Consider the following 130,116-nt stretch of genomic DNA (forward strand, 5'->3'; position numbering starts at 1 on the left):
CTAATTACTTTGAACTTCAGAGCAGTCCCAAGGGAGAGGCTTGGGGCAGCAGCGGGGACACAGGTCTGCCCCCATTGCAGGGAGCAGCACTGAGCTAGGGATGTCTTGAAAGAAAAACCCAGCAGAAAGCACAGGGAACAGAACCCTGGGAGCAGCTGGAACAAACTGTATGGCTGCAGCTGTTGACTAACGAACAGCAATTTACTATTCTATTTAGCATCAATTAGTGTTAATGCAAGAGGACCTGGCCACTCCACAAGCCAGCAGCAGCAGCATCTCCCTTCAGAGCCTACAGCACCCAGATTCATGCAAATGGGGCTTTCTTTCTGGTGATTACCAGCAAAAAACAGCAACCTCTCTGCATACAAGTATAACAATAATAATTTTAAATGGTGGAACTAATGTGATTTGACCACACATCTAGGTTTTTCCCTTCCCCTGGATAAAGCCCTTATATTATAATTTATTTATTAGCATAAGTCCTTATTGTAATCAGGATTAACCTCCTGCCTTGCACATCTGGGAACTGCACAGATACAGGGGATACATGTGCAGCACAGGGGACCCACGACCAAAGGTCTCTATGGTTTTGTACAAGCAGGGGGGACTGGAAGAGTTACCAAAATGGCACCGCTGGTTGCTGGGAAGAAAGCAGCACCAGCGATGTCTGTGGCTGGCACCAGAGAGGTGCTGGCAGCTGTGCCTTTGCCCAGGTTGATGCAGCATCCTCTGGCTGGAGACAAGTGATGTTCCCCCAGGCAGGGCGTGATGCACATCATCAGACAGTGCTGTCCCCCAGCATCTCCTCTGGGCTTGTCACCACCCATGCATTCTCCCCCGTTTTCTGCCTGTACCACGATGACTAAGAACAACTGCACTGCTGAGATGCATCACTGTGTCATCCAAATGCAAGTGTGAGTACAGGGATAAATGTGACTTCCAAAACCACTGCAGGTTTTGGGTGTAAAAACAATTTTTGACGATAGAGTAAATCATTATACAGAGAAAAATCTCCATACCTACTGATAAAGTTTTTTCACGACAATCTGCAGTATAACACGGCAACAATCAATCTTAGTAATTCCAGTTAAATCAATGGAAATACCCAGGAAATAATTTAGTCCTAAGCGTTTCTTTATTGACATTAAGGTGAATGACAGCATGACTCCTCACTTCTTTTGTTTGTTTTTAACAAGTCTACCGTCTGGACATGAATAATAATCCACCATGTGGACTATTACCAGAGTATTGAAGCAATTTTGGTTCAATTCCTAATCTTCCTGAGACAGGGAAGGCCCTGTCTTCCAAGGACCGCTTTCACTGACTCTGAAAGGTGTCAGGGCTCACCTCCTGCTTCCTGAAGGCTGCATTGCCCCAGGCACGAGATACAGAGAACGAATAGTGGTGGTCATCTACAGGCCTGACTGGACCAAAGCCTGCATCTGTTGGACTGGTCTATCATAGCTCTGTAGAGCTGGGGCTGCATTAAATAAATAAATAAATATTATAGATTTTTTTTTTTTTTAAAGAAAGGTCCCTTCACAGACCTCTCCTGGCCATACAGGTGGGATCCTGCTTCCATTGACCAGAAGAAAAGGCTGTGAAATCAATGAGGTTGGATGGCATCTGAGTTTCACATGTGCCAAAATTAACTCAGTAAGCTGTCAATGCCACAGCAGAGTTTTGCAAGGCAGGCTATTTGTAAAGTTATTAAAAAAATAAATAAATTTGAATTGGGAAAGTGAGTAGATATTATGAACTCCAACTGAAAACTTTAAAGACAGTTCACTAACTAAAGAACACAAGGAAAACAAAACAAACAAAAAAGAATAAAGCTCGGAGGCTTTTAATACTATATTTATCAGATAATCTAAATATAATAGCTAAATCCATCCGACTAAAATATTGTTTTTAACAAGCTTAAGTTTCAACAATTCATTTGCTATTTTTAGTGACTACATGAAATCAGCCAGCAGTGTGATTTTTTTTAAAAACAAAGACAAATGTTAAATTATTATCTGTTTAAAGAAGCCCAAATCACAGTGGGTGAACACAGAAAAGGAAAGCAGTAGCAGAGAAAGATGTAAAACCTAATTAAAGACCTTTGGCTGCTGCAGAATAGAAAACCAATTAAAGACCTCCTTTTGCCTAGAAAAGTCCCAGAAGAAATTCCTAAATCTTAATTTGCTTCTGTCTTTATCTCCTTTGTGACAGGTCTCTGAAGTTTCCCTGCCAAGGCAGGAAGATAGGAGAGGAGTGAGTAGAGGCGCACGGGGCTGTCTTCCCCCTCTGCAAGCAGAGACGGCTGGACTGCGATCTTTAATTATGGAGCATGATCGGATGCTCCTTTAGAGAAAGGCCTTTTAAAACCAGAGCTCTATTTAAAATTTGATGGGCAAGCCTCAATACCTTGCTGCTGAGTATAGCCTTCGTGGCTGAAGCAGGATGACGTTCAGCCCAGGCCATGCCTGGAACCCACCTCCTCGTGCCAGCAGTTTCAGCTGTTCCTGGCTTGAGCCACGCTGGGTAAAACAACTGCAGCACAAGCAAGAAGTCAAACTGAAATTTTCAACTTTATTCAGAAAACAAAAACATTATAAAAACCAGCACAATTCTATCCTGCTGCGAGGGGATACTGCTTTAGCACTTTGCCAGACACCTGATAGCATTTTGTTTTATTACTGCAGAGAATTGTCAAGGAGAAAGTGTAAGGACATTCAGAAGGAGCCTTGTTATAGGTTTGTATTTAATTTAAGAATCTAGTCTAATTCCTTAGTAGTTTTTGTTGTTTTTGTTATTGTTAAATTAACATTTAATTCTTTGCTTGCTATTTGAATGAATTCATACCTGTGGCCAGCCAGAAAAGACAAAATTGGAAATTACAGTTCTGGGGGTGCTATGCTGCGTGTAAGTAATGACTAATCTTCATCTCTTACATGGATTTTGACATTTATTAGTTTTATTTAATACCACTTTTTGTTCTGTATGACAACCTCATTATGACATGGATTTTGACAGTCACAACCACAGCAAATGCAAAGACCCAAAGGAACCAGAGTGCTCCGCTCCCAGTCGTACACTGGGACCGCAGCCTGTCCTCTGTGCCCCTGCGACTGAGCACAGCTGCCACCCTCCCAAGCACTGCGGACATGACTATCAGCAATCCCACATCATCGGCACCCTCTGAAATACGACCTGGGAGCTGGTGCTGTGCCAGACAGGGAGCATCCCGGGACACAGGCAGTGCACACCCGTGAACGTGATGCCTAACTGGAGCAATACAAAAGTCCCTTCTCTCCCTGCACAACTTCACCTTTCACTGAATACCCCCTTGCTCCTGTTGCTGTATTCCCTTTTCCTTCACGTTTTTAGACCTCTAGTATGTCTTGTAATTTCCTTCCCAGTCAAAACAGACTCAGTCTTTCCAAGCTGTGCTGAGCCCTGTGGCCAGGTCAGCTCCCCTCGAGGTTGCTGGTGACCCTGCTCACCCACCCCCTCTCACATGCTCTGGGCTCCTCACCTTGAGGAGGAGAATTAGTATTTTCTTAGCAAAATGCTATCAGGTGATGGATGAATGACAACAGCAGTTTCTGCAGGGAGATCCTATCAGTATTTCTTGAGCTGGAGGATCGCTGGAATTTTCTTGTTATAGCATGCATCCATGAGGCTTTGCAGAGAGCATCTTGGGCATTTCAGGTGCTTTCATTGTCTTTCCTGCTAAAGCTCCATGCTTTATCCAGGTAATCAGCCAGAGAGAACAGGCCTGCCTCTAGTCAGACACAAGGAACTAACACAGTGCTGCTACTTACCAGCAATTACATAAAGCAAACTTTGTCCTTCAAAAAATATTGAGTTTACCTGTTGGACCACATGAACTCTAGAGATCCTTTCCAACTTCAACCATTCTGTGATTCTCTTGATATTTATAACTTGTGCTCCCAGCGACTTTGCTCTCTTTGCTTGTGCACATCATGACTGCAGCTGCAGGCTTGCTGCCTTGAGTGAGCCACGCCGGGGACGCACTCACACTGTTCTATTCTTGCTCCCAGCCCCGGGTGGACACTGGGCTCTTGCTCCCCCCACAGACAGGGCACCCAGCCTGCCAGCTGCTGCCCAGAGGAAAAGGGAAATTTTCTGCATCAGAGGGGCACATTGGCTGTAACTCAGGTGAGATGCAGGTGAAGACAAGCAGCAGGGCACAAGCACCCCAGAAACATGCATCCCATTCTGAGCAGCTCAACTCTCTGCAGAGAAACAGATACCAGACCAGGCTCTTCCATAGCATACAAGGACAAGGGTTTTCCACTCATGCAAATAATCAGACCCTGCCACTGTCAGGGTAGAGTGACAGGGACACACGTGGGATTCATTGTGTACATGGAGCTCACTGCACACACGAGCTCATCGATACGGAGCTGCTGTTGGAGACGTCCACATGCAAGCGTGTGCAGGCTGGGGTCCCCATGCACATAAGCCAGGCAGCTGTAGGCTGCAGATTGTTACTGGGTGGGTGCTGCTGTTATGGTGCTGGCCATCAGCAACTCCTGTACGCATTCACAGGTGTTACCCACACAGATGAGAGCTGGAAAACGTAATAACAGTCTGGGGAACAGCTTTCATTGCAGCATCTCCCCCCAAGGACAGGGACACAGAGGGCGAAGCTTTTTGCTCAGGGATCAGCTGTGACCCTGAGGTCTCACTCTTAGGCATGCCTCAGGGTTCTGGTGGTCATTTTGCTTCAGACAGGCGCGCTTGTCATTGCTTAGCATTTGTAAGCAGGCCTCAGGGATCATTTTCACGAACCAGGGTGATGAGTCATCTGATCAGCATGCTTTCCCACACAAGTGAGTCTTGCTACCTCACTTGTTACATGAAAAAGACAGCTTTTATTCGGGGACAGCAGTTTTAATCCTGCTGGAGGAGAAAAGCCATCAGGAGTTCATTCAGTGCAGTTCGGGGGAAGCTCTGCAGATCAGCTCTCAAGAGGTCAGGCAACTGAGAGGCAACTTCAATTGGGAATTAACCCATTTTGCAGTTGCTGCTAAACCTTGGATTTAATTATTTTAAAGGAAGCATTTTAATTCCCATCAGTACTCTTTCCGAGACCTCCTAGCCTCAGAGCAGGTCCATTTCCACAAAGGCAGCTTCACAGCTTTCTCGAAAGTAGGTCAGATGCAGAGCTCAAGGGGTCCCATGCCACCAAACCCATGCAGCCACTCCAAGACCATCAGCCTCAAGGGCTCTTTTACACACAGAAATAGGCTTCCACCCCCCGCACACCCCCCGCTGGTACAGCTAAAAGTAATTTTCTTTTATGCTAAGCCTTTATTCCTGCACAACAGACTGTCCTGAGAGAAGGATGGAGAGGGTCTTGTCTAGAGGTTTGTGCATTGTAAGGTCACAGCAGGCTTTTCCTTACGTAAGTCACTAATAGCATGGCTAGACATACTGAATGACATAAAAGTCTAGAGTGGAAAATTAAATATAATTTCAGTGATACTTATCCTACTTGGAAAGAGTACTGGTTTTACAATGTCTAATCTTTGCAAAATGTCTGTAAATTAATAGCAATATTTAATGTGACCATGTCTCCTGTTGGTGGTCTCGTTAGTTTGTCCTCTTGTTAAAAATACTCTGGGTTTGTCTCCAGGAATACAGTAATTCTCATTAGCAAATCATGGTTAGTCTTATCTAATGGAACAGCACAGACTAATATATGTGGAAAATACATAAAAGAAATTAAATGATGGCTTTATGCCTTTCTGAGTGGTAAAAATAGCCAAAGTGATATGTTATTTTCTTTTCAAAATGCCTAAACCTAAAATCCCCAACCCACTACATGAAAAAGCTAGCAATAATCTCATGCATGTATAAGTTATACCGTACACCTCATTGTGCTCAAAGCACATGTCACACCCACAGCTGCATCCTTTCATTACTCGTGGCACCTCTTAGAGGTCCTTGACACAAGCCATACTGACCTGGCAGGGGTACGTGCCAGCTGGAAACAACACAAAGTGCTCCAGTTATACACCAGGCTCATTTTGGCTTAAGCTGCAGCTTTCTAATGTTTCTCCATTACAAGAACTTGGCCTCTGATCTACAGGCAGTTACTGGTTGGATTTCCCCAAAGTGGGTCTTTCACGTCATCCCTGCAGAAATACTGCAGTCTGTGGGAAGCAGCACAAGCACTGCAAAGTCCTTTCACGTTAGTCCTAATTTGCAAAAGGATACATTTTACAGAAATTTTAAAGCATCTAGTGGAAATTCTTAAGACTATACCGAGTACCTCCCATGAAGTAGGCTGGTCATGGCACCCCACTGTTACATAATGGCTGGGGCTTGACTGCTACATAAATCAATACCTGCCTTTCCCCTGTCTCTCAAGGTCTGTTCCCTCATATTTACCAGCAACAAAACCTATTTGTTTGTTCAGAAGATGTACGGGCAAGCGAGAAAACAGCTAGTTACTATGAAAAACAACATCAGGAGGACAAAACCAATCACAGCCACAGGTTTATTTTTATTGTCATAACAGACTACCCATCAGTGAAGAGATGTAATGATGCTTCTTGAAATGCACGGCGATGCTTTGGGGGTATAAAACAAACAAAAACAAAAAAACACCACCAACAAAAACAAAACAACAAGAGCAACAACAACAAAAAAAAACACACAAAAAAAAAATGAAGGCCAGACTTTCAGATTTTATCTGGCACTAGGCCTCTCTGGGGATCTGGTTAGACAGCAAAAACCACTTTGCATGCAAGAGCTTGTTTGCCTTCTCTGCTTCATTTAGTTTCTGTATTGAGGAAATGAAGTGACCACAGTAATTTTCACAGTTCCCAAAGGGCAGCCAGTTTGGAGATCACCCATTCAAATAGCACGGCTGAGCGAGGAGCAGCAAGCAACAACTGAAGCAGGCCAATGCTGCCAGGTGGATCGGTGCTGAATCTGGCCCCTCTAACAGACAGACATGGAGGCTGTGAGAGACAATGCTGAGCACACCAGCAGCAAGCCATACTGCAAATAGGATGCTCCCTTTGCTGGAGGAGAGCTGAGCTACAGGAGAGAGTTGAATCTATAGGGTACCAAGGCAGCCTTGCAACATGGCATGCACTGAGTGCTTCCACAAGCCTCACCACTTTCTTTAAGCAGTAAAATTCTAGGAATCCATCAAACAGGCTAAAAGGTAAGCAATACTTTTACTGCAGTTGCTTTAAAATCATGGTAGTTTTCATAAAAAGTCTCATTTTACCAGTAATTTTATCATATTGTTTTGGTTTAGAAAAAGAAAAGTTCCTTCACTGCTTAGCCACAAACAAAACTCACACCACCCTATGCCTGTAGTAATGCAAGGAATACACTCCAGATTATTATTTTTTTTTTAAGCCTTATATTGCTTGAAATAGCTTTTCAAGACATGTAGATCTGATTTATTATCCCCACAAAAACATCTCAAATTGTACCATACCATTCACTAGGGATGGAAGGAAAATGACCCTTAAATGAACATACAACATTGCGTCTGAGTATTAACACCTTATTCAACTGAGGGAAAGGAGTTTCCTTGTTACATCCTTCATGTTTATCAGGTTACTCAGATATGAGCACCTGATTACTGGTGACATATTCTAACAGGTAACCAAAGTTACTTTTATTGAGCAAGTAAACTGTAAAGCTTCTTCGTGTGGTTAAAGAATACATTTGGCCTTACATTGTATGTGCTTGCATTACTGGAGCCCTCCTGTTATGCAGACCTGGTAAATGAAGCACAAAGGTGTCAGGCAGTTTGAAAGGTCTGAACAGTACAAACACTGCTGGTGAAATGGCTCATGCGCATGTACATTTTCTAAGAACAAGTTGTCACTGCAAACTACTGTACCTCTGCAGTGTCTTAATGATGGAAAGCAAAGAGGGGAGATTGCTTGGAAGTGGTAAAGCATTTCCTACAGGCAATGAGGACGACCAGGGCTGGCATTGCCATATATTTGCCCAGTGTGGTGAATATTTTTACAACCACATGTTGAAGTAAAGGTCATCATCTATGATGGAACAAGCACTAGAAGTAGAAGAAAAAGAACATTTCGTTGCTATTCAGTCACTCAATTTTTCTATTTAGCCATTCAAGGTGGTCTGATTTTTTGTCGTTCCCCCCCCCCCTTTTTAAACAATTATCCTACTCCACCTTGACAGCTTGTTTACAATTTGTTTCTACCCACAGACAGCTGACAGATGTGATGTGATTAGCAAGACAAGCCAGCCTGAATACAGAGCAGACAGCACAGCAGAAGACACGCAACAGGACTGCAAGCTACTTTGCACGCTTCAACATACTTACAAGTGTCAAAGTATTCTTCTGAAACTAGAGACATACATTAACTCCTACAACTCCATACAAGGTGAGGTTTCAAAACTGACTGCATTTAGGAGGAAACCCAGTTGCTTATGAATAATAGAGAAGAAGTAGACAGCTTTTTGTAGCTTGACTCTTTCAGTCAGAAACACTTTCAGTTCAATTCCACTACTGCTAGCAGAGTTACTAAAATAATTACTGCAGTTCAGCTTGTGCACTGGTGACCTTCTCCTTGATGCCACATCTGCAATGCCATGGTAACAGGAACCTGTGCCATGGGTACCGCAGGCTGCCACAACTGCTCTGATCTGCAGGAGCAGAGGTGCCTGTGGTGAAACACTCCCCTCCAATATTCTGAGCTGTCATACGTAAGGTCATCTGCGTATTTTTACAAGCAAAAGGGTAGCGACAATGAATAGGAAAAACAAAGAAATCACCTAATAAACCCAAATGAGCATCTCAAGCATTAGGAAATCCAGAAACACAGGGTCTCACTTACTATGGTCTTCACATTGCATGCTTTATTTTCTCAAAGCAAAACAAAAAATAAAGAAGGGATGAACAACTCCTGGCTCAGAGTATAGCTAGCTGAGATGCCACCATGTTTTTTCGGGCGGGATTTTTTGTTACTCATCTGGAAAGCATGGAAGTCCTCACACCCCTTGCACAGCAGTGCTAGTTCAACACAGCTGAAGCCTAGCTGGGTTTCAACTGCCTCCCATGCTCAAGAGTGATGTCTCAGAGACAGGAAGGGCATCTTGCACTGCGTTAGGCATTTAGTCTGTACTACACCAGACCTTCACTCAGTTACTCCTGCAATGAACCCAGTTACTTGGTTACTTGCACCAATTCAAGAACTGTTCTCATAAAACCACCTAATAAGGCTCTCCCATCCTTTCTGTGTGCGGTCAGTACAGCTACTTGACAGTGTAGGGCTGTTGAGAATAAACAGACAAAGAAAACAAGTTCTTCAAACCCTAACATGCATCAAGAGCATGGTAAATTTTTTTATACGTAAGGGAACCACAAACTTTCCAGGTGGCTTAGAAAAGGTGCAAGAAAGGGAAAGGTCTTCCTTTAGCAAATAGGAGAGTTAAGGAAATGCAGATGCATTACACCCTCCTACTGTGACAGTCCTTGAACGCAGCTTGTGGACATCCAGGGCCAACAGTGCCCCTCCAAGACTCAGACCTGCTCTCACTAGATCTCAAACAGATAACAGTGCTTTTTAGTGTAAAGTTGAAGAGCCACGCTGTTGGGAGGTCACAGATCACTGGAGGTACATGATGCTCCTGCTCTCCATGCACTGGTTTTGCCCTCCGATTGCAACATTTGTGGCTTCTTCCAGCAATTTTTCTCCCCTCACTCTCAGTACACATTGTGCTAGTTAGTTTTAGTACTATAGAGATTTATCTTCACTATTCGCTTTCATTCTTGTATCACATGAAGCATTCCTCTACTTAATATTAACTCATTTCTGTGGCCAGGAATAAGATGAACAGAGGGTTTAATGGTTAGATATTGCAAAGCCAGTTCTATGTGGAGCATGAGGTGGAGAAAACTCAAGACCAGGGGCCCCTATAAGATGTAAGTCCTGCAATTTTTTAATTTTTTTTTTTAAAGTTGCTTGCCTATTGACAGACTGATTTTATATACTGTTCAAAATTGTAACTACTTCTTTTCCCTTCAGCCAGTGCACTGTTAAAGAACCTGGAATTTGTCCCAGAGACCATATGACACACGTCATCTCTATCAAATTATTCACATTCCGGAAAGTCCATATTTATACGAGTATAAATATGGAATAGGAAAGTGAAACGTGATTCCTTAAGAACTGCATTTTCTGGAGTAACCCTAAGCTGCAGGATGCTGCCCTTTATCAAACACCATAGCTTCTTATGCCACATGGTGTTAACAGAAGACTAAAAAGTTCATCTTGATCTGGAATAGGCAGCAAAAATGAGGAGCTCTAGTTAGAGCTCCCAGCTTTAATGCCCCATCCAATGAAAATGTATGTTTACAAATAGGATAGGCTTTCTTTGGAGAGAAAGTAAGGAGGGGGAGAGCAATGAGGGCTGCAGCATTTTTTTTTTTCCCCTCATCAGCAACACTAAGAACAGGACATATGCTTGGCGATACAAGGAGGTCACAGTCACATTCCTAATTGCTTAGCCTCTGCATGCCCCAGCATGCCTGGAATAAGACAAAATGCTTGTGAAATATTTAAAGACTGGGCAGAATTAACCCCCTCCTAAAGCAGTGACTGTAAAGTGCCAAAACAGAGTGGTTTTGTCTATAAAACCTCTAATAATTACCTCCACTTGCAATCACAGCACCTAAAATTCACCCTACATTTTGGAGAGCCAAGATTCAAATAATTCCTATGAACTATCAAAGACTAATAAATAATTTTTTTCTTTATTCCTGTTGGATGAAGAGATTTCCAGGGCTTCCCCCCCTCTTCACAGGAGGCATAGTATGAGCCCTGCTCATCCCTGCTCAGAAAGCGCCAGAGGCACAGCTGGCACTGCGGCATCCTACACTCCCAATCCCTCCAGTGACCTCCAGTTTTCCAGGGCTGAGGCTGGAGTCTCACCCGAGGAAGAGGCGGGTGCACAACGGTCACTGGCATTATGCAGCTGTTCCCACTGAGGAGAGCAGATCCGTCCTCAAGGCAGGTGCACAGGGCTGGGATTTAAGCCTTGCTGCCTCAGAGCAGACAAGTGCGCATTGTTATTCCACCGCATATGACAAAAGCCACTGCTCTGGGAATAATGCAAAAATGTTTGATTTTTTACTTTCCCAGCACTGTGTCACTGCAGGCCAAATGGAAACCTTGTGGGTTATTAAACAAGATAAATTTGACAGGATTGTAAATCATAAAATTGTCTCAAATTGCAGAGCTGCTGACAGCATATACTATAATCCAGTTGGCATCTGATGTTTCCTTCATTTCTTCTTGCCACAGGATGAAATATCCCTTCCTTAAAACTCTCCACAGCAAAACCAAAAAGCAGCAATGCAAAAAAAAACAAAACCCTGAATGATGAACCAAGATCTGACCTTTCATCTTTCCTTTGAAAGGGTCAACTAAATGCAATGTTATAGTACTAACAGAAACTGGCTTAAAAAATGGTTACAAAAAACGTATATCCCCTTATTTTCTATATAATTTTAAAACGTTATTCAAAATTGACTATAAAGAAAACTGGCTCATGGGGACTAGAGCTTCATCCATGTGATCACTGCAGAAAAGCGAGGCATTTGTTATACTTGAGACATCACAAACACAGTCAAGTGTTAATAGTGTAGCATACCAACAGAATCAATCCGTCTCTTACAGGGACAGACATAGGGATTTACTTGTCTTTAGCTACAGCAACAATCTTTTCATCGCTAATATCCTGAACATGTCTAAAGGAGAGCAACTCTCCCTTTTCTTTCTAGAAAGATGGGCTTTCAAATTCAGATGTTGACTTTTCTTTCTTAACTGCAATTAAGAAGCTGCTTTGATTTTCCCTCCAAGTTCAGTTTTCCTGTCCCTAATGCAGGTTCTTGTTCCTTTGAAGCTGGGAGAGCATCACCCTCAGCAAGTCTTTGTAGGCAAAAAGGGAGCCTTACAGGCAGAGACTGAGTAAACCTCACAAAAGGGAGCCTTACAAGCAGAGACTGAGTAAACCTCACAAGCTATTGCTCTACCCACCTATTAGCAAGGCATATACATTATTTTTTTAAAAAGAGCTACATAGGCATTATTTGCAGAATTATCTGAAAGACTAAAATGCTCAAAACTGAAAAAAGTTAGAAAGCACAGGCTACAATAATTTGCATTTAAATGTCTGATCCAGGGTAGATCTGTTCCCCACAGCAACAATACTTTTTTTTTCAGATGTATTCTGTTGCTAAGAAAAGGGAGGACCCATCTTTACCACATGTAATGATACAGCATGGGAACCTGCACCCATTAGCAGGAGTTGCATGACTTTGTAATGATATGGAAAGATGTCAAAAGCCAGTGGCGAAAACTGCGGGGGTTATGAGAAATCTGGCATGGTAGACTGACAGGCACTACATAAGAAACATGGGAAGTGGAGTCAAGTGATCAGTGGTGTTTATTTTTGTGGATAAAATACGTAAGGAAAGTTATTTCCACACTTCTAAGAGGTTACAAGCAATGAAATGAAAACAGAAAGCTTTTTATTATTATTTTTTTTTAGAGATGTTTAACAAGGGAAGTAAAGACAAAGCTGTTAATATAACAAAGGCCAAGTGTTTTGGAACAATAACTGGGAACACATTAACATGGACTGATTTTAAGTTTTTCCTTAACTCATTGATACTGCTCTGAGAGTTAGCATTTAAAATCTGAAATGTTCCTACAGTTTTTTGCTACCATGTTGTGCAGACAGCTGAGTGTAAATAAGCTTGCTCTCCACTGAGGTCTGGAAAAAATGACAAAGTTCTGAACCTCCTGCCTAAAATTTTCATATGGGCACAGAAGAAAGAAAGGGCAGAGGCAATGGCCAAGCAAGAAGTTCTTTGTTTTTGCCTGAAATCAACCAATAGCCATTATGGAAGATGGGATAGGTTCTTTTACACTTGCCTAGAAATAACAGATCCCAGCTAGTGCAGAATGCTGCAGTTAAGGGAGAACACCCACTGCCCACATAGCGATATAGCCCTGTTAAGAGTGCAAGCAGGTATGAACAAGTGAGGTCTGGTTCACCTAAGCCAACTTAACATTATTTAAAATAATTCCAGACAACCTGAGAGTTTATTGTCCAAAATAAACCTCTGAACCATGCCAACTCTAAAAAAATGCTTTTCTCTGCCTACAATTAGTTTTACTCCTCAAACTAGCTTTGTGTGTTTCCAGTCCCAAACATTTTAATTTGAGATTTTTTTCACAGTACAAACAGAATACTTCAAAATGGATAAGAAACACAGCCCTGAATAGAAAACTTTTTAACGATTATGTGGATAGTCTGATGGCATGTAGTTTGTAAGGAATGGAACCTCTCACTCCTGCTCCAAGTTCACAGAACCGTTACTCATTTAATGAATAAAGTGAAAAACTCAAACAGCAGCAATAAATACTCCCAAGGATGAAGAAAAAAACATTTAGGATCATAAATAATACACACAGGAAGAGGAAATCCCCATTCCATATTATCCCTTCTGGAATGTCAACCATGCAGGGGTCCTGCCTAGCACTACTCCCAGGTTATCTGGGCTTTCGTCTACAAACTGCTTGGTCACCAAGCAACTCTGGAAAACTCCTGCCTATCCTACCATTATTGGAATTCCTGACAAAAACTTGCCATGTTGTTTTAATGGGTAAGATATGTTGTAGAACAAATCCCATTGTGTTTTACCCTGAAGAGGTAAATAGCAAGCCCACCAGAGCTGGACAGCAAAAGATAGAGCCTACAGGCTGAGAAAAGTTCAGAGTGTGAGACCGGAACCTATGAACCAACGCCAGTCAGTGAAGTCATCCCAGTTCCCTCGTTTGTTTTGAAAACAAAACTGTGAGCACCTTTTCTCAGTTATCAAAGATCCTGCAACAGTAATGGGACCAAAGAACCTCATTATTAAGCAAAGCATACATAACGCTGCATTTCAAGACTTCTCTGCCCTTATCTACATGCAAAGGAATAATCATTCACATTTCGGCTTAACTAACGCGCACACACAAAAATCTGAGAAGTTACGTATACCATGCAAGTAACACCTACACAGAGCATGGAAATCGTAAAGTGCTACGTAAGAAAGTCTTACTCTTTAGATCTCTGGATTATCTATTACTACACACAGACTAAAATGCCACATAAGGTGCAAGCAATTAAAAAATGGGAGAGGCATTACTCCTTCAACAAGTATGCACCTTTTTACTAGGTTAAACCTGCTTATATAACTGATTTCCAAGTACACATAAGCTAAATTATGATTACATTTATCAAAAAATATTACATGCCAGCAGACTATTTCTTGTGATGTGGTCCTCACACCAAGGGAGAAAAGCTTCAGCTTTATCAATTCTGGTTAGGAGCAAGAGATGCCAGCTACAAAACAAAAGAATTAAAAAAAACTGGCAGTCAGCAGTCAAACACCAATGCAAAGATGCAGTAATTATCAGCTGGAAGTTAAGTAGTAATAACAGAATAGAATGAACTTTGCAAAGAAACTGCTCTGTAAGCTTTCCTTGGGTTTTCCGTTTTCTCTTCCCATCGCTTGTCTTATTTCAATACATTACACATGGGAAATGTCGTCTTGAATGTCTTGAGTTGTTCAAAGTACTGTGTTTCTTTGCAAGAATATCAACCAGAGCTCTGGATGGAAGAGAGCACTTCTGGCATTTGCTGCTAATTGGGAATCAAAAAAAAAGTCCAAATGAATTCCAAGATTGTAATGAGATTGTAATGTGGATCTGACATAATAAAGACAGCGTAGACAGCTCCAGTGGTTTCTCCCAGCCAGCACATTGAGGTAGTCTTATTCACATTCACATCAAATAGCTACTAATTGCTTTTTATCCAGATGCTTTTCTAATTTAGGTACTATAACTACAACATAGAATTATTCAAGATCTATGAGAAAAGAAGGGGCTGCTTATTATCTGGGCACTGCCGGCACTAGATGCTACAGTGGGCTTACTCTTCATAAAAACAGCTCTACTGAATTTGGAGACAACATATGCTACAGCTATATGCACACCTGCAGCTCTGGATTCAGAGACAAAGGGTTTGTTATGGTGTGGTTAAGAAAGATGCTTTCAATAGGCAAAGTCATTTCATACTGCATTACAGAAGAAAACAGGTTGCAGTCTCTGGCAAATCTTTGATGTTTGCTTTTCACACCTGGTGAGTATGTTAACTAATGTCATTATGAACACTTTAATCCAGAGGGAGATATAAAAATATTCAAAGATTAAAGATTTTATTGAAGCACTACATTTAATCTATGCTGTGTCCAATGCTGATGACAAAATGATGTGCAAAAAAAAAAAATCCTATTCTACCTAAAGCGGAGATAATGCATCACTAAAAAATAAAAATAAATCTCTACATCGCGGCAATGTACCAGCTCCTGGGTTATTCTCAAGGCTCAGACAAAACGTTGATGTCCCGACCTCTAACCACGTCTTAATGGAGAGAAACCGCCCAAAGCTTCTTCATAATGGAGAATACCAGTGAAGATACCCAATTCAAAAGAGTGCATCTCCTCATCCCCAGCATACAGACAGCACACTGTACATTATCCAAGAGGAGCTGCAACTACTTCAACTACTTTACTGTTTAATAAAATAGAATAAGTTGGAATCTGGATTTCAGAGGATTTAAAGTCAAGCAGTCTCTAAAATCCTGTATCTGACTTGGAAAAAATTCAGTAGCATGTAACGCATACTTATGTGACTTGCATACTTAAGTGACAGAGCAACATTTTCCTATCTAGCACTTTGCACAGCATCTGAAGTATTCTTAAGGTGACAAGTCTGTTCATCTTGACTGGCTATTCTCCAAGAACATCCATCCACTGGTGTAACACTTCCACCTGCAATGGTCTTGCACAGCTACACAGAATTAAGATTTTTTTCTTAAGAGAAGGAATTGCTTTCAATTTTAACCAAAGTAATTACTAAACCTAGAGCTTATGCATACATTTTGGTAGTGACCATAACTGGTAAACTAGATAAAGAATAAATATCAGTATTTCCAAAACTGACACCATAATAATACTGCTGCTTGATTCATCAAGCAGGGACAAAATCCAAACAGCATGCTCCCAATACGTCTATTAAGCTTTATGAGGTTATTGGTAATAGGTAGCACAATAAGCTGATTTAAACAATTTTCCGCTATAACCATGTTTGTTAGGAAAAACACTTGTAACACAATGGGAAGTTTAGGACAATCATGATGGTATTAGCCTTATATAAGCACACAGAGCTACAGTTTGTCAGCAGTGCACTGTATTTTGGAGCAGATAAAAGATTTCTATAAAATTTGCACTGCTGCATACATAGGCAGTAGTTCTCCATGAAAAGAATTAAGACAGTTTTTTGTGTTTTGTTTTTCTCTGGTCCTTAACAATAAAATGGACACATCAGGCCAAAATAGTTTCTTAAAAGTAGGTCAACAATACCCATTCACGATCGTTTCTGCATTGGTTTCCTAGCAAATTAATCTACCCACACAGATATACGTAATGCGTATCCTGGATACAGTGAGGCAGAGAAAGAAAACCAAATACATTAATGAGGTAGCTTAGACTGAATAACTGCAGTTAAAAGTTTTATTGAACAAAAGAAGGTAAAATGTGGTAGTCCAAGTTCACTGAGCAAAAGCAGCTCTCCTGCTGAAGCTGCACTTTGTGCTAAATAACCTTATTAACTGAGACTATACAGAGGACACATTATGCAAGTTATCTCAACAGCAAAGGAGAAAAAGATTTAAATTTAAACTGATGGAAAATTTCGGTCAAATTCAGTGGCTTAAGTTAATGTTTCTAGCCCTTATCTAACTATATTCAGTACAGGTGTACAACAGAATGCACAACTGCACTGAATTCCCATTTGATATAGTGTGTGCTCCCATGTAGGTGGAAGCCAATTCCTGAAAAGACATGAATTAAAAATACCCAAATATTTTAAATCTTGTGTTTGAAGCATCACTCAACTGACTCAGGAAAAACACTCGTTATAAAAAACTCTCAGCCTCTACAAGGTCCAATTCCTGTATAGTACTAATATTTTAAATTATTTCTCCCCTCTGCCTAAGAAACTTTGTATGCTCTGAACAAACCCACAACATCAGGTTGGTAAACAGATATGTCAAAAATACTCTGTGAAAAGAGGGAGGTAGCTCAGGCCCCTTGGCAACTTTCTGTCATAGCTAACATTGATGTAGTCTACCTCCCTTTGTAATCTGCAGTTAAAAATGAAAGGAAAATGGATTTTAATTATGAAATTTAGTGAAAGAATGAGTTCAATACAAAGTCTTCAAATGTGACTCACTGGGCTTCCAAATTAAGTTGTAAGGTACCTCACACCCAATACACAACATTAATAACGTACCTAATTCATACATTTTACAGACAATATCTTCCCATTTGTTAAACATTTGGCTCATGTGAGTACATTTTTTTTTGTTAACCACTTGACAAACATTCTAGGCCAGACAAACAGCACAAATAATGTCAAAGTCTTTTTTTCCAGTAATTGTACCAAATGCTGTAGGCTAAGCCTAACAGAAACTACTGAAGAAAAATAATAGACTCCATGATGCAGTGCAAAGGTGTTACTACAACATCGTAAGTCAAGGGATGTTTCTAAGGTGCTGAAAGAGGAGATTCTCTAGACGGTGACCCTGTATTGTCCTCTGGTGGGAAAACAGTAAGAGTGCAGGCTCGAATGCCACCAAGTGATTCTGGAAGGTCAAATACTTTATGCCACTCATCTTTTTCTGGATCATATTTCTGAACTATTTCCACCATACACCGGTTATTCCAAGAATATCCTCCAACAACATAGATTTTATTTTCAAAGACAGCCACCCCAACATCACTTTGCCCACGTAACATGGCAGCAATTGGAGTCCATTGGTCTAGAGTTGGTGAATAATATTCACAGCTTAGAACATCATCATAATCACTTGTTCCTCTAAAGTGATTTCCACCAATAACATAAAGCTTGTCTCCTACAGTACACATGCAATGCAGACCTCTGACGGTTGTCATCGGAGCTTTCTGAGTCCATTTGTCTGTGTCAGGGTCAAAACACATAAGTTCCTTTTGGAAAGTATCATGTGTAATTCCACCTAAAGAAATAAGACACGTTAGAATAGTGCTTACACTAATAGCCAATAAGCAGCAAAAGCATACACTTTAGTGAATGAATCCTGTCTTCCTTAGAAATTCTCCACATTGTCTTAGATTAGTATCAGATACATACTCCACTTCAAATTACATTTTTAATGTACCTTGTTCCTTTAAATTTGAATAAAGAAAGGAGACATGTCTTATACAGTGCTTCATTATATAAAATGCTACTGGCAGATTAAAAGAACAAAAAATTGTTACCCGTGCTTCATTTTGGCAAAACTTTTTAAAACATTTGTTTGGTTTGCTGGTTGTTTCATCACGAAAACAGGAATCCATTTATTTCAATTTTTGATTCAGTGTTACTACATTTTAAGTGGTCCTTACCACAGAGCTTTCTGAAGAAAAACTTAAGATAAAGAAACTAGTGACAAAGAAACAACAAAGGACTGATCTTTACATTTTCATCCCCTAAGTGTCTTGACTCATGGGGATAACTGAGGGGAGAGGTAAAGAAAAATCTATGGCAAGTATACAGCATCTATATGAACAGCCACAGTAGGGAGCATAGCCATGTGCTTCCTGCAATAGAACAAGAAGAGCAGGGGAAGAAAAAGAGTACAAATAGCAAAACAGTGATTACAAGCTAGCTCGATGGATTTAGGCATAGAAATACAAGCAAGCAGCTGTACTTTAAAGTAAATTTTGAAACAAATTCTTCCTTTTCTACTGGCACAAGGCCACCCCACTCCCCGACTCAAAATATCCTAAGAATCAGCCAGCTCCAGCGGATCTCCCCACCAGTTGTCTACAGCTGAACAGTCTTGCCCACCTCCTGCACAGAATTTCAGCTTAGATATTAGTGGACATTCCTTAAAACTGCAGTAGAACATACACAGGGTTATGTCTTCCTTTCACCTTCTCTACAATCACAGAAAGGACAATACTTGTGGATGACAGCAGATGCTAACCTAAAAGTAAGTATTTAGAACAATGAGCCGAAATCATAGGTGCGGCGTCTGATCTTTTCCATCACTGGTAGAAAAAAAATAAAGTTTGAACAGAGCTAGTAGAGATCACTGACAGGCTGAATCTTTAGAAGATGAGCAGATACCAGTCTTTCAGAAAACCTACTTCCCCAGTTTAGGTAAAAAACAGAATGAATCTATAACCTAGGTGACACTTAAGACTAAGAATACTACAGTGAAAGGTTAATGAAAATACAGTCATCATTTGTAAACTGTGATTAACATTACAACTTATCCCTTTGCGTTATCTGCCTTAGCAAAGGCAGATGTCTTTCTTCAAAGGATTAAAATATCCAACGCTTTCCAAAATGTATCAACAAGGATGTGTTTAATGGCTACTGCCACATTAGTGTATGTGCTGTTGCTACAAAAAAATGTATTCTGACAGCTGAAGTGAATAACTGCTTTGCAATTAAAAGCTGTTATTTATTATATAATGCATAACCTAATATATATATATTTTTTCAAACTCCTCAGTATATATGTTATTTGACTGGCTCCATATGAAGTTGTGTCACTACTTACATCACAGCAAACACACTGTGACCAGAGACTAATTCTTATTGTCTCCCATGAAATAGAAAAAGTTAAATAAGTAATTGTTTGATAGAAGTGACATAATTAATTATTTACCTGAAATATACATTAAACCTCCATACACAGTTCCAGCATGACCATAGTGGGGTTCATTCATTTTTGCAACATAGCTCCATTCGTTCATTCTGGGATTATAGCATTCCACGGTGGCTGTTTAAAACAAATGAGAATATAGAAATGTTGAATCTAGCACAGGAATTTGGCTTTCAGTATAGTAGTAGTGGCATTAATATATTCATAAACAGAGGAAGTATCAATGGGAAACATTGTTTAGCTGAGAAAGTGTCAAAGGAATTACTGAATATTATGTATAGAGGCAATACAGAAAAAGCCTCAAGCTTTGTCCCAGAGGAACAAAAAGGAATAAAAATCTTGCTTTCTTGCCCTCCACTCATCTCACTCCCGTTCTCACTTGACACACAACCTGGCCAACTCATGAACCCTGCCAGAGGTACAGCCATGGGACACCAGAGAAAATGGTGATTAAGATGGATGCATTCAGCTTTTCTACCCCTTCTTTTTGTACAACTGCCTCTGATGTCTGCTGTAGAGAGAGAATAAACTTTAAACCTGTCTCAAAGAGACTCAATAGATCTGGCAGCCAGAACGTTCTTCTCAGACCCATTTCTTCAGCAACGTTCCACTCACACAGAAAATCAGGCTAGATGTTCTTAACGCTTCCACACTGAAATGGTATTATGCCCTTGAAAGGGGGAAGCAACTGTTGACTAAAAATCTATTATCTTAGCTATGTTTTGTTAAGTATGTGTACAGCAACATACAGCACAACATATGCAGACCACTAATTCAAAGTTTACAAAAGCCAGGCTTTAAAAAATACAAGACGAAACACCTGAAACACTACTGAAGCTGTGACAGGGGAGGGTCAGGCTGGATATTTTCCTGGTCAGGAAAAGGTTCTTCACCAAGAGGGTGGTCGGATACTGAAATAGGCTCCCCAGGGCAGTGGTCATGGCACCAAGCCTGCTGGAGTTCAAGACGCATTTGGAAAATGCTCTGCTCTCAGACACAAGGTTTGTTTTTTGGGTGATCCTATGTGGAGCCAGGAGTTGTACTCCATGATCCTTGTGGGCCCTCACAAACTCAGGATTATTTCACGATTCTATGAATTCAGAAAGAAGAGGCACCTGTGTTGACACACAACTCTATTTGTGCAATATTCTTTTGTGAATCGGAACATTAGAATGATCAAAAGATTTATCAAATCAGAAATTGCGAAGGGTAAAAATATTCATGAAGTTAAAAAAAAAAAACAGAACCCAGGCATCCTTGCAGAAGACAGTTTCAAAGAAGGAATCCTCTCCTGGAAGTGGGATGGAAGAGATGCAGGGTTCCAAGAAAATGTCTATGCAATAAGCACAGAAAAATATTAAATAATGGATCTGAGCAAGCTACAGAGACTGACAGCTTGAATAGTATAATACAACCAGAGGGATAAGAGATCCTGAAAAAATACAGTGACCTTATGATGCACAAAGCAATTACCAATAATTGTGTTATCTTAGACATATTAAATCTCATTTTAAATAATTACGAATCAGATTCTAATGCATGTTATATAATGCTTAATCTCTGAAGAGATATTTATGGACTATGCATACAAAATGTAATCTGTCTTTGAAACTGGCATTTTACTTGCTCTAGAACAAGCTTTTATTCAATCAAGAGTAGAAAATTTGAGCCAGCTTTATGGAATGGTGACTTACAGCCTAAGATTTTACATCAACAGATAGAAAAAACAGAAACAGGATCTTGACATTTTAAAGGCAGAAATGAGTTACAATGGGTTCAGCACAATGTAAGGTTTAAAAAAAAGATACTGCACAAGAAAACTGCTAAACTGTTACAGCACACGGATTTTTTCACTTCTCCCTCCCCCTCCAAACAGGAGCTGAAATATAAATTTATACGATGGGCAAAAAAAAAATTTGATTTAAAGCAACTGGAGTAAAAAATGTCTCTATACACTACTGCTGACATGACAAAATTGATTTAAAAGACCTGCCCAGAATGAGGAAGTTTCGATGTTTCCTGTTATAAGTGAGAATTTATCACATTTCCTCTAAGAGATCACTCCTTCACTGAGCGCTTTTCCTACAATCTAGCCCTTTTATTATTGCAATGTCCTGACTCAGTCATTTGAAATGAGTCTCAGGCTGCCTTTTGCATTACACATACAGATAAACAAAAGTCTGCATAAGGAAAGGTAAGAAAAGGCATTCAAGCTTTCTTCTGCAAAGAAAAGTTAAAACATATAAAAATCAAGCCTGACTTTAAAATCCAAAATCTCTCCTTAAAAAGCTTGCAATTTTTCCCATTTGATGTCCTTCGGAATTTTTATATCCATCCAGGATATATACTGTCATAATGCCAGTGAATGCAGCAGACAGAACCTTAACCAACTAAGACATGTATACACTGAGATATGATTCCACAAGTTACACCTACATTTTGATCTGAGTTGTATTTCTGAGTTCTGGGATCCTGGCACCACATGCAGTATTTGGGCAATCCTCAAATGTATCCATGTTCTTTCTTGTGTAAATGTATTCACCCATTCCAATATTATTTTCTAAAATTGAAAGGTCCTTTCTACTCTGCTCTATTTAGCAATCAGAAAAACAAAGATGTGCAGAAATTTCAAGAACAGAGAAAAACAGATCTGACATGCAAGTAATTATAGCTGTCCCAGTTCTACCCTGACAGCAGACCCTTCCAACCTGCTGTTAGCTGCCATGGTGCACCAAAATCATCATTCAGTTTGCTTTCACAAAAACAAAAGCACCCTCTTTCCCATGCTACTTACATTCTGTGCTGAGGTGGGGAACTTTGATTTCAAATACAGTATAAAGACAGGAAGAGCAGAGTATGTACAAAAATCACAAAGCCATCGGTAACCAGAAAATGGCAGTGTAACATGACTTTCAACGCTAGACAACTGCTGATCTTGCTCTGCACTATGGACTCCATTTGAGAGAATCCCTAGCCTAAAGATCACTTTAGCAAGAAAAGACAATACAAGCAGAATTTGGTATATACTACTATACTGAGATCACTCTATCACCGTGTTGTAAAGACATCAGCTGTTTGAGAAACGATGCTACTGTGCCCAAGATCCCTTACTTCTGCTGAGGCTTCAAAATTCTCTTGAACATCACCAGTACAGATAAAGAACTGCTTGACAGTATTTCAGACAAACCATCCGAACTCAGATCTTGTACTTAGTCTGCTCTAAAATAAAGCTGATCACCTCTGAGCTGAAAAAACCCTACCGTTCTCTTTGGGTTATGTACATAGTTGTTTCCCTGTTTCCCTGCTAGGTCATTCCATTTCTCTCCTTTAACAAGATCTCCCACCACACTGAAAGAAAATATTTAAAATTCCAGTTATTACTTAAAGGTGCCCATCGTTTTAACAGACATCAGAATGTTCTGTATATCATCCTTAGACTGAGTACAGTTCACAAAACACTCAAAAGAACTATTTTATTGAACCTAAGTATATATTTTATATAGGATGAGACTGATTAATTCATTTCTCAAAAGCATGAATTGTTCAAATCAGTTTTTACCTATGCTTTAACAGGGGAACTTCTGTTTGTTACCAATAATAAAGGAAAGACAGGCCACATTTTAACGGAATTAAGCAATCTCAAAAGGACACAAAGCTTTGGCAGTCCCATGAGATGCTCAGTCTGCACTCACTTTATAGTGCCATCTGCGATGCTATTTGAGGAGTATATAGATATTTCCCATTTCTCTGTCAGTAGCTTCTAATGTGTCTTGAGGTTTATTACAGCAGCACTTAGCAACTGTGTGTGATGTCCAGAAACTTAGGATTTTCATTTTATTTTCTACAACACAACATGCTTCTAAAGAACTCAAAGCTTGCTTGGTTAAATTAAACAAAGCCCTGAGTAATTCTGCCCCTAGCATAGCGAGGAGTCACTTCAGCTTATATACAAGGGCCCTTTAGCTCACACTTTGATATTTACAGTACTACACAGGCAATAGAGAGCCTAACAGGGTAATAACAAATTTTTCCTCTTACCCAACATTTAGAATATGAACAAGAAGTAGGCTGTTTTTGTTTTGTTTTGTTTTTTTGTTTTGTTTTCTTTTAAACACAGTCAAAGAATTGCTTGATTTGAGAGTTAAACACCATCATCATGGAGGCCTTGGGCCCTGATCTACCGGGTGACATCCCTGCCCATAGCAGGGGATTTGGAACCAGATGATCTTTAAAGTTTTCTAACTCAAGCTATTTTTATGATTCTATGACAGAGGCCACCTGGAAACTAAATGCCTTTCCAGTTGTTGGACCAGGAGTAAGAGAGCAGACAGCTGTTCTTCCCTAAGCTATGAATCATCTTCTACTTTTACTGCAGCCGTGAAGGTGGTACCAATGACAGCCCAACATACTCAAAAGCGCTTAGGAAAATCCCACACAGAAAATCTCAAGTAAGGAGTAAAGTGAAGTATAAAAAGTAAAACAACAGCAGAGCCTGAAACATCAGTAAAGAACCTAACTGCGGAAGTTTACTAATAATGAAAGGCACGGCTTCTGCCAGCATCAGGCACCATAACTAAGCTCCTTGAGAAAGAATAATAAAAATTTACTTTTTTAAGATGGGAAAACAGTATCCTGTGCTCTGCACAACTGGAAGTTGTCTATGACACTGCTTCTTGAATATCTCTGTGAACCACATGTGTTTTTTCCTGTCTCCTTTTCCAATAAGTCTTTTTTTTTTTATGCACACCTGGTTTCTCCAAGCTGGTCTTGGAGTGCTGTTCTCTCTGCCTTCTAGCAATACCTTTGGCAGGTGCCTGCTGTGACATTTAAAAAAAGAACAAACCAGAATTATGCAAAATCATCCTAGAACTGGTGCATACTTGGAAGTCTGAATTATAATTCCAGAATTCGGTATATTTCAGATACATTTCCCATACTTTGTTGCAGGCACCACATACTGTCAGTTTACTTGTCCTTACCAATGAACCAAATTTTTCTTGAAGTGTCATGCATTGTTAAACAGTAGCAGTTTATTACTGCTAAAGCACATATTGAGTTTAGAAAGTGATATTTATAAAGTTCTCAGAACATTAAACATTTGAAAACTGTTTTGGGAATACTTGATAAAGAACCTCAAAAAAATAATTTTTATTTCAGTACTTCACCAGGAGGAAAAAAATAAAAATCATTTTAGTAACTTTAATCCTTTGACACTTTTCCATAAGAGCTGATCTTCTGTAAAGTTGAGTTCAGGTTTTTGTAATTTTTCCCTCTCTTACAACAGATTGAAATTAGTTTGAACTCAAGGGCAAGTTCTTTAATACCTGTCCAACACACCTGACCTTCTCTGGTATGAAAAGCTTGGAGTTTTCCTCATCTGAAGAAAGTGGGAAGTTAAAGCTGGATTTCATCTTTCAGCTGTCAAGGTTTATGAAAGAAACATGAAAACGAAAAGTGACTTGCCTCACAATTAAAAAGAAAAGAAACAAGACCCAAATCAAAGCATGAGACAGCTACAACAGTTAACATTCACAGAGTGCTCTTCCCACAGAGTGATCCAATGAGATTTTCCAGGCGTATGTGGAAATCGCTGCAGCATTTTAATGATATCTTTACAGAAGAATCTTAGGTGATAAATTTTGTATTTTAATTAAAGTTGCAGGAGAGTTGAGGTCAGCAGAATGATATTGCTTGATCTAAGAAAAACAATGCATTTAAAGCCTGCTTTATATGCAGATTGCACCGGCTTGGTAACAACCAAGCAACTTTTTCACTGGCATTCTTATAACCCTATTCTACTTAATTGGTACAATTTTGGTACAACACAGAAGGTTAATCTGATCATCTGCTATTAATTCACATCAGTAGAAAACAGCTCAACAAAGGTCAGGTTTTCTGACACTCAAGATAACAAATATATATTAGTTTCAACTTTTTAGAATTATTTTCAGGTATGCAAAGTGACATGCAAGAAAACCTATGAAAACCTCTGTATTTACATCAGAAAATGGCTAAAGAAAATGAATTTTTGCAAAACAGTTTCCCATGTTTTCTGAAACCAGAAACATTTTTTAAGGTCTAATTTCATCAAACATCAGATTTTAAACTGTGAACAAAACTAGTCCAGCTCTGTGTAGTACTAGCATAATACAGCACATTTCTTAAGAAATTTTGCAATATGATCATGAAAGAGTTTATCTGAAAAGCTGAGATGCATTAATTAAAAAATTAAGCTGCTGTCGCACAAATTAGGTTTAGTATTGTTTCAAGTAAACATTTCTCAGTTGCACTTAAGGATATCACTGTATTTGTAAAAAGCAAATCTTTGCAGCAAGAGAAACTACCACATAGAAATGACGAGACACAGCTGAGTATTGGGATGAAAGCAGCAAACAAAATAATGAAATGTTACATCTGTACTAGATATTTTAGCATGCTAAAATGCCACACACAATCACATTTCAATTTCAAAGCACTTAGACATATTAACAGTTGATTTGGGTGCAAACACTATCAACTTTGGAAAACACATTGACCAACATGGATCATCCTCTAGAGAGTTTTCTTGAATTAAAAGATACCATGTCTCTTTTCTTTGTTTTCAACAATCTTTATTTCTCTGATTATTGTGTGGGGTAGCAGTGGAGGCAGAGGTGAATAAAACGAATAATCATTTGGCAAGGGGGGGGGCACGAAGGAGGCATCAAGTCATTTATATTAAGGGTACATTACCTCATAAGGTCATAGGCAAAATACAGTATTTTTAGTAGTTAAAAATCACAGAATGTCAGGACATCTAAATCTCATTAGCTCACCTTTAAAAAAGGTAACTAAAAATTAAAATGACTGTTCCAGAAAGTTTGCATCTTACAAAATGCAAACTTCCTGTAACAGTCTTTCATTTAAAAGGCTATCACTCCCCTAAGAGAAGAAAGAGTGGTTTTGGTTTCTCAGCTTAATTATATATATATATTTGTTACATCATGGCTGCGTATATACACAGTTACACATGTAGACACACTGATGACAAAGTTGAAGAGACCGGATATTTTGCATTGGTACATAAGATATGTACTTCGATTTATTTTTTATTTTTGTGGAAGCCCTTCTAAAATGAATTGCTAATGGTATCCAGACAGACAAATTTCTCTAAGCATTTTCGGGATTTCCAGAAAGAAGCTGAATGGCAACAAATTCAATTTGTTTTCTCTCCACCCATTCAAAGGGCAGTACAGCATTTCAAGGCCTAAGAAGAAAGGCAAGAAGTCATACTTCAAGACAAATGCTTACCTAGCTCGCCCGCTGCATTTCGACCACCAACTGCATACAAATGTCCTTTGAGGGCACTTAGGTGGAAGAAGGTACGCTTCTCATTTAACGATGCGACTTGCATCCACTTGTTATAGCGAGGATCAAATCTGAAGACCGTGTCAACTGCTGTCTTTCCTTTTGTGTCGTAATTGCTCTGGCCACCAACTACATAAAGAAAGTTTCCAATCACAGCAATGCCATGCTGGTACCTTGGTGCATCCATGGGAGCTAGCGATTTCCACTCATGGGCCTTTTCATCATACATCCGTAATTCTTTGCTCACAACCAGTTGCTGCCTCAGCACTCCCCCCAACGTTACCAAGTGAGTACTGTCTGATCGAATGGCAGTTCTCTCCGACTGCATAACTGGTTGCATGTATGGCATCATTTGGTAATTGCTGGCTTCCAAAAGCAAGTTTACACAGGTATTGTCAGTTCTCATGAAGTCCACTGTTTGAACATAGTTAATAAGATCCTGGGGCGTCATCAAGGGAAATCTGATGTTCTTCATTAGCTTTGCAGCATACTCCATCCGAGGCTCCTCATACCGCAGCCAGCGACAAGCCGCCTTGAAGAGTTCGAGTTCAGTGCAGTGCTTAAGGCTATTACTTGAAAGCACAAAGGCAAGACGTTCAAAGGGGAGTTTCACAAATTCACCAGTACTTAATAATGCAGGGAAGTTCTTCAGGATGAAATTATTAACATATTTATCCACTTCTGTGAGATTGTATGTGTTGGCAATTCGCCCAACCTCAACACAGTTTTCCAATGAAACCTATTAAGTAAATGGAAAGAGGGATCAAAACACTTAATTTGGTTTCTAAATGATAATGTAGAATTTAATGAATACTACAGAATCAGCAACATTTTCAACACTTGACATGCTCAAGGTGGTTTACATATGAGCAAATAAATATTCAATGTGATGTATATATTCATGACTGCAAGGGGAGAGCCAAGTTATTCCTTATTTTGAACAAAGAAATGAGACAAGTAACAAGCAGATGGCATATACTATGTCAGATAAATTACACAATGATGATACATAGCAAATATAAAGCACTCTGACTTTGAAATATTCCACAACTGTCTTTGTAAGAAAGAAACATGGAAAATACAGTTAAAGGAAAGGTGATTAGCTCAAGGTTACATAGAATGATGAAAAAGTAGGGCTTTCCATTAGACACTTCCAACATTATTAAAACTTTTATTATCATAACCTCTTTTCCAAAGGAAGGTTGGACCCGGTTATCTTTGTAGGTCCCTTCCAACCTGGGCTGTTCTATGATTCTATAATGCAGTCAAAGCAAATGACACAGCTACCTCTCCAATGCTACATATTTTGGACAACTTGTTCCTTAGAAATGAATAAAATTGCATTTGTGCATCTTTGGTAAACTAAGATAGTACTCTTACAGAATATGTTCAAAATTACATACATGGCATAGTCAAAAATAACATAAAGCTAGCAATTTAAGATTATGAACATATTAGGATTTCCCTTAAAAATACACCGCACATGAGATTCTTTATCAGTGTGGATCGTACCAATTCAATACTTGAGTGACCATATGTTGGTAACCATACCTTTTACAGTGCTGCTGCATCTACCCTTATTACATCTTAGACTCCTTACATTTCTAGGGCCACTCAGCATCCAAGGCCAGGGGAGAAAGACAGATGGGAGGGGCGGGACATAACCTAAGCGGGACTTCAGTGAACCCAGTCATTTCACTTCTGCAGGCTCTATGGTACATATGCACAGCAAGTCAATTTTCAGACTCTTCATGTTGAGAATTGCAGCTTTTTTGCATTCAATATTCTAGCCCAAGCTTCATTTACACGTGCTTTAAAGTCTCCTTACAGATCAAGCCAACAGCATGTCAGTCCTACTCAATGCTGACAATCTCCACAACTTTTTTGGTGATTCTCCTATTTTTAATGCCAAAAGAATTTAAGCTCCCACATCTTTGAATTATTTTCATGTGTGCATGTATATGTATATATAAATACATACATGTAAGACTGAGAACTATGACCTGACCACAGCCTAAGAATACAGAAACATTCAAACAGTGTTCTGGCCATGACAAAGTACTGTATAACTTCACAGTCTGATCACATTGCCCTTTAATAATGGGCAATTTCAAAAGTTAGTGAGTATGGGAATAGCAGATTTTTTTATTCACTAGAAACTGATCTCATTTTTCCTAGAATTAAGATCTGCAGTCAACAAAAGCCTTCATTCACAAGTCTTGAATCACCTTCCTAAAAATCAAAGGCTCTGTATCTGATTCTTCATTTTTATGAACACTGATCACATAATCAAGTCCTGTCTATAAGAGTGGCAGATTGACAGGATCTTTATTATAAAATATCTATACCATACTTACACAGAAATTTTCTATTAGAAAACAGACCATATTATTTACACTAAAATATAATCATATCAGCTAGCAATGCTTGCAAAACATTCTCTGATGCTCAAGAAACATTTTGGTCCCTCTTTCAACTGTTTTTAAGAGACGGAATCAAACTTATTTCTGTGTATTTCCTTTTAGGCTTTGTAACTTATATTAAGTGAATACTAGAAGTAATAGTACCGTAAATTAAGGAAGTGAAACTGTACATTCTTCTAAAATTTCTCTCAAGCTGAATAATAAAGATAAAGGAATGAAAAAATCACCCCTTAGCAAACAGATGACATACTACAATGCAACTTTTAACTCTTGCTATAATGTTATGCCATTTAAAAACTTACTTTTGAATACATCTACTGGTATCCAATTATAGAGATGCAGCATTTTCTCCATGTCAAGATAAGGAGAAATATATTATTGCATATAGAAAAGGCATGCTTGAAATCAAAAGATCAAGCAAAAAAGGTACAGATTACATACCATTGGTACTTGGATTCAAGTTGCAACGAACTATTTACATGTATTGTGGAATGCACGCCAGTTATCAGGTGCCCAGCACAAAAGGCTATTCTAAGCTTCTCCCAGCGCTTGCATCCAGTTGATGTATTAGCATAATTAAGTTATAGTGTAAAACTATCCAATTGAATATATTTCTGGAATGTCTTCACTTCAGGAATGTGTCAAATTTCTCATCGTTAGTGACAGATGAACATCACATCAGCAGTTTCCAGTGCCCTCCGACTTCTCATAGAATTTCCCTATAACGCCTTAATTAACCTAATAGGATTGCACTGTACTCAGATTATTTTATTATTATTACTATCATTACAATCACATGTACTACCCATTAGGCTCATGAAATCATGCCCTTTTTGGCTTACTAACAAATAATTCTACCACTCACCTCAAAACAGGGTACCATACTAAATATTTTCTTAAAGTTTACTTCCCTCACCAAAAGTGCTATTATCAATATCACTGTGGTCTAAGACAATGCATCATGCTAAATTATGTTGCCAAAAAAAGTTGTCAAAAAATATACACTAGAGATTCTGAAATCCTGAGCCAAAAAACAACCACCCTTCAACAGAATGAAATACTATAGTCCCTTCCACTTAAATATTCAAAATTAGACAGGGTTAAGTTACTATAATGGTATTTAAACTATTTTTGTTTAAACAAGTTAACAAATTATTCTCCAAAATGTTTGACTTATGTTATGGTACTTATGAGAGGTGTGGAAACTGTTCTGTATGGAAGTCAGTCAATCAGGAGCTCGTCAACAAACAGAAGGAACTGCTACTTCTGGAAATCCTACTGAAGTGAATGGGAGGAATGGAAATATCAGACAAATATATAGCTTTGTACAACGAATCCAGTAACTAGTGAAGATATTCATGCAAAACAGCTAAAAGCCATATGGGACAAACACCTAAGCAACAACCTAAGAAGTTAAAAATTTTAGATAAGTCTTATTTAACTTGAGCATTGACTACTGTGCAGAGCTGCTGCTTATCCACGTTACTCATTGCAATTACTTATTACAAAGCAGAAGTAAAAATTCCAGAAGATAAAAAGCTTTTCAAAGTGCTGAACACAATTATATTACTACAGCCAGAAAAAAAAATGCACAAGTACTTCCCTTAGAAAGCAGTTGAATTAATTCTTTGAAATTTTGAAACTATCACTTCAAGCTCTGTTAAAAACTTAGTTGACTAAAAATACTACAAAATTGGATACAGAGCAAAATCATAGCGAGTACAAACACCCTGGAGAATAACTCGGGTGATCTTGCACAGAACATCAAAATCCCAAGCCCATTATCACAAAATATTCAGGCATCTAACTTTCTTTCTTTTCAATGACTGTCAGACTATGAAGCATTTAACGTGGCATTTCAAAGAATTTAAGATTAAACAAACTTACATTCCCCTGAAATACCCATTTGTTTTGTGAGCTCCCATATACAGAAGTCCAGAAATAAGTGTAGACATTTGACCAGCTCAGAAAACTGTGTTGATCAAACTCCTACTTTAGAAAATGTGGATTTCTATAGCAGCTGGGAGCACCAGCCCCAGAGTTAGATCCCACTCTCTTGCAAAACTGAAACCATCTTGCTCCCATTCTCAATTAACTAGGACAGACTTCCAAATACTGAGACCTCAATATTTGAGGATTCTCTAGTTTCTGCAAAAATGTAAAGGATAGAATTAGAGAAGAAATAAAATTTACTTATGCAGCTATATAAAAAGGAACAGATAAATTTATTTTCAATCTTTTTGAAACTCCTGTGTTCAAATTCAAAGTAAATTAGTTCAAAAAAAAATTTAGGGTAGTTACGTTCTCAACTTCCTTGCGTAACAGTACAGACTTTGTTTTGTACTTTCTTTACAGTTATACAGTGAATTAGATTTCTGCATTTAATTTCTGTGCACTGCTTTTCTCCCTTATAAATATTCTGGTTCTGATCAAATAGGTATTCCTGTACACAGGCTGATTTACACCAGTTTCAAGAAAGGCCAAGTATTTTTGACATGTTTAATCTCTAAACACACACATTACAATGTACATAGACCACAGTTATCAGAAAAACATAAATGTTTATGCAAACGTAAATCAGGAAACATGTCAGGAGCCCTACAGTACATCATCTCAAATAAACTTTAAGTCATTTAAGATAGTACTTGAAGCATAGATATAGAAAAATTTACACTGGTTTGAAAGAACTTAAGTCCTCTTAGACATCAGTATAAATAAAAGTATTTAAGAAAAGAGAATCAATAAAATGTATACAATTTTCCTGATTCCAAGACTTACTCCATTCAAAATACAAACAGGATGTTTATTTCCTGAACCAAACCAGTGACTGAGTCAACATCATAACTGAAGGAAATGTCAAAAAACAAAAAGCATCTCAAATGATCAAAAAAATCCTTCTAAATAATGTAACTTAAGATGGAAGAAGCTCTTTCCCTAAGAAAGTAAACTCAAAAAACAGCAGCCTTACCCAGAAAGGGGAAAGGGCCATGGAACAAGGCAAAACCAAGATAAATCAGACCAGGGAACAAGCCCCGAAAGTCAAAAATTCTTTTGGCACAGCTCCCAAAGGGTGGTTGCTCCAAATCAGTGATTCAGAAGAACACCAAGCTCTTAGACTTCAACTTGGTGTTTATAGAAGCATAAACCCTACGGAGTCAGACTGCCTCACTTTGGAAAGGGCAGAAACTAGGAAAGGAAGCATCCTACATTGGCAATGCTTCTATCCTGTGTTTAAGATAGGATACAGAAAACTGGACCCATATTTTGAGTTTGTGCTGTTTTAACTATGGAAATAAAGTGAATATAATTGAGTGAGCACAATGCACACACGAGGTCCACTGACTGTAATGGCAGAATGAGTGCAGTCATGAGACCCCAAAAACTTTGATATCTGAGATTTAAGTTGTAAAACAAATCTGGAAATAAAACCTACAAAAATATACTAAGCTGGTCAAATGTATATGTGAGCTATGGGCAGCATACAACAAGATTAAATAAATTATAAATCCACTGCTTTTAACAAGAGGTTAAATCTAGATAAACGAAGGAAATATTTTCACATCACATCTTTTCCTTGCATTTCCTTTCCTGCCCATGGAGACAGAACCCTAGAAAAAGCTTGCATGAGAAGCCAGGTTACCACTTCAGAAGCTGAATCTTTAACAGCTATCTTGCTTTTGCAGAAACAAAAATAAGTTTGTTTTTTAATATTTTAATACAGAGAAAACTGCAGAAGTGTTCTAACATTCAACTTGAATGGAGCTTCTCTAAAGCACAGACTCACAACAAAAGAGGACATGAGTACTCAAAGAGAAAGGGAAGGAAGACAAAAAAAAAAGGTTGTTACCATTGTTACCAAAGCATTTCCCACAGACTGGGCTCATGACCTGAGATTTTAATCTCTATAATAAAAATTAGCAGTGCAACACTAAACTGTAAATAGACTGTATTGCAACTACAACTGTATTGCAACTAAACTGTAAATAGACTGCATTGGAACTACAGTATACTAGTTTGCAGTGCGAACTTTTTATTTGTTCTAACTGCATAAAAGCATACATGCTACAAGCTCCATAAGTATTCTTCTTCTAAACAAAGATTAACAGTGAATGAGGAAAGAGATGCTACTCTGGAGGCTGTTCTCCGCATACAAAAGTGCTTCATTTAGTCACTGTGAAAAGACATTTTCCAGTAAGCATTCAAAGCCATTTTTTGTTCTAGCGCAATATGGAAATAACATTCTCGTAGCTACCAGTCTCATATAACCAAGGTTTCTGTATCATCTTTACAGTATACTATGTCCTCTAAAGCAATTACTAAAAGGGCTGACACCAAGTTCACTGGTTTACAACGATGATGATGTAAAGATCTCTGTGATAGTCACAATTATGAGCACTCTAAAAAACACAGAGGTTGATTGTTAATACATTTTCTGGAAACAGCAGACAGCTCTACCATTTTTTCCACTTTAACTCAGCAAGTCCCTTTCTTATGACAGGATATAGAATGTGAGGGCATGAGCTAAGATATTGAGGATATTGAGTAATGAATCAGATCTATAATCACTATGCCATTACTGCAACACACTCGAGGATTAGAAGAATTTTAATGTGGTATAACATTGATATCAAACTTATACTAAACATAATAGTCAGAAGAAAAAATTTCAGAATTAAAATTCTGTGAATCCAAAGTACAAACAATGGCAAGACAGACTTAATTTTGACTTATGTATAGTCATTGTTCTGATCACAAAAACATAAACAAGTCTCTATCATTGTAAACGTGAAACAAGAATTAAGTCTTACCCCAGAGATAAGAAACACTTTACAGAAGTCCAAAACAGGTAAAATCTGCAAAAAGCTAGCAGCTTCCAGAGTGTCCTGAAGATTGTCCATGTTAAGGGAAAGTTTTGCGGTATAAATGAAATCAATGATCTTCTTTAGGCCTATTTTGTTCACACCATGAAGCTTAATGCACATTAAGTCCTGTTCCTTCATTCCTCCTGAGAAAGACGCATAGGTAAGTTCACATGATCATTTTGATTGGATTGAAATAATTTCATAAATTCGTACAAAACTAAAATACAATTTTAAAGTTTAATTCAAATGTAACAGCAGAGAGACTCTTACAGCTCACAATCCTGGACTTATTCTCCCAGAACTCTGAACATGTGTTTGGATGGCCAAATGAAAATTTAGAGATAGCTATAATGCATTACTTTAACAAAAACACCACCTGTGAACATAGCCTTGAAGTAATCACTTGCAGAAGCCATCATTGCTCTGTGAACAGGAAACACTTCATCACCATCTCCTGGAACAAGCGTCACATCACAAAGCAAACCTTCCACTCGCAGCTGGTCAAAACCCTGCAGGGAGAGCATAAAGCGAAGCATCCATTTGACTTGAGAGCAGTGTAGAAATCTGTTTCATATTCCTCGTCTACATACTTATTTACTTTTACTTACATATGTACTGTAGCTCCAAAAAAGCCAAAAGGCGTAAGTTGTCTCTTACAATCATAATTAATATATTCAATGATAATTATCCATTGGAAAACTTAAGCAGAACAATTATTTTCTATAAATGGCTGAAGAATACAAAGCATCCTGTGCTTTAGAAAGTAGCTTTACTCAACAAATAAATTTATAATCAGGAAGGGATTTGTTTTGAAAGCATGAACTCCAGCAATTACTTAAAGATAGGCACTGCTGGTTTTTTTTGTCCTACCCATTCTGGACACAAATGCATTCTAGATACATTTCTGTTCCATGCTAGTCAATGATACACAAATTAAGAGGCTGCAAAACACTGGGGCTTGAAAGGAAAGTTGCTACCATAGTTATGAAATGTATTACCCAAGCCTATGTGGCAATATTATGAAATAAGCTGATCTTTTCTGAATTACTCATAATGTCTAACCTTAATTTTTTTTTTTTAAAAAAGGAAACAATCTGAAGGCACACCTCAAATAAGATTTTCCTCAAAATTTATTGACTGGGTACACTGGAAGATGCGTGGAATACTTGCTTCCTTTGTGCACTACAGAACAGAAGCTCAAACACAATTTCCTTCAACCAGGCATGTCATCTGACATTTTTTCAGTTCTAACACAAATGTAAATATTGCCTTTATAGATTTAACACGTGGAGAAGTCATGGCATCAGCTCCCATAATTTAAAATTTAACATATATAGCCTTTAAGATGTTTTAAAATTGCAAAGGTATGTAAAAAAGAACATTAATATTTGTATGACAAAAAAGAACAGTGCAAACGAGGAAATAAGTTATTAGCTCCAATAGATACCAGAAGCTAAACACAGCATGTGATATTTATTGCCAACCTTTCGTAATAGTGAAAGAGCATAACTCATGACAGAATTCCACTCAACTGCCACAGATCTTAAGTAAATGGGCTGTAATTATTATATCAAACTTGCATAACAAAGAACGTCTACAAAACCTAAAGGGACATGGAGAACATTTACAATTTAACTTGTTCCAAAATTTACAGGCATAGGGGACCTATGCACAGATGTCCAAGCTTCAGAAACTACACCAAAATAATCACTAGCTTCTCTGAATAAAACAAAACCAAAACAAACAAAAACTCACAACTCATTACTGTCCCAAAAGTTAGGCAATCTGTTTAAATTGGCAGCAAATTGAAAATTAAAAGAGCGTTCTCCAAGGAATTATGCCATACAGAAAAGTCTGCACTCCTGAGAAAGACTGCACTGGAAAGTAGAAAGAATTATGCAAGCTGTAGGCTCAACTCTGTATGCTGTGTAAAAGCACCAGCAAAACTGAATAGATAAAAAGACTTTACATTTAAACTCTTAAAGCTTCAGAGTAGACAACATTTTTATTCATTAGAAAGATGTTCTACCATATGATGGTCTACCCAGTTCCTGGACAGATTGTAACTACGCAGACACAAAAGTAGACTGTCTACAGAACCAGTTTTTTTTTTTAAACTGCAGCTTAAGATAATCATACACACACACAACCTTCCAAGCAGAATGTTCCTTCGTATAGAAGTTAGCCTGGTTTCAATAACGTGCACGCATTTCAGACAAGCAGAACCATTAATCAACAGAACGTCCAATGTTAGGAAAAAAGTTTCGTAGAATTTGGTTAATACCATTTTCTATATATGAATATATTTTTAGTTCAATTTCAGAGCAAAACCAATTGCATGAAGCTCGTTTTCTTCCCTTTTGTAAGATCAATAGCACCTTCACCACGTGTTTTTTTTTTTTTAATTTTTTTTTTGTTAATATAGAACTTTTGAAGATTTAACTTGATTGAAGAAATAGACCAGTAAAACTGTTAGATTTATTGGCAGAAAGTATTATGTCCCTTGAGAGAAAAGGATATTCATTTGTGACTAACAGAAATTAATAAATTCACAGGCTATCTCCAATATATACTAACTGCAAGAACATGAATTGCATTGATTTAATAGCAGTTAATACCCATCTTGTTTGCCTAGCTAAATGTCAGTCTGCAGTCTGCTTAACAAGCCTGTTTGTAGCATATACCTATAAAGACTAAGAAAATAGAGTAGAATGCAATTCAGCAGAGAAAAGAAGTTTCCCAGCAGTAACTTGTGTGCAGGCTCCTTTTCTGCTATGCCGAAGTTGCAGGTGCCAGCCTTTCAAAGAGCATTCCCAGGACACTGTTAGACACAGCACAAGGCATCACACCAAACTCGGCAGGGCTTTGTCATCTTAAGGTCGTGAAAAAGGAAGAACTCTCCTCATTACATCTTTAAGGCTGCTTTCACACAGAAGATAGCACAAGTGTTTGTCTTACCATTATACGATTATATTCATATAAAGATTATATTCAAATGAGTTTTTGATGACACTGTTACTTGATAGTTTAAGCCATATTACCTCTTAGAAATCGACAGTGGGCAGGGATACTGTCCAAGGAAAAAGGCCTCCCCTTCTTACTGCCCACAAGCTGTTGCTAAAATGTGAACCTTTAACTGGTAGGAAAAGAAGTTACAAGCTGTGCTTGCTTGTGGGCATTGCCAGCACAGCACACTAACATTTCTGAGACTCAGGAATTACAAGTATGGTAAATTTTTTTTGAGTACAGGTATTCTTTTCAGTATCCAAAATTCTCAGTACATATCAATATTGACACAAAAGTATTCAATTACCTGTAATACCACAGAACTGTGAGTATTGCTGGTGAAAAATCTTGTGGTCCCTGTCTTCGAAGACTGTAGATGGGCAGAGACGCCCATATCGCTGCTACCAAGAGATACTTTCATATGAGGATCCTCCTCTTCCACCAGAGATCTAAGAAGATGAGAACAAAGAAACCTTACGACCAAGCCCATTTCCATTAAGTGCTCTTGTATATTAAAACCACAGTCTTCTGGGATGAGAAGTGATAGCATAGAGGCTATAGGTCAAGAAAACTAGTAGGCAACAGAATCAACCCTTTTTGGTCCCGTTCAACTAATCTAAGAAGGTGAAGTGTTATACTGCCTAAACCATGTAAATTCAAAAACTTAACTTGCAGCTAATAAATCCTGGCCCCTCTCCCCCAGACTAAGATACTTGCACATTATTTTATCTCTATGTATGCTTCTAGTGTTTCAGGATACTTGGAGGGGTCTCCTCAAATTCTCAAAATCAACTGTTGCATTAGATCACCAAGGAAAGCTAAAAGATTGAAACATTAAATGCAATTTTAAAGTTTGGTGATTTCATTGTTATGGCTTGCATTATCTTGCTCACAAAGGATATAATAGCAAATATAACTAGCAGAGTCTCAAACACTAACTTTAAGTTACTTTTAGAAATAAAACTAGAATAATTCCTTTAGGACATGATATCCAGAGTTTTGCTACTGCCAGCAACCACTTCATAATTTTAAGATTTGTTAGTGTGAAGTCAGTGCATGTGGTTTTGATTCCAAGCAATTACTGTCCAAATCCAGGTAGAACGGGCTAATTTTAGGTAGAACTGTTAAAGAATTACAGCACTATCATTATCCTACCACTTTAATCTTGAGATGTAAATTAGATTTACGTAAAGAGATATGCATATGAGATTCTAACTACCATAACCTGCAATTATTATAAAATGTAAATAAATTTCATCTCCAGAAATATTACTAGTTCCCGTAATTTCTGTGATCTGATGTACTACCTATTAGCATGAATACTGGTATAATGCATATATACACAAAATTAATTAGCAAACATAAGCCACTAATCCATAGACAATGGTATTAGTTATTAATCTCAAAATATAACCATAGCAATTTGAAATAAATGCTGCAAATCTCAAATACAGAGTTTTCCAAATTTTAAACACGCAGGTAAAAACATTAGCCTCCAAGCCAGTTTCAGAAATTACTTTAAGTAACAAGAACACGTTTAAATTATTTTGTTTTCTTTTTCACTATTTTAATTGAGATCACTGCAAGGATAACATGGGAATACACAGTTGAAAATTACTGTTTTTTTCTTCAAAAAGTGCTGGGTTTCTTTTTCAAAAATGATTTTTCCCCCTCCTTCTTTTAGTACATTACCTATATAGAGCAGTTTCTGAAACTTATGAATTATTCTGATCGCACCGACGTGCTTTGTTCAAACCCATGGTTACATTAGGTCAGCTACGAAAACATTCAAAACAATTTCACCATTCAACAGTGCACATGGGTTTGAAACAGATTTTATGCACACAGACATAAATTGTAGGAACAAGGGTACATCTAAATAGCTTTGACTTCTAATGTAGCAATCCAACACTCAGACATCTGAGAAAATTAATCGATGTGGATATACTGCAGCATGCAAGAATTTAGTTATTTTTGAAACTGAATTCTCTCATAAAACAAATTGTGGTTCTTTTTAAAATACAAGGTAGATTTCAACCATGAGTGCTTTCCAAATTTAATTCCAAATGTAATCTTTGCTTACAGTAAATGCATACAACAATGCAACAGCAGCAAAGCAGTTGCTATCTGATGACCTACAATATTTTTGTTCACTTTTTTTTTTTTTTAGTTTGAATACAATCACATCAAGGAAAGAGTCTAACAATTTCCAAGGACATCTTGTCTTTAAATTTTACATATCTTTCAAAGAGAAGAAATATAAGATAATGTTGGGAGACTTATGAGTGTGGGTGGAAAGGAACTGCAGATTCAACTAGCATGAATTTGACTGTATTTGCTCTTGAAAGACCTTTCAGAAGTGTCAGATTAGATAGCTATTACATGAAGGGGCTTTTTAAAGATTTCTTCTCAACTCAGAAGAAAACAGAAGATGTACACATCAGTTAAGATCATAGGGAAAAAAACACACGTAAAACAATTTGCTTGCCCCTTTGGAACAGGCTTTTTCTTCTGACACAGGCTTCTTCCAACAACTAGCATACTTGATAAGGTTTGCAAACAAGGCAAAGACCTTGGCCATGATTCATTTATTCCAACAAGGCAGTTAACAATGGAAGCATTTTGCTGGATAGGCCACTACAGAGCATCAACATTTCTGTTGATGTTACATGACTCCCTTCAAGCAGATTCAACAACCTAGAAGTAACGCAGCACCGCTATCTGTGCATGTACCTCCTCACCCAGAATGTGAGGACACTAGGCTGCTAACACAAGTTGCGGTGAAGTACTAGAAAAATGAGAAAAACAACCTGCCCCAAATACATTCCATTAGGGCGTTCACTAACTTGCACCTGAAGTTCTAGAAGGAAGACACTAGTAAATCCTAGAAAGAGCATGTAGCGTGCAGCTTCTACACACTGCCGAATAAAATGTGGCCTATTTGACAGTTCTCTAGTAGTAGATCCGGCACTAACATCTTGAAGTGTTTGCTAATTTTGAGCACAAGATTTATTTTACATGTGTCTGTGAAGGTAAATTACATTCGATTTTCCCACCTTTGTCCTAAGAGGACCTCTGTAGCATGCGATGCCTTGTTACTAGTGCACATCCAATAGAGAGGATACGATATATTTTACAATAATTGCAATACTTAAAACTATGTATTCCACATGCCAAAGGTGTGGCTGTAAGCAGTTATTTCCCCTACCTGATTTTCAGTACATAATGGGTCTAATATCTGTATCATTCAATAAGCGCAGCAGCTCACAACTCAGTGCTATTCTGCATAAGAGATTTTCACAATTTCCCTTCTATAATTGCTATTCTATAGGTACAAAAATTTGCACATGCTAATTAGAAATTAAAAAACCAAACTCCCACACTATAAAAATCAACCAGAATATAAACATTACAGTTCTATTCTCAAATATTAATGTGGCTGCAATTGACTCCATGTGAACAAATATAAGTATAAAGACAACCAGATTATATTATTCCCAGATTATATTATATTCTTACATTGGTTTTCGCTCTTTACTAAAAATAATGACAAGGCCTAAATCATGTTTGATGGCCTAATGCTTGCATCAGCTGACAAAGTGTCCAAACTGAACAGAAAAACGTGTTGCCATAAAGATATACTGTTTTACTCAAATTAAGTATCTACTCTAACTGTATGCTGCTCAACATTTTTTTGATTTTGGCTGTTTTCTTCTGTGGAAGGTTACTAAAACTACAGAATAAATCCATGAATATATTTATTTATTTTTTATTTTTTTCAAACTTCCTCTCATTCCTATCCAAATAAAAACAATGAGTGTTGTGTTGTGTTTTGTTTTTGCTGTTTTTTTGTTGTAGTTGTTGTTTGGTTGTTCCCTCTCTCCCCTCCTCCCCCCCCCCCCTTTTTTTTTTAAGGTTTAAGCACACACCATTTTTAACTACAGTTTCTCTAACAGTTTAGGAATGCCCAGCACTCCCCTATTATGCAGCAAGTGACATTTGGGAGCTTGCTTTAGTAAAAGTTACAATTTAAATCAGCAATTAATCTGGCAACAGTGCACTGATCCCCTGAATCCCAGTCTTGTGACATTAACAGAGAGAAAGAGCACTCCCAGAGTGACCAGAAATTATGTGTTTGTTATTGGCATTGCACCAGTTTTAACATTTATCTTGACATAAGAACAGAAATCCATCTTTGTAAGACCAAGTAAAAACGCAACAGCTCTTGCATACTATGTTGATACCAATGCACAAAGAAACAACAAAAACAAGTGCTATATCATATGAGATTTATTTAAAGCTGCCTTGCAAAGAAATTTCAAACTATTCAGAACACAACTTCTGTTTTGTGGCCTGTAAAGTACATCTTCAGAAATAACTCCACCATTCATACCCAGAACACATGGATAACATTGTTTATGTCTAACTGAATTCCCAGTAAAAGCCTGGTAAGTACATCTGCCACGTTTGGATGCTGTAACCAAAGGCATTATTTATATTCATTAACATAGGTCTGCTATGCACTATAATTAATTAGATAATAATTAATGTAAATATATTGATTGGTACTTTATTGTAAGTACAGTATATCATGATAAAGCATACTACCAAATGATAAAGCTAATTTGCTTTCTGATTAATTCTATTGTTCTGATCAATAGAAGTCATTAAAGAAGTGCAGCAGCAGTGTTTTTAATCAGGGTTAAAAAAAGTTGGAGGAGACAGCTACAACTACAACATATATTGATAATTCACAAGTGGCTCTAAACGTGGATATTAACACCACTTTCAAAGTATACAATTGCTCTGGATGGGCTTTTCCATTTTAAGTAATAAGAACAAAGGAACATTGGAATTTAAAATAGAATGAATATTTATATTGCAGTAGAAAAGCAGAGGAGCTTCCTGACTTTCTGCAACCTCTCAAAAGTAGTCTGCAGTTCAGGGAAAGCCACAGGAGGTTAATTAGTTGCTATCACAGAATAAGCTGTCATTCAGAAGTTTCTTTCTAACCTCATGCTTACTCTTTGAAGTACAGAATATTTTTTTCCTAGCTAGTGTAACCAAGTGTGCTTTCCCATGACTCAAAGTTAATCCCCCAAGTAATTCCAAGTGATATTTTCGTAGCAACTAAATACGCGTAATAGTGTGCATTATATGGATATTGATTATATATCCTAATTTCATAGCTTCCTGTCAATACGAAGGAAGATACTTTTTTAAATGGTAAAAAGTAAAGCTAACAAGCTTTGTTTCTCTAGATAATTGCCCACTAGATTCTGTTTCACTTATTCTCTCTGAAGGTGTTACTTTTAATCTTGTTCATCTACTAAAACACATCTCAACACCCTCTTTGACAGTTTGTGCAATTAGCAATTATTTTAGAACTAGAAAGAAGACTAAGCCAAATGCTGAACTATGAAAAGAGTACAGCAACAGTTCAAGAGTCTTACCAAACATGAATCTAAACTGCCTTTTTTATAGTGCAGAGGAAAAGCATACTGCAGTATCACGGCTAATCACTATATTAGTGGGGGAACAGTTCAAAATGGAAAAACCCAGCAGTGCTCTTTCATGTTTATCTCATTTGAAAGATACATATTCAGTGGCTTTTAAATACTAGTGAGACAGGTATATAATTCATAAAATCTTGTCACAGCACAGGACAAAACAGTGGGGCAACCACAAAAATAGTTAATTTCTATTAACAAAAATAAGTCTGCAAGGTGAAAATCATCTCAGTGGATCTTTGCGAGGTTTTTATGTTTCACTGATAGCACCTGCACATTGAGAAGCAGCCTGAGTCTGGCGTATACATCGAAGAGGTTAGTATTTCTGGAGAATACTAAATATGCAATTCTAAAATAGAGACTAATCAAAATATTTACATGAGATCTGTTACAGCTCCCAACTCTCTATATAATCTCTCAAGGTTATTTGCAGTGAGTCACTTAAAACTGTGTGAACTGACCTCTAAAGAAACAGAAGTACGTATACAGCAGAAGAGCCAACAACCTAGTGACCAGGACAGGACATGAGAGCCTGTAGCCAGACCCAGGATTTGAACTTCACTCACTCAACCCTTAACTGAAGGGTTGCTGACAGAGGCAGCTTTCTGCATCTCTAGCATAATCACAATTTGTACCTTCCTTCAAAATATGCCTCAAGTACTGGAAATTTCCAGCAAATACCGACAAATATTTCTGAACAGGCTTAAGTTACAGCATGATTCAGAGGCAACAGGCAAATTGCTTTCTAAAGCACTGTTAAAACAGTTCAGAGTCATCCAAGTGACTTACGATAAGCAGAAACCTGTGGAAACTATGACAAGTTTTACTTTTGACTAAAATATTCCCATAGAGTTGCCACTTGTTATAGTGCATAGAAACAGGAATAAAACAAAACTATTCTTGTGAAGTTTTCTTAAGAAGAAATTGAACTCATTCTGATGTGACAGAAACAAGGCAGCTATGAACATTATTGGGATTTTTCACCAATCACCAATTTGTTTGAAACAGGCAAAATACAGTGCACAGTCTTTGAAAACAAAGTATGAAGATAAGCCTACAGCTACAGGTATCTTAGAGTGCATGTTCTCCAATTTAAAATTCACAATCTTTACTTAATTTAGCAGAAGTTTACCAGAGCAGTATTGGCTAGAGTGCTTTCTTAATATGGTGAAACTCAGTAGCTTGTTTTTGAAAGGATTATAACCTCATTTTCTCTGTCAAATTACCATCCAATGAACCATGACGGCAAGCGTTGTGGTCACTGGTAAATGGCATCTTCAAAAATCACACTTGGCATGTGCCAGTACTCTGGTATTTATCAGCAAACAAAGAATTCCATTTCAATTTCTTATTAAGACATTCTTATCACAATAGAGATCTTTACTATTCAATTATCTATCACAAACATGGTATATTACAGGGCTATCCTATCCTGCCTGCATCTGTGCAAGTATTTTGCTAATGAACTTATGAGAATCTCAATGAAATACAATGAAACTTTCATTTATTATTAGACTTATAGTAATTATTTACTTTGTGTGCATAGTCTGCCAAAAACAGTTTAAGTATTGCCTATCTTACTATCTTTCCATCATGAACAGATGTTCCTAAGTAATGAATTTAGGAATTCCCCAGCAATTACTTGGCCACCTAGCAACTCAATAAGCATAACTGATATGGCAGCATTAAAAAAAAAGTTCATCATGTTTCTATTAAGAAATTTAAATAATATAACACAGATGAACAAATTACACAATCATGGTATTTCACATTTCTTCCATTCTGTATCTTCTACCAACACAATTTCAGGAAATCCTTTATATCAGCAAATACATTACTTTTTTGCACTTGTCCCCTCCTAAAATAACATCATATTTTTACTATTTTTACCAGGAGTTTCTAACGTCATCCCTTTGTGGTATCAGTAACCAGTTTTATCACTTGTTAATGGTTTCTTATTACAAAAACAATCACAAAATCTTGTATTAGAAACACAAGTTTACATTTAGTAATACATGCACAACTTCAGCCAAAACAAAGACAAAAGGTATTTTTGGTTTGGTTATTCTTTTTCCTGACCGGCTGACAGACCAAAAAGTGTTCAACCTCTGTTGCTGTTTTGGAGGCACATAAGGACTGGCATAGGGCAATTGGTGTCATATTCCGTATCTTTTGCTGCTGCTAAACATCTGAAACTAGGATGAATGCAGGAACAGCATTGGAAGGCACTACCTAAATGATCTGTCATACATAAAAGCATTATGAGCAGGAATTATTTTATTATTATTATCATTATTTTCTTTTTAAATGACTGCAAGTCCCATGCTATCAGCTTCCAATGTCATTGTTTAAAAGCCGTATTTTTAATAGATGAACTAGAGGCTGGTAATGCAACTAGAAACACTTTGGCCTTACCAGGTTACTGCAATTTCTTAGAATTCCATTTTAATGCTGTTCATCTGAAAGGGGCCACCACAATCAGAAGTTTGCAAGCCTTTACCTCAAACGAATGAACGCTGCATTGTCACTACTGTGGTTGCCATTTTCAAAAGTAGCTAAGTCAGCTAGTTCGGAGTACTGCTCACCTGGGATGTTTATATTTGAATATCTCAGTTTTTACACTTGACCTTGTTTATAGATTACAAGGGCAGTAACAGCAGAAGATAAAAACATTTGTTTGGTAACATGACATTGAACTCTTCTAAACCTCCATTCAAGAAGAAAAGGTATTAAAATCAAGCTTACTGTTCAATTAAACAAACCGATGTTCCAGTTTGTCATTTGTCCACCTTTTCTTTAAATTAACGTTGTTCTTTTAGCATTGCAAAATGAGGACAGAAAGCCAGTCTTTATGTAGCAAAGCGAACAAGAAGTTGCACATTACTTTCACATTGCTCTAGCCACAGGCAGCAGCAGCAGCAAAGGGTACAAGGTTTTCCACAGGGCAGTAAGCAAAGTCAGGTGGGTTGCCAACTCGAACTTCTGTTTGGACACAGTTACAGCATGAGATACTCATTGCAGTGATCAGCCTCTGATCTTGACCCAGCTTCATATCAAGAGAAAATTGATTAAATCTGCAATGATCATTGCTCCTTGCTGCTGCAGCCCTCTTCTGCACATTAGCACTTCGCAAAGAACAAAAGCTGTGGGGGTTACTGCCTGAGAAAGTGAGCTGCAATGGCAAGGAAAGAACTGTAGGAAATGCACATGCAGAAGAAATCAAGCCTACAACAAGGAGAACAGTTAATCAGTCCTACAGAAAGAGAAAAACAAGTAAAGCGTTACATTTTTAGAAAAAGGAAATTCTGACTGGGAGATGTGCACTATCTACTATTTATAGTACCAATTCAGCATTTTCACCACAACTTTAAACTGTGTCTAAGGCAGAAATTAAGTACTGAAGCAAAGCAGTCTGCACAGCTTTGCAAGCACAATCACCATAGGTATCTACGCCAATAGGGGAAATATAACACATGCAAACCAACTGGAATGGATCAGACAGAACCTCATTGTAGTCAGTCAGGCTCAAGGTAACCTATTTAAGCTATTGTAGTCAGTCAGGCTCAAGGTAACCTATTTAAGCTATTCTAGAAACAAAGTTCTGGAGAGTAGTACATACAGTAAAGTCATTCCCAACCTTTTTTCTTTCTTTCCTTTTTTTTTTTTTTTTAAAAGAAAAAATGGTCAGTACCATTTGGACTTCAACACTTGATTATCACCTTGGCAAAAGAGTTTCTGCCCAAGCACACAAGCCCATGATGAAAGCAGAAATAAATGAAATACTGGAAACAGGTGATTAAAGCAGCAATTACTGTTCCCAAATGCCAATGAAACTAGGTGGAAAGGGGGACACAGAAGTAAGGATATTCCTAACATCACTTGAATGTTTTTAATATTACTTGACATAAGCACACTTTGCGACCAAAGCCGGCAGAAAAGGACTGAGCAACATCAACGGTTTAGGTATGAGTTCCTAAGACATGTATACAGAAAATATTCTCCTTAAAATTCTTTCTTAAACAACTAAACTATCAGAGGTCTCAAGCTGTTTGCTGCATAATTACAGCCCACTAGTTAAATCAAATATGCTTTCCACAGAAACAAAGCAATATTTGGCTCAGTCATTGCTATAAAGCTTTTGTTCCTAACTGTATTTAGTCTCTCTGGGAGCCTTAGTATCACATCCACATTCATCTATTTGACAAAGGGTTTACATTCATTTAGCCATTTATAGCTTAAATTTGCAGACTCAGATTGTTTAATGATGCTAAATTAGAAATGGTTCTCTAATGACATTTTGCCAAAGTGGGTGTTAGTGTATTGATTCCTACCATTAAAAACAAAAAGAAAAGCATATACACATGCTTTATAGCTTTTCAGAAGAAGCAGAACTAATTTATTTCCTTGAAGTCTGAAACTGTAGAATACAAGCCACTCAGAGGCTCCACATTTTAGGCTTGACTGACTCTGTACATCCTATCCTCCGACCTTCATGTTGGTCTTAGATGTTCAAAAAGCAGGTCCTAATTTTAGTTAGGCAGCTTAACACTTCCTGTGCACTACAAAACACGTAAAAACATTTTGCATGCACTAGGAGCTTACAGTACTACCTAATGTCTTTAAGTTTAGTTTTCATCTATACACAGAAATCATTAAATTAGCAGAACGGTTCCTCAGAATGAAAGCAAAATTAATGGGCTAAAAATCCGTATATGCTTATGGTGGTACCCATACTCTCAAGACTTGGAGTATATATTTTGTTGTATCTCTGCAACAACTCCTCTTCCTACTTGATCTTTCTGTCTCAGAACAGTAACGTCCCCCACCCAGCCCCTTACCTCAATGCATTACAAAGGATAATTTTGAGTGCTTAAAGGCCAGCAAAAGAGTAAGCAAGATTCTGACATACATTTTGCATATTAACCCTTGCTCTTTCTGCTGTCTAGGTCTGTTCTATCATTCTTCTTGCTTTGTCACTTCTCGCAGATGTTTTAGTGTTCCTTTGCTACATTCTCCTAGGGAGATTGTAGCAATTCTAATCATTTTAAATTGTAAATTATTTTACCCCCACATTATTAAAGAGTTTAAATGTATGCACATCAGATAACACATGGGGTACTTGTCAATCCCAGGAAAAAAACAAACATTTCTGCAGCTGACATTGCAATAGCCTTATTATTACTGTAAAAAATTGTCTAGTAGTGATTATGAATATGCATTTCCATTTCAGTGTTATATCTACATATTATTACACTACAATTACTACGACTACCACCAAGTAAAATAGTGAATATTGCTTTAAAACCCACCAAGTAGTCTCTAGGAAAATACGCAAATATCCCCACCTAAACTTCAAAAGAAACTACCATACACTATAAAAGCCAGCAAATATAAAGTGATTGCATAACAAGGTTTTCCTACAACTAAATTATGGCAAAAAATGGCAAATTGGCAGATGTGACATTCTGGCAGAATAGGCTGAGCAATACACTCAAGATATTTCAATAAAAGTGCTTTAATATGTCACAGCATAAAGTCAATATTGCAACACTACGCTGTGTGAGGACAAGGTGATTCTGAGAACCTATAAGCCATAGAATCACCTATGAAGGTCTGTCTAGAAAAATCAGCAGCACTGGGAAAGTTCATGACAAGTTTCTTTTGTCTTGCCAGTTTATTACCACAATGAAATTTCACATTTCAAACTTAGAATAACCTATTGAAATATCTATTATTTAAAAAGGAAAAAAATAAGACAAACAGGCATAAATGAGATGTTTATGTACAAAATGTCTTCAATTTACAAAACAAACCCTTTCCATTTCCTACCTGCCCTATTCAACTCCTGGCACGCATTGACAAATTGTTTAAAAAAATATTTGTGGTGACTATACATTGATTTTCAACATGTTGAAATTTGAAATATCAAGGAAGTGACAACTGTTTAGAACAGAAAACTTGCCAAAGACAGGTAAGTCTTTGTTTTGGTGTGAATGGTCTGTCTAATGCTTGAGAGCCCAACAAATAGGTTTACTAAAAACGACCAATGAAGACAGTAGACACATGGGGTGGTCGCATAAAAGAAAACTGCCCAATACAGATGGTCTCTGATGAATTATGTATACACACCTTTCCCTGCTTATCATCGTATAGCATAAATTCAAAGAGCTCATTGTAGAGCAAGTTAAAGACTTGAAAAAACACAGAAGCATTAACCTACATAAGCAGCTAAAACCAACACTGATTACTCCAGAGTATTAAGATTTTATTCTACTTTTCTGCACAGTAACTGATTTCCATTACTGCACAGCATCTCCGATCGGACATATTACAAAAACAGATCACTCCGGATAGATATACTGTGTTGCAAACCCTTTGATAGCTATGTATGTGGAACAATGCATTTGTTTATTTGTCCTACAATTAGTCACTTATGAAAATAGATTCAAAAGAATTTCCATTTTAAAATACCAAAACATTATTAAATGTAAAAGGATAGAAGTCATTAAGTTTACAGACACGATACTACATTCAGATTTTTTTTATTTTACTTATTTTTAAACACTTAACTGAATTTTTTTTTTTACTGAAAACATGTTCACATGAAATAGGATTAGAGGTTCTCCTCATCACTGTTTCTACTACTATTTTTTTTTACTGTTTTGTACTATTGAAATATTACTACTGATTTATTTGTAGATGTGTGCCACAATACTTTCATCTCCAGACTTTCCACAAACATTTCTTCCATTTATGTCAATGCAAGATATGCACAGCTTTGAAAAGCAATAATAAATGACATTGCTACTGTGAATAAGAAAGAATTCTTCATTAAATTCCTTATGTATAAGGTAATATTAGTTGATGGCATTGTGAACAATCAATAATTATTGTGTGTATTCTATTACACCTCAAAACTGCTATACATAACCAAATTGAGCTGTTGCTCGCCCTCTGAAGTAGAGCTTCAATTCCGAACTTCTACTTACATCAATCTGTGCGGGTTGTTTGTTTTTTTTTTTTTTTTTTAAATGAGGTTGTCAATGAATACTTGCAATTCCAAGAAATCACACATTTCCAATTTGGAATTATTCACTTCATGCTTTCCTCCAATTCACTTGCTGAAACTGCTCACCTGCACCCACTAACATTAAGTCACCTAAGTCTGTCCCCATGTAGTCAACACAACCGCACATATGAATATAATGGCAACAGTGGAGCATACACTTGCTGTACGAGCTTTTGCACTGATTTCAACAAACGGAATTTACGTTCTAAACCCCATGAAAGAGAACGTAAAATGGCTTGATGAAAGCGCACATCTGCACATCGTAACTTGTGCACTGTCAGACTGCATTATACCTATACATATTGGTCACATGCCAGTACTCCAATTCTAATATTATCTCTTTATCTATGAAATGTCATCGGATCTCTTGATTGACTTGAGGGAAAGCTCAAGCTATTTTGGACCAGCACCACCAGAAGTCAGAGGAAGTCTGCATTTCTCTGCAGAGGGACACTTCACGCTCCATATAACGTGAGGGCTTTCTGGAAGTGTCCCTGAAACTGCAGCTGTACCTGTAACTGTGGGAAACAATATCACCAGCCTAGAGGCAGTGATTCATTACTTCTCCTTTCCATTGCCAAGAAAGCGGTACCAGACCCAGCGAAAACGACAGACTTCCCAGTAACAGCCATGTACTTGCCTACATATCCATTAGCTCAACTTCATCGTGTCCTTTATTTTATATACTACCTGGATACAAGTTTCCTGCAGCAGAGGACTCTCTCAGGTAAGCTGTTTGTACTCATTCTGCACCTTTGGAACGACCGCAAACTTTTAAAGCAGAAACAGCAGTTAAACTGATTCAACTGCACAGCTCACAGGCCAATTAACCATTTTACAGTGGTACTTTGTACATAGATGCCTGCTTCATCCCAGCAGCCAACCACGCTCATAACCATGAGCCTCGGCATTCCAGTAAAGGGAAACTAAGGCAGAGTTCAGGTATCAGGTACACAGACCAAATAAAACACTAATAAAATCTGTGCGACCTTACGTTCAGTTTAAGATAAGTTACTTATAAATCATAAGTAGGATGAATCTTTTAACATTACGGTGAACTTAAAGAAAAATTGGAATTTCATTGCAAGTCCAAAAAAACATACCTTTAAGATCTTCCTGCTCTATGTTACAAATTGGACTACAAACCTATGAGATTAAGACATCAGGTATTACAGGGATTAAGACTTCAATTATACATTTGCATACTCCAGATCCAAATTATCAAGTATAAAAGTGCTCATTTGTAAATTCAGTAGTTCTGTTTGTTTTACATCAATAGGTGTTCCATTTTACATGTCACTCCTGAGTCTTTTGCCAACATGCGGACTATTACTTGTGGAAGAAAACTTACAAATGAAAATGTGAAAAACACATCAGGTGAAGCATTTAGCAAATTTAGTATAATCTCCGCAATGAAGATTATGAATTCTATCATGTATTTTACTGCTCAACCTAAACTACAAGGCTGTTTTTATCAGTTGATATATACTCATTATCAATTAGATGCCATTTTGTAACGTTTCTCATTTTTTATTAAAAAGTGTGAGAATAATTTTAACATCAGATTTAAGAGTCCTGCTAACATCAGGACTGTGTGCCAGTGAATATGTGTCTCCGTAAACATTGGGATACATTGAATCATTATAAGAAGATGATTAAGGCTGCTAATCACATATTTCTCATGCTCCAGATAAGCTCAGCATCATATAGTTAAGCATGATCACTAAACCTGCTCACATACTTTGAACACATTGAGATAATCAGCTACATGATCCCTATCATAAAAGCTGGAGCATACGGAGCTAGATTAACAATTTAAAGGTGACAAACAAAAGGAATTTTCAGCAGCACACTAGGCTATTTCTGATTTTACTTGCATTTAGCAAATACTGTAGTTTAAAAAAAAAATAAAAAAATCAGACAACACTGAAGATATTATTTCCATAAAATATGTTCAAAAACCTCACCACTCTTGTAATATGACTAAATGCAAAGTAATAAAAAAAACTCATAGTAAGTAACAATTTATTGGAAATAGCTTATTTTCTGATAGCCTTAAGCATATTTGATGATGCATCCAGTGAGAGAAAAAGCTTAAGCTCTTCCATGAAAATTAATCTTCAAACAGAAGCATACACTGCACGGGTTCTATACAATCAGGTTAGCTCCCTAAACCCTAGACTTTCTGAGAACAATAGTGACCAGGCATAGATCGTGCCTCTTGTATTGCTTTGGCTCCACTGTTCATCAATGCAATTCTCAGCATCAACCAAAAAAAGACATTTAAAGAACCTGAAAATACCTATTTTAATAGCATGTTTTATATAGCATGTTCAACAGCAGTTGAAGCAAAACCCTACCTGCAAAAAAATAAAAATAAACACTAAAAGTACTAATACTGTAGCTATTAGGCTGGAATACTATTGGAAAGTAACAGCAATAATTTTTCAGATACAGAAGTCATCTACACAGTCACTTGTGCATTTAAAAACAACTCTCTCTCATTTTGAAAGAGCTTCTTCTTTAAAGGCAGAAGCAATTTAGTACCCTATGTTTAGTTTTATTTCACAGAAAGAAAAAAGCCACCTGTATATGCTAACACAGAACTCCAGCAACAAAAGGTGAACAAAAGCTCCACCAATATTTGGCAAAACAAAGGCATACTGTTTTCATGTGTATTAAAATACTCATTTATGTAAAGCTACGTTACATGGACAAACTGAGTAACTACGTAAGTATTCAGAGAGGAATGATTTATATGCATCTTTTAAGCTTTTATTTTAACTCTTAAAAATCATAAAGACATTCAATTTATATTAATGCTAAGACTTTCAAGGATAAATCAAGACCAAAGCAAGACGAATTCTTTTATATAAGAACTAACACAAAAGTGCACTACAATAGAGCAGGTGATTCCACATTCAATTTCCAAGTGTAATAATCAAGAGGAGGAAATGTTAGCATACATACTACAAATAAAGCCTGCCTCAAACTTCCCAATTCAAGATCAGCTCTACAAATTAACATCAACATGAACTTTTCAAATGAACATTTACAATATTAGGAACATGGCTTAATCTGCACAATTTCTCTACATTTCAACAAAGAGGGAAAGACTCGACACAACATCCATCATGAAACATCCAGGATAAAATCTGAGGGTCTACATATAAAACAAGGTAAGATTCTGGGTGCCAATGTCATTTAATACATAACAGGGTATTTTGCCACAGGGTAGTCTCATGAAAGAAATCCCACCTTATTATCCTCATTTCTCTCACTTACATGTATGCTGGAGAAAGTGGCGATGACCTGGATGTTTTAAGCACAGGAACTGGGAATTTCCAGATAGCAGGAGAGCTCGTTTTCCATTTCAATGGCATGTTGTCACCACGGTACTACAATAACAGTAAACAGCGTTTCCATAACAGACTACCAACTAGGACTTCCATTCCACACACTACTGACACAGCAGTGGCTGCTGCTAAGAACAAGGAAATGATTCTGCCAATGCCCTTAAACCGATGCTTCCAATCTGTAAAACAGGGCTGCAAGGCATCTCCTTTTAAATCCTGCTGTCCCCTAAAGCAATATGATGATTCTATCGTTCTAACTCAACAATAGTGCCACCTCGTTAGGGAAGCGCTGACTGCAGTATATGTTTAAAAAAAAAAGACTGCACTGTGCACACCAGCACAATGCAGCTTTATTTAATAAAAGCAGCTAATTTTTAAAGAACTATTTCTGATACTATTGTTCTACCTTAACAGGGACACTGCAGCACTGTACTATATTCTCTTCCTATTAGCCTCGTTTCTGACCAATGAAAGCAGAAAAAATGGGTTTCATATAAAAATGAAACAACATACCTACTCAGAATACACTTGTCATCCTCTGAACATTCTTCTTTTGAGCTGCAACAATACAAATGGGATATAAATCTCAGCATAGCCTTAGGCCACGGCTAATAGAGATCAGTGACTAAATTCAGCAGCCTGTTTTCCTCCTGTGCAAGCTCTGACCAAACAATACAAGAATGCCATTATGGAAAAAGCCCATTGCAAAAATCAGTCCTTCTAATCCATAGCTAGGAAGACAAAATAAAGCGTAAATCGCTGCAGGTTTCTGCATGCTCTTCTAATAGCTTCTTGTTCAGGATGCTCTCATTTTCCTATTCTCATTTCCAAGGAGGATGAGCAAAATCTCATGCATTTTACAACATGCTATGGGAACACAAACATCACACCGTCTTCTGCAGTAGAGAAGCAGAGAGTAGCATGCTGTTAATAGCAGTCCTTGTAGGGACGCTATCAACAATCTAATCCCCCCACCCCCCCACCCCAGCAGCTCACAAATTGCCTGAAGAACTGACGAAGCAGACGGTCACGCAGGTGTCCATCAGGGACCACTCTGCAACTCCACGTTCAGTTTGGTGACCTCCCAGGGCTAATGACAGAAGGGAGTTTTAGAAGGCAAGCGATTAAAAAAGGAATGGAGGATTTAATAGCACATTGTGCATAAACGGATCAGGTTTCTAGGAAAAATATAAAAGCTTCAACTATATTAACTCCCTTGTATAAAAAAAATCATATTACTGCCACTGTAGACAGAATCAACACCATTCAAGATATTTATTCTACAGATTTCAGAATAAGTCTTTGTATATCACGACAATTTTTCTGTTCATCAGGACAGCTTAACCCTATCACAAAAAAGCCAACACCCCGTTACACTACTTGGCAATAAAGAATGGAACAAAGAGCAGGATTTCTATATTTATTTTAAAGCATTCTAAGAATATTTAGTAACACAGTGATAGATTTTTCATAAGTAAACCCTACATTAAGTTTATTTTGGGGATGAAATCACTGCGCAATAATTGCTGCTTCTGATCATTATTATTGAAACTGTTTCCCCAAAATAGTTTTGTGCATTTAAAGCTGTTACCATAACCACTGGCAACGAACTAAAATAATCCAGGAAGATCATAACCCAGGACTAATTCAACTAGGTCTCCCAGGTCTTTACAGAAGTTCTTAATTACACATTAACAGCATTAACACTAGCAAAAATTTCAATGAAACTGTTACTCAAAGAATGATGAACAGAAATTTGCTGTATAGGACAAGTATTTATATGCTACAAATATTAAGTAACGCTAGCCCTGCAAAGAGCAAGTATGCGTTTTTATCATTCAGGAATCTACTTTTGGTAGAATTTATGCATTTACATGCCAATAGCCACGCTTGTCTGCATGCATTATAAATAACGTGTGCAGTCTCGTACACATTCGTAATACCAGACTACTAGATCATGCTTTCTCTGCATTGAGGGTCTAAAAATTAATTGGAAAGACATTAGATAGCAAGTCTTATAACCACATGAAAAAAAAATCTCAATTTTGAATTCATATAATTTTGCTTTTGCATTTACCACCACACAGAAACCGTCTTATAATTATAACAATTAAAATATAATAATTATATTATAAATAGTTATAACTGTCTTATAACTAAGGAAATGCTGTTACTCCCTTTCTTCATACTGAGTGGACAGCCAGTGCCACCAGCTACTAAATATTTTTAGAAGTCTGCATCTGCCTGCTCTACCAAGCCCAAGGATTTGATTGCATGTTTTAATTACATATTAATAATGTTGCTGTTATAAGAAAACGCCAAGGACAATCAATACATCACCTTTTCAAAAGTAACTATTCAAATACCATCTGTACCTGTCGTTTACCAAGTAAAATGCCAACTTAAGCAATATAGTCATTCCCACACGTTGACTAGTATTTAAATCAACCAATGGACATCCAGAAAGCAGCTACTTCTCCATTCTGACACCAACAAGATTATTTGGTATACCAGGCAATGTTAGTGCTCAAATACCTACTCTCTTTTGTGCACTTCTGCTCCTGTTAAGTTTTCCATTTAGTTTACAAGCAATCTAATTAAAAACTCTAGAAGAAAACCAGTAACAGTAAGCTGAACATTTCTAAAAGTGTATGAACCCAAGCACTGCCCAACTTAATCATCTCCTACCATTCAGCACGCTACTTATTAGACAGTCAATGTAAAAAATACAGAATTAAAGTACCTATCAGTGCCAGGTACTCTAAAAATAGACAAATGCTTTTCACTTACAAAAGAGCCACAGGAGAAATGAGTCACCTATCTGCAAATACATAGAAAATATAAATAAACCACCTTCTTCCCCATGGTCACAAATCGGTTAGGCATTCCCAGGGAAAAGATTACCTGAATACACGCTTTACATGACCTCTTCCTAACATAACAGATCTTGGTATATTATTCTCTTACTTTAAATCTTCAAAAATAACACCATAGTACATATTTTTAAAAAGTGGAGAAAAAAATGATCCCCCTGGAGTGCATCATGCCCACTGAATATACTACTATTTCCGTTCTCGTATTATATTGCTTTGCCACCCATCCCTAGATCAACTGGCACTGAAAGCCAAAAGCAGAATTACAGTTCTGTGCAGAATCCTACTTGCTGAGGAAACAATTATTCCTAGAAAAGGGAAATGAAAACACACCAAACTGGAGATCTGCTTTTCCTTCAGTATTTACAAGTTTTAAATTTAAAGACTACGATAACTGCTCAGATTAAACAGCTTCTTGGGACCACTCCACTATTTAAGGGGTTTGATTTCTGTATTTTTTCTCCCAAGCAAGTTCACTTTTGAGTTATAAATAGCAGAAACTTCTAAACTTGCTTAGTGATATATTCTACTTGTTATCAGTCTCTTACTTAACTGTTATGCAAAGTATACAGTACACAAAAAATGAGAAAAAAAGTCTTTGCTTTTTAATCAATTATTTCCATGCTAGCACTTTTAAACCTGCACTGAGTAGACTGACAGCAAAGGGAGTAACTGACAAGGTATCAAGTACTTCTGCAGAAAACTCCTCCATAAAGTAACTGAACAGGTGGCATAAAAGGAACAAAGACCAAAGGCAAGATCCCAAGCTGCCAGTTCACAGACCTGAGCTGTTAAGAAGGCCAGAAACTATTGACTGAGGCTGTACAGCAATGCAGCTCTGAACCCACAAAAAGAACGTACATACACAGTGCTCAACAGAGCAAGACATTTCTTATCCCTTATCCTACACCCTCTGCCCTAAATCCTTCATTATTGAACAAGAAGCACGATTTGTCCCCAGATGAGAGGAGCAGACTTGGAGCACCGTACCCGTAACGGTATGAACAAGCCATACGCAGAAGCACTTGCAAGTATGCTGATCACAGGTTAAAAGCACCTTCTGCAAAGCTTTCCCAGACCTTCAAGGTAGGAATGTAGTTAAAAATGTTTCCCTGGTGATTCTCTTCCTTTTTCTTGCAATATCCTCCTCTTTCCTTTGTGCAACTTTAACACTAGGCTACTATCATATTGTTTCACACGTACACCTTTGCTGCCTTTTACAAAAACGCACCATATTACAAAATACAATTTCTCCTCTTACAGCACAGCAATGGTTACATTTCTGGGGCATGTGCATTTCCAATAAAACTTTGAACCACCTCTAAATTTCCCATAAGACTTCCCTTTGTGTTTTTTCAGAGAAGAAAATGTCACAGACAGAAAGATTCATCTGAACACAGAAGCAACATAAGAATACACTAGTCTGAAAATATTTATTCTTAGCCTTGAAACGCCACATGAATAGGAGAACTAAGCAGGGTTAGTTAGCTTCTAGACATGCCACTGGATTTTCATCACTTTCAAGACTAACTTATTTTTCAGTCTTTAAACTGTAAAAAGAAGAGCCAAAAATCAGTCAAGTGATTTGCTGTGATTAAGGGATTTGCTGTTCTGCTCTAACAAGCTGCTTACATCCCTACTTTTATTCATCTACTGAGCATCTGAAGAACTGAAAGCACTTGGTGAAAATAGGGTTATGCTATACGGAAACTTTTTCAGTCTTGGAAACCCTTTCTAGTTGGACCTGAAAAATCTTCAACCCCTTCAGAATCCTGGACTCGTTTTAGCCTTACATAAAGTAAGGTATTCAAAATTACAGTGACTGGGTGATTTAGAGCTCCCATTTTCACTTAGAAATGTAGACAAGGGTCTAAATATTGAATTTCACCACAAGTATGTTTTCTAACTTTAGACTTTCTACTAATAGTGTTTAAGAAAAGATGCCAGACTTAATGGCAGGCAAAAATCGTTTCAAACACTGGCGTTAAGTCTTCCAAACATCTTCAGACTTCTGATATTTTGTCCCAATACCTGATGTTCTAAAAGTTCATTGACTCAAAGTCATTTTCCATTTTAAAATGGGTTAACACCACTATTACATGATTTTAACACTAACAAAATTTGCTTTAAAGTGAAAGCAGAAACTCAGTTCTACATCAGAAGGAATTTCTCTAGTCTTCTGCATATCTTACAACTAACAACATGTTGAACTGATGCATACTACTACACAGGGCTATTTTAACATAGAAGAAAACACAGAACCCCCAAAATCTGATAAAATATTCGCGAAGCCCTAGAACTTAAATGCACTAACCACTTCAAAAGTCAAACCAAATTTCAGCATCTTAAATGTGGCTTTCAAGATACAAGCCTAGAAAACGAATAGGAGCAAATAAGGATGCCTAACTCTTCTCTTCAGGATCTCTAAAAAAAAAATTTAGAACGTAACACGTGAATCAATATTCCCTATTCAGCTCTTCCCCCCTCACATCTATGCTTGTCATGCCTTTACCTCTGCCTTTATTTCAACCTATTAAGCTGCAACTGTTCCAATTACTCGAAGAGAACAATTAAAAGATGGAGCTGACAGTACTGCCCAGTATATGTGAGTCAGTTAATACTCTCACCATACATCACAGAAAATATTGGTAATAAAATTTATATGAAGGTAAAGGAAATCTCTACTTAAAAAGGTATCTGAGTGAAACCAGCACAGTTGTGCCTGCAGTCTCCTCACAGCAATACTATGTCATTCTCTAAATATTAAAGTACAAAAAAAAAAATGGCAGCATGCATCTGAAAATACTTTTCTTTAAACTGCAGCTTTTCTAGAATCCTCAGAGATCTATCCTAATTAAAAACTATTTCACTGTAATTTTTTTAAGACAGTAAGAAATAACCTCTAAAATAGTTGAAGATAGTCCGGAGAGCTACACGTGTACTTCAACTCACTATCCACTACATTGTATCAAAGACATTTGGATTTGTTTTTGTGTTTTTTGTTGCTGGTGGTTTTGTGTGTTTTTTTTTCTACAGGTAGGGGGGAAAAAAACCTCAGATATCAGATATAAATTACAGTATCATTCAGAAGCAAACGCACTGCAGAAATCAAGATGCACACAGCTTCATAAATGGAAGTTATTTTGATAGTATTTTGTAAGCATTTAATTTCATTTTCTAATATTTTATTCTTGAGCTGACTGCTCAAGAATAATCATAAACTGTAAAGCACTGAATAAAAGGAGTGAGAAACTATCTTCATAGCCAACCCCTCCTTCTGTCAAAATGTTACAAGCAATACAGCCTCCTGTCTGTTATAGCAATGTATGATGAGCTATTTCTAACACAGAATAAAAACCCAGATCTTAAACATTAAGTTAAGCAGTTACAATTCTATTTAGGGCATGTATCACGTGTTTAACAAAAAATACTTCAGTTTGCCATCTATCCACTCAGTGTTTTTTCCTACGTGAGGAAAATACTGCAGTAACATTTTAGGACACATTTCAGAGAAAATTATATGCATAAATACACATATACATACTATGCATGCATATATATATGGCATGTATATAATATTCTTTCAGTTTCAAGTATACTCTACATATGCAGAGTCACAGAAATAAATACATTCCTAAGTGTGCATTTCTGGCCATGAAAGTAATTTGTATTTTACTCCACTTAAGGACATCCTGCATTTTCTTGTGTATATTCTCAAAGAGTGTTTTGCTCTAAAACTGAGGCAAAATTTCAGGAAGTCACTTCCAAGAGCCAAGATGCAGTATTAACTTGATGTCAAGCTACAGCTAATACTGCAAAAAACAATCTCAGCTTTGTTTCAGCAAACTACATTTTACATAAAACGCATTAGGAAAAATAAGTTCTTAAAACACTTAGTAGAAGGTAAAACCAAACTGCTTTAATGAAGGTTTGTAACTTTTGATTTAAGCCCATGTACTCTGCTGACAACATACTGCTAAGAAGAAAGAGTTCTGAATTAACACCAATTTATTCAGAGAATTGTGCTCATTTTCCCCGGGTGATTATATTTAATCACCACAGAAATGTGAAGGCACAGTCACAGCCAAACTGACCCTACTGAAAATAATTAGTCCAAAGTAACGGATATTTTTATTAGGTCAATCTCTCAACTACAAAGCATTTATTTCTAAACAAATTCTGCACAGCTGTTATGGTTTGTTGACTGCAAAAATTATTTTTAAGTATACCTAAACAATTTACACATAGGACTGTACAATGCAAATATATTAAACAGTTGTGTAGTTAAAAGGAAGATAGGATAGAGGACCTGTCACTAATAACTTAAGTACGTCCTGCACCACAGACAGCAAGCTGAAAATAACATTAGTAATATGTCTATTAAAAGTATTTTTAAAATATTCTTAAGTGTGTATGCTTTATTCTTTCTTTACATGGAAAACAGTCTTTTAGCATTCCCTAAACCTTACTCTCTTTAACCAGAGCAGTGTGTTTTTCTGGTCCTGCACACCTATGCAAAGCAGTCCCTGGTCAAAAGGGCAGGCATGGGGAGGCAAGAATAAAGCGCATTGAGTCATTATAGAAACACATAATAAGAACAGAGATCAATTTATTTAAATGACAAAAAGATTAACTTTTTCTGAGCAAAGGAAATCTCACTGTATTGTCACCACTGGTGGATCCAGTCTGCTAACCCAAAATCCCCCCAGCTTCCAACCTGGGCATCTGAATTCTTTATCTGAAGGCCAGAGTCCCTCAGGGAAGACTGAGGCAGCAGAAGAATGAAAAGGTTTAGAGAAAGAAGTTGATGCTTCGAGTCCAGGTCATTAGAAATCACTACGTGCAACCTGGGGGCCAACAAACAGTGGGAACATTTGTTCTAGGACAAGACTTAAAGCTACTATACCATATCACAGTTATTTCACTGCTACTTGCTAGTTTACTTTAAATATTATTTCTTTTGTGACTCCCTGAAGAGATTCAGTCAATTTAATTATATGCTTAAGACTAGGTGATGGCAAAAGTTTGATACAAATTTTAATGAAATAGCAACTCGAATTTAAAAGTTCAGCTTGTCTTTGTACAAAGGTGCATGAAAGGCTTACAGAGCAAAGAGTTCAGTTTCTAATTTCACATTAACATTAGTATTTCCCCGTTCAGTATAAAAGAAAATTGTACTGTTTCTCTATGCTAGAAAAGGAGCTTCAAGAATATTCCATCTAAATGCATTGAGGAACAAGTGGAACTAGTACAGAAGCTGGAACAGCTGAATATGCCCGATGAGTCAAATCAGTACTGCACTAAAACCCCATGATTGAAAATCTCTTCTCTCCAACTCCCCTGCCCCCACTTGTTTTCCTTTTTTGGCCTATAAAACGTAGGTGATCAGGAATCAACTCCTCCCATTTGTCAAAGGTAGGTGTAGTCCAAAGACTCCTTCCCAAAAGACAAGGTGGGGGTTCCTCCCTAGTTTATTTGTTCAGGATCCTCCCTTCCTCAGTAACTTATAATCTCAGTCACTCAGTCACTGATAATCTCTAGTCACTAAGTCATAACCTCAGTCACTGATAGTCTCTACACTATCTTTTTCTGAAAAGGGAAACAAAACTGAGAAACCTGGTTTCTACTTGTTTTGATGCTCTTCCATTTAGGATCAGCACGATCTCGGTGGTTATAAAAACACATGAGACTTAAAATGTATAACTCACACACAATTAGATTTTTCCAGGACAAAAGAATGATCACAAAAATCACTGTGTCATGGTAAATTTGCATGTCTGAAATACTGATATTATAAATTTATCATCAAATGTCAAAATTCCTGCTTCATAATTATAGAAAAAGTACAAATTGCTATTTTCCTTAGCATCTATGAGAATATAAATGTAAAGAGATACTTTTCCTAGGCAAAGTTTCAAAAGATTCAAGTTATTTCATTCAAGTTTGTTATGGTAGGCAAATGTACAAACTATGATTTAATTTCCAGAAGCAGATTTAAAATGACAGTTCTAGGATATTCACTTCGCAGACTGGAACAACTTTGCAGTTATAACATCCCTATTTAGTGACAACATAACTATCTAGATAATTTAGGATCAAGATAGGGCATACTGCATAAAAAAAGTGTACACAGCAAAACCTATCTAAGCACCAGCTGTTTTTACAGAGATTCATGGAATGCTAACCTTATTTGCATTTTTAAAGACTATGAAGTAATCAAACCAGTAGTTTAAAGTCTCCTGATTATAAACCTTTATTTCATAACATTTTCAGGAGTATTTTATACCACAGAAGACTTCCACAATGAACTTCAGATGTGCAAAAACATCTAATCCCTAATGAAAATTAAAGCTCAGTGCTTCCAGAAACTGCATGGAGGAGAGTCTAAGGACGCAGCCCAGATGACAGCTAGTAACAGCAACCCTGTGCACCTCTTCCCTTCTGCCTGCTGTTACGGAAGTTGTCAGGGGAAAAAAGCTAACAATTCTGCAAAGAACACGAGACTTCTATGCCCAAGTCACACCTCTTATCTGTGCTGCTCTAGAGAATCACAGCATGCTCAGGAGAGATCATGTTAGAGAAAAATTCAATACATGAGCACGGTATATAGAGGTCCTTGAGGTGAAATGGCATTCCACAGCCATGGTGCACAAAAAGATGGTACAAAAGTCAGCTGTTGCTAAATGACAAATATTTGCATTTCAGCACCTTCTGCAGCTGCAGTCATTTGCATTCTCACAGCTGAAATTCTCTTTTGATGTACACATACACAACACCAAACAACCGCAATAACTTTGAGCTAAGAGTAGCCTTTCTCTGAAATATAAACTTGAAGCAGTTGTAATTCAGGTGTTTGTCTGCCAGAGGGAGCTGAAACAAAGAAAAAATACCTTGTATATCCATACTTCAAAAGTTTTGTGTTAGATTGGTACTACACCAGTTCATTTAACTATTCAGATGAACCAGGTTCTGCTGTAAAAATACCACCACTTGTGTCTGGCACAGAGCAGTCACTGCCTCATCCCACACAGGGCACCCGTGTACCTGCACCACCAAATCCTTGCCAATTATATCCAATACACTCATTCTGTCAATAGGTCCCCCTAGATCTTTGAATGGAAACAATACCTTACTTTAAGATATATTTAACTATTTTTGATCTACACCACAGCTGCTCCAGAGATGGGCTTCTCTTACTAATAGTGAGGACACCACCTAAGATGCTATCTAATGTCTTCATTTAGTAATGCACAGTAACACTGTGGAAAGATGAAGTTTCAAGTTTGATGGAACAAAACACGTACTAAGCTGAAAACAGACTTCCATTCAAATATTTACTGGTCTTTTTTAAAAACACACTTTCCAGTTACTGCTTCTAAAACCTGACATTTGTATACATATAAATCTGCACATAGTTAGAGTTGACATTGCATAAAGCTGTAAGTTACCTTATTGCTAATTTATTCTTGCATAACACTAGTTAACCTGAAAAGCTGAAAACAGGCAGGAATCAATCTCTTCTTGCAAATCAGTGAAGATGTCTAAGCAATTTGTTCATAGGAAAGCAGGATTCTGCAGAACAGCTTAGGAAAGAATTTCACTATATGTAACTGACAACTCCTTTCCATCCTGTACTTTAGTTTAACTATTTTAACTACTTTAAATAACTTCAGAAACATTAGCTATAAAAGCCAGCATGAATCCCACCAGAGTTTTCACATTTTGAGAAAGAACAAAATGTTTATAGTTTTAAAGTTCCCCTAAACTTTAAGGGCTAAACTGATCCAACCTTCCAAAATTTGACCAACAGCTTTAAAATAAGCTTAGTAGCATCCTGTGTATTTCTCACACTTAAAACAGCTTTAGGAAAATCAGTTATGCCACCTTCTGGCATTCTTAAGAACTGCTCTACAAGACGTACTCATTTTTATAAATTCCCATCTCTTGAATAGGAAAAAAAAAAAAAAAAAGAATACCCAGAAAATTCACTGTAGGTAAGATGCAGAATGTGACTTTTTTAAAGCTTTGATTTATTCATACATCACCATTAGCTTGGACCAGCTTGTGCCCAGCCTCAAAATCCCTCACCTGTACCACCTTCCTTTCCAGTCATTCACCCACAATATCTCGTTTGAAGTACGAGTTGTTCTGCTCTTTGTCCCCATCTCAACAGATACAGCAGAGGTACTGGAAAAGGCAGAATGAAAAGGACAACCAAACGTGAAGAGGCTTCTGCGCAAGATACAACTTGTAAACTGGACTTAACAGCGTGGAACACAGTGAGAAGATACAGTAACAGTCTGAAGTGTCAAAAAAGCATGACAAAGGTGAACACAGTAATTATTCACCAACTCTGTAGCACAAAATAGGAAGCTCATATGAAACTAGCAGATGTCTGGTGAAAAAAAATAGAGGAAACGCTTCTTCACACAACACATGCTTCAGCTACCAAGCTATCAGCTTTTCAGTAACCATTTCTTCTCACTCTGCAAAGATTCAAAGAGAAGTAACTGTGAAAAGTAATAGAAAAAAAAACAGAGCTATAGAATATTTACTTCTGATCTGGAAGGTCCCTGAGCATATATTATGTAATTATCATTTTGACCACCCAAGGTCAAATATACACAGCATGAGAAGTAGGAAACATTACTTTCATCACAAACAGCACTGGAAGTCAGACTGCAACAACAGTTAGTTTACCTGAAGGATCTTGCAAGAACCACAGAAATAATACACGTAACACCAAGACTGCAGAATAAATCCTCAAAAGAATCAACATGGATAACTGTGGCCAGGCATAATGTGACTGCAGCCACCTGAACTAAGTATTGCTGCATATATCCTGAAATATTATCTACAAAATTCAGTGCTATGATCCCACATGAAGTGCTAAAATATTTTTCAAAAAGCAAGCACTGATAGCAGTCATGCCTGAATTATTCCTCCCTGCCCATGTATTTACAGACATTTATAACTAATACTAACTAGATGCATTTTTGTAGTTCAGCAAAGCACTTTTTCACTCACTTGGAATTCTAAATTTCAAACCTCACACTGAAAGCAGTGTTGGTGTCTAATAATTCAAAGGCAATTTCAAATGAACTCAGTACTTTTATGACTTAAAATCCCTGAAAGATGAAGCTTTTAAGGCCTTTGAATAGCATATACTGGAAGCACGAAAAGAAGGCTAGATTAATTTTGGAGACACCTGGGAAATCTCTGCTGAGCCAGCCATGCACTACTACAAATCCAAAAGCACAGGATACAGCAGTCCAATTAGGAAGGGAGGAAGACAGGGCAATAAGTCAGATATTTATTCAACAAGGTCAGTACTGAGCTTGAAGTAAAATGCATCTAGTAGCTCAAGATGAATATTTGCTACAAAAGTCTTTGTAAACAGCAAATTACAAACTGTCCACTAAATAATAAGCCTATATGGGGAAACCAAGAGTTACAGCAATTACTGGACCACACATGTTTTACACAAACACTATTATTGAACAGTACCCTTTCTTCAGTGATTCACATCAAATTTCCGCAAATTTGTATTCTGGCTCATATCCTGAATCAAGCAACAACGTGCATAAACATACCTTTTTCTGTTTGATTCCTTAACTGAAGCAGAAACATAAGCAAACTACCAACATCTTGCTACAGAAAAATCATCTGCTGGGAAAAAAGGTACACAATCCAAAGGGCACATATTTCATTCGGAAAAAGTAAAATTAGGTACAATTATTGAGCCTTGCCTTTCAGTTGTCAAACACATAAATTCTTTCTAACAGCAAATTCCAGTAATACGATTCAGTTCGTTCACCCTCCTTCTCCCTCCCTTTGCCCCCAGGTTCTGCACTCTAAATTGTCTTATAACCCAATACTTTAACCGTCCAGAGAACAAGGCCATTCCTGTTCTCAAACAGCACTCCTCATTAATCCCAAACCATGTATAGCAAAGAGATGGCTAGACTAACTTCAGATAAAGCCAGTATGCATCACGTAATTACTCCATGTTGGCCGGTATCTTTGCCACACCCCACTAAAGAGCAGCAATGAAAAGGACATCCACTTTTACAATGACAGACCGGTGATGTCCTGGGAAAGCCTGTGAGCAAAATCCAAGTGAGACTTCTATATATTTTACTACACAGGCCCAGCTTTAATTATCTAAAATCAGAAGTGAACATAATTGTATTGACTGTCTAATCAAAGGGGAAACTGAGCAAGAAAGGAGAAAACCTCACTGAGAAAGCTAAGAGGAACCCAGACAACAGCCAACAATGCTGTGGAGAAAACAGCTTTACAAGCTCCTCTGCCTTTAGTTCTTATGTTCTGCTTTACTCCCACACTGCTTTGACTCACTCAAATCATGTCAATCTACATTTAAGCAACTGCAAACACAACTTCGCTATCCTTGTCCAGATGGGGTACTGGGGAACTTGCTGACTTGTTGATACATGACCTCTGCACTCTTTGAGACAACAGGAGTAGGCAGAGAGCATCTGAAGATTTAACACATCTATTTCATACGAAGTTTCTTTACAGGTCCTTGGCTGATACACCTGCACCTACCTGGTTGCCAGGTATGACTCAATTAGTCTGAGCAGGTAAAGTGGAACAGAGAAGTGAAAGTAAATCTGGAATTTGGAAAAGGGCAGCCACATGCTGAAAACATCTGGAATGCAAAACAATGGAAAACTTTGGAAGACAGAAAGAGACTTGCAAGATGCTAGAAGTATCGTGAAGTGTCATTTCAGTAGTGTCATGTAAGTCAGGTATAAAAATATGCACAATGTTGTAATGAGGCAGAACTGTAGTGGCTATAGCTGAAAGTTTTCTGTGACAGATGTACTTCTGCACTTCAACAGTGCAACAGTTTCAGCTGTTAATACTTGTTACCTGCTGAAATTATACTGATATCTGGATTTCAGATTTCAGTGTGTCTATTTATGGAACTGATAGTCACCAAGCTATAGAAGAATACTGTCTGGAAAACTGAGTTGTTTCCCTCAACAGCCTTCATTGATCCTGAAGTATGCACTTCCAATGTAGTTGCTCCTTTATTATGAACTGTATTTCAAAATGGAAGACATTAAAATAAGCTTGCTGGAATTTCTTCCAGGAGAAGATAAGCATCTCAAATCCTTACCTTAAATCTTTTTTCTTTCTAAATAAGAGCAAGCGTGAAAAGAATAAATTGCAAGTGTAATGAAAAAAGACAGAATGGCTGAAGTCAGTACATTTTAGTACAGAAATCTCTTTTCAGTCATATCAGAAATGTTTTTAGCATACTCTGACATTTTTCACAAATAAGTTATTCCCTACTTGTTCTAAAACTGGTCTTTAAAAATCTAAAAGCTGATGCAATGGCAGCTGGATCAACTATATCTGAAAAATCCATGGCAGTCGTGAATTAGAGAACTGTAGAAAGTAAGACCTTTTTCCCTATGTTGTTTAAAAATCATGTAGTCCATTATTAGACTAACAAACTAGTTTACAAATCACTAAGTCGTTTTGCTTCAAAAGTCACTTGATAACTAGCTCTTGCAGACTTCCTCAATTTTTCAGGTAGGGAAAAAGTTCTCAGGCTGCCACTCTGGAAAAAAAACAATGCTGATGTCTCTCCAGGAGCTTAGCCACTTGCCACATACCTGTCATGAAGCACTGCTGACACCTCGCCTCTGAGCACAGAATGATCCATGCCGCTGAGGTTAGTAACTGCCCTGTTGACCAAAGGAGATAAAATGCAACATGTAATCTTAGATGAGAGCAGACATCCTAAAGCGTGCCTATTACGGTAGAAGAAATGAAGTTTGCAGCCAATACTGCCCACGTTCTGTGGAGTCCATCTATTGTTTTGATGAGAAAACAAGCCTTTTTCTTTGAAGAAAAATAAATTGCAGAAAACCACAAAGCAGACAAGACGTGCTGAACTTTATTGAGGCACAACAGCATCTGTGTGCAGTCCCCCACAATACTCTTTTGAAAGAATATTTTTGAAGAAATGTGTAAAGACCATCAAGACCAACAACAGAAGGAAAAACCTTAATAGCTTCAGATTCTTCAGTTAAACCCTAAAGGACAAAAGCTGTGACAACACAAAAAGGTCCACAGACCTATCGCATACAGATTATTTCTGTATGAATATACTGCTCAACTGTGATGCCTGCATTTCTACTACTCCCTTAACTACCATAAACTTTGGTTAGTCCTCTTCTGCTTGCAAAGACAGGATATAACCCAGGATGCTAATTTCTGATCTGTCTTCTATTCATTGGTACCTTGTGAACACAAGAACATTTAGCAGGTAATACAGCATTCAGTTTTAACACAAGGACCAAAGCTTCACTGCACCAAAATTTTGCTGCTTCTTAACTTTTAAAGTATGAACAGGAATGTTATCAGACTTGGGCCTAATTTTGAGTCTCAAGAAGGGAAGGCTCAGGGGGATCTAATCCCAGACTTCCTTAAAGATATTTAAGGGAGAAGGAAGAACTTGTCAAGGACGCACAGTGACAGCACAACAGGCAATGTGCACAAGATAAAAAAATTGTTCACGCTAAGAGCAAGTAAACTTTGGAATAGGTTTACTAGAGAAACTGCAAACTCCCTCACTGAAAATATTTAAGACTTGGCTCCATGGGGCCCTGGAGAACAATCTGAGTCCCTGCTTTCTGGAGAAAGTTGGATCAGATGATCTCCTGAGGTTCTATCCAAGGTAGACCTTTCAATAATCCTATAATCTCTAATTTGAAGCACAGAGTAAATGCAATAACAGAATGGAATTGTTCACTTATTTGCTGATCTTTGTTCAACTGGGGCTGGGGATCCTCGGTGTGACCTAATCACAGGCTTCCAATACCTAAAATATAGTCATAAAAAAGATTGCTCCTTTCACAAGCATGCAATTATTTTTCCTCCTTTTTTATTTCAATAAAATACTTCTTGAAAAGATGTTAAGGACTGAATAAATTACTTCCCAATGAAGACCAACATTGCCACTTTTGCCACCACGAAGCATTCCAGAAAATGAAAATATTCTGTATAAAAATCACTGAATTTTATTAGTAGTTCTCTTTGCCAAAAAAGCATCAAGAATGAAAATGAAATTCAAAGTTGAACTCGATCCTCAGACATGTTAATGTTATAAATCCATGAGTGAATGTGACAATACTTATTAAAATAATCTTTCTTCTCTACTTATATATGACTTTGAGTCTTTGGATAGTCTACATTAATCCTTTTCATCATGCCTGAAGTACTAGGCAAGGAACCAAAGGTATAAGAAACATGAAGGGTCTTGTTTCTCTAAAGAACTTATGCATACTACGAAAAGCCTCAAATGCAGTTACTGCTGTAAATGACATCAGTTTACACTACCAAATCAGAATAAACTGAACAAGCCATCTTATACTAGTGCATGCTGTCTGTAAAAAGAATTGCTGTCAAATATACACTATTTTTTTCAGAAGTATTTGTACAATATTTTCAAGATTCTCCCTCATTACTTACACAGGTAAAATTCATCTTTCACAAAAATATTTCTAGTTCCAGGCAAACTCCAGTTTTCTTAAGCCTTTGAAACTCTACTGAAATGTCTTCCTGCCTTGTCCCTTCAGCCGTGTTATTTATTACAGTGCATCCATCCAATACACCTACCTCTATCACCACATTAAGCATGAAAAGCTGCTTTTTAATGCCCTTAAGGGCTCAGCCTTGCTGTATTTGCAACATTTGTTCCCCTTAATTAGATCAACCTTTAGCAAACTGTGCATGAAGCACCTCTGTTTACTTTCATGTGATCCCTTATACACAAAGGCGCCTTAAAATAAAGCAGCGATAATTCCTCCAAAATAGCCACAACAGTAATGCATAATAGCACTTGACATTGGTCAGAGTGATGATATATTACAACTATTTGACTCACTTGATTTTCTACAGATCTCCACCTGCATGCGATCTTATTTTGTATTCGAGTTATAAGAACTTCCCATGAAAGATGTTCTGATTTACATTCGTATACTAGTAATGCTGGTCGGATGAATATGCAAACAATTATTACCTAAAGATTGTTTCTGCAAATTTGATATTGAACTGTACTTTCCACAGCATTTTCAAAAACTTTAAAAAATTAAATAAAAGCACAGAATCATTAAATTCAAATGAATAAAAGATCTGTACTCGTCACAGAGTAAGTCATTCACCTGGCTAAATTTAAAAAATGAGAAATATGCTTCAAAAAAAGTTTGTAAGTTTCTTCAGTCTTTTTAAATATGACAGTAGGTAAGCTGATTGCCGAGCACTCTGCTAGCACAGTAACAGCACCGACCCAGGCCTTTCTGAGGCTGTTCTGATACAGCTACATATTCCCAGCTGCAACATCTGTTGATTCAGGGATGCTGATGAGCAAGCACTAAGCAGGGCACAAGATATACCTTCAAAAAACATTCCCCATGGATTTCGCTTTAATTGCAATGATGCTACAACAGTGTTTGTCACTACGTTTTTTAAAAGATCAACGTATTCTTTCCAAAGCTATTAAATTTTGTCTCCTTGAGACAAAAGCAAAAGCTCATTATTAAAAAAAAATGTGTGAAACTGTCTAAGGCCTACAATATAATGAAGCTTCTGTTATTGAAAAAATAACCCATTTCACATCACACATGGTAGTTCATTAGAATTCAGACATTATCACATTCTGGATCAACTGAGACTTCCTGAAATACCATTTACAAACAGTAATTTCAGGTAAGCTGCATATACTAAGAAGGAAGTGAGACCGTTGAATAGGACAGGATCCACTACACTGAACTCCATATTACAAAGTCATATTTAAAATCAGTGTGAGTAATTCTCGTTTTTATGTAAACCATTCTACTGTAAAACCTGCTTGTATAACAGACAAGCATTATTAAAGCCATGTAAACATTTAGCTTGTAAAAAAAATGCACTCCAACATGCAGGATGCAAGCAAAATGGAAATATTACCAGCATGCATACCATAAAGCTTGAAAATATCTACCTGCATTCCCCTCATCTTAAAATGTGTCCCAAAATTGTCCAGAAGGATGTCTGCACACAAGCTATTTCACTGCATAGCTACAGCAACCTTTAATACGACATTGTAAAGACAGCAAAATAAGCCTCTAGAGCTGTTACATGGGAAAAGAACAACCTTTATAGTCTTAATGCTATCAAACCTATAATCACAAAACCATTCAGCAACTTCAATCTCTGCATAACATTTGCAGGAGCACAATCATGCTTCTGTTCTCCTGAGCTAAAACGGGATTATTTCATTGCCTAAGCAGACCGGCATCTGTGCCCTAACGGATCTTGGCTCTAAAATCAATTCACGTCTGGCAGTTACAGGCTTCATAATTCGAAGTCCAAGAGCAACAAGTCTGACAACAACAAAGTCATCATTAAATTTCAAGACAAACATGGAGTGGCATTTTACAGAAAGATCTATGCAACTAATATTTAAAAACAGACCAGTCAGCTTATACATTCAAGTGACTTGTAGGACAATAGCTGGACATCCAAAAAAAAGCTCAGAGCACACACCTTTACTCAAACTCCAGTTCACTAGAATCATAGAACCAGTTGTGCCAGCCACATGCCATCATCAGACATCCCCCTTCTCTTCATACATTTATTTCAGGTGAACTCTAGAAATAATCGGCTACTCTTTCCACACTAATGATTTTGAAGACAACACTTCCTCAGACTTATACCCCCGCATTTAAACTAACGCCTCAGGCCTGTCTGCTACAGCAGTGCAGCTGATGGCCTCATCAAGAGAAAAGACCAAGAGCTCTTCCCCAATACTTCACATCCAGTAGCCACCACAGGAATGTCTCTCCAGACTGTAGTGGAAGTCTGGAGACTGTGTCTTTCAACATCCACCATTTCAGGCTGTATTTCAGGTTTTGGAAAGGAAGCTGTGAAGAACCAGGCTGGTGACTGCCTAGTCCATATTCACCTAACAAGCCTCAAAGCAGGCAAAAGGGCTTCCTCATGCCCTCTTCCCTCCCATTCTTCAATGCCCTTATTTTACTGCCAAAATCAGCTTTTACCTGAAGATTTCCAAGGGTGAAAAAGCCGCCTGGTAACACGGCATCACACCTTTCATGTAAATGGGGCAGGGGCCTGAAACTCACCTGTTTCTAGAAGTGGCTGCATGTGACACCAGATCAGGGCACTGTGCAAGGACAGTCTCACCACACTGCACTGAAACTGAAGTAGCAGAAAGCAGTATTTTTGCAAGTGAGGTGTATGTCAAAGCATTGCTTTAAATAAAGTATTATTTTGAATTATAAGTCAGCTGAACAACTGTTTCACACCTGAATGTGCATAATGAACCAAATTTGATCTCACATTTATAGCAACATGACTCAAAATATTATCAAGCTGGCCCCAAAATACAAAATTGATTTAAAAGCATTCTCAAAATGTTTAAGCCCCTACAGAGTTACCATATTTTATGTGTTCTGTAGAGGACTTGTATCTCACCTTTCTCCAGTACAAGTCATCTATGATCATGACTTCAGCATATTAAAGCTCATCATCAACATCTACACTTAATAAATCCATGTTGGTGAAGATTCCCCCGACAAAAGTTTGATTAGATGAGCATTGCATTTAAAAAAAAGCACAGAGAAGTAACCCAGCAAATATTATACAAGTAGAAGAATAACCTGTATTATGACCCGTAAGACAACAGAACTAACAACTCTCTCTCACTAGCAGTGAAAAAAAAAATCACAGTAACAAACCATCTGCTGACTGTCAGTTATTTTGAGAACATAAAGGTTTGCGTGGTTACTAAGATCAGGGAAGGCCAATGGAACATACTAGTCCATTCACCAGGAAACTGAATAGCTTAGATACAGCATGTCCCTTCAGCACCCAGCTTGTCACATACACCCGTAATCTACTGATTACCAAGGGCACAGCTCAAGTACCTATTACTATTGTACAAATTAGACTTACTCTGACACAGACAGATGTCAAAAAGAACAAGGCACCCTCATTCAGCCTGTCAGGCTCAAGGAGTAAAATCAACACAGGAAAGGAGTAGACATCTCTGTATTTTGCTCAAAGATACTTTCTACAATTTCAGTATTATCCAATATACTTGTGAATTAGTATTTTTGAAGTTTATGAATGTAGAAGTCAATACTGCAAAATGAAAAATCTTATCATACATTCTCGATTGTCAAAGACATTTTAACTCAAGTTGCAGTATGAGCTTTAAGCCCTTTAAAGCTTGCTGCTTGAGCATTCAAAGGTAAAACATTTTTCCACTGTTAACCAAAAATCTTGCACACTGAAAACTGCAGAGTAATATTCACAACAACAATAAAAAGTAAGTAACAATTTGCATTATACATCCCACAAACTTTATAAAACTTAGTATCAATCACAGAAAGAGATACTGCTGCACAGAGGTTAAAGCCAAGGTTATGATCATGCAGAACTGGGAAAAGAACCCAGTTCCTGCACCTCCACCCTGCAACAAGGATTAAACACTATTCAATTCACAAGTTATCCCATTACATCTTAACAAATTCACCCTTAAAATAATCCCATAAGAATTAATGAAACTAGCCAGTTATTTATTACCTGTTATTGCAGCTACTAATGCTGACACAGAGGAGTCTTAATGTAGGCAAATCCAGAAACACTATTCACGGTGGGTGTCATTGGCTGTAAGCCTTATCCGCTGTCTTAAATATCAGAGCACAACCTGACCCAACCATATGCTGAAGACAGTGAAAAGCTGACTGCTATGCAGCTAAAAGGTCCTTAACTGCAACCATCTGTACAAATTAAATGCTAGCCCCACAAGATAACTGCCGTGTGTTTTTCCACAGAGTCTTTTCTGAAAAATACCACACTGAAATCGTCAATATCTGTTAAAAAAAAATAAATTTGATATTTCATCAGTAACTATGGCATCGCCAAGAAAACATTCATTTAAGGTATGAAGACTGATATTTGGAACATTTACACCGCAGCTATATTTCTTGTTGGAAGCGTGAGCAATTAAGTTCCAATTTTACTAGCATGATAATAATTAAAATAACTCATAATGAATTATTATTCATTATTAAATTACTACTATTAAAAATATAATGAATTTCTCAACTGCAGATTTTCAAAGCTCTATACAGTGATAGCCAGTTGGAGAGCAAATAAAATTGTTCCTGTCTAAAACACTTCAAATAAACTTAGTCTGCCTGTGCAGACCTGACAGCCACACAACTCCTACCTCCCTCATTTACCTTTAAACCTGCTAGAAAGCTGCATCAAGTGTTCAAAGAACTTATTTTTTAAAAGGGTAAAGACTTATAGTTAGGGAAAATCTCTTTTGTCCTAAGGAAGAAACCTAGAAAGTTGAAACAAGAGAGTATGTACCAAATGGAGTCTTTAGTTGCATCCCTTCGTTCTCATTACCAACAGCAGGAGTACCTGTTGTCAGGTTTGAAGAATTTAAACATAGACAATCTTAAGAACAGTATCATCCACTGAATGATCATGCAAGCCTAATGAAGCAACAGACCGCTGAGCAATTGCTACCTGATTTACCAGGTCATAGGGTGGACTGCCAAAACATCACCGAAGCAGAACAGAGCAGTTCAAAGAGCTGCAGTAAGAAGCTCTGCCCGTGATATCTGACCAAGGGGCTCTGCTTGAGCCCTGACCAGAATGCGAAAACAATGAGCACGTGCACCATGGCTGATGAATCGGGTAATCCACTACACTGACTACCTGCAAAAGGCATCACAGTAACAGTTTTATTAAAGTATTTATTACTGTTAAAAGTAATTTTATCAAATAACATTCCATATTATCGCTACTCTCAGCCAACAGTGGCAACGTCTTTGTGGACTTTGGCCAAAAGAGCAGTCTAAAGGTCACAAGGTAAAACAAATCAGCGCTGTCTCTCCTCGATAAGCCAGGTGGATCAGCACAAGGATTTCTCCTGCTGCTTCATGAAGAATCCAGCATCTTGCCAGGACACTGTTAAGCAAGAAATACTCCAGCATCCTTCCTGAACTGGCAAGTGCAGAAGTGCTGGAAGAAGGCAAGGTAAAGATGACTAGAAGCCATGGTTATCCTGAAGCAGAATTTCCTCTTGACTGAAAACATGACAGAATACTACCCACTATTTGCATAAGATGAATCTCACATCCCAGAATGAGGAAATAAAGCATCAATTCCCCCCCACACTTTTTTTTTTTGGTAGTTACTAAACTACAAATCACAAAACTGTATCTATGAAAATCCAAATTAGACAAAGACAATAGTATTAATAGCCCCTCTGTAAGCATTATAGAACTTGAATAAGTACCTAGTTAACCCTACTTGAAAGTTACCCACAGACCAAACATCACAGGTTCTTACTGATGTCTAGAATGTATTCAGTGGTCAACAGTAAAAGTCTTTAGCAGACTTTCTGTAGAAAAGTTGGGCATTGTGGTTAATCGCTTGAAACTATACATATTCTACTGCTCAGTCCTCCAGCACTTTATTTCAACATTCAGCTTGGTCTGTGCTTTCCATCAAGGGATCTGTATACATGGCTTTTCAGAACCAAAAGAAAAAAATTAAGCAAATGACAGTTATTCTATATTAGGGGGAAAAAAAAAATATTCCCACATAATCATTTTGGACTTCTTAGGAAACACAGTTACTCACAAAGAGTCTCTCCACATCATCTCTGATAAGCGGAAATATCTTCTCTGTTCTTCATGCACCTGTAGTCAAACAGAAAAGAATTGACGCAGAGTCACAGACAGACATCCATAAATAGCATTGTGTCACTCAGATCCCACAGATTTTCATAAAACAAATCAATATTTGTTCTAAACATTTAAAATACGACTTTTTCCCCTTTTTTACTAACTTTCTACAGTAGAATTACAGAGAAAAAGGAACATAAAGGAAAGAAAACTGCTTCTTGTTTCCATGTATAACACTGCTTTTCGCATTAGAAACAAGAATGAATTATGAAAACTAATCAAGTGAACTGAGAGAGCACATGACCTAGATTTTTCAAATAATCTCTTGGTTTAACCCAGTTGTTCCTGAGCCTGCCTATCCTATGAACAATTTACTAAAATGGAAGCTGTGACTCATTAAAGCCACCTTTTATTTTAAGAGGGAGAGAAACAGCTCAAATTATTTATGTGCAAGACAATCACATTAATTTGCACAGAGCAGGCCAAAATTTTAATGAGTTCCACTTTTAAGATCTAATATAGTTGATCAAAAAGTGACAGTCTTGTTAGATTATTTTTTTTAATGTCTCAAGGGTATGATATCTTACAGCTATTAATCAGAATGAAAGACTACAGCCTATCTTCCAGTTTGAAACCACACTTCTACTTGAAGATAGAGTGGCAAAGCTGTAATATTTAAATTTTCTGACATTGTTTAGCAGCAAGCACTGAAAAATATAACTATGCAACACCCCTGAGAAGAGCCACATTTTTGGTCTTCTGAATATTTTGCATTGTTAAGCATAAGTGAAGATTAAGAAAAGTAGTAGCAGAGGAAATTATGGATTTCTTTAGATTTACTGTTCCTTCACGGCCCCAAGCAGAAATTCCTGTGCCGGAATTAATATTTTTAACACAAATGTCAATGAGTATTGTTAGATACTGTCACAAAACTGTAAACCTATATCAAGATTTGAAACAACAGATCAGTTTAGGTATAATGAAAAACAAACTTCTGCAAATCATCCTCTCCCACGCAAGTGTCCTGTACCATTATAAATAACATTTTGACTTCAGTGAGAAAAATCACATGCGATGCTAATTTCGGATTTAGTCAAAAATTTGATTTTGTTAAAGCAGACTAGATATTTAGTGGAAGGAATCCACACATAGTATTTGTAGGCATAAACTACAAATTCAGTGTGTGCTCTGCAACACTTTAAATGTACTATAACAGCATCAAAGTGAATTATTTAATGGTATCTAACTCACTGCTCCCTCCCACTGCTGCTATAGCAGCTGGTAGAATAATGTGGTTCTTAACCTCTGCTGTTACTGCACTTTAGGACATCCACTTGCTTCAAATAAACCCCAGGCTTTCCTCCATTAAAGAAGTCTGCTGAGTAAACAGGATACATTTTATCTATCCTTCATCATAAAACACATTCAAAAAGTACCACGTACATCTGAATTGCTTTCCTACAAATGTACACAAAAATAGTTATTTGTAAAGTCCAGTAGGATCTGGAGAATGGTTAACACAATTTGAAGGGATAATGCAGTCTTGTTCATTGTTTTATGATCCTGTGCACAAAGCATAGGTTTCTCTGATGAGACACATACATTACATAACTGTGTGAAGTTATCAAAAGAATGGTGTTCCTTGTCTTCAGAAAGCTCTACGGTTAGGACCAAATTAACTCCAAGAAATAAAGGAAGTTGGCTTCATCTTGGGCAGGTAAACACTACAGATGGTTTAGTCATCTCTCCAAATACCTCCTTGGCGAGGCCAAAACAATGTTGTTTTGACGTGGTCTTTAATCGGATTGCTTATCTGTATATCAACTACAATGATCACTCCAGGTTGATCGAGAATTAGGAAAATCTGACCTTTCAAATATTAATTACAAATATATATTTTTTCATTCTTCCAACTTACTTATTTCCCTAAACAGGTTACTCTAAGTCAACTAAGTTGCAAGTTTGTTGAAGTTGTTTTTAGATAAATAAATGTGCTATTAGTGCACAGTAAATTTGCACTGTACCCAACAAAACTAGATCTGAATTCCGAAAATATCAGTTTCACCTTCTTCCAGAGGAATTTTAACAGTACAGACTGGCCAAACTATTCACATAGTCAGTAGTACTTCTATTAACTTTAAGCTTGTCACCTAGTTAAATAAAAAGCCATCCGTGTGACTTCAAAAATGAAATTCCTTATATATGTACATTTCCTCCCCACACCTAGAAATTTCTTTGGAGCAAGATTTTAAATAGCTTGTATGTTATCCACTCAAAGAATGCTGAGCCAGTTACATTGTAAGGTGAAAGCTGATTTTTTTATCTTTGAATTTGCAGCCTTTTTTAAAACCACTGCTGAGAGGAAAAAAAACTACATCCCTTCATCTGTGTCTGTCTTGCAATAGAAAATGTTACATGTATTGTCTTCCTGTACATAGGAAGAAACTAAAGATTTTAAAAGAGAATAGTACAGGATGGGTAAGTTAACGCACACAAGTTCTCAAACTGAGAACTGAAATTTTACTCCATTCAAGTAAAAACTCAGAAAGCGCAGACAGAATATTTGCCACATCTCATTACCACAGAAATTCAAATAGTTCAAAATACGTTAATTTTTTTAAAAGATTTTATTTAGCTTTCAACTTCAATGACAGAGCTATCACCTTTCACATCCTCACCATTGATTCTCCATGCCCAACACATGAGAGAAATTCACACCTCTGCTTACAACCTTACAGCTACTCACTATGTCCACAGAAAGAAAAAATGGGATCACCAGCTCCCCTCCTCCTGCTCCCAACAGAAGCTGAGCACTGAATTTCTCCCTGCCATACAAGTTCCTCGGTTCTCTTTGGTTTGTGTTGTTTGCCATTGCCGCTGCTCATTTTGCTGCTGCTGTATAATTTTTAAATAAGTGTTCCTTCCAGAGCCAATCAAGAACCGTGAATTTTGCCATAATTTTTTCAGATACGCAAAAGCAAGTACATGTATTTATGAATAATGATTCATTTCCTACATAAACCACTACATTTCTTTTAACGACCTTCAGTATGAATTTAGGAATACAATTTGAAAGTAGTGTGGTTAAGACCCATGTAAAATTGATTAGCATTTCACAGACAAGTTAAACTACTTCTAATACCGACTGCATAATATAAATAAAAAGACTCCATATGCTGGTCATATGCCAGTGCACAGAACTCATATGGCACCCTGTGAAGTTTATTTTTTATGTATATATTTCATTATCTGTTAGAAGGCTTTAGTATTTTCAAGGTTCGTAGATGACAGGGCTTCTGTAGGTTACTTATCTAAAGAACTGATTACTGATACAACAGCAAATTAGTGACACAGGACCCATCAAGGAGTGCACAACAAAGGGCACAGTCTAAGAAGCCACTGAATGAACAAACCCATGCATTCCTAGTGGATAAACGCATGAGCATATACAGCATGGAGTGTCAATAGACTCGTCAGGTCAGAGGACAGACTTTAGCAAACTTGTCATTTTTATAGAAGGTGTTTGCAAATGATGCTCAGAAATTACAAATCAAGAAGATGCTGTGATTTAGCCTGAGCTAGAGTAATTGCAGGCCATACAAGCTTCCTCTAGCACAGTAGAGAATGAAAATTAAACCCATAACAAAACAGAACTGCTGAAAAACACAAGACAATTAAACAAATGTGGAGCAAGTGGCTAAACTCTAGCCTGGGAACATTAATTAAGGATGCAGTTCCACATCACACTTAGTCTGACCTAGCTAGTAGTCACCTAACTTGTGCCCAATTTAACAAGCCAACTAGCTGCACAATTCAACAGAAAACCACTGTCCATTATAAATAACTGTTTTCTATGAGATGAGCAAGATAATCCCACTCACCTGGTGCCAGTTGCACCTTCCCAGGCAAGCACTCAGCAGCTGTATCAGAAGCAGATGAAGAAAGCAGTATTGTCACTTTTGGCAGCAGCTGATTCAATTTGACATTGAACTATATACCCTTACACATAAAATGGTTTTAATCTTTGTATAAGAGATAATATGTAAGAGACTCTCATTCTAAATATAGAGAGATCTATGTCTATAAAGGCATTTTTATCTTAAGGTAAGTTAAGGTAAGATGTAGAATAGTTTCATGCAGGAAGTTTTCAAGATAAAACTTTTTTTTTTTTTTTTTAAAACAACAGGTACCAGAGTTCCATCACCTGGAAGTGGCATTAACATTATAAAATATCCCCTGATAATCAATAATTGACAAGTAGAATCATCACTATTTTCCATCTACAAACTGGAATTATACATGTAAATATTTTCAAAGAAAAAATTAAGTCCATACACAAAAGAAACCACTATTCTTACCCTACAGAACATACAACAGAAGTTACCAATTTATTGCAGCCAATCAAGTACTGCATTTTGAAAAAAAACAGTGTCAGAAAGGAAGCAATTATTTGTCAGCTGCTGAAATACAACACTAGGTAACAGAACAGGTATTATACTAACAGAAATTTACTAATTGCACTCAGTGAAAAAGTTTTACCCACCAAAAGTAATGCTATCATGCTAGTTAACTTCAATTACATAATGCCCTTTGTCAGCATACCTTAAAAATGTTTTTAAGAATTATTATTCAACATATTTCAACACTATATAACAAAAATCAAGCTTCAGCAAGCTTACACAAGCTTAGAAGTCTTCAGTGCTATTTATACATAAAAAAACAAGCTTCATTAGTATAGCTGTTCACTCATGTAACAAGAAAAAATAGTTCTCTGAAGAATACAGAATCACTAATACACTGCTTATAAATTGCATTCAAGTAAAACATCTGCAGTTTAAAATAGCACCAAAGAGGCAGCAGGAAAGTACTATGGCATATTGGAAGCTACATCAGGAGCATATCAGGAGCTTCAGCAATTAGAGTAATCCAACACCAGGGAATCAACTTCTCTCCTGTTAGGGTGAGCTGTACAAGACAGCTCCGTATGCAGCAATCCCCAACCAGGACCAGAGGAAAAGGGGACAAGGAAGAGGCTGCAGATGACGCACAGCAGTGACAAGGAGTTGTGCCAGCACACGGAGGGGGCAAGGAGACAGCTGGCACCAGTGTCCAAAACCACAGGAAAGCACTGGTGAGACATGCCAGCTCCATGCCAGAGCTGACAGGTTGATACCTCCCCTGGGCTCACAGGGACTTTGTCAATTCAGCAGCAGTGCTGCTCTCTCCTGCCCTTGGCCCAAACACCCGCACCATCTCTTCACCCACAGCAGCAGCTCCGAGCATCAGTTGGCATTACACACAGTGCCTGGACGCTCAGGCAATGACACCTGCCTAAAACGCTGCTCTCCTCCTACTGCTATCACTACAGCCACAACCGGGAGCAGGTCCCTACTGCTGACAACGTCCACATCCATGTTTGTGGATGTCCAGACTACACAAAAAGCATCTTCCAGGCCACCCCTCTGGTAGAGGCAGTGTGGGCTACTGCCCCCATGATTACAATCACTGTTAAAAACCTACCTCTAGTTCCCTCTCAAAAGGCCTGAAAGCATGGAGTTAGTGACTCTTAGCCTACCAGGACTGTTTCCGTTTGTCAGGAGCTCCATTCTGGAGAGCGTATGCCACAGACTTCCAGTTACCAATTAAATCCTGTTCTGGAAGGGTAAATCAAAGGCTAGTTTCACAACAGACTGAAACCAAGTGATTATAACAGGAGTTGAAATCCTGGGAAGCTTCCTAGTAAAATAATGCACACTTCAGTGGTCTGAAATCTTCTAGTCCTCAAGAAAATTATTTTCAAGTAGCCAGTATAAATTAGCTGACAGTAAAAACAAAAAAGCTCAGAACATTAAAACTTTCTTTCCCCTTTTCTGCTGTAAAACATTTCGGTACTCCTCTGTTACATTATACACAAGAGTATCAGAGCCACCTGCTTCACCGAGAAATTAAGTCCTTGGTATTTCGTTAAGCTAGCACTCAAGTACCCGTGTGATGAGCCACCTTGGAATCACTCTCCACTAAACTGAGCCTTCCCACCTGTTGTTACTTTACTCAGCCACATCCTTTACCTGCAGGCTTCACCTAAACCACATCCTTGAAAAAATTATCTACATATGCAAATAAAGGCCTGGGAAAAACACTTTTGGCCATGTTAGTCAGCATGATTTCAAACAGCAATCACCATCAGGAAGCTTATTAATTCTGGAGTGCTGTTAATGGGCAAAGCTGGAAGCTAAGAGAACACCAGGCTGCAGATCAACTTAAAGACATTACTTTTCCTTTGCTTTTAACAGCTGTTTTGAGCATACCTCAGAAAGACAACACAGCCATTGAACTGATACAATTCAGGAAACACTAGGTCATAAGGCTATCTAGAACACAATATAGCACACCCACCACACGCTGGCTTGTCATAAGCCAAACAAATGACATGAGAATTGAATAAGATGCGCTTCACATAACAGTAATTTAGCTTAGCAGCAGAGATATTTTTCTAACACTACAGAATTAATGTCAGAGATGAGGTTTGGCTTTCTAATGGTACTTGTCTTAGAAACAGACTTTAAGAATCTCCCAAACACAAGGACCGTGAACACTAGTGCAACGGTCAAGATTTTGACACCAATAAACACCTCAAAAGAAGAGCCAGAGGACAAACCACACCATTTCTACGTAACTGATTGCAGGGGGGTGGAGGGAAGAACAACACAACCAAGACTATTTGAGATATCCTAGGTAAGAGGATCATTTCCATCCTTAAAATTCCTCTTAACTACATGCAGGATTATTCTGATATTACATAAATTTGTTCACAACTCCACAGGTAACAATGAGGTTCTGATCACAGAAAACATAAGTGAACTTTGTTGTGCACATGGTTACCTTTCAGACAGTGAGGCTTGCTAAATAGAACAGTTAAAAATAAGTGAACGTTTTATCTCAGAGCAGCATAACTTTAACTCAGTCTGGGACTACAAAAACTAAAGCTTTCACCACATTCTAGTAAGCTTTCAAACCTATCTTCTATTTTATAAAACTAAAAATGCATACATTTGTCCTTTTCAACTAAGCTGGACAAACTTATGAAAAAGCTGACAGCCATCAGTTTTAACAATACCTCCTTGTTTTGCACACAGAACTTCGCACATACAAGGAACTGAACAGCTTCCTCTGTCATTATCAATTGCTCTGATAAATGACCTAATGCTACGTAATTTGCTCCACGATTATAACGTAACAATTACAGCATTCTTATTGAGGGAGATTTCCAAGATTTAAGGTATTAACTTTGCCTAACACTGCAAATATATTCACCAGCTTTTGAAAGCCTTATGTAAAAATTGCTCTCGTGAAAGGATTAAACATGACATGGTCAGAGAGTTCTACAAATGAAAACAAAGTATTCTGCATTTGAACATTTGTATGTTAAGCATTTAAACTGCTGTGAAGAGTTTAGACGCGAGAGCTGTTCATTTCCAATTGATTGTATCTATCCAATTCATGATATTCAACAATACAAAAGCCTTCTAATTTCTGTCCCAGTAAAGGTTGACAAATAGTGTCAACAGCACCAAGCTCAGTTGAAATTTACACTTCACAAGCATGCTACTCACCCACACAGTCTCTCATAAATCATCTATTTTGTGCTGGGGAAAACTCAGCAGAATAATTTTTCAATGCATCAATTTAAGGATGCCTATTACAACATCTGGAAAAGGCTACATAAAGAATACAGATACATAAATATTTACCTACATATCCTTCAAACTGGAAAGTTTCAGACTACCAACACAAGAAAAATATCTGAATATTTTCACCAACACTCAAGATTATCTCTAAAGGTGCTTACTTTCTCGGATACATAAGCCATTTAATCAACATCTAACAAATGCTTCATATAAGGAAAACGCCACACAGAAGTCAGATATGAAAGGTCAGACCCAAGACCTGTTTAAACAAGCTTCCTGTCCAACATCAGACAATTTATGAGCAGCGAAAGTAACAACTAACATGACTGCATTCTAACAGCTTTCATCAGCCAGCGGTTTAGGGCCTTTATCACACAAACCGCACCCAGAACGTAGTTTTTAAGCACTCCACGATTCGCTATTTTCTTCCACTAATTTGTCTAGTCACATTTCAAGCTGCTGTGTGTCCAAGATATCACGTGACAATGGAGTCTCAAGATAATTATACACTAGATTAAAATGGAGTCTCACAACACGGTTACATATTACAGGAAAGCATCCTTTGGCTACCAACTCTAACTTCATGGCGCTCCTACTGGCTGCAGCGACTTCCCTAGCAGTTTCCCAAAGTCCTCCCCTAACAAGCCATACCTCCGATTTACTGTGCTACCTCTTCACTACATGAAAAGCTGGCAGCACACCCACCCTAACATAACTAGACAACGCATTGTGCAGTTTAATTGAGCAGGAACAGTTTCACTGGGGTTTAGCCATTTAAATAAGATTAGTTGCATACACAAAGCATCTCAATTTTTCTTACTGTTCATGGCAGGATCCCAGGGCTACGTTTCGCCATTCCCAAGTAGTCCAGGTTAATTTTGACATCTAGAACAAGGTTCAGGAAGAGAAAAAAGAATGTCACACACCTTTGCACACTATTATTCATTGTAGATGTTATTTTAAAGAACTGCAGGGTACATCATCTCCCACAGAGTTAACTATTGGTTTATGCAGCTCTTTGAGCTCTATCTCCACTGTGAGTGGAAAATTGGATAACCCCAGTTCTTGCCTGCGGGGAAAGTTCATAAAACTCACTACTGTCATGTCCTGCTCTTCTTCCATGTATACAGAGTATTTCATACACGATTCTGCAAGACCACAGCGGCAAATAAAAATCAATTTCAATAGTAGCGTTGAAGAAAGAGGTGTCAGAGACAGTTTTTGCTTTTAAGTTAGTCAGTCTTTCTGTGTGTCTCAGAAGAAGAACCACCATTTTACGTAAATCACTAAATGCACAGAAGCCCCAGAAGACCTAACAGAAGTAATACCTTGCAACACGTCACTGAACCAAGCATGCTTTTTATAAATTCAACTCATGGTTGCTATTACAGCAGGAAACTATCTGGCTGGGCTTGCAAAAAAAAGTACAGGTTACAACAGAGCTGTAACAGTACAAAGTTACAGCGAAAGGTTTCACAGCCATTTGAAAGTCACTTTTCTGTATGGAATGACCAACTGGAGAACACAGGCTGAGAGGAAACGCTGCTTTTCTTTGTAACACTGAAGAGATAGTGGAGTCAATTGAAAATGAAAAACAGCCAGTCACCCCAAAACGCAAAGGACAGTTAGCAGTATTGTCATTTGCAATGGCAGCAATTTTTTTTTTTGTTCATTCTAATGCAGAGTGAAGAAACAATGGTAACAATGCTGCCTGCTTTTGCTTTCTCTGATTCTTCACTTTGAAGATCAAAATAATTAGAGCATTACATTTGGCATCTCGTATTCTCATATTCAGCTAGAATCAATAATTTGAGTCACACCTACAATGCAATGAAAGCATAAACACATTTTTTCAATTACAAGCCCTTCTCAACCTGAAGCAAAGCTACTCATCTAGTTAAAACAATACTAACAACAAAATCACATAGGAAACCACTCGTTAAACTGTAGTAACAGAAAAGAAACAAAACAGTAAAGACTGAATGTCCTGTACCAAAACAAAGGAGTTACCTGAAGATTAGATAAACTACTGCAGTCTTATTTCATTGTACTTTCTTCCTTCTGGTATCCCTCCTTAAAATGCATTAGTTTGCTTTTTACAGATGCACATTTATGCATGGCAGCCACCAGAAAGACCCATGTTCCAGAACTGAAGGAATATTAATGTGCCAGGGATGACACACACAATTCATCACAAAGCACTACACGGTTTGTTTCGGTGAAGAAAAGCAGAAAGATAAGAAATTAGAAAGTAGTTTCTGCTGGCAAGAAGCCCCCTAAGAACTGGGCATAAGAACCAGGCTTCCCACCATCGCGTCTGAGCATTTCACATAAACCTGCATCTATGCAAAGCGGTGTCAGGCTACTCCAGTGACACATACAAGCATTACAGTGGAGGTCTTTATGAGGGGCCCTCAATAAAGAAAAACTAGAACAACGTCAGACTTGTTAGACACATCTGGGATGGCACTGAAACAATAAAGTCAATACAAAGACAGCGTTTTTCCTCCAGCCCACTCATTTTTTTCCTCCTCCTATTTCTTTTTTCCACCATTATTTATTCTTGACTCCATGTTCAGGAGCATAGTGTTGCCATGCAACCTCTTCTTTTGCAGTCTCATTTTCTGGGCCAACTCCCTCCTACCATTAATTGTACTAATGAATAAACAATCTAAACTACTGAAGGCAGCTGATTATAACCATAGTATGGACTCTTTTGTGTGCACATAGGGAGGACAGGACATGGCTGCACAGCACCCCTGCACCATGTCCCACAGCACCCACCAGCCTGGCAGCACAGTAAGCAGCATGCTAGCGCTATAGCCTGTTTAAGCTTTTACCCCACACCAGCAAATCATTACAGCCTAACCAGATGCTCTCTACAAGGACTCCGAAGGGGTTTGTAGGATTATTTGCTGTGGAAGAGCCACTTTTATGCCTGCGGAGCATCCTTTTAGCTTGTGAACCTCTGCCCTGGATTTGGATCTCCTCCTAGATACAGCTGTGCCCTAGAAGAGCTCATCCCCCTCAGCCACTGGTCGCTGCTGTCTGCCAGAAGGCTACCAGCTGAGCTTCTCTTAAGTACTTTCTAACCTATTTACTTAGGATCAACAGATAAAAGACTGATTATTTGGGCTGTTCAAACCATCCCAGCTTATTTTGGCTGTCATTCTGCAGAAGAGCTCACAATTGTCTCAACTGCCAGAGGTAAGGTTAATAGCCCCCTAAATGAAATATGTAACTTTTCTAAACCTGGGACTGATGTCTAAACCCAGAGAAGATATCTCTACCCACATCCCAAAAGAAACTATGTCTCTTGGCTCACTCATCATCATCCAAAGAATTCATTTTAAAAAAAAAAAAAAAAAAAGGTGGTCAAGTCTTGCTTATGTATTTGCTCAGCCCTTTCCAGGGAAGCAATTTCACCTAGCTCCCAGAGAAGCTAACCTGCAGAGCTCCACATGCGGGGACAGCCATGTGAGCTGCATATTAACACTGCATGCAAGCCTCTGTCCTTGAAAGAAGATGAGATGCTGGTAAGACCCATCAAGTCGAGTTAAGCCTACAAGTTTTGAAGCACAAAAATGACACCACTATATTCTAAAGTTAGACTGCATGCTTAGCAAGACACTGCCTACGATGCTAACTGCTTTGTTATTCCCCTGTGTCCACCCCACCCACAAACCTCACAAAAATAACAGGTGAAAGAAAGACTACAGTAAGCATAGTAAGATTTAGGAACAGAAACTGCCTTTTTGTTCTGCATATGTGAAGCGCAGAATTCAAGGTCCTGAACCATCACTGTGGCTCTTAATCAGTAATATCATTTTTACAAGAAAAAAAAAAAAGAGGATAGTAACACCCTAAGTTAGATGTACTCATTAAAAAAAATACAGTTTTTCATTACTGATCAAAATATTTATAGAAAAAGACAAGTATTAAAGCCTTAAATTTAGCATCAACCAAAATAGCAAGCTTCCTAGAAGTCCATGCTATTAGACACACAGGTCAGCAAGAGCATTTTATTAATAAAAAAGCAAGGAATTATAACAAAAAAAAACTTCAGGGCCACTGTCTTCTTGTAAAAAGGAGACACTAAGGAAGTTTTACCACAGTCAGTTTAAAGACTCACTGCAAACTCCTCCATGTATTCAGCCTTACATTAAGAAAAGTTAAGCCATTCCTGAAAAAAAAAAAAGATTAGCCTACTTGCAAAGATTTAAGCCAGAGTTTCTCATAGCAAGTGATATCACCAACATCACTGGTTGAGTTGATGACACTTTCCCACCACCTCCAAGATATCAGCTATCACAATTATGTCATTACTGCTCTCCTTTAAATAATAAAACTCCTGGTTTGGACATGAAGGACAAAATTTTCAGACTCAAGGGAAAATATGGTACCAAGAGCCACCTGAATTACGTAACACCCCATACTAACCCTTCTGTCATTGGAGGTGCCAGTGCTTTATACTGCCCATATCTAATTAAAGAGAGACAGTGAACACTTCACTTTTACCTTTACTCCTCCATGACAAGTGTGAGTAGCCACAAGAGACCGGTCTGATTTGCATAGCCACTGAGAAAGCAAATGTAAGGCAACTTGAGCAGTCTAGTAAATCGAATTCAATATTGTGCAGTTGTCTAGATTTAGCCTTCAGTTCTTTTGTAGCTCAAGTATTTAATCCAAAATTCATTGTTTGAAGGCATAAACTTGCAAGTCTTAGTTTATACAAAATCTCTCTCATGGGGCACATGCCCTGATAGAAATACTTCAGTTCCATTTAGTGCCATATAAAACCAAGTTTAGAATATTGGACAAAAAAGTCCAGCTTGAATTTCTAGATTTAACATCATTTTAGATTTTTACATGACTGGTTAATTACAAATTCAACAGCAAAGAGAGCAAAACTGGTTACATGCTGTTCTTGTTAAAAGCTTTCAATATAAATGGGTAATAGCATTGGTAGTAAGCAACAGCAATACAACTACGTATCCATTTTGTAACTTCTAGTCGCCACCACATCAAAAGTTATTAACAAGTAATGAGCTGAAAGATGACTGGGGTGGAAACACGGGGGAAATAAACTATTAATATGTCTTCTACAACTCTGGCACCCACGGTAGATAGTCAACTTCTAAAAAAAAAACACACACAGAATATGTAGCGTAGGATTCTAAGCGCGTAGGATTCTAGCGCCACTCGTGGCTTTCTTTAAATAACGGATGTGCTACTCACTTCCTCTGTTCTATTCAAAATCTGTGGGCAGCCATAAACTCGCCCAGAACCATGCCTGTTTCGTAATAGTGAAGCTATTTAAAAGCCAGGTGCTGAGAAGCCGGAGTTGACAAGGCATACGAGCAACGCATCTCCTCCTCGTGAGCAGGATGCAGGCCAGCGCTCTGATTCCTCCCAGACAACAGCTTTCCCTCTCCCTTCTTTCAGTGCAGAATTCACGCTTTCACGTAAACTCAAGCTTCCAGTAAAACATTTACACGGATCATACAGCTCCCATGCAAGTAGAAAGCTAGCTTCAGAACAGCAGCTCGAGGAACACCTCTTCAAAGGCACCTGCAGACGCGACCAGTTGGAGGTGCGAGCGCCGCCGCAGTCCCGCCAGGCCGTCTGCTGCTGCATCCCTCCGGCCCCAGCACGCGCTGGGAGCAGTCCGGCCTCCCCTCCACTCACCTCCAGCCACATCATTCCTGCTCTACTTGTGGGAGCAATAGCAAGGTGTAGCCACAGGGCGAGTTAAGCCGATAAAAAACTTACTGAGTTAGCTTCCCATGAGATAAGCAGCATGAAAGCAATCATCCCACAAACAGGCAAGCGTTAGCCCTGCAAGGAGGTGCAGCAGCAGTTGGCAGCAGAGGCCAGGGGCAGGAGGCAAGACCACACGAAATAGCGTCTGGTAAGGTACCTGCAGCACCAAACTGTCTCCGAAGTGTCTAGCACCAGATTTAGCCCTAAGAGCTTGTATCTTCTGGTAATTTTTCAATCCTTAACAGATTCACGAATAAGTCTTAAAATTTTAAATTAACAACAGAAGTGAAAATTTGGCATTTGCGTCTTATAGAATTATGTAAATATATAGAATACATTACTACGTACAACAAATAGAGCTTCAACTTTAGAGAGCTGGGTTTTGTGCCAATACAGTAAAAACCTGCTGGATATTTCAGATCATTTTAACATACTGCTAGATATTTCACATTAGTATTACCAGATAAGGTCACTTCTTCAAAAGAATCAATGTTTCCATGATGCTAATGAAATGCACATGGAACACACAACCTGGAAACAGAACAGACCACTTACACGAAGATCCTAGAGAACAATCACGAAAATTGAACTGGATCAAAATGCATGTGTTTATCCTTGCTTTCCTGAACCTACAGGATTCACTTCTAAGAATTAACCACTATAAACCTCAAAAATTCTGTTTTTTATTCCCGTGACATGAAACCTAACCTTCCTTGTAACAACAGTTTGCACTTGTCCAGATGGAGGTGTAATCAAGCTTGTTTACAACGTACCATGGTTTTCATTTGTCATCTTGCTAAGTCCTGGTCTGCAATTTCAGAGTGATACACACTGATAAAATTGGCCTTCTCAGTTCATTTTTCTCACCAAGAACAAAGTACCAAAATTCTTCCCTTGCTTCAGCACAAAGATGGAAATTTACATTCACAAAGAGGCTAACAGACTGTGATGCTGAGCAACGTAATAACTTAAAACATTTACTTTTAAACCCTCGGAGACAGGTACTCAAATCTTCCCACCCCTGGTTTTAACCATGAGAGCTGTGCAGCACATTCCCATACACTTTGTGCTGACAACTGTTCCATGAGCAAGGTGGAGCATAGAAAGAAGGCCTCTATCCTAAAGCAGCTTATAACTTCCACCTTCAAGCAAATTAAGAGATGTCCAAGAGACAGGACAAACAGGCACATACAGCAGTAGGAGCCAAACAAAGGTGTCTGACACCTTTAGTTCTGCTGCTTTGACTGCTGACAGCCAGTTCTGCTTGTGGTCCCATCCACACCTGCATGAAAAGACATGGGCAGTTTTGTCTTGTCTATAGCTGTCCATGTGCATCATCATATCTGGGCACCTCTCTGGAACAAGGCCCTTCGGAGAGGAATGGCAGAATACATAACCTGTAAATCAAGCAAGCATAGAGCACCTGATGAGACTGATACTCTTTAATATGGAAATGGAAAAAGGTATCAACTATCCACAAACTTTAAGCGACTACGAGATGGGGCAAAATCTGAGAATTTCTTCGACATCAAAACTTCCGCTTACTATCTATTTTCATTTCTACTTTCACCTGTACATAAGCATTCTCACACTATAAATTTTTCCTATTAAAACAACCAAGCAAAAAAGCTTTAAAAACAGGCAATGAACTAATTGGCACTGCCAACAAATCTCACATTTTTCACATCTATAGAATACACCACCAAACAGCTGCATCAATCACAAAGAAAAACTTACAACAAAAGCCCCAAGAAATCATATGACCAGCATCATTTGTATTTACAACAAAGCACTGTTTCCACAAAATGAAACAAAAAGAATTATTTCCTGCAGCAAGTTTAAAGCAAAAACATTGACTAACACCAAAAATCCATAGCTACTGCATTCTCCAAGAAAAATTAATACATCAGATTCACTTAAAAAATAGCTTCTCAAAATAGGCATCAAATTCTTTACAGTACACTGACCATGGGAAATTTTTCAAGTTTTCTTTGGATTAATCTTTGGAAACACATAAGCCAATTAAAGGAGTTGTATGCAAATTTTGTCCCAGTTTGCAAGCTCTTCTTGGGTTCACACAGATCCCTTCCTACCTCACAATCCAAAAGGTATCTTCAGGAATCCACTTCTGAAACATCCCTGTCACCAATATCAAGTCACACATTGCAAATCCCTGTATCCCACATCTCAAGGCACCCACAGCTTAGTTCACTTGTCATTCCCTTCTGACACAGGATACAGGCAATCTTCATTATGCAGCATAGGTGTGCTTTCACCCTAAAAAAGCTACTACTGCGTAGAACCCTTGGAGACAAAACATAAATATGCTTTATGTAAATAATTCAGATGAAAACAGCAAGTCTACGAAGTAGCTCTTATCCTGCATATCTATTGAAAGGACGCCTTTTTCCTCCAGAGACTATTATCTAACCTTTCTTTATTATCCCCTAGTTTTTCAAAGACACTTTGCTTAAAGATAGCAAATATAACATGAAAAATTTCTTACACACTAACTTTCTGAAGATTTCCATAAAGCGCTGATCTCCCCATTTTAAGAATTCTATTACATCACAAACAGCTGAAAGAAAACCACACAAATGTTTTCATGCAGTATTCTGACAGTGTGATACAGCTGTGAGAATTTTAAAAAAGCTCAGAGCAGACAACCTTGAAAGAAAAGCAGAACATATGTTGCCCCATCTATTTCAGCTCTTACCTACCTCCCACTCACACTGACACCCATAAACACTGTGCCAGATTTGTGATAAAGACATCTACCCATGTGAACCTAGCCTGGGGCCATCTAAGTCAACTTTCATAAGCTATTAAGAGTCATTAGAAAAGTTTTCTACTATTGATACAGTGCAACAGCCAAACATTGAAACCCTTCTCTCTGAGGCAGCTAGCATTTAACAAATGTTTCCATTTGTTGAATCTTGCCACGCTACAGTTTCTCAGAAAGTTTTGCCAGCACAGATATATCAACTAAAAGAGTAAAGAAAAAACATATGTACTAAGCATCACAGCTACTTCAGCACTATAACAGCAACGAAAAAGAGCATTTTTGACAACTTTGTTTATGGTGTTCGTGGAGGTGATATAGTAATGCTAGTAGAAACTTCTAGCAGGACACACTGCCAACTCATGCAGTCTCTACCAACGTTTCTTTGTAGTGTAAACTAGTTACCCCTTTCTAATAGCTGGACCACACTAACAACATACAGCCCCTGAGGTAACACTGTTGGAACTTTTCAGTGTTGAAAACAGAGGTTATGCCTTTATATCCAGGCATCCTGGGCTTGATCTCCACTGTCAAAGAAATATATACAAATGTATTATATTGACACACACTGAGTGCGAGATAGTTTGGTATAGGTTTTTTGTTTCTTTTTAAAAGAATGCCAGCATTTTTATCAGCTTGATGCAAAACAGAAGATGAAATATATATATATATATATTTAAAGTTACTACAGCTCAGAGGAAAAAAGCAAGGTTTTACTGTGTGCTCAATCCCACCATGCATCTAGCCAGCTCACATGCCAGTACAAGAGCCCTTTCTGCAGGAGCTACATTTCACTTCCCCTCTGAGTCCCCTTAGAGCTTAAAGAAGGATTCATCATCAGCCTCTTACACACTGCCTTCTACAGCAGTATCAGCTGAACATACTCCCTCCCTGCTTCGCCCCACTCAGCCTTGCGTTAAGTAAGCCTCACAGGCTGTTTGAGATAAGCCCAGTGCTCATCGTCTCCCCAAGGCCACGCCGTGCCATCATTTGTGGGACCGCACTGCAAACTGAATCAGCGAGTCTCTTCACAATCCTTGTTTTCTAGCCAGTTCGCTGACCTAAGTTCACTGATCTGCTTCATGCCTGGGAATCACCAAAAGTTGTGCCAGTGTGACCACAAGCAGCAAAATTCCTCAAGACGCCATTACTGCTACAGACTAGGTACAGCTGAACCATGGCCTCAGATGACTTGGAGTTTAGTGAACCTTTTGCAGAACTGCAGAAGAAACACAAGAATAATAAAAAAAATGTTGGCTTGGGCAAAGTCACTCTAATTCATTTTTGACACCTGGTGTTGAGCCAGTGCTCACAAGAAACAGTCTTGCTTCTTTGAAGCAGAGCAGCATGCTAATTTGTGCTGGCAGCTCGCTGCAATTTTTTGAACTTCAGAAGTGAAGGAAAATGTTTCGAAGCACGATTTTGAAAATCACAGAATCAAAGAGATCATAAGTGCATTCAGGACATCATTTAGTCCTAGTTACTATCCAAACTTTCCACTATCACCACTCTGCAGCGTATTAAGTGGGACCGCAGAACAGGCTTTACCGTGAAATCAGAGAAGTGGGGAGAGCGCCCTGAAGGTTCTTCATTAGCATTATCTCTGTGTGTAGCTCACTGGGGAAAGAATAAGGAAGACTCCTCCGTGGCATCCTATTCAAATTCATGAGCCATATTTAAATGGGTGAGGGAGATATTTCTGATGAGCACTTCACAGCGAGTCCAAGCCAGCATCAGTTTCATTAACGCTCAGAACAGCCAAGCTCGAGAGACCTTTGCCATCCAAAGCTGATGTGCACCTTGCGTCTCCTGAGTTACACACAGAACCCAAGTCAAGAGTCCACGGGCTCTCAAGTTAATATCCCTCTTTTCTCACGAAGACAAAAAGTCCTGAACAGGACCTGATAAAAGCCGCGCTCGGCCTAAATTTTACGCGAGTAGGGTGAAGAGAAGACCAGCAACTTAATTACAACCCGCAGTTAGTTCCATCCCCATCCCCAATGGCTGCACCCTGGAAACGACCCCCAAGACTCCTTCCTGCACCCAGAGCTCAGCCGCCCTATTTAGCGCCCACAACACCCCCCCACCCCCGACGAGCAGAAGAGCCGGGGGGGGGGGGGGAAGCCAACGACCACCGGGGCCGCAGAAGAGGACCGGGAAAGGCGAGCCGAAGGCGCTGTGAGCCCTCGGAGGCGCACGGAGCGCCCGAGCCCCGTCCCGGAGCCAAGGGCCGGCGGCGCTGAGGGCAGCGCCAGCGGGGGCAGCCCCGCTCTGCCCCCTCCGCGCCCCCCCCCCCCCAGCCCCAGGCCCCCGCCGCTCGCACTCGGGGCAGCCCCGGGCGCACCGCGCCCCCCCCTTCCCCCCGCCGCAAACCGGGCGCCCTCCCCGCAGCCCGCGGCTGCGAGCGGCGCTCCCCTCCCCGCGTCCTCGGGGCGCAACGGGCAAAACCCTCCCCGCCGCCGCCGCCGCCTCGGCCCCGCGGGACAAGCGGGGAGCGCACCCCCCCCCACCCCGCGCTCCCCCTCCCTCACCTGCGAGCCGCGGCCGCCCACCCGGCCCCGGCCGCGGGCCCCGCACCGGAGCGCTCCCAAAGTCCCGAGCCCGGCCCGGGAGCGCGGCCCCGCTCCCCGCGCCCGCCCGCCGCCGCCTGGCCCCGCCTCCCGGCACCGCACGTCACCGCCCGCGCCAACATGGCGGGACACCGCGCAGGCGCCTGAGGCAGCGGGGCGAGGGGGGGGAAGGAGCGGCAGGCGGGGCGAGGGGAGGGGAGGAGAGAAGGGGAGGGGAGGGGAGGGGAGGGGAGGGGAGGAGAAGGGAGGGGAAGGGCGATAAAGGGGGCGTAGTTTGGGAGGAGGTGTGGCTGTGGGTGCCGTAGGGTGCCGTAGGGTGCCGTAGGGTGCCACAGGGTGCCACAGGGTGCCACAGGGTGCCACAGGGTGCCACAGGGTGCCACAGGGTGCCACAGGGTGCCACAGGGTGCCACAGGGTGCCACAGGGTGCCAGGAGCTGGCAGCGGGTGTAGGGGGCTCGGTGCTGGTCCCACACGGCTGTGTGTTCTCCTGGCACAGGCCCTTGTAAAAGTTCCCCCGAATCAATTAAAAATCCTTTTTAATAAGAGTTATCGTGCCTACAAGTTACACTGCGAAGCTCAGCTACTACAAGCAATGGGTGTACAAAAATAGCTTCCAGTTGGGATTAATTTGGGATCAGCTTTACTAGCAAGTGAAAGGACAGTCCCAAGCTGCTCTCCGGACTGTAGCATTCAGTGCTGGAAAGCTCGGAATTGCTTCACCTGCTCTTGTAGCACTGCAGTATGGTGAGGTTTCCTCACATCACAGTTCTCTCTTTCATGTGGCCCTCATTTGGGGACTGCCGTTCTGCTGCTGTTCTGCCTGCATTGTTTCCTGTAAACACAGCTTCAATTACTAAACCCCCAACACTCAGCAAATTTTTGACTCTAGGTAATCCTACGGTAATAACACCCTAGTTAAACCCAGTCAACCCTAATGAAGATACAGGAATTTCAGCAATGCAATTGAGGGCAGAACTTGCTGCAAAATTAATTATGAAGCCCTAGCATGGCTTCTCATGGCAGCTCTGTAACTTCAGCTTGGTAAATATTTTTGTCTTGAAAGATGCCAGCTTTAACCTTAAAGAAAAGGTTATGCAAAATTTGAGAACATGCCATGCCATGTGAGAGTTGCCCATCCCCAATGTTGCTTGCTTTTAAAGCTGTCTTTTATATAGAAATTTTCTAAACCGGTCTGTTAAAGGCAGTGCATCATCTCTGTCAGAGGGAAACAGTTTCTAGTTAAGTAACTAATGGATTTTGCTATGGATAGTTTCAGGTTCACTTCTGTTCTCCTCACATCATTAACATCAACTGAGGCAAACTTCAGCACAGAAAACCAACTTATCACTACACTCAAGCTGACAAGAAATTCAGTGTCTCGCCTGCAGAAGAAAGCATTTTTTGTGTATATATATTCTGACTTCTCTCCACGAAAATGACCCCTTGATAAGCCAATACCTATCTCTACTTCTCCACAAAACTTGGGAAGAGAAGCGTCTCTGCTGAGAAAAGACACTGAGATTGTGACATGCAGGAGATCTCACAAATGTTCCCAAACAGAAGAAAAACTCTTGGGACTGCTTACTCACAGTGTTTTACAAATGGCTTGTAATTGTGAGTTCTTCATCTTTTTCCTTACTTATCTCCATTAGAAAGAAAGTGAAATCTACCTTTTAAATAGACTGTAGTTATAAAGCACATGCCCTTTAAACACAAAGCTCTTGCAGCTCTTTGTACTCACAAGGCAAGGTAATGTCTCCAGTGCACATTTAACACAGGCTCTTGTCCAAGTTTCAAGCCAATCCCACATTCCTAGCCACACAGAAACTTTCTGACCCTCATTGCTTGCTGACATGGCAGAAGGTGAGGTTTTTTTACAGCCCAGGTTCGATCTCAGTTCATATTTGAATATACCGTTTTTTCTTTTTTTTTTTTTTTTTTTTGCTAAGGACTTGGCGAACAAATCAGGTGTTCCAATATTCTTCTAGCTGTTCCACTCTGAACACCAGGCAAGTTTTCTGAGACTTATGTGGGGCCTCACAGCACCAAGGCCCATGAAAATTCCTCTGGAAACCCCCAGGAGATCACAGCACAGCAAGGAAAGCAAAGGGCTGGAAATCTCAGTTCATCTAATCTATGTTTTGTCACTAAGGATTCACAATTTTTGTGAAATGCAGTCTTACTGAAATTACATGTAGTAGAGCTGCTCAAATGTTATTTTGTTGTTAATAAAATTATTCTAAAACACTTTTCTACAAAGTTTTGATATCTCTGTTATGTATTTCTTTGTGAGAAATTCAACTTAAATTTGCTGCAGAATCTCTCTGTCATCTCAAACTATAACCATGAAACAAGACAAATATACAAAATTACTAATATAAAACTACTTGCAAGGTAAGTCCTTCATACATGATTTTACCACCACACTGTAATCACAAATGCTTCCTATTAAAGTCTACATATAGTGTAATTCCTCTCAAAACACCATTCTAAGTACTTATGCCCACAAATCGGACGTTTGATAACTGCATTGAGCACAATTTACTGTCACACTATATATTTTCAACATCTAACAGCAGTACAAAGAATGAACAAAACTACCAGTTCAGACAACCACATTTATACTCACTTTACAGCCATTTTGCATTAATATTACAAATTAGACAAAGAGAACAATACCCATTAAGCAAGAGTATTTCTCATTCCAAAATTTTATTTATCTAAAAAGAAAAAATAATTCATACCCAGCACCTGAGCTATAAGCATCTCATTCTGAACATATGCCATAAATTATAACAAAGTCTATTATAAAGCTGAATGCAGAACTTGGGTGGAAGAGGAACTAAGCTCTATTAAGCTTCAATTGCTTGTGACAAGGTATATTCATTATTTGCAGTTCTGCAGATATTTGCTGGTGAACTTGGCTTGAGCATGTGAGTAGTTCCAGTGGAAGTACCCACACACACGTACTTACAGCAGCCCTTCCCCAGCTGTTCTGACTTGCTTTGACTGCCAAAGAGAACTGCACAATCCAGGCCCCCTTCTACAAGTGCTCCGAGGGCAATGCTTTAGACAGAGGGGCATCCCTCTGCCACTAGGTCTTGAAGTGAGCTCGTGCTCCATGAGCCCTGCTTTTGCTTCCCGTTCCCCTCTTGGCATTTTTGTGTGCTGCAGATTGGAAAACGGTTACTTTCAGGATCAGGTCCGTTATGCCTTCTCTGCAGTGAAAATGTTCTGTTCCAATAGATCTGCATATTCATGCCACAGTAACAGCCTGAAAAAGATAAGAGATGAGGTGCGTATATGTCAACCGCTAAACACAGGAAACATTTTCCGTTAAGAAATCATCCCTTTCAAGTATTGGTAAAGCTGTCAACTTTCCCCCTCACCCACAGCTATAGCCATCTTGATTCCATCCATATGCACATCTTTCACCATATTTGCAAAGTTCATGGACTGGTCTGGTCCCTACTAATGCACAGCAAATCCTGCATAGCCATTTTTTCCAAGTCATTTTATTAACCTGGAATAAAAAGTCACGTTTATACCTGTTCAGGGGAGCTCTCACAGGCAGACACCACAGGGTCCTGTTCCATCTCCATTTCCAGCAGCAGTCACGAGGCAGCAGACGTTTTCCAGGAAGCCCAGCATGAAAGTGTCTCTCCCATTTCCCAGGTATTTCCTGCAAGGAGAGGCTGTGCCCCAATCCAGAAGTGCAAACTGCAGACAAGCTTGGTGCCCGAAGTGGAAAAAGGGAAGTGCCAGCCTTCCAGGTTGGTGCTTTAGGGCAGAGAAAGAACTATAAGCTGGGTGGGTGGGTGACTTGTATGCAATCTTGTAGACACGCCCTCAAAATAAATTACACTAAAAATATATTAAAGCTTGGTGTAAAAGGTATTTGAAATGTCTTTGAAATTTGTTTGAAATTTCATGTGTGACCACACAAAACTACCAGATGTATCACAGTTTTTCTCTGTCCTTAGAAGAGGAAATATCTGCCTGCTCTGTGCTGTCCAATACTAGCATTTTAAATGACAGTTACAATACAGAAAAACTATTCATGTGCAAGCCTTGATTTTCAACTTTTTTCACCATTCACACTCATTTCCGCATGTGCAACAAGGGTAAAACACCAACCTAACAACTGTTTTTTTTGATACCACGTTTAACATCCTCCCTCTCCTCGCCGTTGGTACAATCTCCCACCACAGAAATGACAAGTATTGGGGCAGCAGAGAATCACACACAGTTTTGACATTCTGCCCTTCTCTTCCAGGCAAAAATGCAACAGAGCAAGGAACAAATCAGCATAAACATCACTGCTATTCTCAGAGAAACATTTTCAATGTAAATGGAGCATTTCACTAGAGAGAAACAGTCAAAATATTAAAATATGTAGGAAGAGGGAATTATTTTGGCCACCAAGCATTAAAATTCATCGTGTGTGGAAAAAAGCAAAAACATTCAATATACAATTGATCAAAACCTTAGGAGTTTGGAAAGATAAATGAAATGTGAAAAGAGTGAAAGGAAGGATGGGAAAATCAGAGGAGACTTCTGCAGGGAGTACAGTCAGTAAATAACATTCTGGCAGAAAGAAGGACAGCCAGTGCAATCTGAGGTTTAAATGCCTCAGGAATTTTGAGTAGTTGCAAAATTCAACATAGCACCTATTAAGACAGTATCTGACCTAAATGCACCACTTAACATCCTTACATTGTCTGGTGCTAAAGTAACGTCCATAATTTGGAAACATGAAGGACCAAAGTAAAAATAACACTGACGTTTTAATACCATTTTTTAAAGTCAGAAATGATAAGACTGCTGATTGAGCTAGTCTTTACAAGAAATACAGTGGATCTTATTTTTATGTCATATAGGCTTTGTATAAATGAGTAAAGTCAGGATCAGAGAGCCCATTGTTTCCTTTCATCACCATTGCGCAGTCTACAAGTTATCATGGTGAACAAACAAAATGTTTTACACTCTTAGTCTTGCAAATTCTTGTAAGATTGCAACATTTACATTTATAATAAGGACTTCCTCATCTTTAGTGTTTTGAAAGACTTCCTTGGACACATAAGCACTGACAAATAACAAGCCTTTATCAACTGCAGTCTTCCAGTCCCTGGCCATAGTCTTCCTTTACTTCTAAGGATTTCTTTCAAAGAAAATATATAGCAGTGAAACTTGCTCATTTCCTCCAAAGTCATTTTACAGTTCCTCTTGTTCTTCCTCCAGCTAATCTCAGTGAAGCAGAATTTTAGATTTGGAGGAGCAGATATTTTTAAAATAGACTTCTTTATGCTATCAAAATATAAGCATATTTTGTCAGATGACCAGTGATTGGTCAGCAGAAGTAGGGAGCTTTGCAAAGCTGTAGGCAGTGCCCGAGGACTCAGTCAAGCTGTTTGTTTGGCAATTCAGGTGTTTTTCTACAACAACATTTATTTGTAAGTTATAAAGGCATTTTCTTGTAAATTCTTTCATTGCTGTCTTTGAGATATATTTTTATAAAGACTAGAGGGGCTACTTAATTTCTGAGTTGTATTGTTTCTCCACGTATCTCTGTTTCTTAATTTCTGAGACAGTAAGGAGAGGGGTGGGAATTTGAAGTTTGAGACATAGATCATAGATTTTCAGTAAGTTGAAAGTTTCAGTTATCTGAGTTTTTAAGCCAGACTTGTATCTTCATGCTCCTTTTTCCAGGGTTTTGTTTTCTGTCTCACTTTTACTGTCTTGGGAAAAAATAGCCAAATGTAACTCTTTTTCATTATTGAGCAATAACTGAAGCAATGCAAGTAAGGAAATGCTCCAAAAAATGTCAAAGGAAAAGAGCAAAAAAACAATGTTCAGGTTCAGCTATACACATTTCCAAAATGTGCTAAGATACAGCTTTTTTTCTTTAAGTATCTATACAGTAAAACATGCAAACATTAAGCTTTGAGGTGCTATCATGGGGTTGCTTTACCATTCATTAAATAATTACTTTCTTTTTTAGCATATATAAGTTCCAAGAGCCAACAACAATCCGGGGCTAATCAATGTCTTCTACAATTTGTCACTGTTCTTCTGGTTTGGGCAATAACTGCAAAATGATTTGCACAGAATCACTAGTCACTGAAGATAACTATTTCCATCACCATAGATTAGTTCCAGGCTAAACAGTTTATAATAACACATTTATATGCCTTTTTTCCCCACTGGCAAATGGTACTAATTCCTTGTGTGTGACTGCAGGTAGACTTTAAGAACAAGAGAAATTTTTACATTTTTTTCTCAAACTTCAGTAAAATCATCTTGCTTTTAACTCATAAAACTTACATAAAAAGAGGAAGCAGGGAGCTCAACACTCCTCGTCTTGCCAAGAGTCGGGAAGGATAAAGAAGCACACTTTCACCTCCCTTCCTGTTCCCACAGGTGGGGATGGATAAGGAACAAGCACCAGCAGAGGAAGCTCTGCTCCAGCCAACACAGTTCAACAGGATGCAGGAAAAATGGCCTGTGCCAGATATGGGGCTTATGTATAGAACTTCCCCTGGAGCACTAGGGAAAACAGTGACTTTGGATGAAGTAATAGAATAGTGCAATCCTTTCTCAAGGTGTGTGGCGTAACCCATACACTAACTTGGAGCCTGGACATTTCTTCCCATAGAAGAAAGCAGTACATCTTTGTTTCCTTCTACATGAGCACTAAGGGTAAAAAAAAAAAAAAAAAAAAAAAAAAAAAATTGGAAAATAACAACCCCTGTGTGTCTTATTAAATTATCATTTCTCACATGATATCAAAGCAAGATACAGACTTCTGTCATATGTGCTTTTTAGTATCATGCACAAATGATTAAAAGCAAGATTTTTCTTGTCTTCTGGAAACACGCTGATTTCTGGAGTGCTGCTGATGTGCACAAGATCTGATCAAAGGTGGTTAAGACACAATATAGCTATGTTCTAGCAGAAGACCTACTGTTACTTCTAACATCACAAAAGCAGTACAAGCAAACAACAGTATGTTCTTGTTGCCTAGAATGTAAGCTAAGTCTTTACACAGCAATTAATAACTGTTACACTCAAGCAATCCGTCTTTATGTTAATTTCCACTTAAAGATCACAATCAATATAAAATAAATTAGTGATTGCTGTCAGGAAATACATTAACAAATCTGTCTCCAAGCAAAAACAGCTCAATGGTTCCAAGTGGAGCAAATTTAGTAACTGTCAGCGATTTGGAAGTTCTCATTAATCAGCTGAGCTGACCCACTAGTAAAGAAGCTTAGTACACACTGAACTGCTCCTGAGCCAGGTCATGGAAACAATACAGGACTATCCAGTGTGTATTTCCAAAAGTGGTACTTCAAAAAGAAGTTTCAAGTTGCCACAGGGAAAAATGTAGTGCCTCCTCAGATGTTCCTAAAAACAATAGAGCACATGTTAAACTCAACTGCTCTCCTACCCCGAGGCAAAAAATAGTGACCGATTTAGACACAGCTACCAGGGCAAAGCTGGACTGCAGGAGCAGCAGTGAATTATTTATTTGCTAAGTTATTTCTTCAGAGATAAACAAATCACAAAAAGTGCTTGCTCCACTGAGATATCACAGTGTGCACACAGGATCAGAAGAACCTCAAGAAATGGGCATATTATTGTTACAGGATGCGGCATCTGGATATAAATCCTTAATTATGAGTTGTGACTGCACTAAAAGTCCATGCCCTTATCTTTCTGACTAGCAAAAAGGTATTGATTGTGGAGGGAAAGCAAAGAAACCATCCAATCTTTTACGTTAGCAATAGCAGAACATTTCAGCTACTTGCACACAGAACCGGTTAAGACCAAGATTTGCAAGACCAGAGAGGACTGAATTGAATTTTATGGACCCCTTCCCTTGAACCCAACTAAATGAAACAAGGTAAAAGTCACAAACAAAAATACAACATAACACACATCAGAAGAGAAACGAGCAACTCGTAAGCATCACAGCCCAGACACTGAAGGGCTCTATCGCTCCGCAAGATCTGCCTGGGGATTTCTGTTCTGACCAGAGATTTCCTCCCTTTATGAGCTGTCTAATATGAGCTTCATTTCATGAGGCACATTTTGCAATAAACAACAGCAATCACTCCATAATATCACAGTTTCACTACCTCTGTTCAATTTCCCATAAAGTGTATTGCCATGTAGGGAAAGAAAGAGCAAAAGCTCCTGAATATATGAGCTTAGTACCCATTGCTAGGTCATCCTTCCAGGTAGAAGATAAGAAATGATGGAAGACCCCTGAAAAGCTGCTTGGCAGGTACATCTACTACCTATTGACTTGAATGTTTTCTGTTGTTTACACATATTTTCAGCTCCTCCACTCCTCAGAAGTAAAAGCTACGTTTTGTGTATGAGATTAAAAGGGGGCACAGCAAAGACTGCCAATGCCTCTAGAAATCTTGATCACCATGGTTCCTCTTCACTGTGCCCCTGGGCCTGTAAACCCCCTGCTTGCTTTGCTGCCAGGGAGGAAATATTCTCCTAATTTTAAAGATTTGATTCTCTGTTTTTTTGGCAGAAATTCTCAGCAGTAGACAATTCTCCCTTCAATGAGAAAAAATGAATTAGCATGAAATGGGGGTTGTAAATTACAGGTCATCAGTATTGGCAGAGAAATTATAGGTGTTCGGCATCACAATATATAGTAGAGGTAAACCCAGCCAATTGTTTTAGAAACTCATTATTTGACACTGGTCACAGCTGCAGAGCTGCGATGGCTGTGAATATAGCTCCTGAATGATGGGGTGTGCATCTCAAAAAAGTCTGTCTATAGTGTACAGGGGCAAGCCCCATGAAATACAACATCAGAAGTAAAACAAATATACAGGATGACTGGGTCAGTGAAGCTGTGCTTCTTTTGGTTCAACACATTGTTGAAAATCATTTCCATTAAACTACTGATCAGGCGTTTTTAAAATAACCCTGAAAAGATCCTGGAGACAGTTGCAAGTGCCTGATGAGAGAGCACAGCTAGTGCTCATCTTCGTGCCATTAAAATCAGTCACAGAAGCAAGACTTGATTGTCTTTTCTCTAGCGTTTTGTTGTCTGGGCTCTGTGACAGCGTTTTTTATTCAATGATTGGAGCCTGCACAGCTGGGGATTCAGGGGGCTTTATGATACGGATCCTCCTTTTCCTTTCAGGCATCCTGGACGTCTGCTCTCCAGCAATCCCTTCGGTGCCAGGGAAGCTCTAATCCAGGCGGTCAGGCAAAGAGGGGAAAAGGAAATTGTTCTTACATTTCCCCTCAGGGGCACGGGTTGCAATGTGCAATCCCTTCACAAAAGAGGGTCCTTCTGGAGAGTGATGTCCACCCATCCTTCCTGGGTATATTTTTTCACCTCCATTAAGCCCTGTTGCAGAAGTCATTTCTCTCCACCCAAGCATGTGGGATGATGTTCTCTCGGGGGGACATCAGCGTCCTCTGTTTCCAGCCTGCTAGAATGCTTAGAACCACGCTGTGCCATGCAGGGCTCCCTGAAAATATTGAAAAGCTTATCTCTTTTTTTACTGAGGGAGAAATTTAGAGCACCATTTTTTACAATTGTTATCGCCCAGCTCCATTTCCTGGCCAGCCCATGCACCCCAGTGGGACAATGTGTCTCGGCCAGGAGGAATCAGTTTATTGGAAAACGAAATGAGGATTCTCATTGAATGAGAATAACCATGTCCATCCTCGGAGCTGCTATCTCAATGCATCATTGCCAAGTTTCTTAACCCCCTTCTTGGTCTCCTAGTGCAGTTTGTATGCAGTGACCCAGAGGCAGATCCCAAAAGCCCTGGGCTGAATGCAGTGCTGTGCTGTGAGACTCTTTTGAGGAGGGGAAAAAAAAAAAAAAAAAAAAAAAAAAAAAAAAAAGAGAGAGAGAGATATTGTGGTATTTCAAGTTTTTGCTTTTATTAACAGACTTAGCTTTAAAAAGACACATTTCTGACAGCAGAAACTTTTCACTGGTCCTGCCTAATATTGGCAAGGAAGCCTGAAAAGAGAAATTACTGCTGCTGCCTCATTGCATCCTTCACACTTATTCACGTTACTCAGAAATGCACATGGATGCCCTGGATGCTGCCTGCTTTTTATTATGCATCTCCTAAGGGGCAGTGAGGAATCACACTTTAATACAGTGCATCTGAATTTTTATTGAATTTTAGCCTGCGGTTAAGTAGAAAGACATTAAAGTCAAACTGCAGTGTTTCACTGTATAGCTGATGTTCCACCGTACCTCTGAAATAATTGATTTTCTCTATACCAGATGGACTGCTCTGCCTCTTTGCTTCCTTTCTCCCTTCATATTGATAGGAGCACATGTATTCAGTCCATTAGTTACTTTATCAATTCAATTACAATCTTACTTTATTTTAAAGTCACCTGTGAATATACGCAGGGAGAGGATTACATGTCTGGACACTGTGCTGAGGCCAATGCGTTGCCATTCTTCACCTGTGGCTCTGCAAGCCCCTTCCAGCAGCCTGCTACGTCTTCCCAGGCAGGCTGCAGAAATATGGACCATGTCCCCGTGACATTTGTTCAAATCTCTGCCTGATGCTGACAGGGGTGAACTGCATGTATTTCCTATGTAAACTATATTTCAGTGAGGACTGCCGTAAGGACAAGGTATTATAGATAATCCCTAAACGTAAAGAGGGATTGTGGCTGCATTACCTGAGTCTCTATGAAACACACCTCTCTAAGGAGGTTATGTAATGAACAGCAAAACCCTGGGAGAGCAGGAGGTTTTAGGCACTTAGCTCACTGCTTTTGCTTCAGAAGAGAAGGGCAGCTGTGCCAAAAACTTGTCTGCTTTTTTCAGGTGAAGAAGTCTAAGAAACCCTCTCTCCCCACTACTCCTCAGCTAGGAGCTTCCACCAGTGTGGAGCCCTCGTTTAGCCAAAGCAGGACAGAGATAAGCATTGCTGAGGGACCATGCAGGCCTAGGGGAACGGGTCTGGCTAGAATCAATGGGTGTATGTTGATAGTCCCACTGTGAAGTGTAGGCAGAGAAGCTTTTTCAGGGAGCCACAACGCCCTTGTTGGTGCTGTAGATGGGAGGCAGCCACACACAGAGGTTGTAGAAAGCTCTTAAGGAAACCAGACAGATATATATATATATTACATATGCTAAATAGCATAATAAATAAAAGTGGCACAGACCACTTCAAAAACTATATGAGTCACTGTGCACTTTGTAGCTATCCCAAATCAATTGCTCTTTGAATATGTTTCAGTGGCAGCTACAAATTTATTTGATTTGGATATATGTCAGCCCACTTAATTTGTTGTGCTTGGGTTTTGCAGCATGACTCCATCCTGGTGCTGAAAAACACAAAGTCGGTGTCAGAAACAAACAGACAAAAAGGTATTAGGAACATTCATCTCCATGTTTCTGTGCATCCCAGAGAGGAGAGCAGCCAGGCTGCCTCGTGCCCTGAGCTCACTGGCAGCTTGCTGATGTGCAAGAAGTGCAGATACTGCTGGAGTATCCATGCACTGCAGGGCAATTCGGTGGTGGTAGATGCAGTGGTCAGCCCAGGCTGTGGCTCCTCCTGAGCTGCAGTTTAATATAACTTCCTTCTGCTACAGCCACTGCACCTGCTGTGCTCCTTTTACATGCATTATTTAGCAATGTCACTCAAGTTTGTTTGTTTGTTTGTTTCACCATGAGTGCTATTGTCCTCAGTTACCCTACATGTAGCATGAACATGGAAAATGTGCGAAGGAGGGCTGTAAAAGTTGCTGTTTCAGCTGGAACTCAACGAAAGAATGAGAAAAACCATGATCAGACAGAAGAAACATGGAGTAGCTATAAATGAACGGGTGCACCCTTACAAGAGTGGATTTCCAATAAATGTTTGAATACATAGACTTCCGAAATCAAACTGCTAAAAATAGTCGATAGCTTTTCTTTTCAATGAGGAGAGTATCTTATTGCCAGAGGAGACTTCTCTAAAGTTTGAAAGAAAAGGGGAACAAGAGATAGGTGGAAATGTTTTCTGGGCTGGAAGAAGGGAAGGTTGAGGTTAGAGGGAATAGTCTCCCACACCATGGAATATAATGACACTTTTCCCTGCTGATATGAACCTGCTGCCTGCCAGCAGTGACAGCAAGCCATGCAGGTATCATTGTCATAGAAAATGCTGTGTCCTCACCAAACTTATCTCATTTTGATTCTCAAACCACCACAGCTCCAGGAGCATCACTACTAGGAATTTTCTTCTTGGTTTTATGTTGTCTTGCAACTTCCTGTTTTGTTTGTTTGTTTTAAGGGTGTTTCTTGATTTAAAGAAAGCTGTAACAATATAAAAAGCAACCTTACATTCAAGAGCAAAACTTCCTTGCTATGTCCCACTTCACCTTTGGAAGAGCAACATTTCTCCCTGCCCAGCTCTGGGAATCCTATCCAGTGACTTCCACAAATATGTTGCATAATTCATTTTGTATATTTTATGACTCATTTAACGTGCTTGGAGTAAATGAACAGTCAAGGGTCCACACACCAATTCCTTGAAATGCATGTGATTTAGAATATAACTATTTTTGTGTAAGAGGAAAAAATAGTATTCCTAAGAAAAGAAATGTCATCGAGGAGATGGACATTGAGGGGGTGAAGAGGGATCTAAGCCCTTCTGCCACTTCCAACATGAGGATAGAAAGTACTCCCACTCCTGGGGCAGCACTGGGGGACTGGCCCCAGTTCACTCTGATACCGCTGAGGGTATTCAGGGGGTCTCTGTGAGTACAGGACTCATGCAGAGGAGCTGAGACAGTGGGATACTGCATCTATGAAGTTGGGGGGGGAAACAGGGAAAGGCACAGGTCCTCCCCAGGAGCCCCATGGGAGATCAGTCCGGATTTGCAGCCTAGGACCTACACAAGCTGCTGGTAGGGCAGGTCTGTGGTCAGCAACGTGCAGCCCAGTGGGGAAAACAACATCTGTTTCCATAGTTTGTGGAGATAATTCAAAGCATCCAGAATGAAAAAGATGAAACAGGCAGAATTTTATAAATCTTTAATAACGGTAGGACAGTGTGGCGATTAATGTTGAATGTAACTAATGTATGAAGCCAAAATGTATGTCATTTGGGAGATGTGAGCTCTCCGTGACAAGCCCTGCCTCTCACTGACTGCTCCCTGAAGTGACAGCGGTAGAAAACTCTAGCTGCTAAATGCAAAAAATAATTAACCCAAATATGAGGGCATGAGCAGAGGGAAGCTGTGGATGGGGCAGGAGGCAGCATGTGGGTTGGTGGCAGCGGGAGCCATTTGCTCTCCTTTCTGCTCTGCTTTCGTCCCAGTACAGAACTGTGTATGCTGCTCAAACAGAGAGGGTCTGCCAGTGCATGTCTTGTGTGCATCGCTCTCCTCCCTTGAATGCATGCTGGTCCCTGCCACGGAGCTGTGCTGGCCTGGGGACACAAGGCAGTGTCCTGCATGTTGCCTTTGGCCCATGCAAGTATTTGCAAGCCACAGGAGAAACAGCTGACACTAAAATTCAGCCAAGAAAAGCATCCACACAACAGAGGGGTTATTACTTGCATGTGAGTGAGTGAGAAGTGCAAAAAGCTGCTCCCTTGCAATACTGTGTCTTTCTGAAAAAGTAGGAAATGAGAAGAGACCAAGTGTCCTGACAGAGGAGAAAACACGACTGGCTGGGAAAAAGAAAGCTGTAGGAAGAGGTGCAAAAAATGCAGAAGACCAAGGATAACTGCTGTCCTGTGGCAGTTTCTGGAGGCTATTGAGCAACGTGATCCACAAGAAATAAATAGCACAGAAGGTCCAGAAAGAGATATTGAAATGCAAGGCAAGGAAGCAGGCAGAGAGGAAATGAAGGTTGAATGCACACACACGGAGATAATGCCTGGCATAGCACAGAGCAACAGAAAAAGGTTTACCACAAGATAAATGCACACAGAAACACGAGTGCAGTGTGCAAGCCTCCAGCTTCTGCTCTGAAATACACCTTGGCCTCGCTGAGGCTGCTGCGTCTGCCCCACTCGTCTCAGGCACGGTCACACCAGTGGCCATGGGCATTACAGTGCTCCGTCGCCACAGTGGGAGCAGGGATCTAATCCAGCAGCACTGAGCTGCATCCATATCATTTTGTTACATCAGTTTGAAGTGCTTCATGTGACTCCCATGTCCTCGTGATTCTCTGCTCACAGCGGCTTCCCTGCTGGGAGGAGGACAGGACAGGGCTGGGGCTGTGCTCTGCTGGCTCCAGGCTTCTGCCTGCAGCCCCCAGGGAGCACAGGGAGGAGCCATCCCTTTGCCTTCTTCCATCAGCCTCATATTGAGATTCATCTGAACATACACATACTGCCACAAAATATAATTGTATTTACAAGCGTGAATGAATCCCATCAGCTCGGCTTATTATTTCAAGGGGTTTTTGCTTGCTTAATGCTCCGTAGTTATTGTCTCTGCTGTAGAAGAGACAAAGCTATTGCTCTGTTCTCAGTCACAGCTATTTATATCTTGTAATAACGCTCCTCAGGATACAAGGAAAGGTATGAAACCAATAGTGTAAAATTAGGACAATGACAAAACCTCCAGGGCCGTTCTGCTCAAAAGCTGTCACTGATGTTATCACCTTGCTTTTGTTTTCTCTACTTGTTGCTCCCCTGCAGTCTCTCAGGTAGAAGCTCTTCATTTCTGTGTCTTTAAGCTTAATTCAAATCAAAAGGGGCCTGTGTGTTTGGAGAGATCAGTCCCACATTCAGCACTAGACATGCTGACACTTCCAAGAGGCCAGCGACAATAAATCTTTTAAGAGCCTCTAAACGCTGGGGAAATCAGTGGTGGCTTTTGCCAGTGTGAGCCAGCGAACATCCCAGCTCTGCCTCTGGTCACAGCTCTCCCTGTGTGCGGCTGCTCTCAGCTGGACACGGCTAAGCCTCCTGGCCAGTGTGAAGCCGCGCACTGGAGGAGATTCCCAAGGGACCAAAGGGGAAATGGACACATGACAATCGCCACATCTGAGCACTTGGCAAGTACATTGTGTGCCTCTTTAAATACTTCCTCTAACTTTAAAATCACGGGGGGTTTTTTTGTTTGTTTCTTTTGTTTGTTTGTTTGTTTGTTTCAGGAGTTTGTTGAGATACTGCATTGCTGCCCCCAGGATGTTTTGCTCTTAATGATTCCCTAAAGATTAACTGGCTTACAAAACTAAATACTTAGTGATTTTCTTGGAATTCATATGTGGATGCTATTCCCTTTCAGATGCCTTTAAATATCTTCTGTCCATTCCATTGCACATATGCAATTCCTTGTGTGTGTATTTAGATGATTTGTGTGTGTGTGTGTGTGCTATTAAGCCCATCTGCTAAAGTTTCACAAAGATAACATCAGAGGCCCCACTCCTTCAAAGAAATGCTGTGCTTGAAAATGACTCATGTAAGCAGATGTGACGTAGCGTGTTACATATACTCAGGGATATTTTTATTCTTCACTGTTTTCGTCATTGATTTAAGCTTTTATCACATAACCTGGCACTTTGAAACTGCTGCTGGAACTCAACACCACCATACAGTGCTCCATCCCACCTTATATCTCAGCCTGGGTAAATCAAGGTAACCGCAGGGAGATGGTGCCCTGTATGCTCTGGGCAGACTGAGCAGCTTTGAGCACAGCTGTGATGCCACCTCCTCTGGTTTTGTTTTGAGAGGTGTCTCCTCTCAAAAGGGAGGAGATGCCTGGGCTCTACTTCAAGGTCTGCCTGGGCCTGAAGGAAGCCGGTTCAGGCCAGGGGAGATGCGGAGACATTCCCAGCCCACCCTCACTCACTTCATGCCTGCCACGGGCTACAGCCCCAGCGGTACTGACCGATGGCATGTGCCAGCCCCTGGGGACAGCACCAAGAGCTGGGCATCCATCAGCTGCAAAGCTGCTGGCCATGGGGCAAGCCCCAGTTCTTTCCCTTCCGCTTTTCCCTACACCTTTTTCTTTTAGAACATAGGCAAAGGGTGACTGAAATTTACATGGCTCCCCAAAAAAAAAATCAATCACTTGATAAGGTTATCAGAAAAATGTCATTTTACAAAACCCAGCCGTCATGTAAAGATTTAGAAAAGCACATCCAAAAACCAAACCAAACAAAAACGAAAAACCTGTCAATATTTCACCACTTGTGACCAAGAAGCAATTAGTGTAGATGTGCCCGTGCATTGCCCTGTGTCTGCAAGGAGCGTGTCTGGAGCTTTTGCACCCAGGCAGATGCTCTGCTCCTGAACCCACACAGAGCTATTTTGTTTCTCCCATCAGCTGAGAGCTGCTGCGTCAGTGCCGGCTGCAGGAGAAGTGTGCATTGTATCTAGACAACAAACATGACTTCTTCAGCAAACATTTGACTAGAAATGTAGACAGCATAATCAAGATAGCCATCTACTGCAGAAAAGGCTTCTGAGGAATTAAGTTACACCCTTTATACGTCACATACCAGATTATAATTCAGTTCCCCCTCGGGGAATTAACGTAGAAGCTAATTATTATGTAAACTGCAGGATGTGTGGGAAACTGTCTCTTATCAGCAGCAGTGTTATCCCTGGGAATGAGAAGGCTCCACAGCACCAGTATGCTAGGTCCTCCCTGAAGCCCTGCCGCCCACAGCTCCAGGCTGCTGGATGTTTTGGGGACTGGGGAAGGCAGTGGCTGTGAATGGCTTGGCCTGGGGTTTTCCCTGTTTTAGGCCCCCTGGGGTGGATACAGCAATTTGGGATCGCAGGTCCTCTGCAAAAACACAGACTCTGACACAGCTGTGGTCTAAGGCTAGGTATGCTCCTCGCTGGGGGAGGAAAAAAAATTGCAAGGGCTGGTGATGAGTGCCTGAGAGCCTTCCTAGAACCTTGCAGCTGGTTCTGGAGGATGGCAAACCCCAAAGGGAGAGTAATTCACCCCAAGCACCGCCGGACCACTGGCACATCTGTAATCCCCGAGGCGAGAGCTGGAGCAAGCTGCTGCTCTGTAGATAAAGATGAATCTTTCTCTGCCTGAGCAGCAGCTTCCAAGTTACCAAGCATGTGTTTTTCTTTTGATTTTTTTTTTGTTTGTTTGTTTGTTTGTTTTTTTTCCCAATAATGTTGATTTTTTTTTTTGTTTTGTTTGATCTGGAAAGGTGTGACTGAGAGATCACAATGAGAAGATGGTGCAGCTTTGCTCTGAGGAAGCCCTGGGAAGCCACTGTGTCTGCACATTGCCAGAAGGACTCAGTTTATGATTTTCTAGTTTAACTTTTTCAGGAGATAATGTGGTGTCTACCAACTCAGTGTTTTCTACTGGAATATTGTGTGAAACACTTACTTCCTACCAAGAAGCAAGATATTTCATTTTGTGCTAGCTCTTAGAGATTTGACGTCTGTCATTCTGCAGAATGATGTCAAAAACTTTTCCAGCGTCCTCTGGCTGAGCCATCATGTCAAGAGCAGGGTGTCCCCACGCCTGCCAGGGGCTGTGTCCTATGAGGAGGATGCAGGCAGGAGGCCCCAAGCTGCCTCTCTATGGACATGAGCAAGTACATGATGCACTGAGCAAACACCTGGCCATATTTACAGAGCAGGGATATACTTTTTGACTGACTGATGGTTAAGAAGGTGCCTGGCACCCTGGGACAGGTCTGGACTTGAGTCTTTATGCGACACCTCCCTGGGCATCATGGCAATGCAGGCAGCCCCAGCTGTGCTGCACTGACCCGAAGTAAAACGTTTTGGCATTTCCAGTTTATTCTTTCTTATTATTATTATAACTTTCCATTTAACAAAGACTTGGTACATACACCCTGTGTCCTGATCTGGGGCACAATAATACATCAAGCTCTTGACCTCTCCACAGGCCTCTCCCATCACTGCTGACCTTTGCTAAACAAAGCTTTGCCCGAACATCGAGTCCTGAAACAAGTTCCTGGCTGGCATGAGGCTGCTCAGGCTGAAGGCGCAAACAGGTTGCAGCTCTGCCAGTGGACAGTGCAGCCCAGGATGTGGTGGCAGCAAGGACTGACTGGTATCAGCTCTCCAGGACATCTAGAAAAGGGTACATTTCTACACCACAAGTTTACAGAAAGTCTCTGGGTCATGCTGCTTCTGCTTCCTTACTTCTGGATTTCTGAAGTCGCTCTGCAGAGTTGCCTTTGCCTTATCTACAGGCAGGTACAATTTGTGGTTCTTTATTGCCAGTGCTGGCCCACAGCGAATAAACAGCAAAAGTCACATTAGCATTTTCCCACAATAGTCTGCTTGCTAGCCAGGGCTGCGGTGTTATCTGCATCAGTGCAGCGGTAAATCCCTGAAACCAGAGCCCTGACATTTTCTTAGATTAGGACTGTGATATCCAGCCCCCACGAAATTCTCACACAGCCATCATCTATGCAGAGGCCTGGCAGGCTATTAATTGAACACTTATTTGAACGGCTTAATTCAAGCTGGACCTAAATGCAGTGCCAAGGGCACCTACAAGGAAGGTGAGCGGCTCCTTTCTGCTCCTGGTTCATCCCATCTGAGGTGTCACAGACAGGGTCCACACCCAGCGCCCACCAAACACTGAACACTGACGAATTGAACCAGGAGAACTGTCAGTGCTTTCCATCCTGTATAAATAATAAATACAATAATAACCCTGGCCTGAATTTCCCCCTGAAAGTCCAGAGGAAGCTGAAATGAAGTTCAAATAAATTAAATCTGCTCGCTCCCTTTTGGTGGTGAACTTGACGTTGATGAAAGTGAACTATTTTTAGTGCTAGCTAGAGGCACAAGCAAATGGCTGGCAAAGCACAGAGCATGTTGCCCTGCCCTGCCAGTGCATCCAGCTGGGATCTTCACTGCCTCAGTGCAAATGGTGGCACAAGCCTCAACACTGTTATGCAGCTGTGCTCAGCCGTGCCCCTTTTCCTATAGAGAGCACTGGCAAGCAGGGACCATGGCTGGGGAAGGGGCAGCCCCCTTCCAGCTGCATGCTTCAACAAGTGGAGATCAGCGTCCCGGTGTCCCCTGCCAGCATCAACACTGAGTGCTCCCCTGAAGCCCCTGTGACTGCTTGGGAATGCTCGCTGTGCCTCTTTCACATGGAGAAGCTCTTTTCAGCCCAGATCCCCCAGGGGTGACAGGAAGCCTGTCCTGCTTCACCAGTGCTGGCGGTGACATCGCTGCATTCAACATCGGGGTGCTGGCATGTGAGCCGTCAGAAACAACCTGGACACACTGCTTTTCTGCCTTGAGACAGCTAATGGAAATGCCCTTGGTGCCACAAAACAACTGCATTGCTGACACTGCAATGTGCTGGAGAAAGAGGAGAAGTCATCTCCCTTAGGTTCAGGGTCATCCTCAGTAGCACGAGCTAGAAATTGGTTCTTGCTGTATGTCCTGTGCCTCACGCCATGGTGGTGGGGGGACGGGGATGCTTGTATGGGGGCTCTGTAGAAACAGCCTCTATTTCCTCCAAGTGTTCCAAGGGCTGCTGATGATTTCAGCTTTACTTATTGTAATGTGTCCTTTACTGCGGTCATTTGTCTTGTTCTTTAAAGGCTATGGTCTGACATTTGGGTTTTGCTGGATTTAGCATTGCTTGTGAGCATAAAGGTTCTGTCTGCTTAAATAAAGTTTTATCCCAGATGCTATTTACAAGTTGCTGTTCTCTCCTCACCAAATGTCAATATTTGCTTTTAATGCAAGCTGGCAGGGCACCTCATGCTTGCTGCTGAATAGCGCTGCAGACTGCGCCCACTCAGCCTGTGTTTCTGAGCCCCCAGCAGCAGCTTGCTGGGGCCGCGTGCCCTGGGAAGAGGCAGTGGGATGGCCGGGCTGCCCACAACATGCAGCTGCAGCTTCTCTGGGAAGGGTCTGGCTCCTTTATTTCAAGATTCATATAGGAAGCTACTCCTTGGGCCTTTTATACACAGATATTATCTCTTAAAATGTTTTCTTCTGTTCTTTGATATATTTCTTTGTGTCTTTGTGCTACATGCACGGAGCATATCTGCCTGGGGATGTATATGCTGTCCCAGAAAAGGCAAGTCTGCATCTACGGGCTTGGTAGAATTAGATGCTCACTCTGCTGTTGGAATAACAAATGAGGGGTTGAAATCAGCAAGGCAGCAGGATCCTATCTTGTGTTTCCAAGCACAATCCAAGGCATGCACAGACTGCAGGGAAGGAGTAGGGCTGCATCGGAGGCGATGGCCCTGATGGGCAGAGGGAGCAGCAAGGGTGAAGCAGGGTCCCTGCCCACAGCAGCTGCTGGATCCAGGCCAGCACACGAAGGGACAGGTGCATGGCTTTCCCTGCTGAATGGCATAGCTGGGGCGTTGCTCCAAGGGCTTTCTTCCATCCCGCTCCTGCTGCAAGGTTTTATATCTAAAAGCAGTGACGGCTGTGACACCTGAGAAGCAATAGAAAAACAACAGCTTGCAGAGATAAACCATACTGAAAGTGATCTTCCACGTAATGGAGGTTACTTGGTCTCTTTGTGCACCCCAGTCTCAATTACAACCATATACAGAGGTCCTTCAGTTACAGTGAACTGCTCTGAACTCACAGGAGTTAATCTATTTAAATTACTCTGCCCTGCTGTAGGACACTGGACAGGCTCTGAATGTCAGTGCTGAGGCCTTCTCACATAAACCCTGTGCTGAGGGCAGACAGTGGATTTACCACTGACAATTGCCTGCACACATATCATGGATGGGCATCTGTTCTGCAATGTTATCTGGGAGATCTGGAGGCTGCGATCATTGCAAGACTGTTTGCTAGGATTTTAGTTATGCATTTGCTGTCATTAATGACAGCAGTTGATAAAAATGCAATTATAAAAATAAGGCATAAGGAGTACCTCACAGAGCATTCCCGTGACTCAGCACACTTGCCCTTATCCCTGGAAATCCTTGCAGGATTTACTGTGCAATAGCAGTTCCCATTCTTCTGACCCATCATCGTCCTCCAAGAACTGCGCCAGGTAGGAGCAACCCTCCATGGCTTTGCAAACTGCCTTCCAAATCATACAAAAATCCAGCAGCCTGCATGCCAAAAGGAGCAGGCTCGCGGGGCTGATGTTGCTTTGGCTCTCAAGGCAGAATGACTCTGCGGGGAATCTGGCAGCAGAAATCCCCCCTGCCTGCGGCATGACTCTTGCGTACATGCACACACGGTCCCCCACAGCAGTGCCATCTGCATGTTGCAGTGCCGTGGCAACACCCAAACCCGGGTGGCAGGGGTGGAGAGAAGCCCATGGGTGCCATCCTTGGTGCTGCACCCAGTTCTGGGCCCTCCTGCCCAGGGGCTGCTCTGCTCCAGTGCCAAGGAAGAGGGGAGCTGCATCTCCACTGCACCGAATTGCATTTCTTCCCCCACAGCAGTAGGTTTTTCCAAGTCATTACTGCAGAAGCAGCGGTGCTTTTCTGTTATACCAGAATCACATTTCACTCCTGCCTGAGGAAGTGTGCAGTGAAATGTTGTTTGCTCTGCTTTAGGAAATTCTGAGGGGAGATAAGCACCAGCCAGCAAGCTAAGCAATACAGCAAGCTCTTTCCACTAGACAAAGGCCTGCGCTGAGACCTGTGCTTTGTTCAATGAATCGGTGTTCTTCCCAGAGACCTTATGAAACCAGATTTCCTTAATTCTGTGGCATTCAGGATGCAGAGCTAAACTCGCAGGAGCTGATCTATTTAAATTACTCTGTGATTTATATTCAAGAAAACTGAGCTAAACTCGTAAGAGTTAATGCATTTAAATTGATTTTGTCTTTCAGCCTTTCTGAAATACCCGTGCAGGAGAGCCCACGGTCTTTCTGCGTTTCTGAGTTAGGAAAGAGAGCAGCCAAGCCAAATCATGTATGGAAAAGGGAGGACCAAAGTCTGCCTTATTGCAAACACACTGAATCTGGTATTTCAGTTGGTACCCCAAAACCAAACTGCTGGAAATGAGCTGGAAAAATTCACCAGGGTCCTGCATCTTGCAATAAAAGGAGAGAGGATCAAAATAACCCCTGAGAGCTGCCACAGAGATGAACAAGCAGATGGGTCCCAAAGGAGTGAACACATCCAAACTCATATCTCATGTGGAGGCTTCAAGTTAGTTGCTTTTTCCATCCCCTGGAGGGAGACACGATCCATTTTCCCTTAGGGATGGTTCTAGCTATTGGATACCACAACAGAACATGTTCCCATTCCCCTTGCAGTATCAAACCCGGGGGAACCAGCATCCCTAAAGCCACCAGCAGAGTTTGAAACAGGGGCCCCACCAGTATGGCTGCAGGGGCCTTGCACTCCTGCCCCATGCCCACGTGCTTGGGCATCGCACCCGCTCGCCAGGGGCTGCCTCTGAGCCCCGCCACAGCCAGCTGCTCTCTGCACCTTCAGCGCGCTGCGCTGCTTTGAAGCAAAACCAAGGTAATTTCTGCCAGACAAAACGCTTTCTCTCTCTCTCTCTTTTTTTTTTTTATTTTTTTTCCTAGAACCCGATTTATTTTTTGCCTCTTTGAGAGGTCCTTGCTCTGGGGAATCCCTCGCAGACCTGTGCGCACCAGGAGTTCACCGCCTGCTGGGAAAGAAAAAAAAAAATATATATATATATATATATATATGGCAGGACACACTCATTTGTTGCAATTTGGCTGATTTTCCTCAAACAACCTCAAACCCGGGCGGCGGGAGCCCTGCCCGCTGCGAGCTGCGCGCACGGCGGGGACCCAGCGCCACCGTCTGGGGACGCGTCCGGAGCTGCCCCGGCCCCGGCAGCCCCCCCTCGGCCCCCCCCCGGCTGCCGCTTCCCTTCTCCAGCATCCCTCCTCTCCCCGTTTCGGGGCACTTTTGGCAGGGCGCAAGGCACCCCGTCGCGTTGCCTGTGCCCCACCGCTGGGAGAGCACTGACCCGGTTGCTCCGCATTTGCTGCGCGGAGCTGCCAGGTGCGCCGCGGTGGCCCGGGGACAGATGCAGGGGTCTTGAGGACAATCATGCATTTAATCGCAGCCACGCTGTCCCTGCAGCCTGGTCCTGTCAGCACCAGTGTACCTCCGCCGTCAGTGAGCCTGGGTGCTGGCCATCGCTCTTGGCACGGATGTCGCTTCCACGTGGGCAATGCTGGCGGTGCCCAGGTGCACCCCAGCCTTGGCAGCAGGACACCGGCAACCTGTAAACAGCGTTTAGTCGCAGGTGTATTTGCTGACTGCTTTGTAATCCTATGTGGTCAGTGAAACACAGGTTATATTCTTCTTCGTAGGGAGTGAGACTGCGCTCACAAACAAGTGCAAGGTTGGTTTTCTGGTGTGTTGTCTTCACAGGGCTCTGTGATAGCAGTAAGGGACTTTGCAACCTGATTTTCCAACTTAGATGAAAAGGGCTCTGTAAGAGCAGGACGCGGATGCTTTTTCAGGGAAGGACGTTGTGGGCAGCCGACATAACTCAGAGCAGCCCTGTGATGTACATCCAGGCCCAGAACCAGAGCTTGGACACTCAGGCAGGGACTTTAACTTTAGGCCACAAGGTGCCTCCAGAGGTGCTTCATTTTCATATGTAGAAGAAGGATATTTGCCAGTCATTGCAGACAGCTGCACCATGCTGCTGTGATGATACCCCACAAAACACACCACAGGAGCAATATCTGCAACGTTTACACGCCTGGCATTACACCCCCAGCCTCACCGCCCCCTCACACACACATATCACAGCACCCTTCACTGTGCTGCCTCCAGTCCTTACTCCGTCCCCTCTTTGCTGGGACCATGCCCAGCACTTGCCCTAAGTGAGCCGCCCCCTGGGCAGCCCTTGATCAGACCACTCCAACCTCCATTTCTCCCATATCCACTGCCCTGAGACTGCTCAAGCCCCCCACTCACTAGCGTTCAGCACTGGACACTTTCCTGCAGCACTTTTTTCCACCTGTTCCATGCCAGTGACATTCCTGACATCTCCAGGCCTTCTGCAGGAAAGGTGCTCTCCAGGACCAGGTGCTCTGCAGGTGGTGGTCCTTTGTTCCTTTTGCTGAAAATGCAGCATGCACAAAACATACAGGGGACGGGAGAGCCTCAGATCGTGCCAGATGGTTGCCATTTATCCAAAATACTTGCTTGAATGAAGCTATTTCAAAAAGTGTATTAACAAAGATTCTTAAGTCTTCTGTGCTTTCAGGTGAAAAATACTGACTGTTTTTGAGACTTGTCCTGAGAAACTCTACAATTTTATTTGGCTTGATCTCTTTTAAATATTTTATTCGGTTTTTTTTTGTTTGTTTGTTTCCTGATCATCTCCAGCTAAAGGGAATCATCATGGCAGGAAGGACACTGCTGCAAAGGAAACTTCACAGGAGCAGTGAGACTTTCTGCAGAAGAGACCAGCCAGAGACTGCAAAACTACCAGAATGTTGCTTGTACAAATAGATATTCTGAGAGCAAATTATTGTATAACTTTAGTAACATGCCACGGATGTGAGTACTTGATATCTGCTTATAAAAGACTCCTCTTGTTATTTATTGCCCCTTCCAGGTTTAGCTGAGGAAGGAAATGGGAAATTTTACTCTCTGGCATGTCATGAATGTGCCTGAGATGCTGAGGAGGAAATGGGGCTGGGACCAGCGGAGAACAGTGCTCTCCAGCTGTGCTCCATGGGGTGTTTTGCTTTGCATTACAATGTCAGAAAGGCCCAAGCCACACATCTCCACCCAACCTTCCCTACAACAGGGGCAGCACCTTCCCTCTGACCGCTGGTGGGGAAGGTGATTGCTGATGGGCTGTGTTAGGAGAGAGGAGGCTATAAAAAACTTCATCACTACTTAGATGAGAGTTTAAAACCAAACCAGAGCAGCAGGGAGCGTTTCTGCTGCTTCCTACCGTAACTGCCAACCGCTGCCCAGCCACTAGCTCAGATGTGCCACATCGTCCCCAAAAGCCAGCAGTGGTGCATCCCTCACCCTCTTGGTGAAGGTCACTGCTGTCCTGCACACTGGGACATGACAAGAGGAGGGTCAAGCACGTCCTTCCTGCTGAAGAAGGCATTTCCCTCCTGTGCTAAATATGGGAGCAGACATAAGTCCTTCCCAGGGTCAGTGGTGGCATGGGAAAACTCGGAGGAGGCTTTTCCTTAGCCTCTTCCTACAGCCACTTCCCTCGCACTGCTGACAGGGCCAGAGCCAACACAATACGGGGGCTGGAATTTAGCACCCCACTGTTTGGGGGGGTTTAATTTTCCCCAGAAGGCTTACCTGAGAGCATGCATTGCCTCCAGGCTGCCTCTGGGCAGGGGACACAGTGTGCAGTCACAACCACAGGGTTCTGGGCATCCTCCCTGGGGTGCACCCCCAGCTCCAAGCCACAGGAGCATGGGGCCACAGCAGGAGCTGCTTCTTTCCAGAAGAAAGCTGACTCTAAAATAAGTTACATTGCCTTTATTGTTCCTTGGCTCCAGCCTTTAAAAGTTCAAACTGTTTTTGTTTTTCCTGGTGTTAGTCATGCACACAGATTGGGAGTTCAACCTGTAATTCTGGCTTTGCTGCTGCTATAAAACATTCACACTGTGCTGCTCTAAACCAGGAGCAGAAACCTTTAATTTAATTCCACTAGAGAAGTTTAATCTAGGACTATGACATTTCAACTACTTAGTAATGCATTTTTAACATTTAGCTGTACACGTCTAAAATTAAACCAAGGAAAAATGTTGTATATAAGCAACTGTAAGGATTTTATTTAAAGCCAGTAAAAGTTGTAAATTTAGAACAAAGATCTAAACAAAGACGTTTAAAGTAAACTCTTTTGCTTGTTAGGCTGCATGATTTATAGAGCTCTATTCAAAACAAAATGGCTGAGATTTCCATTTCTCCCCGTTTTTTGAATTTTTGGCTGATGGGGACAGAAAAGTTCAAAATATTGTAAGTTTCCCCTGAATGGGAAAACCATTTCTGCACCGTGTGGGTCCCAGCATGGAGAACGCAGATGTTCCTCATCTCCAGGGCTTGGTGCAGCGAGACAGGAAACCGCTCAGGTTTGTTCTGATCGATGCTGAGGGCCGGGTGTGCTGGTTTGCAGTCTAGCAGTCCATAAAATAATGGGATAAGCAATGTGCTGGTACTTTTGACTCTCACACAGAGAATACAGGCTTATTGCTCCCCAGTTTGGCTTTGTCTCCTGGTATCTATAGGTCTCCTCTTGCTTTTCAGCTGGGTTTTGAGTTCTCAAGGGTGTTTCTCCACGCCCCGTGTTAGTGGGGATGCTCGTCCAGCGTGGCAGCTCATCCAGAGCTTGGCACTGACATACTGCATATATATATAAGAAGTATATGAAGTGCTTGACAGTTTGGCTTTCTCAAACTTGAGAAAGTTTGGCTTTCTCAAATGGTGTCATTAAGAAATATCTTCAATTTTATGTTCTTTAACATCACTGCTTTCTGCATCCCCATAGATGATTGTTTATTGCCCACTGCCAGAGAAGTTTCTATTCCTCCATAACATAAGCACAATAAATCAACTCCTTTTTAGCACAGCCTCCAGAGTTCCCTGAGCAGTTTCAGTTCCACAGGCCCATAGCTTGACTCAAATCAGCGAATGGATAGACAGACTTTCCCAGTCAATCTCTGTTTCTACCCAAAAGTTCTTGGTGGATATTGGTTGGTTTCAATTCTACCAGGGATCTCCAGCCTCTGGTGTAGCCCCTCTGAGCAGAGTGTTGCAGGGCAAGCAGAGGCAGTCTTGGAGGTCTGGGGTGGTGCCAGAATTGAAGAACAGCAAAGGAAACCCAGGGAGAAAGGAAGAAATCCTGCTGGGCTGCAGCAGTTCGGAAACAGCCCTGTGGAGGCGGTTGCTTGGGGTGGGAAACAGAGCTTCCCCACCTGGGCTTGTGCACGCACACTGACCCATCATGGGCAGGATACAGCTGGGTTTCTGCACTTCCTAAATGTTTTGGGAATTATGATTATTTTTTAGTTTAAATGAAGTTGCAGGAAATTAAGGGAGGTGAGAATGAAAGTGCAGATGTCAGCAAAGGAGCTGTTTTGTTGTTTCTCAACCAGGGCACAGCAGGGACCTGGAGGTGCTGGATAAGCCACAGCAATGCCAACACTAGGTTCTTGGAACTGCTTTTGCAAGTGACCACCGATGACTCTGTTAGCTTCCACAGCAGGTTTCAACACCTGTAGAAGGAAGATTTGTTTCCACTAATAACGCATTCCCTGCTAGCAACGTAGAATAGGTCAAATACTGTGAGCTTTGTCTTAGAATAAAAGCTACAGGCCACACGGTGCCCTTTTAAAGCTCAGATGTGACGTTTGTACTAAACTCGCCAGTGGTGAAATAGGCAGGTTGCCCTCCTGGCTGCCAGAGCATGCAATGAGGCTAAACATGGTTCTCAGCAGTCTTCAGAGGAAAAGTAAATACTGACTCTCATTAAATATAATAGCATATAATAACCTGATATTCATTTACTTAATGCTCATGCTATTAATAGGTGATATTGACCTAAATGTCTGAATAGCCTTATCCAGCGTTCTATCATCTACCATTAATCCTTATCAGCTTTGTGGTCATGTTCAGAGATCTCCCTTGGGTATGTTTCCTGGACACTAGTAAACAAATAAATTGCTTCTGCTGGCTCTAATTAAAAAACAATATTTCCAGCAGCAAAGGGGGACCTTGCACTATCCTTCAAACAAAGTGCAATGGCAGAATAAGGCTCTCTTCCTGCTGGCAAGGAAAAAGCAGAAAAGAGAATGTGAGACCAAGTACCGACCAGATGCAGTGCAGTCCCTGGGGTGCCCTGCCATTTCCACAGCAAACACGTTTCTGGGCTGGGAGGGCTCTGTCTTATTTATCTTGGGCACTTCTGCCTTCCACTGCTGTTATTCAAGTTTTACTTGCACTTCTCTCTGCCACCCCTCATGGACAGCTCTTTGCTACCACCTGGTTTTCCCTGTCTTTCTCTGTCCTCTGCCAATATCGCTTCTTACACCAGCACGTACAGCTCACCTCCAGGAACAGGACAGGTGATTCAGTGAGTGGAGTTTTCGTGGATTCTTTCCAAACACCATAAAAGCCACAAAGGCCCATTTCAGACTATTCTCCCACATCTGACTAGACAAGTTTGCAGATATTCACCATGTGCTCTTTCTGGGCACTGGAGAGAGCGGCAATTTAATTCCCTCTGGGAGCTGGAGTCCATCAGGAGAAAAAGCAGCAGAACAAGGCACTGGAAGTAAACAGTAATTATCATCAAAAGCTCAGATATATATAAACTGGGGTTAAACTAATACTAAGGTTGAGGCAGAAAACCGTGAAACCAGGAGAATTAATGCTAGGGCTGCCATGGCAACCCTGACTTACTCTGGCGTGGTTGGGTGTTGCAGCGTTTCTCCAGGACCTCCCAGCAAGTGCCAATGTTCAGCAGTCATGAACATTTTTGGACAGGTAACAGAGCTGCTGGAGAAAGTGGCTGGTGCATTTGTGAAAAAGGATGCAAGTTCTGAGGGAAGATCTGGAAACCTGGAGTACCCTTGGAGGGTACAAATACATGCACCAGTAGACCCAGGCTCATGAGTTAGCATATGAAATCCTGAGACCCCAGCCCAAGCAAGACATGACACCAGCAGAAGCTGCTGAGTCAGGAAAGCAAAAGCTTTAGCAGTGAAACTTGGAAAAATGAAACCCCATCTGCAAGCCCAAATCAGAGTCAGCTCCAGCACTAGTCCTGCTGACAGAGCTACTAACTTCCAGTTCCCTCCCTGCCCAGCAGATATCTCTGTGCGACAGAAACAACTTTATTTTCCTCTAAGTAATATTCCTTACGGCCATTCTTAGTGTGACTCAGAGTCGTGGTCGCAATTGTTCTGTGGAGGAAAGGAGTCTACAGATTAATAGTAGATAAAATCCCAGTTTAAAAAACGTTTGATAAAATACTAAGTTTAAAAACCATTCCAACTGCTGGTTGTAGCCCAGGGAAGCCTGGGCTCTCCTTGGGGCTCAGCAGAGGCTTTGTCCAGGCATGTGGCCTGTGGGCTGTTACACACAGATGTGATGACCATGAGCTGGAGAGGTTTTCTTAGGATTGACAGGCTTTGTGTTAATGGCATATATAAAGTTATAACTTCCAGATACCATAACACTTTGTGGCGTTCTTATACCTTCCAAAATCTAACTGACTTCTGTCAATGTTTTAAGAGAACATTTACTTTGGTTTAAATTTCTGTTCAATGCAGAAAATGTATGCAAGGTAATCAATTCACTGTAATGTTATTATCTTTTCTATTTCTACTTTTTCTTTCAAATATAAGAAGGTTCTGTAAAGTGATGTTAGTAAAAGCTACTTATTTGTTTCTGATTCAACACTTACATTAAATTTGGATTCGTGTTTGATCTTCACAAGTAGCTAATTATCTTTTCAAACCTGACAAAATTCAGTTCAAAGGAAGCTGCTTACAGTTCTTCCTTAGAAGAATAGTGAATGCACCTTCTTTTAGTGTGGATTGCTTTCATCGTGACTTTTGGTGAGCTGCAATGAAGAACAAAAGCAAATCTCTAGAGGAAAGCATGGCTCCGCTATACAGTGAGGCACCAACTCTGATTCATAAATTAGCAGTACGCTTCTAGGCACTTAAAGATGGAACATAGAGCAAACAAAAGTGTAACAATTGTGTATGAAAGCATACACATCCACTGAACATCTTCAGACAAAAAAAATAACAATAATAAAATAAAATATAAAAAAAAAATGGAAATTTGGAGGATGGAGCATTTGCATTGGCAAAGGCTGAGACACAACTCATCTGCACATGCAGAAATTGTCAGTATGCCAGGAAGAATGAATAAAGAGCATGTCTGTGTAATTAAATTGGTTTATTTGTGAGAGCAGATGATGTAGCACAAGTCAGAGCAGCAGGAAAATTCTCTGAATACAAATCTATGCACAGTGAGTTTCAGGAGGGCACCTCAGGAGGCAGCTGGGGCTTTCTCAATCATTTCTTATTCCATTTAGCAGGAGCCCAGTTTGCACCTCACCTTCAGTTCAGTAGCTGCGCTATGTCCTGTTTCTTATTTTGGATAGCTCCCCTCAAAAATAACAATGCTATTTCTCTTCGAACAAACCAACTTGATGCTCTGGGTCTGGAAGCTAGGGGAAAACCTCAAATGTTGCCAGTTTTGCTCAGCTCCAGACACCACATCCTCATGCTTGTGGGATGGAGTCGGGGTCTGGTCCATGCTCACTGTGCTCATCCTCTCAGCAGGTGCTGAGCCCTCTTCTTCCTACCCCCCTGCCCATGGGAAGGTGCCTCCCCACTGAGTTTTCCCAGGGTGGGACTGGCCTTTACGATGGAAAATTAAGCCGACAACTTCAACTGCATAAAAAATTCCCTGCTGAAGAACCAGACAAGCTGTACTACTGGGAGGTCTAACATCGCATATGCCTCAGGTTATGTACTTTAGAGAAATGACTCCTCTGGCCTGTCACCTCAGGAATAAAGGAAAATCTGCCTGTCCTGAAGATGTGCTACTTCATTAGGGCTGCACTGCACTGGGGACAGGCTGAAGGATGCTGCTAATACAGCCTGAATCCTCCAACAATACCAGCTCTGCAAATACCAGCAATAGCAAATAGCAGCAATATCTGTCCCTTGTTGTCAGAGCACCTTTTCCTCTCAACCACGGCAGGAAAAAATCCCGTCCATCCTGGGACAATATTTTCCAAAGGAACTCTTCTGCATCTCACAGATATGTAGGTTATTTTCTTTCCTACAGTGTGACCAGTGCTGAGCACTTTCCATGTTCCCAGGAAGGAAAAGCATATGCTACAGTGCCGCGTGATCTCTGTGTGAATGCAAACCTGTTCATTGCTGCTAGATTAAACAGCTCAAGCACGACAGCCTTGCAGGGTGGCTTTAGTGATCAGTAGCCGGCAGATGCCACTGTCTCTTTCCACACCCACCACACACAGCAACAGCCACAGCCACCACCGCCTTATCTCCCTTGCCCCACCTTCTTCAGCATTGTGTTTGATGTATTTTTGTCAGTTTGCAGTGATCTCATTTGCTATTTATGAGTGTTTAGCTACTGTTGTCACCTGGACATCTGGAGAGGGCTGTCTGGGAGCCCTCAGCTGGGTACGACATGTTTCCCAGCACAGTTTTTCTCCTCCTCCATGCCCGGAGGCAGGTGTTGGACCACATTCCATCAGTCCCCCCGTATTTGCACTTCTCGGCATGTTACTCCATCCCTCACAGGCTGATTTGAGTTCCCCCATCATGTCTGGGCTCCCTGCTCGCAAGCATCCTTCCTCCTTGCCCCAACTTCCCTCATTTCCTCTCATCGCTGACACTCTTCCCAAAGCAGATCCCTTCTTGTCACCTTCCCACCACCCCTGCTAGCTCTCCTGCACCATTTTGGGTGGTGGCGATTTCTGGAGGCTCTGCCACAGCCTGCAGCAACGGGTAGATCTGTGCCCTGGTGTGACAGCGCAGCACGTCTGCTGGACATCCACCTGGTACCATGACAAGGAAAAAGCAAGGGAAAGCAAACAGAGGTATAAGTGATGGAAATTCAGACCAGAACACACCTCTGAATGCCAGCCCATGCTGCGCGCAAGCAGTGATTGGGTGGATGTAGCTGGGACACAGCCCCCTGTGGCTTGTTCAGCCACTGCTGCATATTGCATTGTGCTGCCTTGCTCCCCAGCATGCTTTTTGGGCACGTTAGCTGTAACAGAACGCTGCGTGCATGCCTACGCATGCGTGCATGTGTGTGCCCTGACACATCTGCACACACAAACAGGTTCGGGGTGCCCTTTGCCGCAGCAGGAGCCACAGGGCACCACTCACCACAGGGCCCAGCTGTTGTTAGCTCTGTGCAAGGTTAAACCTTCCACGGAGGGACTGCCATTGGCGCAAAGCTGCCTGCGCAAAACGGCCGTGACCCAAACTCCCCAGCGAGCCCAGTCACCAGACTGGTGCAGGGGCTGGCTGCTGCCACATGACGGCTGCCCGAGCGGCGGCAGTGAGTCAGCAGCGGTTTGCAGTGCTGGGAAGAAGCACTGTTCTCACAAAGGGAACCAGAAATCATAATTTACATCAATGGGCTGTCAAACGAGTTGGCAAAGATAGATCCTCCCGTGTGTGTGTGTGTGTGTGTGTGTGTGTGTGCAAGGTATGCAGCTTTTCCTGTTTTCCTGCTCCTCTTAGACCAGCACAGGCTTGATGCTCAGGACTTTAACCCAGAGGGATTCATCCTCTTTCAGCTGACCATTGATGCCATCCCAAAGCCACATCACAGCTCCACATAGGCATCACCTCTGGTCATCTTTGTCTCTCTTACTCTCACCAAACGCCATAACCCAGGGGAACATGGTCATGCAGACAAGCATTCCAAGCCCTGCGATCAGATGCAGGAGACCTTGGTGTGATTGTTGGTTCAGTGACATGTTCTGGGCTTGACTTTGATCTCTCCTCCCCATGGGTGACATGGGACCAGTGAGACCCTTGCCGCTCCCTGCACGGATAGGGTAGAGAGAAGATCCCCTGCTGGCTGTGCTGTGGGGGGAACCTGTTCCAGCTTTGTTCTGAAAGTACTTCTTGCCCTTGTTTTTTTAAGGCAATGAAAAAAATAATTTTGCTTTAACAGTTTATGCCCCTAGTTGACTAGATGGATCGGGAGACTGGTGATAATTTGCAGAGGCTTTGAATCTACCCTCTATCTGTCTGCAGTGGGTATCTTAAGATTTAGTGAGAGCAAGACCTATCTTCCAGCACAAGCACTGCTAGCACATGAGCTAGGAAACAACTGAGAGAGATTCCTGTGCTTTCTGGGCCTCCAGCCTAGGAAAGCAGCAGCACACTCACTGAAGCAGACACAACCCTTTCTGCTAGAAGTCAGCCTGGCAGCGGCCAAAGGCCGGGAAACTTCCAGCCGCCAGTGGTGCTCTTGGTAGGATGGTTCTGCTGACACCCTGGGGTGCTGGGGACAGGCTGACACATGAGCCTAATTTATGGAAGTCCCTGGGGGAAGTTCACGTCTAAGCCAAAGGAAAAAAAAATCACTGTAGGGTCAGGAGGGGAGAAGGCATGTGGGGCTGCAGCAACGCGTATGCAGCTCAGCCAGGGGGCACAGAGATGCACTGGGACCAGCCTGTGCTCACCCAGCTATGAAACGGCAGCTATGAAACCCTGCCTACCAGCACATAGAAACCAGAAAGTAATTCAAGCTTTGACAGTGGGCTGAATTTGTCTATTATTTTATGTCAGAAAATCCTAGCAAATGTACTGTCTGCTAAGCCAAAGAATTTGCATTTTTAGCTATTACCTCCTCTTCGTCTTAGGAGCCTGAGATTTGGCTTTTGGGAGAACTTTTTTTAGGCTCAGGGGCCATATTGGGTATAAAGTTGAGGATCTAGCATCCCACTTCTCACAAAGGTGCCTGTCACGGCCTCTTCCAAGCCACGGCATGTCACATTTCATCCAAGCATGTAGGACACATCCATGCCAAGGCAAGACAAACCCTCTCATCAATGCTGACACTGTCCCAGTGTTCATCCCTGTCTGCAACCTGGGGAAGGCTGTGCAAGCCCTCTGGTGAAAACACCCAGGTCACTTGTTATTCCTAATTATAACCTGCAAAGCTGATTGTAATTTGTCTCCATGGACAAAGGCAGCTGGGCTGTGCCACAGTGGGACTGTGGTTGTAGTGCTCCTGCTCTGGAGGCTCTAACAGCCTCTGAGGAGCTGATCTGATGCAAAAGGCAAGTGGTTTTGGAGTGCGAAGGTCAGGACCATCGCAGTTAAGCTGAATTTTATTCACCACATAGACCCGAATAAGCCCCTGAGCTGCACTTTTATTTTAGTGTTCCTGAATTCTGCAACTATATAATTTCCTCTGCGTAACAAAGCATGAAGTCGTGAAGCTGCCGCCAGTTACTGACAGCCTGCTAAACAATTCAAGATGCTTTTCAATAGCTTTTTTTCCCCCAGTTTCTAGAGCTGCCTGCCTTCCCAGCTCATGTTACATCATTGTTGTCTTTAATAATTTAGAGACCATCCCACTTACACTAATGCTATCAGTGTGTTTGGCTGTCAGTTAGAGCAGGAACAGTGGGCAGTGAATCACAAGTCAGTAATTTTCTGTACCAGTTATTTGTCCAAATTCTTCAACACTAAGAGCTTAAGGTGTACACTAGGCTCATACCTACTTATTTTTAAGAAGAATCAGAAGAATTTGTCATGCATTTCCAATTCACCTCCTTCCCGTCGTCCCAGCTTCATGATTTTTTTAAGGAAACAGGAAGACAGCCCCATACCACGTGTGTATGCATATGTACAAACACCTCAGTGTCAACCAATTTGACAAGGGGAGCTCTCTCAAACATTTTAAGTTCTTACGTGTTTTACACTGGCTCAACAGTTAATCAGGCTCAACACCTGATTTTTTCACAGATTTTGACAATAGCTTTACCACACAGTGACCCTCTACCAAGCTGTGCTCTGCAGGAGTACTGCTTTGGCTCAGAAGCATGTACTTACTGCTGTGCAGATATTAAAAGGTTTCAAAGGAAGCTTCTTTCCTTCATCAGTTATTGCTGTCCGATCATTCATAATTTGATGGCGGAACAAAAATGACCAGAAGATGAGATGAAAATTTATTGGAAGGAAAATACAAGACAAAGCAAATAAGGAACCATATAATTTAATTCCTGCTACTGGTTTCAAACATTCATTACATTAGTTAATTAGGAAAAAAAGTCATTTTAAGAAGTCTTAGCAATGCATCTAATAGACTAGCTTAATCCTCCTCTGTCTTTTGTTTCTCACTATTACCTTGATTCTGATTTCCCCCTGTGACCAGACTGACGGGAAAAAATCAGGCTTTCTCCTTGCTTCTTTTCCACTGTACATTTGCTTTGTTAACCTGGTGTTTTGGCAGTGTTTAACAGTGTGGACAAATATTTGCATCTGATTTATCGACCTCCATTTGAACGTCACCTCAGAGGTCACACTGAGCGCCGCTTTGGTTGTAGCAACCTCCTTGAAACGGCATTCGTGAGACAAGCAGGAAAATGGGGAGGGTGCTGCTGTGTGTGGTGATTTTACCCAGGTGGGCAGCCGAGCTCCACCACAATCCTTCTCTCACTCCCCCTCCTCAACGGGAAAAGGGGGAGAAAATATGATGAAAAGGGCTCAAGGGTAGAGGTAAGGCCAGGGAGATCACTCAACAATTATCATGAAGCCACCCCTGCAGCCCCCCGCTACCAAAACCTCGCCACCATGCTGTGCCACCGCTGCCTCGATGCTCCGAGGCCTTGAGTGTCTGGGGGCTCTACCTGCC

At 40.2% G+C, this 130,116-nt stretch overlaps 1 protein-coding gene and 1 long non-coding RNA gene across 10 annotated transcripts; both read right to left on the minus strand.

Annotated features, from left to right (window-relative positions):
• Positions 1–16,634: 16,634 nt before the first annotated feature.
• On the minus strand, positions 16,635–94,936 carry KLHL13 (kelch like family member 13). Of its 9 annotated transcripts, XM_067004819.1 has the most exons (10): positions 94,789–94,896; positions 84,533–84,597; positions 75,981–76,039; positions 67,925–67,996; positions 37,776–37,917; positions 34,839–34,971; positions 34,409–34,605; positions 27,121–27,916; positions 19,834–19,947; positions 16,635–18,171 (listed from the first exon to the last, which is right to left on the minus strand). In XM_067004819.1, the coding sequence occupies exons 3-10, from the start codon at positions 75,998–76,000 to the stop codon at positions 17,684–17,686; spliced, it is 1,962 nt and encodes a 653-aa protein (XP_066860920.1). In that variant the 5' UTR covers positions 76,001–76,039; positions 84,533–84,597; positions 94,789–94,896; the 3' UTR covers positions 16,635–17,683. The 9 variants fall into 9 exon arrangements, with proteins under 9 accessions (XP_066860920.1, XP_066860923.1, XP_066860921.1 ...); XM_067004822.1 differs by lacking the exon at positions 67,925–67,996 and having other exon boundaries at positions 94,789–94,897; XM_067004820.1 differs by lacking the exon at positions 84,533–84,597 and having other exon boundaries at positions 94,789–94,892.
• Positions 94,937–117,258: 22,322 nt separating this feature from the next.
• On the minus strand, positions 117,259–120,537 carry LOC125184134 (uncharacterized). The gene is made up of 3 exons (XR_010834884.1): positions 120,034–120,537; positions 117,707–118,816; positions 117,259–117,373 (listed from the first exon to the last, which is right to left on the minus strand). It is a non-coding gene; the product is annotated as an uncharacterized lncRNA (long non-coding RNA).
• Positions 120,538–130,116: the final 9,579 nt, after the last annotated feature.

The sequence above is a fragment of the Anser cygnoides genome, chromosome 13, assembly GCF_040182565.1.
Source record: "Anser cygnoides isolate HZ-2024a breed goose chromosome 13, Taihu_goose_T2T_genome, whole genome shotgun sequence".
NCBI lineage: Eukaryota > Metazoa > Chordata > Aves > Anseriformes > Anatidae > Anser > Anser cygnoides.

Excerpts from the sequence above, each read along its gene's own strand:
- KLHL13 (XM_013183318.3), bottom strand. The coding sequence starts at position 53,430 with ATGCCATTGAAATGGAAAACGAGCTCTCCTGCTATCTGGAAATTCCCA. Across the intron at positions 34,972-37,775 it reads ACAGTTCTGTGGTATTACAG|GGTTTTGACCAGCTGCGAGT; the intron begins GTAATTGAATAC and ends CTCTCCCTGCAG. Across the intron at positions 34,606-34,838 it reads CTTCAAGGCTATGTTCACAG|GAGGAATGAAGGAACAGGAC; the intron begins GTGGTGTTTTTG and ends CGTCTTTCTCAG.